The sequence below is a fragment of the Ictidomys tridecemlineatus genome, chromosome 2, assembly GCF_052094955.1.
Source record: "Ictidomys tridecemlineatus isolate mIctTri1 chromosome 2, mIctTri1.hap1, whole genome shotgun sequence".
Taxonomy (NCBI): Eukaryota; Metazoa; Chordata; class Mammalia; order Rodentia; family Sciuridae; genus Ictidomys; species Ictidomys tridecemlineatus.
Window position 1 is genome coordinate 72010007 of NC_135478.1, and position 140520 is coordinate 72150526.

Consider the following 140520-nt stretch of genomic DNA (forward strand, 5'->3'; position numbering starts at 1 on the left):
TGCCCACTCTGCCAGGGTTTTGAAATGAAGGCTGGAGATGTTGCACTTATGACTAGTTCACACGGATGTTCATGGGTATACGAGAACCTGGGCCTGCCTTCACTACCTTCCAGCCCACTTGGTAGAAATGGGAGCCCTAGCCTGGGGAGGAGGGAGTTCCCGGAAAGGCCATAGGCCCACACTATACCCTCCCACTGGTATTCCTTGTCTGTACTATGCCCACTGTAGTTGCATTCCCCTTCCTATTTCTTCTTGTAAGGACCACAGGAAGCTGCTGGTTTTGGCAAGCTTTACTCCAACATATCATCTTTCTCTGGACCTTGAGAACAACCAGGTACATGTGATCCACTTCAGATAATCAGGCTTCATGAGCCATGCCTTCCCAGTCTACCCCTTTGGAGCCCACCTGCCCATGAACACTGATGCCCTGGATATTGAGAAGCAGCAGGGACCCCCAAGAACTGAGGCCAGATGACTCCAGGTGCTAGTCCAACTTGAGCCTTAGCCTTGGCCCTCAGTGATAAAGGCATCCATGATAAAGCAACCTTTTACCTCCCTTAGTTGAGTACTTCCAAATCCCTGCCCTACCCAGGGACCTACATTCCTGCATCCCTGTCCCTCCCATTCTGACCTTGGGTCCTAGGACTTGGGGAAAATCTCCATCAGGCAGGACTTAGGCCCCCCAGGAAGATTCCACAGCCAGAACCTGGCCAGCCTTCAGCGGACCTCAGTGTCCTTTATTAGGGACATTCCTTACAGCCACTGTGCTCTGCCTGGGTCAGGATTAGGGCCTCCTGCATGCATATGCCTCAGGCTAAGGTGGGCAGGTGCCCAGACAGGTTTTTGAGTATGACATGGATGGCAGTAAATTCCAGATATACAGCCTCCCCACCTCCAGGGCTCCTAGGAAACCTGGTAATCAGATTCTGGGGTGGGGGGTTAGCCTGGGTGATCTCCAAAGGGATATACAGAAGAACAAAGGACCCAGTGACCACCAATTCAGTCCCATTGTCCTCTTTTCCCTATTTAAGCCCTCCAAAGCCCAAAGGCTGTCACAGAGAAGTGGCAGGTGGGCGTAAGCTAAGCATATGTGGGCCCTCTTTCTATGATGTAATGAAGATGTCCAAAACTCACCCCACCTCCATGGCTTGTGTTCTACCACATGTCTCTAAACAAAACTGGCTTCCATAGCTCCCCAGGCAGCACCCTGCTATGGCTGGACTCAGGAGGTAAAGTCTGCCTGGGAGTTCAAGAGTGGCATTTTCCCTCCACTCCCTACCCCAGTTCTGTTAAGTTTCTCATCCTTAAGGTCCCCAAATCAGGACCTCATCCTTCCCAGCCCCCAACCCCCCAAACAACAGGGAATGCTACAGGCCTCAGGAATAATCAGGTAAGTGGGTACCAGAGCCCAGACAGGACCACCCTACCAACCAAGTCTGGCTCCTAGTAGCAGCTACCATGGGGGTGGGTGCTGGCCCCATCTAAGGCACCTGAGCAATGGGGCTTGCAGGTGTGAAAGCTGGCTTGGTCCATTCAGAATTGGCAGCCTCCTTTGGTGCTTTTGCCTAAAGACAAAACAGTAGGTCAGGGATCTGGCCAACATCCCCTAGAATGTGGCAGAACCCAGTGTTCAGGCAGAGTGACCTCAACTCTGGAGCTCCAACTCTGAGCCCTCACTCACCTCCTCATACTTTGTACTCCAGTAGAAATGGGCTTCTCTATCCACATACAGAAGCAACAGGTCACAGAGGAAGGTGATCTGGGAGAGATAGGGCCCACCATGTTCTGCCCTCCTGCTACCACCCAAGCCTCATCCCGAGACGCAACATGCAGGCTCAGAGGGTTCTAGCAGACCCAGGCAGGTGCTCAATGCAGCCAGAGGGAGCCCGTGGTAGTTGGACTTACCACACCTAGCCAAGCAGCTCCAGTGCCCACCGTGATGGCTGTGGGGATAAGCCCGAACTTCCCTGCCTGAAAAAGACCTGGGCTGAGAGTCTCAGGCTATGACTTTTACCACAAGCCTCCTTCAGGCCCATCTGTCTGTCTTCCCCAAGCCCTGGTTCCATCCCTACCTGCCCAGTGACGAGAATGTCAAAGCGGATCCCGTAGAGCTTGAGCAAGCTTCGAGCTTCCACACCTGGGGCTTCCCACCAGTGACTGGCTGTCCTGGGAGCAGAAGAGAGGGCTCTGGTGGTCTGCGCTGCCCATTCACAGTTTGGTCTGGTTTTTCTGGGCCTCCAATTTTACTTATATATTTGCCCCATAAACTCCAAGACCAACCCTGAGTCCTAGTCTTAGACCTACATAGTTGCTAATAACATAGGGAAGAAACAAACCAGGACTGGACCCAAGGAAGCTCCTTGCCCTCTGGAAAAAGTCAGAGAAGCCAGATGAGGGTTCAGTGAACTATGACATGGGATCTAATTCCCAGGCCTATTAGCTATGTGCACACATAGGAGTTTCTATGTGCAAATCAAGGTGACACTAGATGACAAAGGACTAGTAGGAGGGGGAGGTCTGTGTAGGAAGACAAAGACATGACAATAAATTCATGTTGAGTGAATCCTCAATTGTAAAATATAAAGTCTTTTTTTGTAGTAGATATTTTAACCCAGGGGTGTTTTACCACTAAGCTATATCCCCAAACTTTTTTTGGTTTTTGTTTTTTATTTTGAGAGAGAGGGTCTCATTAAGTTGTTTAGGGCCTTGCTAAATTGTTGAGGCTGGCCTTGAACTTGGGATCTTCCTGTCTTAATCTCCCAAGCCACTGAGATTACATGTGTGTACCACCACAACTGGCTTGAAAAATATAAAGATTTAGCACATTATTAGCACCTCTGGGAAAATAGAAATATTAGATTTAATCTGTTAGTGTTCAATTTCTTGGGTGTGACAATCGAATGGTCATATGGAAAAGATCCTCATGCTCAGGATTGTGTTAAGAAGGGTGAATGTCTACTTGCCATTTTCAAATAGTTTTGTGTGTATGTGTGTGTTTGGTGATGGTTTAAGAGTTCTACCACTGAGCCACCCAAAATAGTTCTGTCTGAAATCTATCTAAATATATCCAGCTTACTCTAAATAAAAGTAGAGAAAGCAAACATAGCCAAATGCCAAAAAGAAAACAAAAACTGGTAATCCCGGGTGAAGGGTATATGGGTGTTCACAGTACTTTTCTTCTTTGAACTTTTCTATAAATTTTTTGAGAAGTTTTAGGTAAAACCATAAGTGGAAACAAAAGCCTCCCGTGCCTTGGAAGGAAGATGCTGGAGGCCAGGTGGGGTGGAGAAGGAACCATGCCCAGGTCTAGAAGTGAAGAGTCCACACTATGCAGAAGGGATGGGGACAGATGGGGTGGAGGACTCAGGGACAAGGCTGGATGCAACCTGTGCTGGAGGATGAGGAACTGAGAATGCCTTCTTCAGCCCATGGGCCACCCCTCACAAATAGAGTGGGGTATCCAGAGGGCTGGACAAGCAGTGGTCTGTCCTCACACTGGCCTGTGAACAGCAAGTAGACACTGGGGTCTATGAGGGTCCTACCTGAAGTTGTACCTCTTCTCCTGCAGCTGGAAGGAGTAATGGGGCCAGCAGTCAGAGTACCCGGTGTCCAGGTCACAATCCCAGTGGATTCTGATGCCTACAGCACCACCCTGCACACAACACATCTCTGCTTACACAGCACTAGTGGATGGGCCTGAGGCCCTCTCCACTAGCCCTTAAGGAACCCTGCCTCCAAGAACCCACCAGCAATGCCAGGTCTTCAAAGTCCCCACCAGCTGCAGCTATAAGGTCTCCTATGCCAAACACGGGGCAGTAGGGGCTGGAGAGTGCATCATAGCGACAGTGCTTAAAATAGGCGGAGTCCCAGGTATCTAAGGCATTGGTCCTGCAAGGAGTGGAGGTAGGGATCAGATGATCCAGGGGGTCATGGAGGACCTGGGGTTAACCAGCACCAGCCCATACATACTTGGAAAAGTTGAATTTGCTGAAGGTGACAGTGTTTTTGATGAACAGCGTGAAGTTCTTGGCATGGATCAGCAGGGGCCTCCTATAAGTAGAGGGGACCATGTTAGAATTTTGCCTGTGCTGTTGCCTTGCCCTGGGAATCAGTAGGAGACTTACTTGGGCACAGTGCCACTCTCCACTGGGCACCAGCTCTGGATTTCACAAGTCCTGTGGGTCCCGTTGAATTCCACACATTGACCTGTTTTTATGCCTTGAAAACAAAAGATGTTCTCTAGGTCCTCAAATCTCCACAGGGCATGAGGAGGATGTGGAACAGATTTGTTGATAGAACCACACCCAGAGCCCTCTCCCACCCCCTGCCCTGGTAGAGGTTCTGAAAGACAGAGCTTATAGTTACCATGGCTGTGTGTCCCAGTCTCCCCTTTAGGACAGTCCTCATTGACCCAGCAGTTAGCCAGCGGGATAGAGGGGTGCTGAGGTAGACAAGAGACTCCAGTCACCAAAAGCCCAAGGGGGTGCCTTCCCTTAGCCCTATAGACTGCAAGGAGATGCTTCTCCCCATGTTAGCCTCCTGTGATACCCTGGCTTTGGAAGTACACAGCACACATGGCTGGTGACCCAGGACTGGTAGAGGAAGTAGGAACCCACTCTCCCAGGCAATCTTACCTCTGGGCATTTGCTCTGAACTTGATCTGGCGTCACAAGGAAATTGGTGACCAAGAAGAACACGTTCTCTCCCTAGGAGGCAAATCTCAAGGTTGGTCCCTACTTGGTTCCCTCACCTGTGGAGGCCAGAAGCTGACAGCCTGGTTTTGTTTGTTTGGGTGGTGCTGGGAATGGAACCCAGGGTTTACACATGAACACTCTATTGCTGAGCTACATCCTTAGGCCTAGGAGTCTAGTTTTTGAGGGAATAGTCTTGGCCCCATCTAGTAACCAACCAAACTGTCCCTCAAGAAAATGTTTCCAGTGAGGCAGGTGCAAACAGGAAGCTGGCTGGGTTTCTGACCATTTCTGAACCTAGGGATCCTCGTGTCCATGTTTATCTTTTAGTTACCAGTTTATTTCTCACATTTATTCTCATTCACTCAACTTGAATTTTCCAAGAGCCTCCTGCTTCTAAGCACTAAACACAAAGACTTGAAGAGAGGTGGACCCCTTATCACATGTACATCAGAGCTGGCAATGGCAGGGGGTTGGGAGAGCAGATGGTAAGCTTGACCTGGGGTCAAAATGGCCAAGGACATGCAGAGGTGCTGCTCCTGAGAGCATGGTACACTTAGGAAAGGAAGATAAGGGCTAGGCAGAGGGCATTGTGGCATGGCAACAGTTAGGATATGGAGGGTCTTGGTGGTCACCATCATGGGAGAGGACCCTTCCCTGGGCAGAGAGCAGTGGTTGAGGTTCTGATGATATTAAGCGTAAAAGTTCAGCCTGGCTACTGCTTATGTGCACCTGGTGGCAGGGAATAGGGGAGAGAATCAAAGGGCCCACTCAGAGACCAGGCATGGTAGAGGTTGCAGTGAAAAATAATGGGAGGGACAGGAAGGCATCTGGCTTTAGCACTGGTGGGTGTCACTGCTCTTGTTGGATGAATAGAAGTGAGAATGCCAGGAGAGGTAGATGATTTATCTTTGGACATGGTGGGTGAATCTGGAATCAGCTTCTATCCAGGCAGGTGGTCACTGGGGCTATAATTTGAGCATCAGTTGAAGAGAGATGGACATTGGGGATATAGACCAGCTGGGTAGAGGGATTAGGGACAGAAAGCCCAAGAGGGTAGAGGAGAAACACATGACAATGATGCCTCAGGCGAGGAAGCTCAGCCTTTGGACCTTTATAAAGGAAGTTACTTTGGCTTGGCTTCCCTTCTTGTTCACCAGGAAACCTCCTACACAATTCCTGAAGGCCCCATCTAGGCAACTCTCCTCTACATGCTCCTTCCCAAACCAGATGCACTCTGATATCACATGCCTCTCTTGTGCATGATTTGTATTAGAGCTGTCAGTAGGGGAAGGACTCATGCCACCTGAAGCAGCACTAGGGACCTACCTGTGGTGGTTTCACGAAGTCAGCCACATCCCACAAACGGTTCCCGAGCTCCTTGATCTGAGTCACAGAAACTCCTTTGAGTTTGGTGATGACAGAAATCTGGGGGTCCAGGTCCCGTTCTTGGTAGCCTTTTTTTGCAAGAAGAGCCCATCTGGGGAGGAGATGATGGACAGTATGGTGTGACTCTAGCAAAAGTGAACAGTGGAGGAACTGGATCCTATAAGCTCAACTCCCTTCCCATACTCCATAGGCTCCTAGCCCAGCATCAAAGCCTTCTGACTCCTCTCCAGCATCAACTGTCACCCTAGATACCCTGAACAGACCAAAGCCTTGGACAATCACTGGAGAGTCAGCATCTACCACAGTGACTTTTTTTAATATTTATTTTTTTTAGTTAGAGTTGGACATAATACCTTTATTGTACTTATTTATTTTTATGTGGTGCTGAGGATGGAACCCAGGGCCTCACACTCGCTAGGTGATCATTCTGTTACTGAGCCATAACCCCAGCCCCCACAGTGACTTTCATAGACAATATCCTTACTCCTACCCCAGCTAGACATAGCTCCCTCCTTAAAGACTCCTCTGACCTCCCAGATAGAACTGGTGGTCTCTCTGGGGGGCCTCAGTGCTCCAGCTCTCATGAATCTAAAGGACTACTGCCTTCTGCCTCACCAGGGTTCCTCCCGGGCAGGAATGGGACTGATCTTCCTGTGTTCAGAGCCCAATATGAGACTAGAAATAAGGCCCTGGAAAGAAGGCAGGAGGGCAGGCAGGAACACAAACAGAGATTATTCTGAAAGCCTTGGAATGGACAAAGATCCCTCATTCTGTTTATTTCCAACCCTGTCCCAACCTGCTACCCCCACCACCACCAGCCTGGTCCCTAAAGAGTCAAATTCTCAACCCTCAGCCCAATAGGACCAGCCATGATCCCTTCAGCCAACCTGACTAAAAACTATTTTCTCTTACCCCACCACGTAGGCCACAATCCCGAGCTGCAGCAGCCTCTGTAAGGCGCCCACCCGCCAGTTCCTGGTCATCACATACTTCTCTGTCTTGTAATCCAGAAGCCCCCAGCCTGCTGAGACCCCTGAGGAGCACATGCCCCCAGTTTCTGCTGGCTATTGGTGCAATGAGTCAGCACACTGCAGCCACAGCTGATCGGGAGGCAAAGAGTGCATCCAAATGGGCCAGGCCAGCTGTTGTTAAAGGGACACCTCCACTTAGGGCAGGAACTAGCCTCCACCCCCCAGTTCTGGACTTGGTCCCAGGCCCAAGCTGTCCTGGGCCTCTCCTACTCTCCAGAGTTCCTCTGCTGATCCCTAGGTACTCCAAAAGAAGCAGCTCTGCTCCTGCCCTCCTGCTATACTTCCTTATAGGGTGGGGAAGAACAGGTGGCATGGGGTCAGAAGGAGCTCAGAGGAGGAGCCAAGGCAAGCTTCATAAAGAAATCCCTCTGAAGGCTGGGGTTATGACTCAGTGGCCTAGCACATGTGAGGCCCTGGGTTCAATCCTCAGCACCACATGAAATAAATAAATAAAATAAAGGTATTGGGTCCAACTAACTACAACTAAAAAATAAATATTAAAAAAAAAAAGGAAAAGAAATCCCTCCGAGGGCTGGGTATGTGGCTCAGTGGTAGAGTGCTTGCCTAGCACACATGAGACACTGGGTTTGATACTCAGCATCACATAATAAATAAATTAATTAAATAAAGGTATTGTGTCCATGTATAACAAAAAAAAATTTAAAAAGAAGAAATCCCTCTAAGCTGATATGTGCAGATTTTGAAACACTGCAAGAAAAGTTGGGTAAAGATGTAGGGTGGAGAGTCTAGGGTTGTGGCTAAGTGGGAGAGCACTTGCCTAGCATGTGTGAGGCACTGGGTTCAATTCTCAGCGCCACATAGAAAGAAAGAAGGGAAAAAAAGAAAGAAAGAAAGATCTATCATTAACTAATAATAATTTTTTAAAAAGATGTAGGGTGGAGAGAACAGCATAGAAAAGGCCAAAGCATGAGAGAGAACTGAGAGCCACAGACTGAGAATGTGGTCTAGCTCCAGAGAGGAGGGTAACCGGGCTCTGCAGATTCCCCATGCCCTCCCACACAGCTGTCTCCCAACCGCCAAGTACAGTGACTAAAGCACAAACTCTGGGGTCAGGCATGATTCCCTTTTGGTGAAAAAAGGAGATGCTAGAATTTCATCGGGTGGCAAGAATGAAGAACACGCCTGGCCGGTGGCACACGCCTGTAATCCCAGCGGCTTGGGAGCCTGAGGAGAATCACGAGTTCAAAGCCAGTCTCAGCAATTTACACACACACACACACACACACACACACACACACACGGCTGCGGATGTGCCTCAGTGTTAGTGCCCCTGAGTTCAATCCCCTTTACCTAAATAAATAAATAATAAACAACGCCTTCAAGGTGCCCAGCCCTATGCTAGGCCAGTGGAGAGTACTTTTAATCCTGGCTAGGGGCCCATTCAAGGTCTGCAGCAACCAAAACACCGGGTTGCCCGGGCAACAGGCTAGTGGCAGCGCGCCTGTATTAGCCGAGGGGAGAGTCTGTTGTCTGTATGCCACATTCGATTGGCCAGCGAGGGCGTAGGATCCGCCCACATTCCCAGTGCTGCGCTGTAGCTGAGAATCCGCTCACTTTCTAGGTGCGGCGCTAAACTGCCCCTGCCTCAGAGCCGACCTCTGCAAAATGGGTGTAACCATGAAGGGTCCTTGTGAGAGGCTTGGGGAAAATGAAGATCAGAGGGAAGAGGCGATAGCACCCGCTGGGTGTTTTGCAGGGGTCCCGGAGGCCGACAAGGATTCAGAAGCAGATTCAGACTCTGACCTGGAGACAGAAGGTGCTCTGAAGCAGGGGCCTAGGCCTGACTTCTCACCTTGGGGGCTTCTTGGCAGGTGTGGAGGGAAATGGGCTGAGACTGAGTGGGAGCTCATCGTTTTGTAGGGTGATTTCAGGCCAGCCAGTGGTCTCTCAGGCCATGCCCACCCTTCTGAGCGACATTAGGAGGTCCATCATTAAGAATATGCTTCCAGGGCTTGGGATGTAACTCAGTGGTAGAGTGCTTGCCTGGCATGTATAAGGCCTTGGGTTTTATCCAGCATTGCAGAAACAAAACAAAACAAGAACATGTTTTCAGAACAAAGAAATGCAAAATCCTGCCAACAGATCTGAAATATGAGGACAATAGTCCCACCAGTACAGGAAGAAATGCCTCTAGAAGGGAAACAGCTAGGATAGTAATGGAGGGTAAGGAGGGAGGTGGGTGTGCTAGTGAAGGGCTCCACATTTACCTCCCTTGTTTCCTTCCAGACATACATGGACTTAGAGAACCCATCAGGGATGCCCTCCACTTGGGGTCTTGCCAGGCCTATGGCATTGTGCCCACCATCTACTTTCTGAACCAAGGGTGTGCCCCAGAATTGAAGCTGAGGCACCGTGGTCTGGGACCCCAGGTACCTATGGTGGAACTCTGGAGTCAGGCTTGGTGGGGGGGACCTAGGAGATAATAGCCATGGGAGTGCCTCTCATTGAGACCATCCCACACACTCCTCAGCTGTCCTTTTTGCCAGGTATATCCCATCCCCTATATCTGGGTAAAGATGGAGGCTGGGACACATCAGCCATGAAGGTTGGGGAGCATACAGGCTCCTAACCTGCTGGAGGGTCAGGGAAGACTTCAGAGGGTGAGATCTGATTGGAGCTTAGAGGGAGAAGAAGGTGTCCCTTCAGAATGTGGGAAAGTAAAGGCTTTTGGGTTGGAGGGCACTGAGCAGGCTGAGCCCTGGAAACATGAGCTCAGAGATGGCTAGATGTGTTTGGTGCCCTCAGCCCTGAGAAGAACCTGACCTCTCAGGACTCTCTGCTCTGTTCCAGGGGGCATGGGCTCTGGCTTCCATGTTAATCTCCAATCCCTACATTAAGCGGCTGGATCTTCAGGACAATGGGCTCTGTGTGGCTGGTGCAGAGGCCCTGGCCTATGTCCTGAGCAAAAACAGCAGCATCTGTGGTAGGTGCTGAGCCTGGGGCAGGTGGGCAGGCTTGAGTTCTTTCCTTTACTTTTTTCTCAGTGATGTGGAAAGTCAGGCCTCACTTGGGGTCCACTGGTGGCTAATGGGGGGGGTGTTGCTTAACACAGGATGCAGCACATGAGGGTGGAGTTAAACCCTCTGAGGATCTAGCGTGTGGAGCAGTCAATGCTGGATGCCATTTCTTTCCTGACCAGGTCTGCCCTACTCACTCCCCTCCTCCACTGACCAGCACACCCCCTCCAGTATAGAGTAGATTCCCAGTGCCTGAATGCAGGGTAGAGGAGAGAGGCAGAGACCAGACTGTGAAAGAAGCAGGAGAGCAAGGTAGGAATTCATTGAGGCTGGATCCATATGCCACCTTTGCAGGCAGATTGGGCAAGCAACTAAATCTTGTTGAGCCTGTTTCCAGCCTGTGAAGTGGCCCCAACAATACCACTTAGCCATTGGGTTTTGGTGAGTATTAAATAAAACTGAGTATATAAAGTGGTCACCAGAGTATCTGGTCCATGAAAGAGCTCCTTTCCTGGCCACCTGGGCTAGTATCATCAGTCCCTGGCAATAGAACAGAGACCAGTTAACAATGTGGTAGCTATTCCTCTAACAACATTCTCCACAGTACCACAAGGTAGGTGGCTTTTAACCCTTTGGCAGAGAAGTTTATAAACAGGCGAGGAGGGAGAGGTCAGGGGCCCAAGGGGACCTAGCCAATGGGTGGCAGAGCTGAAACTCTAAGATAGTCCAACCTCAAAGTTTCTTCCTCTGCCTCAGGCATGGAGGTTTGGGAGATGTAGGAAGGTGGATAAGGGTGGTCTTGACTTCAGATCCCACTGACTGAAGAATGATGCTGGCCCCCAGATGTGGATCTGTCGGAGAACCAGATTGGAGTGGCAGGAGCCCAGGCTCTTTGTGCTGCCCTCAAAGTGAACCAGGCTGTGCAGAAGATACAACTGGCAGGAAATAGCCTGGAAGAGAAGGCAGCCCAGTACCTTGCTGAACTCTTGCTGGTCCACACAGGCCTGAAATCCCTGGATGTCAGCTATAACCAGTTGAATGACCAAGCAGGTAATCCCTGGTCTGGGCCACCATGGGACATTACACCTCATCTTCCTTTGATGATAGGGGATGGAGGTGGCAGAACCATAGTGAGCATTCATGTCTGGTTCTGCTCTCTCTCTATACCTTGGCCCACTCCTTGTCCACTCTAGGTACACACAGCCTTTAACTCATTCCACAAATATCTCATTACCCATTGTTGTGTATACTTAGCACTGGTTTGGCCACTAGGGATCTAGAAGTAAACAAAACAAAGGCCCTGTCCTCAAGAAACACATATTAACAAGATAATTCTTAGTAATTATTGGTGCGCCGAAAGAAACAATCTAAAACAAGAAAAGAGTAGGGACTCCTTGCTTTAGAGGGATAGCCAGGGAGGCTTCTTTGAGTAGGTGATATTTAAACCTAAATGAGATTTGCGAAGAGGTCATGGCAAAACCAGAGGGCGAGAATTTCAAATAAAGAAACAGTGAGTATATAGGCCTGTTTCTCAAATTGGTAGATAACCAATATGACTAGACTAGTGTTCCAGGGGAGAGTGACTAGGCTATGGTATAAAGATTCAATGGCTGCAAGTCATGGCTGAACGTGTGAAAATTTTATTTGAGGTACTGTGAAAAACATAAGTGGATTGCTTGATCTCTTCCTCTCATGCTCCAGGGCTTTTGCATGAGCAGTCTGTTTGCCAGGAATATACACTTCTGTACCTGTTCCCAAAGGTTCCAACCAATTATAAGAATCATCTATAAGCAGGCTGGGGATGTAGCTTGGTGTGGTGGAAAGTTTGCCTAGCATGCACAAGAGAATCACCTAGAAGCAGGGCGCAGTGGCACATGCTTGTAGTCCTGGATAATCATGAGGATTGCTTGAGCCCAGGAGTTTGGGGACAGCCTGAGCAACATAGTAATACCCTCATCTCAAAAGAAAGGAAAATAAAAAGAATAACCTGGGGTCCTGGACCTCTTGAATCATATTTTGAAAGGAATGCACATGTATTTCCACTTTAATAAATTCCCCAGGAGAAAATTGACTGATCTGGAAAGTTTTGGAATTGATAATCTGTCTCAAGCACTAGTGTTGGCCTGTGAGAATCAGCCCTGGAGTTTAACTGACACTCAGATTGCCTTCTAAGAAAATTTTACTGTGGGAAGTCAGTGAAATTAAGGAGAAGTTTATTTCAGATTTTGACAAAATATAGGTGTCTTTCCAGACTGTCACAATTAGATGGAACTGGTTAGTTATATATTAGTAAATTTTTTGTTACTATAACAAATACCTGAGATAACTAATTTATAAAGAGAAAAGATATATTTTGTCTTAGTTTTATTTTTTTAAAGAGAGAGAATTTTTAAATATTTATTATTTTAGTTTTCGGTGGACACAACATCTTTGTTTGTATGTGGTGCTGAGGATCGAACCCGGGCCGCATGCATGCCAGGCAAGCGTGCTACCGCTTGAGCCACATCCCCAGCCCTATTTTGGCTTAGTTTTAGAGGTTTCAGTTCATGATGAATTGGCCCATTAGTTTGGACCTCTCATGAGGCAGCACATCATGGTAGGGGCATATGGCAGAGCAAAACTACTCAACTTATGGCCAGAAAGCAAAAAGACTAAGAGGAAGAGGCCTAGGTCTCAAAATTCCCTTCAAGAACATACACTCCAAAGACCTAAGACATCCCACTAGGCCCCACCCCTTAAAGGCTCTGTCACTTTCCAGTAGTGCCATTGTGGGGATCAAGCCTTTAAAATATGAACCTTTGGGAGCCACTTAAGATACAAACTATAGCAGAGGTCAAGCACCAGAGAGGCAGCTAGAAGGGAGGGGCTGGAAGCTAAGGAGATACAAATACGTACACAAGGAAGGTAGAATGGGGCCTGAGAAAGGAAAGGCCATTTTGTTTCTCCAAATAGGGACCTGAAGGTATGGCTGATTTCCTTGAGTGGTGAAGGAGTTTCGGTCTTAGTCTCCTCACCTGATCCATGTCGTGATGGCACCACCTACCTCAGGATGGCTGTGTAGATGATGGAGACCAAGCATTAGCTATTACAGATGTATAAAAGAAAGAACCCTCTCACTGACCTAATTCAGCAAAGAAGGGATTACTATCAAGTGGATGACCACCACCCTCCCCTCTCAGCTCTGGAAGTATCTGGGGAAGGAAGAAGTATCCATATCTAAGAACCTGGAGGTATCAAAACTGGAGTTGGGTGCTAAGTCTGGCTCTTGGAGCGGCAGTGCATTGGCACAGGGAGCTCTCCAAGGTGCTAAAAGTGTCTGCCACTATATGTGCTAGCAGAGAAAGCTGGCTGAGTGCTCTTATTGATCCATTCATTTTTTTCCTCTCTGCACTTCTTCAAACCAGCCTTACAAGACATGTAATAGGCTCTGGGATCATGGGGAGGAGTCAAATTCTTATCTTCAAGGGACTCCTAGACTGGTGACAGAGACCAATCAGACAGAAAGAGATCTAGTGGCTAGAGCCTGGAAGGATGGAGGGATTTCTGGTGTTCCAGGGATCCAGAAAGGCTCAAACCAATCTGACCAGGCAGTACAGGCTTCCTGAGTCTATGAAAAACCAGATTAGAAATATTAGAGCTGTTATAAAAGTAAGGAAGGGGATTCCAAAATAGGGGACTGCCAAGAGACATGTCAGAGCTGGTGCTCTGGAGAACTGGGAACAGGTCAGACTGGCCAAGTACTACAGATAGAAAGCATTCTATCGGCTTGGGTTCTTCTCGTTCTACATGCTAAATATCCCTTTTGAGTTTCTCCATACACAGTCACTTCCTTTCAATATCTCCCTGGGCCTCCTCTCCATCACGGCTGTGCTAGCAGTCACCTCTTACCTATAGCAAGCACCGTTCAATGGGTCACCTGACCACTCACTGTCTTTGCTGATGTTTATCATCAGACACTAGGAATCTTGCTGAAATGCTATTTAGCCTTCCCTAATTCCTTGGCTACTATAGGGAAGAGCCTGAGCCCTGTCTTTGACATAGAATTACAGGCTTCTGAGCCTCTCTCAAATACCACCTACTATCTACCACATTGCACCTGCTTCCTTAACCAGCTCCATGCCTGAGTGTGTTTCTCAAATGTCTTTGCACTTCTGTTCTTTCCTGTGTCTACTGTACATTATGCTTGAATGCATGAGTGGTGGATATTCGATTCAGAGTTATAATCACTTTTGTGACCCCATCAAGGCCACCACTCTCTTCCTATTCCTCCCTGTTTTAGTTTATATTAGCTTGCATCCCATTAATTTGTATTTGTATCTCCCCTATAAAATGTGGATTCTGTGAGGGCAGGGCAAGCCTATGTTGACCTCATCTCTTAGATCCTCCTGCCCAGTAGAGATTCAGGCAACAGTATCATTTTTTAAAAAGGAATGAGCAGAGTTAATAACAAGATCTATCTTGGTGTTCCAAAGGAGAGACACTTGGACCAGCCTTGGCAGAAAACACAGGACTAACAGAGCTTAACATAAGCTGGAATCACCTCCGGGGTCCAGGAGCCATAGTGTTTGCCAGGGGACTAGAGGTATGAGACCCCCATCCAGTCAGTTCCTGGGGCCTCTCCTTTGCAGATCATCAGATATGAACCTTAGATCTTTTTCCTTATTCTTTATTTTTAGGGGGTGTGGGGAACCCAGGGCTTTGCACATCCTCAGTGCAAAATTAAAACTTTAAAGAGAACTTAAAGGGTGTTTGTTTTAGGTAACTTTTATTTTCCTCACCCCATCTGATGACTACAGTACACTGGGCCCACTATCTGGTCATTTACTGAAGGGTCCAGAGCTGAATGTCTTGTACCTTCTCCAGGTACAAACTCTTGGCTAGTAGGGAACATCTGTCAAGTCTTATAGACGGATACAATACCTTTACATAATTTGTTTATTTTTATTTTTTAATGTTTAGCTGTAGATGGTCACAATACCTTTGTTTTATTTAATTATGTGGTATGGAGGATTGAACCCAGTGCCCCATGCAAGCGAGGCAAGTGCTCTACCACTGAACCACAACCCCAGCCATAATTTGTTTCTTTTTATATGGTGCTGAGGATAAAATCCAATGGCTCACGTGTGCTAGGCAAGTGCTCAGTGACTGAGCTAAAACCCTAGCCCCACATGCTTACTATTAACATAAATAGATGTTTTCCTGAAAGACACCATTGCAACCCTGAATGCCAGTACACTGACTCAAACGTCTCATTTGCTCCCCTATATACTGAGGTTCATACAAATTGAGAGTCGAGCCTCAAGCAATGCTAGAGTGGCACAAGGCATATTCGATGTTCCTGTAACAACTACTTTTATGGAGGACCTCTAAGGCAAGGTGGTAGGTCAGGGTTTTTCTTCTCAGAGCACCAAAACATCTCTTCCCATCAGACACTTGGGCAGATTTTATCCCACAAAACTTTGCTGGAACCCAAGGTCCTTGAGGCTACTTTATGTCTCAGGGTCCCTGATATTAAGAAAATCCAACATGGCAAGGTGTACTGGTGTACACCTGCAATTTCAGAGGCTCAGGACACTGCAGCAAGAGGATGCCAAGCTCAAAACCACCCTCAGCACCTTAAAGAGAGGCACTAAAAAACTTAGCAAGACCCTGTCTCAAAATAAAAAATAAAAAGGGCTGGGGATGGGGCTCATTGGTAAAGTGACCCTGGGCAAAGTCTCTAACAACAACAACAAAAACCCCTCCCACATGCATGGAAATCAGATTACTGTGTCTTGGGACCCACTACTGCCTGGTCTTTGGGGGTCCAGAGACCATGGACCAGTCCCAGCCTCCTCTGTTGTGCTTGGGACTGTTCAGCTCCATTAGCATCACCTCTAAACTAAAGCTAATGAGGGGAAGTACAGCACTTTACCTCATCTCTGCTCTTTTTCATTTTGTCCCTATCATGCACCTCAAGCCTCTTGGGCTCTGAGGATGTGGCCCCCATGCTTTCTGCACCATGAGATGTGGGTCCCAGCTTCACTCTTTATGTTCTAGGCAAATATCTTCCTGAAAGTCCTAGACATCTCTTTTAATGGTTTTGGAGATTCTGGAGCTTCTGCAGTGGGTGAGGCCCTCAAGGCCAACAACGTATTGGAGGAACTCAACATGAGGTGAGAAGTATAGGGGTATCACACAGGGACCAGGGGCACTGTGATCTCATGGATATTCATTTTCATTTCTGATCCTATGACAGTCTACTTAGGAAGGGATTTGGCCACAATTCTAAGACATCCAGCTCCATCCTTCTCTCTCAAGATCATCACTAATACATTGTGACTCCTAATTCCTGCACTGAAGGCAGGTAGCTAGGGATACCCAAATGTAAGTGTGAATGACCTTCAGAAGGCCTGGCACAGGATGGTGACCTGTGAGAACTTCCCTGCCTTTCAATGGATCCCCTTCTGGAGGGAGCAAGGTCAGGCTCTGACTGGTGGTCCCACGGGCATGGTTGCTTGGGGTCAGCTCTGAGTGAAGTTTTTCCTCCAGGCCAGGTGGCATCTCAGCCCTCAACAGGTAATGAATGGGATAGGGGCAAACCCACTGGGGAAAAAGAGGCAGATGTCAGTTAAGTTATAGGCTGTTGTGTCTGAGCCCCTCCCCAGGGGCTGCACCTTGCAGGCAAGAGGTCCCACTCAGTCCAACACATCTTTCCTCTCCATGGGAAGAGCCAAGGCTGGAGGCAGCAACAGGAAATGCTGAAATTCATGGCACAGACAAAGCCAACATGTGAGAAGTCAGAAGTGGGACTGGCTCCTAAGAAAAGGCGGCCCAGAGTTGAAGCCCAAAGTTGGTTTATTATTTTTTTAAGAGAGAGAGAGAGAGAGAGAGAGAGAGAGAGAGAGAGAGAGAGAGAGAGAGGAGAGAGAATTGTTTTAATATTTATTTTTTAGTTTTTCGACAGACACAACATCTTTGTTTGTATGTGGTACTGAGGAATGAACCCGGGCCGCACGCGTGCCAGGCGAGCGTGCTACCACTTGAGCCAAAGTTGGTTTCGTAGGAGAAGAGAGGATAAGAACAGGGAGATAGGTGATTATCGATAGTTGTTGTCATGGTGATGGGTAGGTAGCATGGAGCAGAACATGTGGGGGCACCTGCTGAGCTCAAAGGGCCAGGGAGTGATGGCTGGTCTCCACCACAGGAGGGACACTCTGGCCTGTTGGCTGGGTGATCTCCTTGGAAACAGAGTCACCCGTGAGGCGGCATCATACCCATCTTTTTCACCCTGAGTTGCCTGAAAGACCTGGGCATGAATGGAGGGCTGAAATGAGAAGCCAATCCTGGTGAATGCAACAGAAGATCCAGAAGAGACACTGGGGCAATCAGTCCTGCACAGCTCTTTGGAAAGCTGCAAGAGGAATGAGTCTTTTTTGTCAGAGTTAATTGTACAATTGTGTTCTGTGTGATATTTCCATACTCACACTGATCAAATCCAGCCTTTCTTTTTCCACCTCCCCACTTCCAAACCCTTCCCAAACTCTAGTAGTCACTAACCTATTTTCAGGTTGATATTTTTTAGCTTCCATATATGAGAGAGAACATGTGACCCTTGTGTTTCTGTGTCTGGCTTATTTCACTTAACATAATGTTCTCTAGTTTCACCCATGCTGCTAATGACAAGATGCCATTCTTCTTTATGGCTGAATAATCCTCCATGGTGTATAGGTACCACATTTTCTTTATCCACTCACTTGCTGATGGACACCTAGACTAATCCTGTATCTTGACTATGATACAGGATTATTATCTTGACTATGACTCATAAGTTTGTTTGTTTGTTTGTTTGTTTTTTCAGCAACAACCGAATCTCTGCAACAGGAGCCCGGCACCTGGGGTTGGGCCTCCGGGTCAACCAGACACTGAGGATTCTTGTTGTGAGTGCTAACCTCAAGAGGGAAGCCTCAGCACAGACCTGCCCTGTGCCTGTCCACTCAGATGCCTCTCCACCACATCACCAAACCCAGGGCCACTGGATGGGTGGCAGTGTACACAGACTCCAGACCCCTGATGGGGTCTCTGGGAGGGGGGCCTCCTGGATTACTTATGCAACTACTTTTTCCTTTTACCATTCAGTCTCCCACCTCTGGCCTGGCCCATGCTGAGATTCACACTCCTCTTCTGTCCACCTATCCCTCCTAGCACTATGTCCTCAACAACACCTTGCTGACTTTCCTCCTCTTCCTTTTGGGGTGTTCCTCTGTGGAAAGTTGCCAGAGAACCCCTCGCTTGGCATTCATCTCCCCTGCTCTTTCTCTTCTGTCCTGGAACCCAGGGTCAATGCAGGTGGATTGGTTTGCCACTGCTCAGACCTACCTGAGGCCTGTGTGCCTAAAGGGAGTTGCCTTTCTTCAGAGTTGCAGGTGCAAAGAGAGCCACTGAGCAGGGCTCAGAGTGGAAGATGGAGAAGGGAGGGAGCCAGGCAAATGTGGAGAAAAATCTCTGAGATCTGCTGTATCAATAGCTTGTGCTAGGGGACAGTATCACCAGCTCTGGGGACAGGGTTGGCATCTGGCTCTGCTCCCCATCTTCAGCCTTCCCAGGTCTTCTCTCATTAGCTTTCCCACTCCTTGCCCCTCAAAAACTGTGACCTCTCTCCCAAGCTTACATGCACCTCTCCAGCATTGACAGTCTCCTAATCACAAAGAACTCTTGAGAGTTCGTCATGAATGCTTCACCTCCTTCTAGGGGTTGCCTCTCAGTGGGAGAAACCAAGTCAGAAGATGGGGGCCAGAGCCTGACCCATGTCTCTTCCCCACACTTTCCCTCCAGTATCCCCTCCAGCAGAGTGCTCAGCCTGTTGGGTCTTCCTTTTCTCCCTTTCTCAGGTTCTGTTAAGCTGTTAGTTTTCCCAGTTCTGTCCTTCCTTCCCATCTGCTGCCTGATGATCTTTCTAAAATGACACATGCCCCTGTCACTTCCTGCTAAACCTTTCACTTCTGATAAATTCAAGCTTTATACCTCATCAATCATAGCACATCATGGGGATCTGGACTCTTCTAAACCCTGCTTCCAAGTTCATTGCTCTTCAGAATTTGCATGCACCCACTCACACACACACACACACACACACACACACACACACACACACACACATACACACACACACACACATACACACACACACACACACACTCACAGAGAGAGAGGATACTATTTCCCACCTTTGCTTTTGCTCCTGTTGTTCTTGCTGATATGCCCCTATCCATCCTCTACAACTGTAAAGCTTGGTTCTGGGGTTTTACTCTCCAAAGACGACCTCTCAGGTGGTATTGGCATGCACCCTTGCATTGAACTTACCACACTGAATTTACATTTCTTTTGCCTCACCTTCCCTGAGCAACTGAACTCTTATTTAAGAGTTTTTTGTCTGCATCTTTGGCTCCCAACATAGAGCTGAATAGGTGCCTTGTCAGCATCCACTCCATTCCTCTCTTGCCCAGCTCAATATCCTCACCCAGGGCAATATGTCACACAGAAACACCTGTTGAGTTGAGGCAGTGGGGCTTCCTTCCCACACTATGAGAAGTGCCCTCATTCCCTTGCAGGTTGCTCTCAGCCTACTTGGACTCAGCTCCTCTTAGTTCTGTGTTGTCCTTCTTAGGTGTCCAGGAATCCCATGCAAACTGAAGGCTGCTCTCATCTCCTCAAGTCTGTCCGGGACAACCCAGCATCTGCACTAGAACTGCTAGATTTCTCTGTAAGAGCTTTTTCTAAGCCATTTTCTGACCCTCCCAACAACCCTGTTACATCTCCATTTGAGAGGAAAGAAATGGGGATTACAGAAACAAAGTGCCCTACTCAGATACACCAGTGGCAGGTGAGAGTTCCAACCCAGGTCTCAATGCAGGTCATGACACTACTGCAACTCTGCTCCCACTCTGGGCTGGCATCTGTAGCCTTGTCTGACCTTGGGCCCCGACTCTGTTCTTCCTTGGCTGAAAGAGCAGAGGTGGAATTGGGGGGCACCATGCTTAATATGCATGGATGTTTTGATCTGCAGGTTCAGCACTGGGCAAGGGTACCCTTCTTCCCTCCCCAATCCCAGCCAGTACTGCCTGCAGGTGGACTGCACTGCTGGAAGATTCATTTGTGGATTTGTGTGACAGCAAGGGAATCAGAACCCACTTTTAATGCCAGTTTAATTTTTTTCCTGTTTTCTTTCTTTTTTTTTTTCTAGTTGGATAGTTTGCCTTTATTTTATTTGTTTATTTTTAAGTGGTACTGAGGACAGAACCCAGGGCCTCACACGTTTTAGGCAAGCGCTCTGCGACTAAGCCACAACCCCAGCCCAATTTTGCTTTTTTAGTATGGGAAAGAAATGTCACCCTTTTCTATTCTATGTCAATTCATCATTAAGGAGAGACTCCAGAATCACTTTGTGTATGTGTGTGAGGGGTGTGCATGCACATGTGGTGTAAGGGATGGAACTCAGGACCTCACACATGCTAGGCAAACACTCTACCACTAAGCTTTGTATCCAGCCTGACAGAATATGAAGTTTTAAAGTCTGGTTACCAATCAATGCTCATTCTAACCTAGATCATTTAATCCACACTTGAGTCAGTCATACCAGAACTATTTTCATAGTTCTGGTCTTCCTAGATTGTCCTTACAACTCCAAAGCCAGAAAATTAGACTGACTTAAAAATGTTTCTTCAGTTCTAAAAATGCTTTTCAACACTGTATCTAATTGTTCTAGAATAAGGGGGGTGGATAATATATACATTTGCCTGCCAAACTACACATTTATTCAATACAATATATGGTCATTAGCAAAGGCCTCTAATATAACAGAAATACCACTGGTTTTGCAATCAGTTCATGCCTGGAACCAAATCCTGAGTTCATCAATGGGGGATCTTGCACAAGGTTCTGAACCAAAGAATCATCACACAAGCCAGGCTCTAATGTTCTATTTTCTAGTCTTTAACTGTTGTCTTAGTCTAATCTGACTAACCCAGATTTTATCCTCAGCTCTGAGGGGAATGCTTATGACTTCTTGTAGTTGAAGTAAACTCCCTTCCAGAGCTCTGCCTTTTCTTTATGTGAAATGGGGATAATACCTGCCTTCCAGGGGCACTGTGTACATAGGATAGGAACTAGGTGTAGTGGTGTGCATCTGTAGTCCCAGTTACTCAGGAGTCTGAGGCAGGAGGCTCTCTTGAGCCCAGGAGTTCAAGACCTGCCTTGGCAACACAGAAGGACTCCATCTGTGTTAAAGATAGTAAATTTAAAATTTTTAAAGTGAAAAAGATGGGATGAGATTATAGACCCTGTAGGTAGGACTTGCAGAGAAAGGCTCAGTTAGTGTGCTAGTTCTCTTCTCCTCAGGCCTCTTCCCATGCTAAAGAGTGCCTAAAGATTAAGGTGGATCTCAAGCAGCATATACGCATGTAACTATCCCCCCACATGGAGAAATAGAGCATGCCCTTAAAAGCCCCCCCTTGAATCCCTTCCCTTTTCTATTTTAATACTTTGGGGAGTGTGAGATCATCATCTATGGGAGAGAAACTGCCCAGAGGAACTTCTTGGAGACCTTGTATACAAGTAAACACAACCAAGTTCCCAGAAAGGAAGAATGCACTGTCTTATCATGGGTTTCTCCTTAGGATATGCAGGTGAACAGAGAGTTTGATGACCTTGCTAGCTCAGTGAAGGTGATTCTTCCAGGCCTTTGCATAAAGACTGGTGCTCCCAGAGTGGACTATAAGAAAGAGTTGCTGCCAGTCTTCAGACCACCTCCACCAGCATCTGCTCCTAAATGACTTTGGAAGATGGCTTACTCATCTCCCAATAAGTCATTTCAGTTTCCACATGGTGGACTACTGGACTCTTGACACTTGTACCTTCCTCTCTGCTCCATGGACCCTGCTATAATCTAGGCCTTCCTTTGCCATCACTCATTCATGTAACACATTGGTGTGGACACAGGGTGAAAGATGTCCCTGTTCATCTTCCATATGTTCCTCTTTTAGTGACCTTGGAAGAAAAAATATGAGAAAGAGTACATATCGCACTCCCAAACTACTTGCAAAAATGCAACTTGTCACAGCCCTTTGGGAAGGCAATTGTTATTATGCACTGAGAGTCATCAAATTGTCCGTTTTGATCCAAATGTTTGTGTAATTGTTCTACAGAACTAATCAGAGATGCACAAAAAAATTGTTGCCTGAAGATGTTCACTGAAATGCTGTTTATAATAATGAAAAGTGGAAATAAGTTAAATGCCCACTAATTAAGATTTGGAACTCTGCAAATGTTAAAAGCCCCATGTCAAAAACATTGAAGAATTCATGAAAATATACATGATGTAAGGAAGTACATCAAGGTAAAAAAACTCCTATGGTTTTTGGCATTTCCTCAAAAGTTTAATCATAGAATTACCAACTGAACCAATAATTCCTCTCTATGTATATACTTAAGAGAATGGGAAATATATCAATGGAAAAACTTTTTCAGGTATTATTCATTGTAGCATTATTCATAATATCCAGAAAGTTGGAATGCTTATCTATGAGTACATACAATATGGCATATCCATACAATGGAATGTTATTCAGCAACAAGAAAGAATTATGCAGAGAACTGTGGTCTCACCTGCAATCCTAGCTACTTGGGAGGCTGAGACAGGAGGACTGCAATTTGGAGGCCAGCCTAGACAAGTTACAAAATCCTATCTCAAAATCATTTTGTAATATAAATTTTTTAGTTGTTGGTAGGCCTTTATTTTACTTATTTATTTATATGCAGTGCTGAGAATTGAAACCAGTGCCTCACACGTTAGGCAAGCGCTCTACCACCAAGCTACAACCCCAGTCCTCAAAATAATTTTTTTTTAAAGTTAGGGATGTAGCTTAGTAGAAGAGCACTTGCCTAGAATGTGTGAGGCTTTGGGTTCAATCCTCAGCACTGCACACATCCATACATAAAAAGTGCTGTGTATGTAGTTCAGTGGTAAAGTGCTTACATAGAATGTATGAGACTGTGTTCAATCCCTAGTGCTAAACAAATAGAAAAATGAAATTTATATGACAAAAATTTCTTAAATTGATTTTGGTGATGAGTGTACAATTCTATGAATATACTAAAAGCAATTGAATTGTATACAGTACTTTGAAAGACAGAATTTTATGGTATGTGAATATTATCTCAACAAAGCTCCTTTCTAAAAAAGGAGAAATTTGATACATGCTACAGGGATGAAACTTGAAAACATGTTCAATGAAAAAAGTAAGTCACATATATTGTCAAGAATATATATGTGATTTTGTTTATTTTTATATTAGGGATTGAATCAGAAGTTTTTTTCCACTAAGCTGTATCCCCAGTCCTTGTATTTTTGATTTGGAGACAGAGTCTCCCTAAGTTATTGAGAGTCTCACTAAGTTGCTGAGGTTGGCTTTGAACTTGTGATCCTCTTGCATCAGCCTCCTGGGTCACTGAGATTACCTGCATGCACTAGTACCCTGGATTGTATAATTCTGTTTGTATAAAATGTCCAAAATAAGCAAATCTTCAGAGAAACAGAGTATAGGTTGTTTAGGATTAGGGAGATGGGGGAATTAGGGGTTGGAAGTTACTGGATTTGGGTTTCTTTTGAGGATGATAAAAACATTCTAAATCTGACTATGATAATGTTATGCAACTCAACAATGTTGTAGAATCAAGCCCAGTCCAGTGGTGGGTACTTGTAATTCTGGGAAGGCTGAAACAAGAGGATCACCTGAGCCCAGAAGTTTGAGACCAGTCTGGTCAACATAGTCAGACCTCATCTCAAAAACAAACAGTAACGTGGACTGGGATTGTGGTAGAGCTCAGTGGCAGAGCACTTGCCTAGCATGTGTGAGGCATTGGGCTCCATCCTTAGGACCACAAAATGAATAAATAATAAATAACAAACAAAATAAAGGCATTCTGTCCATCTACAACTACAAAAAAAAATTAAAAATAAATAAATAAAGGTATCATGCCTATCTACAACTAACCAATTTTTTTTAAAAAAAGAACAAAACATAGAGCTATACACTTCAAATGAGTGAATTGCACAGTATATCAATTATATCTCAAGAAAACACTTAGAAAAATATTGTTTGATCCCAATTTTATTAAAAAATGTATGAATGTATATACTCAGGAAAAAAGACAAAACAGACCCACAGAAATATTAATAATGTATATCTCTAGATTGTGGGTTTATGGATTATTCTTATTTGTAGTTTTTGGCCGTTTACACACTATGTACTCCGAATGTGTTAATTTTATAATAAAAAAATATTTAAAAACACAAAGTAATACAGACTATAATTAAGTTCTGTGCATGATATTGTTGGATCTCTGAGGAAAGTGGGTGCTGAAGAGTGGATTGAATTGTGTCCCCCTAAAATTATATGAAGACCTATTCCCCTATGTGACTATATATAAAGACAGATATTTTTTTAAAATATAGTTATTTTTTTTTAGTTGTAGTTGGACACAATACCTTTATTTGTTTTTATGTGGTGCTGAGGATCAAACCCAAGGCCTCACATGGGTTAGGCGAGCGCTCAATTGCTGAGCCACAACCCCAGCCCCTGGAGACAGGTCTTATGAGGAAAGAATTATGGTTAAAAAAGGTTTCAAGGGTGAGGACATGATATAATCAAGTTAGTGTCAAGAGACCACTGAGTTTGTATGCTTCTCTTGTAGATATAATGATAATGTGGCTGTTTGCCATAATATAAGGACATGATAAGAAGGTAGCTATACAATACAATGTGAGGACATAGAGGGTGGCTGTCTGAAAGACAGGAAGAGAGACTCTGGACCTTCTAGTCTCTATAAATGTGAAAAAAAGAAATTTATTTTGTTCCAGTCACCTAGTCTATTATAGCTGAGAGATGACTAATACATAAATATGTGCTCTCCTGGACAAAAGAGGCAAAGGGAGGGCAATGGTCTTCTGGTTTCCCTGACTCAAAAGACCTCACTCTGTGACCCTCTTTGTACCAAAATGATCTTTCTAAACACACAACTGATCCCACAGTTCAGAGGCTCCCCATGTACTCACAGAAGTCTGAACTCCTTAGTTTGGTGTGTCCCATTGCACAGGATGGTACCAGAATCTCCTCTAAAGAGGGAAAGTTAAAGTCTGGTTCCATTATTTTCTCAGAAGATGCCAGAGCAGTAGTTTCCATTCTGGTAATAAGCTGGAAGTACACCCGGATTCTTCATCCCATACTTTTATCCAAAGTTCACACATACTGTGTTTTAAAGGAAATTGAGATAATCTTTAAGGGGAGAATCTGATGATGGTTCCAAAGTTCTCCAAAACGAGGAATGGGTCCTAACCCAGCTCTTCCGGGTTCAGAAAGAAGTGTTCAGCTGGGGATGGTGACTCAAGCCTGTAATTCTACTCGCAGCTACTCCAGAGATAAGGCAAGAGAATCTCAAGGCCAGACTCATTTGTGTCAAATTTTTTAAAAATTCAATAATAATAATAATAATAATAATGATGATGATGATGGTTGCAGATATAGCTCAGTGGTTAAAGGCTTACCTAGCATATACTAGATTCAATCCTCACCAATACAATATAAAAAAATGGATAAAATACATAAATGAGGGGGATGTCCAAATCCCGGCCCATTAGTTCACAGGCACTCATTGGGAATGGATTCTCTGCACCAAGAAGGAGCAGAAGAGGGTGGGAAGGGGGCATGGTGACTGTAGTAACTGCAGGAAGGCTTTGGCCTGTTTGCAAATCCTGAATAAAGAGAAGGGTGGCCAAAAGTCATAGAGCAACCAAGAAAGGGTCCAAGGCACTTGGTAATCCTCTTCTCTTTTAGGATTCACAAGCCGGGGGCTGGATATACAGCTCAGTTGTTCAATCCCCAGCACCAAACAAACAAACAAACAAAAAGATTCACAAGCAAGGGCCTTACTTGAACGATGATGTTCTGTACTCCAAACTGGTTATGCCCAGGCTGCCCCAACCTCAGGGTCTGAGGATGATCCAGAACGCAGCATACCCACAGAAGTCATCGGTGATTCTGCGACATTCCCGCCAAAGCCCCATCCAATGAGAAAGCGCCATCACTTAGAATTGAGCAACAGCCAATCAGAAATGGGATCTGGGGTCCTGGCCCGCCCTAAGGAGCTCTGAACCAATGACTACGTGGGCAGCGGCGGTTTAATGATCACGACTCGCGCACTCCACGGGTAGTTGGGCACACTGCGACAGTTGAGGTCAGGCAGAGTACTTGGGCGGCATCTGCAGAGCTCACCATGGTGAGGTCGGGGACCTGGGGGAGGTGATGAGACCAGGTGGGAGGGCATACAAAGCCCACGTGAGGTGGCCAGGGAGAGGGATCCTTCCAAACGCCCAGTGTTTGGGCCTGGGCAGGGACAAGAGTTGGAATCAGGAGATCTAGGGAGGAGGGCACATGAGCACATTGGCTAGCCTCTGTATTTTCATGCCGCGGGGGCAAGGATGGCCCTAATGGAGGCATATACAGAGTGTCCAGGGCATGGAGCCCATGCCGGTACTATCATCTTCTAAAGTTGCATTGTAAAGAGGCAGTATGGCAGCCAGGTACTTTGAGGTACTGTTTTTGTTTTAGAAAATGCCCATGGCTTAATTTTTCAGTCACTGCTAAAAATTATTGAGGACTTTAGAGAGCGTCTATGTGATTAATAGGTACAGATGCTTATTATGTTAGAAATTTAAAAAGAGAAGCTTTTAAAATATATGTTTGCTTAAAAGGAATGCATGTTAAAATAAGTAACAAAGGCTGACTAGCGAACGTTTGTCAGTTATTATTTTATTTTAAATTAGTGTCCTAGATGGCTGTCCATACTCCAGTCTACTACAGCAGCTGAGGCAGGAGAATCACTTGAGTCTGGGAGTTTGAGCAACATAGCCAGCCCCCTCCTCAAATTTAACATACACACACACACACACACACACACACACACACACAGAGATTGCTATCCCATAAAAAACTGGCAACTTCATCTTGCAGCTCAAGTGTCTTTTCACAAGGCAACTGGATTTAGTATGAGTACTTGGGCTTTTTGTGACACTACTTAAGAATAGAAATGTAATCACTTCTTCAAGGACATTCTTCAATGAAACCGATTTTTGTTTGTTTGTTTGTTTTACTTTAAGTATATAGGTATGGTGCCTTGTTTTGATCACTGCTAAGGTGATAGTACTTTTACCCATCACTGTGCCCCACTAAGAACTGGGGAGTTCCATTGAGGAATGCTTTGGGAAAAGAGATCAGCAGAAACAAAGAAGTATTGATTGGAGGAGGCGCAACTTTATTATAAAGCAAAGAAAGGAGGACAGAAGGAAGGGCAGTTTGCAGATTTGGTGGCAGGAAGTGATGTACCTGCATAAGTATAAAACAAGGTCAGCTGTCAAGAATATAGCCATAGGATTGGCCTGGGGTTTGAAAAGCTTGGTTGAAGTTTCAAATATTTTTTTCTGCAATGCGTGGGATTGAACCTAGGACTTCATACATCTTAGGCAAGCACTCTACCACTGATCTACATCCCCAGCCTACAAGTAATTTATTTTCAGAGGAGACCAAAGAAATAAGATCAGTGTGAGGTTGGCAATGCTGAATTTACATGGGATTTCTCTTGAAAGCAAGGGTGAATTATCCTGGCTGCTTGGATTTGTTTCTTTGGTTCATGGAAGATATAAGTGGCCTCTCAGACCACTGGGTGGCTCTTTTTGTTTTGTAAATGAGGAAATTAAGAGGGCTGGGAATGTAGCTCAGTGGTAGATGACATGCCTTGCTTGAGGGAAGCACTGGGGTTCATCCCAACACAACAACAACAAAAAGAAAAGAAAAAGAAAGACAAGAAAAACAAAGTAACTGGCAGATTTGCCAAGTCAGATCTTACTGATTCAGGGTTAGCAGAATGCCAGTGAAGCCAATCTGTGAAATACAGAGTGTCTGGATTTCAGTAATGAAAAATCCTGTATTGTTGGATGGCTTCAAAAGGATTTTCCCAGAGTGCTGAGCAATTTCCTCAGAAGAGCAAGTTTCTTGCATTAAGAGGGAAATTTCTTGCTGTGGTTAAATAATGTAGAGTTTATTTGAAGTAAGGAAACATCACCTGTACATCTCCCAGAAGCAGAGCAGGTTCTGAGAACTCCATCTGACAACATGATTTGAGAGTATTCATTGAGAAACTGAAGTGAAACCTAGAGACCAACTTCATTGGCAATAGCCTAGTCAATCAAACAGTCAAGTGGTTGCAGTTTAAATGCTCACTTGTTTTACAGGTGACTCAGTCAGCTGACTCCAGGGATTTCTGCAACCAGCTAAGGCTTATTTACTCTGAACCCTGAATTGGGTCGGTCTTTTGAGCCCACTACAGGTGCCCAGTTCAAATGCGTAGCCTCCTACAAAATATCCTTTAACATTTGGCATTAGAGAAGTTCCTTCTGGAACTGAATGCTCCATTAGGGATGATGGGGGTTTGTTGCATCATGTTAATTTTTTTTGAGGCGGGGTGGAGAGGGCACCAGGGATTGAACTCAGAATAACTTGACCATTAAGCCCTATTTTGTATTTTATTCAGAGACCAGGTCTCACTGAGTTACTTAGTGCCTTGCTTTTGCTGAGGCTGGCTTGGAACTCATGATCCTCCTGTTTCAGCCTCCTGAGCCACTGGGATTACAGGCGTGCACCACTGTGTCCAGCCATGTGGATTTTTTGCTCCTATAAAAGGAAATAGTAGGACTGGGATTGTGGTTTAGCAGTAGAGCACTCGCCTAGCATGGGTGGGACCCGGGTTCGATCCTCAGCACCAATTAAAAATAAAGGCATTGTGTTGTGTCCATCTACACCTAAAAAATAAATATTAAAAAAGGAAATAGTATATAGAATGGGGATAGTCCCTCAATTTTGTTTATTCTCCTCTAGGTATTTGCAAAGGCAATGTCTTTAGAGTTGAACAAGTAGCTAGTGAGTGTACAGTTACCTCCCCTCAAGGCAACTTCATTGAAGATTGGTATTTTTGTTTTTTGAGAAGACCCAAATAGAGTACAATTGATATATGGGTAGCTTTTTCATTTTTTTGAAGGTAAAGAAACCATCAAGAGGGCTGGGGATATAGCTCAGTTGGTAGAATGCTTGCCTTATTTACAAAAGGCCCAGGGTTCTAATCCCCAGCATCACCACAACCACCACCACCACCACCAGAACAACAAAAAAGAAAGAAAGAAAGAAAACATCAAAAGACAGTTTACTTGGGAGGCTTAGGCAGGAGGACCATGAGTTCAAAGCCAGCCTCAGCAAAAGCGAGGCACTAAGGAACTCAGAATTCTCTAAATAAAATATAAAATGGGGCTGGGGATGTGGCCCAGTGGTCGAGTACCCCTGAGTTCAATCCCCATCCCCTCCCCCACCAAAAAAAAGACATTGAGGTATAAGAGCACTTGTGATATCTGGGAGTCATTATACTCTTAGATTTGAAGGAGGGGAGGGAATAATTACTAGAAGTTGAGAGGGTATCTTTTTGAAGAGTATTGACTGTTGAAAGTAAGTTGTGGTCTGGATAAAGGCACTCAGGCAGTCCATTGTAGTCTGGCATGGAGGGAGCATCCCGACTACATTTGCTATAATCTCAAGTTCCTGCCACTGCTGACCACTGGGAAAACCAACCAGAAGCCATAGGGCAAGAGTTAAGATGTCTCAGCAGTCAAGCACAGTGGCACATACCTATTATTCTGGTTACTGAGGAGGCTGAAGCAGGAGGATGGCAAGTTTGAGTCCAGTCAGGACAACTTATTGAGATCCTGTCTAAAATAAAAAATGTAAAGTAGTTCAGTGAGAGCGCACCACAGGGTTCAATTCCCAGTACCACACACACACATGGTCTTAGCCTCTGTCCTCTAAAGTATCAGAGACAGGTAATACTACCTACATATGAAGCAGGAGAAGGAGTAAGTGGGATGGAGAATGACAGAGGTCAGTCTGTCTGAGCAGATGGAAGACACACAGTGAATACCTGGGTTTGGGCCATGGTAATCTAGAACCTAGTCCATCTTTCCTTGCTTAACTCTTCATTACATTATCCGTTGTCCAGTGCAAACTGCTCTATCTTCCTCAGTTCCCATTATAAGCCACAATGAAGAGTTCATTATTAATGATACGTGGCTTTCAGGCTTTAAAAAGAATCCTGATTTTGCAAAGAGATTTTAAGTTCTGTGGCTGACTCTGCCACTTAACAACTAGAGTGCCATACAGCAATTCAGGTAGCATAGGGAAAAGAGGTTGAAAGTGAAGTTTATGAAAGTGCCAGGCATTGACGTACTGTACAAATACTAACTTTTAATGCTTTGCATGCTATATGGTTTCATTTCCCTTGAAGAGGAGTGGGTTTTATGTTTATGTTCTGGTTCCCAGCGCGAGTGTATCTCTATCCACGTGGGGCAGGCAGGTGTCCAGATCGGCAATGCCTGCTGGGAACTGTACTGCCTTGAACATGGAATTCAGCCCGATGGTCAGATGCCAAGTGACAAAACCATTGGTGGCGGGGATGACTCGTTCAACACGTTCTTCAGCGAAACCGGGGCTGGCAAGCACGTGCCCAGAGCAGTGTTTGTGGACCTGGAGCCCACCGTGGTTGGTAGGTGCTCAGGCCCACAGGGAGGCCTTCCTGGGAGGGTGGGAGAGCCTTGGTAAAGTCCAATGTGGACTCCTTGAATCCTGTGTAGAAAGGAGGGATGTTGAAGCCTATGCTCCCAACATTGCTGGGTGAGGAACTCACTGGTGTGAACTGAAGGATCTTGACTGTGGGATTCAGGAACCTATCTCAGGAAACCTGCCCTGCAGAGAAAAGCTGGTAGCCAGCAGTAAGCTGGGCTGCAGAGAGATTCCCTCCTGGCTGTCTCTGCTGGTCAGGTGGCTCCCATGCACACCCAGTGCAAGGTGTACAGCCTTGGTTCCCTCCTTCATTGCCACCCACACTGACATGCTGGCATATACAGTCTTGAGCTGCCCGGAGACTGGAAACTTAAGTGTAGAACATTCATTGGGTTCCTCTAGATTGGAAGTCCTAGGTAGTTTCCCATAAGAGGTGGAAAACAAAGCACCTTTCATTGGTTCCCCCGGGACATAACAGAATACCTGTGTGACCCAGGCCACATGCAATTCCCTGATGGCACCGCCCCACTAAAGTCATGCTGACCTGGAGACCGCGGGTTTATGAGTGAGTTTTTAATTGTTCCCTTTGATGTAGCTAGGGGTAGGAAAGAAAGATGTACCTGGAGAATCACCCATATGGGCATGTGAGCATTTTGCTCTCAGTGGCAACTGATCCTGCTGGCATTCGTACGTCTGTTGACTCTACCTTGCTAGAGCCGTAAGTGGCATTTGTGTATCACACAGAGAATTTTCTTTTTTTTTTTAATATTTATTTTTTAGTTTTTAGCAGACACAGCATCTTTGTTTGTATGTGCTGAGGATTGAACCTGGGCCACACGCATGCCAGGCGAGTGCGCTACCACTTGAGCCACATCCCCAGCTCCACACAGAATTTTCAAGCGTGTGCTTTGTAGCAACTGTGTCCCTCCCGCAGCTGTGTCCACCTTATTGAGTACAGCAGGCCGGAGAGACTCCCAGATCATGGGTTTTTTTTGTAGATGAAGTGCGCACGGGGACCTACAGGCAGCTCTTCCACCCAGAGCAGCTGATTACTGGGAAGGAAGATGCTGCCAATAATTATGCCAGAGGCCATTACACCATTGGCAAGGAGATCGTGGACCTGGTCTTGGACAGGATCCGCAAACTGGTAAGAAGAGCACCAAGGAAGCTTCTTGAAGAGGTTCCAGGGTGGGGGGGACGGTGGGCCTTGGATTGTGAAGGGGAGGTCGTCTGGGCAGGTCTTAGGTCAGGTTCTGGGATCTGACTAAGTCTACAGAGTCTTCTTGTATGGTGTCTGCTGAGATGCATTGATAACTGTCTCTTGTCTGCTTTGGCTTCTGAGGGTAATGCTTTATTTGAGTCCATGTGAACTTGTGAGAGCACAGAGAAGTGAGCCTGGCCTGTTGGAGTTTGGTGGTGTGTCTTCCACAGCCTTTGGCTCACATTGTGTGGTTTCTTGCAGGCGGATCTGTGCACAGGACTGCAGGGCTTCCTCATCTTCCACAGCTTCGGGGGCGGCACGGGCTCCGGGTTTGCTTCTCTGCTCATGGAGCGGCTGTCAGTGGACTATGGCAAGAAGTCCAAGCTGGAATTTGCCATCTACCCAGCTCCGCAGGTTTCCACAGCCGTGGTAGAGCCCTACAACTCCATCCTGACCACCCACACGACCCTCGAGCACTCTGACTGTGCCTTCATGGTGGACAATGAAGCCATCTATGACATCTGTCGGCGCAACCTGGACATCGAGCGGCCCACGTACACCAACCTCAATCGTCTCATTGGGCAGATCGTGTCCTCCATCACGGCCTCCCTGCGGTTTGATGGGGCCCTGAACGTGGACCTGACAGAATTCCAGACCAACCTGGTGCCATACCCCCGCATCCACTTCCCCCTGGCCACCTATGCCCCGGTCATCTCGGCAGAGAAAGCCTATCACGAGCAGCTCTCGGTGGCTGAGATCACCAATGCCTGCTTTGAGCCGGCCAACCAGATGGTGAAATGTGACCCTCGCCATGGCAAGTACATGGCCTGCTGCATGTTGTACAGGGGGGACGTGGTCCCAAAAGATGTCAATGCAGCCATCGCCACCATCAAGACCAAGCGCACTATCCAGTTTGTGGATTGGTGCCCAACAGGGTTTAAGGTAGGATTGGTACTTTTTAGTCACCATGCTAGTCAGGGAGCAGCATGGTGCTGACTCTGAAGGCACACCTCCTTCAGGGAGATTGCCTCTTTTCATGTTAACGAGACTGCAAGGATAGTGGGTTTAGTAATTGATTAGCTAATAGCCTCATACTTCATCAAATACTGCATCATTCTATGCACTCCTTTCTTAAAACCATGCTTTAAAGTTGATGGTGAGGTTGGTGTTACCAGTTTCTTAATAGTTTAGAAGACTGAGGCTGAGACACCTTTAAGTGTCCAAAGCCTCAGGGGCCTGCAAGTGTTGGGAAGGAGAATTTAGAAATGGTCTGACAGCAGATCCTGATCTGATTTCCCTCACCTCACTGCTGGCTTTAGACATTTGTCAGGGCCTATGATTCCATTTTGGTTGGTCCAAATGGTAGGTTTTTACTTTACTTGATGTTGGTCACCTGTTATCTCTGAATTTTAGGCATTACTTATGTTTTTGTGAATGGATTGTTAAACGTGTATCTCAATGTTTTTTTATTTTAAAAATTTTAGTTGTAGATGGGCACAATTCCTAATTTATTTATTTAGTGGTGCTGAGGATCAACCCTAGTGCTCTATGCCTATGAGGCAAGCGCTCTACTACTGAGCCACATCCCCAGCCCTAAGCATTTAAGTATGGGAAAAAGGGTAGGTTGCTCTTCTCTCCCCAAACCAGGCTGGGATCTCTGTCTCATACACAAAATCACAATGAAATTTTCAAGGTTCCCTTAGCCATGTTTAATGACTACTATGGGGAAAGCACCATGTATGTGGAAGCCATCCTAGACTCTCAGGCTGTAACACCTGTTGGATTATCAGACTAAATGCTTCCCTATACCTGTGTTCCTCAACTCTTTACCCTCTGGTTTGTGGATATCAGTCCTTATTTACAATAGTTTTCCATTTAGACAAAGCTTTGTGCCCCAATTTTTTTTTTTAGGAACCAGTGATTGAACACAGTGGCTCTTAACCACTGGGCCACATCCCCAACACTTTTTGTGTTTTATTTTGAGACAGTTGCTTAGATACTCGTTGAACTGTTAAGGCTGACTTTGATCTCTGAATCCTGCTGCCTCAACCTCCCAAGTTGCTGGGATTACAGGTGTGCGTCACCAAGCCCAACTGGGCCCCACATTTGTAAGCCCTGATGAGTTCCTGAGGTGTTGGGGGAGGTAAAGTTCTAGGGTCATTCCAGACTGAAAACTGGGAATGTGTGTTAATCATCTTCTTCTGATGTGGAATGGCCATGGCTTGCCTATTACTATAGGAAGCGTTTTGAAACTTCTCAGCCCCAGTTTACAAAGACATCTGCACACAGATTATTGGTAAGAGGGTATTTTTAATTTGATGTGTTTAAAGTAACTCATAAAAGCAGGTAAAATTTACTACAGACTTTGCTGACCTTGAAGTAGTCATCAAATGTAATACACGGGTTAGCAGACGCTAGTTAGAGGTTACAGGTAGTTGAAACTTTCCATTCTGTTTATAATTTTTAAGCCTTTGGACTGAGCAGCAAGAATATTTTTCCAGTAAGTGTGACATTTGGGAGTTGAGGACATATAAAGCAGCCTCAGTTGGCAGGGCATGTACAAGATGCTTGCCTAGGTTTGCTGTCCTAGCTGAGTTGTTCTAAGAGATAGCAAGGAGGCAAGTCTGTAGGAAAGTGTCACAGCCTCTGCTGTCCCCTTATAGAAGACCATCTAGCACCAGGTGGGCCTTGTTGAATTCTCCTTGCTCTAAGTTCTTTTTTGTCAGAGTATGACTTGGCACCCATTCTTTTGCAACCATTTGCTGAGGGATACATATTTTCAAGGAGTCTCTTCCATTAAAACCATGTGGCTTTTTTTTTAATACTCAACATCTTTTGTTTTTATTTATTTATTGTATGTGGTGCCAGGAATCAAACCCAGTGCCCCATGCATGCTAGGCAAATGCTCTACCACTGAGCCACAGCCCTGACCCATTTTATTATATATATTTGTTTGTTTATTTTTACTATTTAGTTTTTAGTTGTAGTTGGATACAGTACCTTTATTTTATTTATTTATTTTTATGTGGTGCTGAAGATCAAACCCTGGACCTTGCACATGCTAGGCAAGTGCTCTACTGCTGAGCCACAACCCCAGCCCCATCATTTGGCCTTTTTATACTACAAAATCAGTGGTGAAATATTAAAACAAGGTGGAAGGCTGAAAAGCTGAAATCCTCTTCCCCTTCTCCAGAGCTTTTTTGTCCTTTAAGAGATGTCTTTGCCTATTTCAGGTATGGTATGCCTCTTGTTATACAGATGATGCTGGCTGACAGAGAGGTCACAGACATGGGCAAAGGATGCATGTTCCTTTCCTGTAGGTGGCAGACCCAAATTCCTGCATATAGGTGGCCAAACAGAACAGGAGTCTGGCAGCACTGCCACTTAGAAGGGCTAGTTGGCTGGGCTTTAAAGTTGTGGGAGGGCAACCACTCCATCAGAGTTTGAGCTCCTGTGCCCTTCCCTCTACCCCTTTTAAAGCCTCTGGAGCCTAGCTTTGTATAGAGGTCCTGCTGACTACTTCAGTTCACAGGGTAGTGTAGGGTCACTGACTCAACACACTCCCAGGTATTCATGTGCTTCAGTTTCAGCCCATGTTCCAGTAGCCTCTGAGGCTGTACTCTGAGTTTAATGCTAACCACATAGGTTTGTTTCTTTCTCCCACCCCCCCCCCCCACACACACTTAACTACATAGAATTCAACTGTTTTCTTTAATGACTATCCATCAAACCCTAGGCAATTGATATACCTGAACTGGGTTCTCAATTCATTTTTATTGCTTTCTTTTGTTTTTTAAGTAATATTGTTTTTTAAAAAATATTTATTTTTTAGTTGTAGTTGGACACAATACCTTTATTTTATTGATATATATGTGGATCAAACCCAGGGCTCTGCACGTGGTAGGCTGAGCCATGACCCCAGCCTCGTAATATTATTTTTTTAAATTATTTTTTAGTTGTAGTTAACACAATACCTTTATTTTATTTATTTTTACATGGTGCTGAGGATCGAACCTAGGGCCTTGCATGTGCTAGGTGAGTGCTCAATCCTGAGCCACAACCCCAACCAGTAATATTTTATTTTTAATAAATGTTTTTTATTGTTGGGAGATGGACAGAATGGCTTTTTTTTTTTTTTAATGGGGTTCTAAGGATCAAACCCAGTGCTTCAAACATGCTAGGCAAGTGCTCTACCATTGAGCTCTAACCTCAGCCCTCATTCTTTTCATGTTTTACTTTAGAGATGTAATACAATTGAACTGGTTGCTTATAAATGGACGATCCTTTCTAGTTTTTCCATTAGAACAAAGATTCAGCTCTGTACTTAAAAACCTAAAACATAGGGCTGGTATTTGGGTTCAGCAGTAGAGCGCTTGCCTATCACACATTCAATCCTCAGCACCATATAAAAATAAATAAATAAAATACTTTCATTAAAAAATTTTTTAAAATCCCTAAAACATCAGACTGGGATTGCGGCTCAGCAATTCAGTGCTTGCTTGGCACATTTTTGGCACTAGGTTCAATCCTCAGCACCACATTAAAAAAAAAAAAAAGTTTAAAAAAAAAAACTGCAACATCTTATTTTATGCTGCCTATGGGTGAATCTAAAAGCAGTATGGTTAAATGTTGACAGTTTATGCCAAAACACTAGTACCAGTTGCTACAGGGCATTGTTTTTAAGATTTAACCTTTATTGTATTCATTTGTTTTTATGTGGTGCTGAGGCTAGAACCCAGGGCCACTGAGCTACATACAATCCCAGGCCAGGGCATTGTTTAAACTGGGACCTGTGCTTCAGTTTTCAATAAGCCATCATATGTGAGACCTACTTCAGTTTCACTCTGTGTTGTTCCTCTTCCCTGGCAGGTGGGTATTAACTACCAGCCCCCCACAGTGGTGCCTGGAGGAGACCTGGCCAAGGTGCAGCGGGCTGTGTGCATGCTGAGCAACACCACTGCCATTGCTGAGGCCTGGGCCCGCCTGGACCATAAGTTCGACCTCATGTATGCCAAGCGGGCCTTTGTGCACTGGTATGTGGGCGAAGGCATGGAGGAAGGGGAATTCTCAGAGGCCCGAGAGGACCTGGCAGCGCTGGAGAAGGATTATGAAGAGGTGGGCGTGGATTCTGTGGAAGCAGAGGCTGAAGAAGGGGAAGAATACTGACTGGGAGGGTGTGACTGGCAGCAACTCTACCTTTCACCCTCTCTCCTGGGCGCGCACACTGTAACATTTACAGGATATATTTACCTATTAAAATTTGTTTATTGAGGCATTATTTGTTCTGTGTGCTGTACTTTGATCAAACTGCCTGTCTAGAGGCCCGCCTTTGCCAGTGGATTCCTCAGGAGAAAATATATCCATTTGTTTCTTTTAGAGAATTGGTAGGCACGTTTGTATGCTTAAGTATTGCATTTCTCCCAGAAAGGTTCGGAAGGGCTTCCCAAGGGGATTATCAATGTCTTCAGTCTGAGCATTCTTTTTAGTCCTTGGTGGCATTCTTGGCTGGCAGACACACTGATGTCTGTTTCCTCCAGCATCGTGAAGGGTTTCACCCAGTAATCATTCGGGGGTGCAGTGGACTCCGCCTAAGGCGTGTGTTCAAGGGCTTTGTCAACCCAGTTCTTAACTTCCTTTTCCACATATGTCCTTACCCTTCCTTCACTGCTCACATGCCGCTGTGGGAGACAACAGAACCTCCAGAATTACCCAAAGTGTACTCAAGAGCCACAGCCTGTAAGCACTCCCTCAAACCCTCGCCCAGAAAGATGAGTCAAGTTTTGAGCAGAGGGTTCCGGTGGGTTGTTTTTCTTCGCAAGAGTCCTGGACCCGTTTGTGTGCGCGCGCGACTTCTTGAGTTAGGGAGTCCTTCCTTTGGGTGACGGTGGGCTTGCGAGGATCCCGGGGCATCGAGACACGCCGCATGGACCAGCACCCGGGAGCCGCTTCAAACGAGTGGGGCGTTAACGAAGAGCTGACCTTTGGACAAAAAAAAAAAAACCAGAAGTGGGACGAGTATCCCACGGTCCTAACCGGACGACGCAGGCGCGACACAGGACAAGGCCCGCAGCTTCCGGCGCCAGCCCGCTGGGAAACTTGCAGCACCGCCTCCCCGCTCGCGAGCGCCCTTCGCGCCGGAGGCTCTATGGTACCAACTTCCGCTGAGCGCCACTACTCGCGAGAATTCCGCGACGCAGCAATGGCGGGACCGTGAGTGCCGCTGACGGGACTCAAAAGAGAACCGGCTGGAACGGGTTTGGGCCGAGATCGGGCTACTGGGGTCCCTACGGGCCACTTTTCCCTGGAGGGCGTGGCAGCTGGGGTCGTGAAGCCACTCCGGGGTCCGGACGGCCGCCAGCGACCTAGCTCCCGCCTCTTCCCCAGATGCCGCGCCACTGCTCGGCCGCCGGCTGCTGCACACGGGATACGCGCGAGACGCGCAACCGCGGCATCTCTTTCCACAGGTCGGCGCGCGTGCGTGTTAGTGCGCGACCTCTCGCTTGCGCATGCGTTTTGTTGTCCTCCGCTGGAGTCGCCACGGCGCCTTCGTCCCTCCCCTTCCTCCAGGCCGTGTGAGGCTTGAACCTGTGGGTGGGCGGGCGAAGGGGGCGGGTCATTGGCGCCTGAGTCCGGTCCTGGAAGAAAAACGGGACGCTTACCAGGCTTCGACTTGGTGCTTTCTGTTGCCAGCCAGCGGACTCTGAGCGCGCTGCCTGCTTCGCAAGGGCTCAGTTTCCTGGTCTGTGCCAGAGGTAGCGGGGGTACTTCTTCGACAGGGTCACAGGGAGATCTCCTGGCGGCATGTGCAGGGCCTACTCTTCCTCCCTGGGGAACTTGAACAGCATGAGCCCAGGGGCTCTGGCAGCCTGGTTCTCACGGGTTTGTGGTTCTGCAGACTTCCCAAGAAGGACAATCCGAGGCGTAGCCTGTGGCTGGCCAACTGTCAGCGGCTGGACCCCAGCGGCCAGGGCCTGTGGGACCCTGCCTCTGAGTACATCTACTTCTGCTCCAAACATTTCGAGGAGAACTGCTTTGAGCTGGTGGGAATCAGGTGGGCTTCCTTGCCAGCCAGCATTGGGCAGGGTGTGGGGTGTCAGCATAGTATACAGTGGGGCAGCTGTGTCTTGAAGAGGCAGTCCCTGTGCAGCTGCCGTGAGGACAGCTTGCCAGGTGGACAGGCAGCCATGGTTCCAAACGTGCTGCTTTCCCTTCCCCTTTGTGTACAGTAAAGCGCACTCCCAGTTTCACTTTGCCAGGAACACCAGAGAAAAACAGCTGTTCCAGGGAGTGTTCCTCACCCAGGCCTCCCAGCAAGCCCACAAAAAGAATTTTTTTTGGCTGGTCTGTCCAGCCCTGTTGGTGGAGCTGCTTTACCATCTCAGCTTTAAGAGATTGGTGGGATTCTGCCTAACGTGGCATTTTCTCAAACTTGTTTATTATGTGCCTTCCAGCCTGCCACAACCCCAGTACTGGGGAAGCTGTGTTGGGTGCCAGGGAGAGATGGCCCAAGTGGCAGCACTTGTTCTTCAGCTCATTAGGGCTGCTTTTCCCCCACAGTGGCTATCACAGGCAGAAGGAAGGGGCAGTTCCCACCATATTTGAGTCTTTTTACAAATTGCACTGGATAACCAAGACCAAGGGGCCCAGTTTTCTAAGCGGCCCCTAGAGTTACCTGATTTGAGAATGGAAGAAGTGGTATGTGATGGGTGCAGTAGTTCCTGCCTATAATCACTGCAGTTCATTAGGCTAAGGCAGGAGGAGTCCAAGTTCGAAGCTATTCTCAGCAATTTAACAAGGCTCTAAATTAAAAAATAAAAATGCATTCAGTGTAAAATAGGATATTCTTGAATTGTTGGTGAGAATAAAGTGAGCCCCAAGTATCTTAAGAGAATTTTTTAAAAATGCCTGGGGATGTTGTTCAATGGTTAAATGTGTATGTATATGTGTGTGTTGTGTGTGTGTGTGTGTGTGTGTGTGTGTGTGTGTGTATATATATATATCCAAAACAGTATATTCTGTGGGTCAGAGATTCCCTTCACTTACTCCCATCTCAAGACAGAAAGAGGGCTTTATGTTATCTACCCGGATGTGGTTTTTATTATACTAACTTTCTGATTGGGTTCATGTATTAGGTCAGTGCTGTGAAATGTGGTCTGTTGGTCTCTTTTTCTCTTCTCTCCAGCTGCTTTGAAGGGGTCCGCAGCTCCATTCTCTACCTCCTCCTGCTGATGTCACCTGCTTTCCTGTAAAAAGAAAGCCTCAGAACCTGCCACTTTGCCTTTCACAGGATCTGAAAGCCTCTTCCCAGATTTTCCAGGCTCTCTAGATGCCCAGCCCTTACCAGAACAGTAGCATCCCTCTCTCAAGCCTTAGCCTATCTCCCCTTCAACTTTCTTGCCATACCTCCATCAGAGCCTATGTTCTAAATGACCAGTTGCCAGGTGGGCAATATTCTGTAGAAGGTCCAGTGCCAGCTCCAGGCTTGCAGGCAGAGAAGCAGCACTGCAGCTGACAAACCTGCATCAGAAGCTGGCACAGGCAGATATCTGCCAGACTCTGAAGGAGCATGTGTAGAACTTTGCTGTGCAGATGAGTAGCAGCATGATCTGAAGGAGGATCCACCCATCAAGGCTGAAGTTTCTTCCATCCTTATTTGTCTACCAAGCACAGGATCAGAATTGGACCTATGTGATCCACCAGATACCATATATAAGTAGATTCTAGAGGGCTGTATTGCTATCTGGCTCACTTCAGGGTTCGAACCTTGTTCCCACCAGACAGTGTTGGCAGTCCCCAGAGAGACCCAAAATGATTGACTGTGGGGAGCTGAGATCCTGGTTCCTAATTTTTAAGATTTCTTTTTAGTTGCAGATGGACACAATGCGTTTATTTTAATTTATTCATTGTTGCAAGCAAGCCATGGACTGTGTGAGCTATGAGCATTCTAGCGGATGGGAAGACTGGCCTGGTGTTATATGCTCTTTGGGCTGTGCAACACACAAATGCACTTTCCTCTCTCCATGCCTGTGACTAGCCAGGATGTCAATCTGCTGACCACAAGACATCAGGAAGTTAGACTCAAACCTCTGAAACCTGCCCCTTGCCCTATTTGGAAAGAACATTCCATGGAACTTCCTTCTGTGTGCCCCCCCCCTTTAAAATAAAGAATCTAGGTGCAAGTTCTCTCTTTCCAACAGACCCCTAAGGTCGAGAGCTGTCCCTGAGTCCTGCAGGCAAAATGTATTTCTGTGTGTTGAATGCTTCTTTCACCATAAGTTGCTGGTGTAGCCAGATCTCGTGAACCCAGCTCAGGTCACCAGCCTCGCTAGCTGGTAATAATTTGTTTATGTGGTGCTCAGGATTGAACCCAGTTCTTATACATGCTAGGCAAGCACTCTGCCACAACTCTAGACCCTAACTATCCCTTTCAGTGTTTCAGAGGTGAACAGTTATTAGAGACTCCTGTTTATACAACTCATTGCCCCATAGGGTTCTCTGAAGGACAGAACAGTATCTGTATGGACCACTGCACAGTGCCAAGCAGTCTTTAACTTGGTTCTTGAAACAATCTTGATTGAAGCAAGCCAGCCCCTTTAAGAACATTCATAATATACTAAGGCACAGTAAGCTTCTTTTCACCTGCCTGGCAGGTCAGAAGGCTATCCCCTGCACTGCTTAATATATGGTTGGTCTCCATCAGAAAAAAAAGGGAATGATGATGACTATCACTGACTTGTGGCTGCTCTGCTTGGCTAGTAATGAGGCCTAGCAAGAAAAAAAATTAGATCCTGGAGGTAGATATGCAGATCCTGGCCTCAGTGTCATTTTTCTTCAGCAAATGAGAACTTGAAAGTCTTCACTTTGTGAAGTGGCAAAGAGCAAAATGCATAGGCTGATTCTTAATACCAGCATGGTCTCTCCCTGTTAGTCCCCTTGGCCTTGTAGCACAAGGAGCACTCCTGACTTTCTAGTCATAACAATGTTCTCATACTTGCTTTAATTTAATTTATTCATATCTCGCCTAGAAGTGATACTCAAGGGTCCAGTTACAAGGGTCTCCATAGAGGAGGGTTTACAGATTATTGTTCGTGAGGCTTCCAGGCCTGTCTAAGACAGGGTTGGCAAGGCTGCCCTGGGGGTATGATAAGTCTACAACTGGTGGAAACTTGGCAGGTGACTCTGGCATAGTCATTTATACCTGGCATGTCTTACTGCCCAACCCAGGCTGCCCCTTGTCTTCTCAATTCGAGCCTGCTGCTCCTTCATAGGGACTGTCACTCAGCTAGCCACCTGCTTCAGCTTCTGCCCCACACCTCCTTCACTTCCCTGCTTATCTTGCAAGGATACCCTACCTCCACCTATTTGCAGCCACTTGGGGCCCATGGCAGGACCATGTCTGGGTGGAGCTCAACCAGAGGAGGGAAATGTGTCAGAAAGAGAACAGATGTTTCCCAAGGTACACTCTGGCTTCCTGATAGGACAATGCAGGTCCTGCATTCTGGTTCCTGGAAAAGCACAACTGAGCCTTTTCCATCAGAATGGATTGATACGGGTTCTATTTGCATAATAGGATGATTTTCTTATCTTTCCTCAGTTCCCTGCCCAGGCAAGAGGGTAGCCTTCCCTGGGACCCAAAAGAGATGTGCAGGATTATAAAAACCCTACTGCAGGGCTCTTGGGGAGGGGCCAGCCTGGACACCTCCTATACTTTTTCTCTCTCTTGACTGGGTGACACCAGGTGGTAGGAGGGCATATATAGATAGAAAGGCAAGGCTGGCTGAACCTGTGTCTGGGGGTCAACCAAACCATCAGGCTGCTGCACAGTCTGTGCTGCACTGTGGGAGGGCATAGAGGTTGAGAACCGCAGGTCAGTGATGGAGACAATAACAGTGTGTGTAGGTAGCACTGCTTTGACTTTAATGGAAGCATGTCCATGACAGATTAAATACTTGGGGGCATCTCTGCTGACTTCTGCTTTGCCCCTACACAGAGATGAGTTGGGAATCTGCAGTCCTTCTGGAAGCCACTCCTAGCCCAGCATGACTATGCTGCACTGGGAACTGACCTCGGGTTCTTTACTCCAAAATTAGTCTCCAGAGTCAAGAGCAGACCTCCTGTCACTGGTCTGTATTCCCAAGTCCTGGTGGGCAGAGGTACTCTTTACATGGACTTCTCTTGAGAGTTGTGGGGCAGTGTGCAGGGGAACTCCCTTATGCCACAGTAATTCTGCCAAGGCCCCTTTACCATGTCAGAGGGGCCCTTACAACAGGAAACTACTCTTGAATCCATAAGACCACAGGGGCCAGGCTGAGTGTTCCAAAGCCCATGCCCAACTCTGAAGTTAACCTAGTCTCCCCATTACTGGTTGATGCCCAGGTCCCCTGTCTCCTGTAGTGTCCCAGTCACTTCAATCATGGCCTCCCACCCAGGAAAAGGTAACAGCTTAAAAGGGGATCTATTTCACTATTCCAACCCTGTGGGTCCTTTGTCCACATCAATGAAATGAGGTTTTTGGGGTCCCCTGCACCTGCTGAGCTCCATTTGGAGGCTCTGAGCACCCTGATCCTTGACTCCACAGGAACAGCTCACTGCAGACACAGGAATGGCCAGAGCAATCTTTGCAGTGGGCCAACCAATCTGGCATCATTTTCCATGCTGGTTTGATACCAATGGTGCTCTCAAATGTCAGCACCCAGCTCTGCACACTGCTTGTCAGAGATGTGTGAGGCCAGAGAGTCTATGATGTCCAGCAGCAACTGCTGGCTCAGTGACCGCAGTGTGGGTAACTTGGAGACCTGTACAGATGACCAAAATGCCAAAATGAGACAGAACCAGATTCCTAAAAGGGCCAAGGTGGGTGGCTGAGTTCTTTGGGGCCCAACCTTCTCTGGGCTTGGGCTGACTCTGAGGACCAGACAAGTGGCCAATGGGTATAGTTTGCTTGGCCCAGCCCAGATGCACCCCCCACCTCCATGAAGTACTGATGAGGAGGGCTGAATTCATGAGCTGTGGATCAAGACAGGCCCTGACCTTGGTGAACTGGTGCACAATGATATGGAGGCAGTGCCGCTTCATGTCCAATGCCTGTGTCTTGTCAGCGGCCTCCAGGATCTGCAATGGCAATAACTCTGAGGCACTGTCCCACCTCCCCTACCCTCAGAGGGAGAGGTGGGCTATACCTGCAGCACATTCTGCACAGTCACATTCATCTCCAGGTTCTGCTTGCAGTATGCCTGCAGCCGATTATTGTAGAAGCCATAGTAGTAGGGGGCAGCAAAAAGGTAGCTGGGAGCTGGTTAAGGAGCCACTGACCAAGGGAAGCCCATATGCCCACCCAGCTGCTCTCTCCATTCTCCCCTAGGAATGTGCTTCAGGAGCCTCATACACCAGGGGCTACAGCTTCATCCAGATGCAGATATTGGCTGATTCTCTAAACAGGTCTTATCCAAGATCCAAAGAAAACCACAAATCTTATTCTCTCATGCACATCTGCAGAACTTCTCCATAGCCTCACTAGCCAACAGGCATTCTAGTACCTCATGTTCAAACCCCACTGAAGAAGCTGGAATGTAGCTCAGTGGTCAAGCAGTTAGTTGTCTGGCATACATGAGGCCCTAGGTTAGACACCCAGCACTGCAAAGAATGGGGGAAAAGGTTTTGACACCACTGAAGTGAAGTAAGAGAAATCACTTCCTACCTGCCTACTTGCCTGTTTCAGAGAACAATGGCCAACACCATTCTCCCAGGATACGAACCCTCCCTACCAGCTGCCCACCTGCTCTAGACACCTTGCACCAGGCACTGAGAAATCTTCTAGAATGCAGAGATGGTCCACCCCTATCTGGCCAAGACAGGGCAATAGGACCCCAAAGTAGCCCAAGGGCAGGTACTATGACCCCTCAGTGCTGACCACAGAGTGTCTTGAGTTATGAGGATACAGGGAGTCCTCAGGCGGCATGTTGACTTCTCCATAGTAGATGTAGCGCAGCATGGACTCAAAGGCCTGCCTGCTGGGCACCATCTCCCCAATGGAGATGTTCACCTGCCCATCCTCAGGCATGAAGGACCGGAACATGGCCTCAAAGTAGCTGTGGGGGGAAGGGTGCAAATGCCCATCTCTCAGAAGAAGGAAGCCAACACTTGGGCTCTACCCTGCCCTCTTGTATAGGTCTCTGACCCACCTAGAGCGGGCTGCCAGGATGGCCTTGTGAGCTGGCCGTGGATGCCCATCTAGCAGTAGAGTGATGTCACAGAACTCTGCACCTGCCCCCTCCAGGTATGCTTTCATGTCCTGGATCAGAGATGTGCCTGGAAGGTAGGTGTGGAGGGACCCTGAGCAGGTGGCCCCTCCACACCCCAAGCAGACCCTGGTCAAAGGGGCTATTTTATATTCTACTCTCAGGACCCCACAAGTACTGCCTCTCTGCATGTCAGCCCACATTGCTGCCCTGTACAAAGCTTCCCAAGGCCAGATGAGCCTCCAGTCTCTATTTTTCCCTCTCAGTTCCCCAGGCTAGCTGGACCTCTGCATTCCCAAAGATAGTCCCAAGGCCTGCCACTACCAACATCTGATTTTCCACAACTTGGCCTACTCTGTCCTCCTTTGGGCCTATCACTTGACCTCTGGTGTCTCCAGATATGACCAAGGGTCAGTGGCAAGGGTCAGCATGGGCTCCAAGGAACATTGGGAGAAAGAAGGAGCCTGTAACATCTCTTTCAGAGTGAGAGGAGACAAGAAAGCACTGGGAGTATATGAGGCTGTTCTCAACCATCACTGTGTCTAAAACAAATGTTCAGTGGCTGATCACTGACCCTGAACCATCAGACCTGATGGTCCAGGCAGAAAGAAGTACCCATGTTCAACCCAGAAATGGGCTTAGGGAATCCAGGCTCACTGATGCATAGCCTGCTATGGAAAGCCCTGGGGGAACTGGGGAGATTCTATGAGGGAGCCTGCTTTCCCCTGTCCATCCCTGCCCCTGTGCCCAGCAGCACATGGCCACAGACCCACCCTGTGTCCCAAGAGCTTAGCAAGTGCCCTCCATGGCTCTTAAGTGTTCTACCCAACACTATCCATCACTCCCCACAGTGCAGGATAATAAGGGCTCCCTACCAATGTCCATGGGCTGGTCTGAGGAGGTGCGAGGGGGTGGCTGTTGCTTCCGCCTTACAATCTCCACTATCAGTGGGGATGAGAGGCGCTCAAATTCCTTCATCATGATCACCTGGTTGAAGTGGGACTCCTTCACCACGAAGTTCAGGCAGTGTTCCTGGGACAGACAGGCCCGGGCAGGCAAGTGGGGTCAGCCCAAGGCCCCAAGCTGGGCAAGGGGCTTGCTGCAGGGAGCAGAGTTGGGACCCAGCCTGAGCATGCATGCCCCACCCCATCCAGCAGAGCCCCAGGCTGGCAGATGATCCCAGCAGTAGCACTAACCCCTGCCCGCACCTTGAGCTGTCCCAGCTGCAGTTTCGCAGCGCTCTCACACACAACCAGTACATTCTGCAGGTCCACAGAGGCCTCAATGTATTGCCGACACAACTGTTCCAGGCGGCACAACTGGAAGCTTAGCGCCAACTTGTACACATCCATGATGAGCAGCACATCCTCCACATGGCCTGCACCCAAAAGTCCTTGAGCCTCAGGGATCCCAGGAAGGGAAGCCTAGGGACACAGCCCAGGGCTCCCTCACAGATGAATTTGGGTCAGGACTGCTGAGTGTCAGCTGGGTTCCATGCTGGCTGCTGTGATCACACGTAATCAACAGTGACCACAGCCTCTGAGCCTCAGAGGGTCTGTCTATAAGGCCCTCTGACTAGCACACCCACCTTCTAGCTCTGCTGTCATCCCCTGCCCTGTTACTGTACCACCCACACACCACGCAGACCTTTCCTTGGGTACTTGATCTTGTCGGTGTACAGAAACAGCATGAGCACCTCAAAGGGTCGGGCCTCAGCCTCTCGAATGGCCACACGCAGCAGGGGCAGCCTTGTTCCACTAGGAACCTCCCTGGGAGCAGGGGCTGCCTCCTCCTCCAGCTTCTGAGGGGAAAAGAAAGAGCTCAAGGGAACCCCAGTGAACAATGGACACAGCTACCCAATTCAGCAGTAGAGGGAAATCTTACCTGAGCCAATCGCTCACGTGCCTGCATGATCTTCCTGCGGAGCCAGCGGCTCCTTGCCGTGACAATGGCCACATGGCCTTGCACACACTCTTCCTTCTACATAAAGAATGACATATGAAGGGTATAGGAGCCTCATTCCAAGGGACAAAGGCCAGCTGGCTAGGGAAGTCACCACTATGTGGTCAGCTGGGCCTCAGAGAGAAGTTCCCACTCAGCAAATGGGGCTGGGCTTAAGGAAGGGCACCCACCTCACCCAGCACGAACTCCACATCACAGAACTGGCGGCTCTCCCACAGCCGCCCATAGTCTTCATGCAGCGTGCACTTAGGATAACAGGAGAACTGCAGAAGAAGACCCCAGTGCTGCCATGCAGGCCAACCCTGAGGCTCCTGTCCAGCCTATGCTATCCCACAGAGGGCAGACAGGCCTGGCTGAGGAAAGGGAGGAGTTATCTCTCTACCCACAGGCATGCCTTGCTCTGGGCCTCAGTGCCTACAACTGCCCACTGGTTCCACACCAGCAGGGTACTCTCACTGCCATTCCTTGCCTTAAGCTAGTTCCCCAGACTTTGGCAGGGTTGTGGCATCTCCACTGCCTGGACCTAAGCACTCATGCTGGCTCCACCAGTATACCTCTGTCTTCCACTGTCCCATGGACTCCTGCTTGGACCACATGTTCTTCCAAGTGGGAAGAAGCTGCCATGGAAAGTAGTGTCAATCCAGAGTCTACCCTCTTCTAAGCTATGGGTGTCCTGGAGGTCCCAGTGCTCAGTCTAGCCAGGCTGCGTCTATGCTTATTCCCTCACATTTCCCTACCCTGCTCTGAAGCTGGGGGTCTGCCTTGTCCATTCTGCACTGAAGGTCAGTGACCTACTCCTAGTGTCACCTCAGCCTTCCCTCAACCTAGAGCCATCACCCCCCATCACTGGCCTTAAAGAGGCTTCCATCCCATCAGGCTCAGTAATCAACAGGCACCCTTGGACAAGCCCTGCCCCTACCTACTGGGCTTCAGTGTTCTATCACTGGGGCTTGTCCATCCCAGTAGGCCCTACAAGTTCATGAGCCACATACCTGGAACCTGTACATCTCCCCACTCCGGATGTTGTTGTCCACGGTGCCCCCAAAGATGTACATGGCATCAGAAATGACAGCAGCTGCATGGAAGAGCCTCCCGCTGGGCAGCTAAGGAGGGTGACAAGTGGGCAGAGGGGAAGGGATGGGGCATGGTTTCCAGCACTGGGGTTGGTGGTGGCTAAGCCATGGGCAAGGATATGACTGTGAAGGGGAGGCCAAACAGCCCAGTCTCTGAGGTTAAAAATTTCCTGAGTGCAACTGCAGACAACAGTGGAAGCCAGGGCCATGTAGACGACTGGGGTAGAATGGGATATGAGACCCTCAGGATGAACAGACCCCAGAGGGCAAAGTCTGGAGCCCCCAGGGACATTGGTCCAGCCAACAGGGCATGGGCTCCTGGCCCTGTGCCTCCTTTGCTGAGTGACTCTGAACAGTTTTCAGAGCTTCCTTCTCCCTATCTGTGACAGGTTCATCGTAGTATCTGCTTCAAGGAGTGATGGAGCCTTAACAAGTGCCTCTGCCCCTTACCTCTGAGGCTGGCTGGCTGGGCTGCTTAGGTAAGGTAGTACCAAAATCCAAGCCAAACACATCCCGGGACTTCTTGAAGCTACCCCGCTCCTCAGAGGTCAGGGTGGGTGCTTCCTCGGAAGTGGAAGCTCGTTCCGGCACCTCAGCCCCACCAACCTGGTGGGGAGAAAAGTGGGCATGTGACCAGTCAGCAAGGGCTGGGTAGGCTGTCATCCCTGCCAGAGCATGCTGTGGGTTTAGAAGGAGGGAAAAAGAACAGGATGAGGGCTGTGAAGGTGAGCCCAGGCAGCAATGAAAGCAGGTTTCCCCATAATGTTTGTAGGACAGCAGCACAGTGCAGACAGGATGGAACATGGAATATTAAAAACCCGAAGACTGCAGAAGGAGCTAGAGCCAGAGGGGCAGGCATTCAGGGCTGAGGGCCCAGGGTGTCCTGGCCTTGCTCCTCTTGACTTTCTGGAACCCTGAGAGCCCCCTGAGGCTGTGAGAGCTATTGGCATCCAGCCAGTGGGTCAGGACCCCCTGGAACCCCTACTCCATACTTGGTAGTGCTCACCTCACTGTCAGAGCTGGGCTGGACAACCTCCCAGGTCTGGAAGTCCACATCGTAGCAATGCAGTTCGTTGGGAAGAGTGTTGTCAGCTGCACCCCCAAACACATACAGGTGGCGGTCAAAGGCCACCATGGTGTGTCCATAGCGCCGCTGTGGGGGCGGCGGGGAGCCCCGGAGCAGGTGTTCAGTGGGGATACGTGTCCACCTGGAGCACACAACAGTAAACTAGTGCTGGGGTAGGAATTCTGTTCCTTACCAAAGCCTCCCCACAACAAGTTCCCCTGTGAAGTCCCCCTGCAACTCCTGTGGTGACCATCTCAGGATCCCAAAGGAGGGCCTGGTTATGGGTCCCCAGAATTCCATGCCCTGTTTAGCTCTGGCACCACCAGCCTTGTCCAACTTCATGGGATCCTGCACAAGCCCCCGCTCCTCTGACATGAAGCAGGAAGCAGTGATGGTATGGGAAACTGACCTCTGGGCAGTTTGCTCTCTGGGGAATGGAGTTGTGCCGTTGTGGGTTGCTGAGCAGACTGCCAAGTCCCCACTCTGGATCCCACATGCTAATGCTGCTCCTACAGTATCTCCAGCAAATTGTCTATTTTGCTAAGTAAGTTGAAGAACCAAAATAGATCCTGGCTAATAGATCCATGTGGCTGTATGCTGCCAACCCCTGCCTATCACCCAAAGAGGTTTCTCTCCACCAGGGATACCAGCCCTTCCTCCTACCTATCCCTAATCTAAAGGGCAATTCCTGAGTCACCTCCAAAGCCCATGTTCCCTCTTTTCCATTCACTCCCAGTGACAGAGGACACAGCCCCATCACAGGGGAAAAGTCAACTGGCAGCCAAGGACAGTGTAGGACAGAAGTTCTCAGGGCCTGGGCACCCCTCCCATCTTCTGCCATCACAGGACAGCTGTACCAGTCCCATTTGTTATTGGTAGGACTGATCAAGCCACTCACAGGGCAGGAGTTGTCCTCCAGAGGGAGGCTCAGCCAGGGTTCCTGGTCCAGACCCTATTTTGCTGAGCTGCAGCCATACCTGAGGGGCCTGGTAGGTGTGCCACACATCCCTGCTCCAGACTATATATTCCTGCTATATGTGAGAGCTTGGAAAGATGGGCTACCATGGCTATCAGAAACAGGCTAGGACATTAACTATGCCTCCTCCCCAAGCAGAGTGCTTACGTCTTATCCTTGAATTCAAATTGGAAGAGGTTGTTAGTTATCTTGGCTCCACTCTGTCCTGAGAATACAAACATCTTGTCCCGGCACACAGCCACAGGGAAGTTGCAGCAAGATGGTGGGATCTCACCACTCTGGGCCACCTGGGATGGGGGTGCAACTCAGTCCAAGGCTCTCACAGGACCTCAGCTCACATATCTATGTACTTATAGGGTGGGACCTTCATTCTTGAAGCTTTGTGAATGAGGGTTCTTAGACCAGTTTTTGCTGAACAGCTTATAACCCATCTCATCCACATACATGAGTATGGTTTTGACCAGTTGGGGTTAAAACCATGAGGGTAAAATCATTAGAGGTTAAAAGTCATACATTTCTACAAGGAAAGGAATGTCCTAGGGGAAACTCCAGTAATTAGGACACCAGAGAGCAAGCTGTCCTCACTATGTTCAAATAAGTGTAGATTAGACCAGACTCATATATATCATCACAACACACAGTACTCTACCCATCCTGTCATACCCCCTGCCTTTTTCAGTGCTGGGGACTGTATCCAAGGCCTTGCACATGCTACACAAGCACTCTACCACTAAGCCACATCCTCAGCCCGAAGACTTAAAAGTCTTCAGTCACTGTGCAATTGGTGCTAGAATTGGTCCTGAGGTTCCTGCCAGGTCATGAAGGACAGTGAAGCTGGGCTTTGCCAAAGGCAAGAAAGCAGCCTCTGTTGCCACCCTACCTTGGCTTCTTGCACCCCCCAGCAGCCCTTGTCTTTATCCCAGCAGCTCTCTGGGCACCTCACCTCCTCCCAGCACGTGAGTTCCCGATCCTGGAGGCCAATTGTCCACATGTCATTCAACCTGCATTAGAACAGTGGGATCAGATTCCTTTGGATCTGGCTGTTAGGGTAGACCAGGCCCTGGCCAGGGCAAATGAATGCAGGGAAAAACAACCTGCCATGTAAGTAGGGGATACCTGTGAAGCTTTGACATGGGAGCTGGGTGTGGGAGCAGGAACTGCACCAAATCCTTGCCATTCCAGGTCCCCTACCCAGAGTGGAACAAGTAACCTCATATACAACATCTGGCACAGTGGAACAGGGCCACAGCTTCATCAGCTATTCTCTCCCACAGCAAGGAGAAGACTGTAGATACCACAAAAATCACCACTACCACTGTATCACTAGGAATTTTTACAATGCTAAAGTTTGGAATGAGCACATACTACTTTTGTAATCAGAAAAATATAGCAAAACTAATTTACTAAATTTAGAAGGAAAATGCCTGTGATATAGGCAGGAACCTAAGGCTGGGTCTATGCCCTGACACTGCCCACCCACCCATGTATTGAGCCCCTCAGGGTCCCTCTTCCTTGTGGTACCCAAATAACCTCATCTGATTAATCAAGGGGCCACAGGATTAGCGGCAGGTCCCACTCAGCAGTCTCACCTCCATTTACCCAAATTCCTCTCCTCCAACCATGCCCCCTCCTGGGAATCCCCCAGAGTAGCACTCAAAATCCACCTGGCTGACCTTTCCTAGACTGAGCTCTCAAATTCCAGGAAAGCTCACTGTGTACCTACGTACATTCAGAGATGGGGTACACAGGCCAGGCCACTGCCTACCTGGCATTGCCATCATAGCCAGCGAAGATCCACAGCTTGTCACTGTACACCGTGGCCCCATGAGCTGACCTGGCAACTGGCAACCTAAAGTGAAAAGGGAGTGAAGAAGGAAGCCATCCAGTAAAGGACAGAGCTTACAGTCCCACATAGTGGGATACAAACCACAGCTGGACTGCTAAGGTCACATATTCCTGACAATGGGGCTCTGAGGGCCACTTCTGGGGCACTGGGAAGGAGCAACAGAACCAGAAGGTAGGTTTGTGAGGCCTGGATGATAGCTAGATACAAAAACTAGATATAAGGCTGGGGATATGGCTCAGTGATACAGCACTTGTCTAGGATGCATGAAACTCTGGGTTTAATACTCAACACCTCAAAAACAAAAATGAAACTCAGATGTTCACAGAGGCAGAGTATTATCTTTCAGCTTCCACAAAATACCAAAGGGGGTACTCACAAAGCAACACATCAGGTTTCTTCTAAAAGAAGGGCATCCAGAACTGAATATGGATACCTGGGGTAAGTGACCACTCCTGACTATCTGACTACTTCATGCCCTCAGGCCTCTCTCAACCTTGGGCTTCCTGTCTGAAACATAAGAGAAAGTCAAGTTCAGGCCTGCTGCCATCCAGGCCCCTCCTGGTCCCACAGTCTCTCACCGTCCTTCAATTTTCCACTCTGTCCACTGGCCAGTTGCAAACTTATATTCAAAGAGGTCATTTTTATTCTTCAAGTTAGAATTGGAATAAATGTCTCCAGTGTAGCCCCCTGGTAAAGAGAGAGCAAAAGTAACACACTCATGGCATATCTTCAAACTCCAGGAGCTGGGACAGAATCTGGCCCCACTTGAAGTGAACCAACTGGAAATCTACCTATAAATTACCGGGGCACCAACTATCTGCCTGCCTTGGTATTGGGCTCTAGAGATACAGAGATAAACAGGACACTGTTTCCTGCTCCAGCCCTCACAGAGGCAGATGACCCAACCCCATGGGCTCAGGACAGTTAGGGAAAGGGGTCCTCTGCCCAGTACAGGAGTTCAAAGCAATTCAGTGGACAAAGCTGAGGAGTGAACAGAAAGTATCTGCTAGGATATCTAGGATATGAGAAGACCCCATCTTAGGAGAAGGCTGGCAGGAGGACAGGGCAGCTGTAGGCCCAGCAGGGAGTAGAAGGCTACTTACCAAAAACAAACATGCTGCTCCCATAGACAACAGCTGAGTGGTGGTATCGAGGGGCTGGTGGGGTGCCAGTGGTAAAGGCCCTATAGTAGATACAAGGATGGTATCACCAAGATCAGCCAGATAGTCCATGTCCCCACAGGGTGGCAACCCTCACACTTCAATTTTTTAAATGTCTCTTACTGCCTAGGCTGGCCTTGAGCTTGTGAGCTCAAGAGATCTTCCTGCCTCAGACTTCTGAGTGCTAGGACTACAGGATAGGCCATGGCACCTAGTTTCCTTTTAATTTTGCATTTCAAAGGTGATTACTTGCTGAGTGTGGGGATATAAGCCTGTAATTCCAGAGGAACACAAGTTCGTGGCCACCCTGGGCAATTTAGCAAGACCCTACCTCAAAATTTCAAAAAAGAATTAAGAGTGTAGATTAGGAATAAAGTGCCTCTGGCTTCTATCCCCAACCCCCAATACTGTTAAAAAAAAATAGTGGCACATCTGATAGAAACTTTATTTTTTATTATTTATTTACTCAGTACCAGGGAATAAACCCTTGTACTAAGTAAATAGTACCACATCCCCAGCCATTTTTATTTTTTATTTTGAGATAGGGTCTTACTAAGTTGCTTAGGGCCTTGCTAAATTGCTGGCTTTGAACTTGCAATCCTCCTGCCTCAGGCTCCCAAGCCACTAGGATTAGCCATCCCACCTGGCTCATAAAAATTAAAAAAAAAAAAAAAAAAAAAAAAAAAAGCAATGGGCACCAAATCTCTTGCATAATTCCATTGTCAGAAAATCACTGTCAATAGCTAGGAGTCCTCCCTCCATAACTCTGAACCATGTCTGTGAAAAAAAAAATTTTTTTTTTTAGTTATACATGGACACAATTTATTTATTTATTTATTTATTCATTTTTATGTGGTGCTGAGGATCAAACCCAGTGTTTCATATGTGCGAGGCAGGTGCTCTACCACTGAGCTACAGCTCCAGCCCCAAAGAATTTTTAAAAAATATTTTAATTAGTTATAGATGGACACAATGCCCTTATTTTATTTATTTTTTATGTGGTGCTGAGAATCAAACTTAGTGCCTCACACATGTTAGGGAAGTGCTCTACCACTGAGCCACAACTCCAGCCCCCCAAAGAATTTTTTAATAAAATCAATGAGATGGATATTTTGTAACTTGCATTTTCAACTAGACAGTAAAACATCACTAGTGACCCCATGCCACACTAGGACTGACTAGGGCCATTCTCAGCAGCTCTAAGTATTCTGCAGCATGGGGTCACTAAATTTTATTTACTGAACTAAAAACCCATTTGCACTGATTATTTGGTGCTGCTCATTTTCTGGGAAAAGTTTGACAAAGAATTATAAAGTCTTCAGAGTGATTTCCCTCCCAGTAGTGGGGTATTAATGCCAGGGCCTTGCACATGCTAACCAAACACTTTACCATTCAGTTACATGCCCAGTCTTTTTTAAATTTTATTTTGAGATAGGGTCTCAGTAAGTTATACAGGCTGTCCTTGAACTTGGAATCATGTGTCTTGGCTTTCTGGGTAGCTAGGATTACAGATGTATGCCACTACAGCTAGCCTTAAGAGTGATTTTTCCTTTTCTTTTCTTTTTTTTTTTTTTTTTTTTTTTTTGGTGCTCTACCTATGAGCTACATCCCCAGTCATTTCTATTTTATTATTATTATTTACCAGGGGCTCTTAACCACTAAGCCACACCCCAGCCTCTTTTTTATATTTCATTTAGAGACAAGGACTCACCAAGTTGCTTAGGTTCTCACTAAATTGCGGGGGCTGGCTTTGAACTCATGATTCTCCTGCTTCAGCCTACTGAGTCACTGGGATTACAGGCATATACCATGGCACCTGGCTTTATTTTTGAAACACAGTCTCAATAAGTTGCTGAGGTTGGTCTCCTGCCTGAGTTTCACAAGTTGTTGGGATGGATTACAGCAGTGTAGCACCACACCTGGCTCTTTAATGACTTTAAAAATTAAAATCAATCAGTTAACAGCTGTATCATAAAGAGAGAAAAAACATATCTACTTCTACAGTTATTCCAAGTGCTATCAAAGCTCCTGGGGATATGGTAGGTGATGCCAAGTGGTGCAGCCCTGTGTGGCTAAGGGTTCTGGCATCTTTTGAGCACTGACATCCTCCTCTGGCAAAAAGGACAATAAGACCCCACCCCAAAGGGCTGCTTGGGACCAAGGGAATGGCCCACAGAATAGAGTGTGGTGCCACAATGGGCTCCATGGGTTTGTGTTGAGAAAATGGTAGAGCTCAGAAAGCCCAGTATCTCCTGATTCTAGGAGATACTTCATATTTCCCCCTCAGCTGTGAGCTGCTCCCAGGCAGGGGCTGGACTACTTCGGATGGGCACAAATATGCAGTGTTCAGAAAGGGCATGTCTCTCTCACTGGAGGCCACACAGCTGAGACAGATGTCTGTGTGGAAGGGGTTGGTAAGGGTGTACATGCTGAGATAGGGTCTCAATAAGTTATACAGGCTGTCCTTGAACTTGGAATCATATGTCTTGGCTTTCTGGGTAGCTAGACCCTAACCCTACTGCCAGTGTGGGGTCTCCTGGCAGAAGATGGGCCCCATGGAGCAGGGAAGGGAGAAAATAAAAAAATAAATAAATAAAATAAAGTTGCTGCTAGCCGTTGGGTGGCTTCCTGCACCAACACAGAGTCAATCCTGAGAGGACTCATTAACTGATACCCTCCCCTGCCTCAAGTCAGATCTCACAGGAATCCCTGGCCCAGGAGAAGTTCTGGTAACTGAGGGGCTCTCCTGCAGCAGAATTTGGGGACTCACAAACAGATCAAATAGACCCCTTAGTTTCAATCACAGAATAATCAATCACTGTGGTAGTTAGAACAGAAACCCAAGAAATGCAGGAAAATACTCAGAGATTCTGGTTGTGGCATCCCAAAGGCCCAGGGGCTCTGGTTCTTTCCTCCTTGATCCTTCCTCTGATTCTCCAGGATCAGCTGATTCTGCCAGCAACCAGTCCCAGCACAGCACAGAAGGAAAGACAGAGTCTTAGAGCATGGAAGGCTGCCCACCTGCACCAGGAGCAGTCCTTCACATCGAAACGCAGGAGGTCATTGAGCATCGTCTTCCTAAAAGGCAGCCAGAGAGAGGGTGGCATTAGCCAGGTGTGTTTTGTGGGGCATTGCCCTACCAGGACTCTAGAGATGGGTATTGCATGTAGACCTTGCAAGGGATAACAGAAAGGGCCATTTTGGGGTGGCTCACTTACCTCTGGACCTGGCCAGGGTAAGACAACCAACTGATGCCTGAGGGACAAGAGTGAAGACTACCAAGAAGGCTTCCCAGTTGATATGGGAACCAGGGTTGCCACACAGGCAAGGTTAACCCACATGGAGTCAGAACCAAAGCATGATCCCAGCCACTAGGAGCCTACTCAGGGGCTGCCATGAGGATGTAAAATAGTCCAAAGGCCAGACTCATTCACCCCAGCTTCAAGAATCCCCACTCACTTGCCTTAACCCCCTTCCCTCAGATGCTGCACTACCACAATGAGATGCTTCTCTGCCTCTCTCTGATCTTTCTAACATCTCTTATTAATTGCAAAACCAATATAACAATTACATTAAATATACAATAAAATGGGAAACAAATTCACTGGCCATTGTACCATCTTACAGTGCTGCAAAGCAACAGGAGTCCAGCACCAGCTTTAGGTGGGGCTTATGCCAGGTGCCCCCTGCGGACTCATTCCATCTATACTAGGTGGGTGCCCTCCAAACTCCATTTTAAAGAAGAACAAACAGCCTGGGAGATAAAAGGTTGAGCCTGGGGGCTGGGGTTATGGCTCAGTGGAAAAGCGCTGGGTTCGATCCTCAGCACTTCATAAAAATAAATAAAATAAAGGCATTGTGCCAACTACAACTAAAAAAAAATTTAAAAAAAAAAAAAGGTTGTGTCTAAGGCCATACAGCCAGGAATTCAGGAGCTAACAAGTTAATGTTATAGCTAATTCCTCCCCATCCTCCTTTTTTCCCCACCCCATCCCCAATCCTGCCCCAGGAAGAGGCCATCTTTCTTTGATCTCATTGATCTAACAGTCTACTGACAGGCTACAGAGTTGCAACCTAAGGAAGATAAATTTCCTGTTTCCTTCTCTTTTTTTTTTTTTTAATTTTTATTTTGAAACAACATTTTGTTAAATTGCTGAGGCTGGCCTCAAACTTTCAATCCTCTCATTTCAGCTTCCAGAGTCATCACTACGATTATAGGCATGCACCATCATGCTTTGTATATCACAACACCTTGTAACCTGTTTCTTAGTGTCTCCTTTGTTGAACAAAAATATGGGAGAAAAAAAAAAAAAAGAATAAACTGGGCTGGGGATATAGTAAGTTGGTAGAGTGCTTGCCTTGCATGCACAAGGCCCTGGGTTCAACCCCCAGCAGCACAAAAAAAAAAAAAATTATGGGAAGCTAGAAATCAAACCAAAATAGAAGGTATTCATGCCAAATGCTTCATAAACTGGAACTTTAAAGAAGCAGAGAGATCCCAATACAGATCAGTTTTTCCTAAAAACAATCAATTCCAGTCTACCTCCTTTAGTGTAATAAGGAAATCCCCTCTGCTTTAACCCTTATAAAAACCATAACCTGAAGTAACCTAATGTTAACCAATCAGCTTTTTGTTCGGTTTCCTTGTTCCCACCTTAAAAGACCCATTGGGTTGCTCTTGTCTAGTGAGAACTCTCATTCTAATCTGTAGAATGGAGGCTGCCTCAATTCATGAATCAAAAATAAAAGCCAAAGAGCTCTATAATTAAATAGTTGTAATTTTATATTATTTAAATTTTTTTTTTTTAGTTGTTGATGAACCATTACTTATATATATTCGGTGCTGAGAATTGAACCCAGTGCCTCATACATGCTAGGCAAGAACTCTACCGCTGAGCCACAATCCCAGCCCTGTGGTGATTTTATCTTTTGACACATCATAGCAAAGACTATTCTACTTATTGCTCCATAGTTATTACACAACTACCTGCTACAGAATACTCCTGAGGACAGAGGTTCCCCATTTCCCACCTACTACCCTGTGCTTGACATCAAGGCCTTTTTTGGTTTGGAAGATTCTTGTTAAGGCTCCAATAACTATCTCTGAGTAGATGCCACTTTCTTATTTCATCCCACTTTTTGACATTTATTGAGTTATCTAGGTGCTAAGATACTGGGATGAAAGGAACACAGGCCTTGACATAGCAGAGGACACAGATTATATCCAACATCTGTGTGCTTCAGGGACAAATGGAGGTGGCAAAAGGTAAAGGAAGTGAAGAAAGGCCTTACTCAAAGGGAGGATCAGAAGAGAGGCAGGAAGTGTGAAAAGGAGGGAATGGCCAATGTAAAGACCTATTGTAGGAGCATACTGGGAACAATCTAAAGGTAGCAAGGCAGCCAGCATGGCCCTGTGCAGCAAAGGAATAGGCAGAGGAACAGTGGGAGGCACAAGTGTATAGGTATCACAGACTGTCATGAGAACTTGGGCTTCTATTCAGAGAGGTAGAGAGATGTCACAAGGTTATGAGGTGAGGAGGAATATACTTTGACTTGTATTTGTAAATAGATCCCCCTGACTGCCCTTGGGAAAAGAGACTAGCAGAAACAGGTTGGATACCAGGGGATCATGGCCAAGGAGGCCCTTCTGTCTAGTGTGCAGGTCATGATATGATTGCAAATTACCCCTCCAACCTCAGGTCAGCGCCCCCAAGGAGTCCTACAGGACTAAGGCTGCAATGCCCTTTCTGGCTTTTTTTTTTTTTTCTTTTTTCCAGGGCTGAGGACCGAACCCAGGGCCTTGCACATGCTAGACAAGCGCTCTGCCACTGAGTAAATCCCCAACCCCAACAATGCCCTTTCTGGGCTTCAGGCCAGGTTCTGAGGCTGAGAGGCAGAACTAGGACTCATGAGCAGGATGGATAATGTATAGACACTCTACCCTCAGCACAGAGAAACTAACTACAATTTAACTGGTGGCAGTTCATGTGAATGGAGATGTGCCCACCAACTGAACATTAGATCATTATCAAGTTATTTGCTAGGAGTCTATGCAATACAGGAAAACATTCACAAAAAAGTGGAAGATGTACAAAATAAATAAAACTGCTCCATACTTTTTGGCTGCAGAGTAAGCATGTGGATAAAGCCCAGAGGGAAGTCTGGGGAAAGAAAAAAGTGACTGGCAAGGCTGGCAGCAAGGGTACATATGTGTTTTTCAAAGCAACATCTAGGGCTGGGGTTGTGACTCAGTGGTAGAGTGCTTGCCTAGCATGCTGAGAATCAACCTAGTGTGGGGAACTGGGTTTGATTCTCAGCACTGCATATAAATAAATAAAATAAAGGTCCATCAACAACTAAAAATATATATATTTAAAAAAAAGCTACATCTGGGGCTGTGGTGTGGCTCCGCAGCTGAGTGCTCCCCTCGCATGAGTGAAACGCTGGGTTGATCCTCAGCACCACATAAAAATAAATAAATAAAATAAAAGTAGGAAAAAAAAAAAAAGCTACATCTACTCACTCAAAACAAGAGGGACTGAGCATGTGCTACCCACCAAATGCTGTGAGGAGGACTTGAGGGCAGGATCTCATTTAATTCTCACTACAATCTGCAACGTAAATGCAGGTAACCCCAAAGAGGGTAAACCAAAGCTTACAGTACTTAGCTAATGTCTGGAAAGATAGCAGTGGAGCTCCACAGGTCCAATCTGAGACCACACTCTTCTCCCTACCTGGTCCAAACACCTGATACTTAGACTCACCCGTTGTCACCACCAAATACATAGATGGCATCTTTATAGGCCACCACTGTGTGCTTGCTGCGCCTAGAAAGAAAAAAGAGGTGGATGGTGGTAAAGCCAGGACACTAGTGGGTGGCACCCAAGGAATGGGACTACATGTGGTACTGCCACAGAAGTTAGAAAATCTCTCTCAACTGCCAAGAACTACAGAGACCTACATTCCACCACAACCCCAAAGGACCCTGTACATGGGGATGCTCGACACCATCAGAGGATTTTCTAGACTTCTCACCCCACCACAAAGTTAGTGGGACCCCTACTATAGAGAAATAAGAGTCATCCAACTCTGGATTTACCTAGAAAGACCTTTCTCTGCCCTGGACACCACCCGACCCACTATCAGATTCTACTCCAGGACTTGACGCCCGAGCCTCGCCCCGAGGCCCCATCCTGGGACCTCCTCACTCCTAGTGCTTTCAGAATCCCGCCGTACCGGGCACCCACGAACTCGTCGCAGGGCGGGAGGCGCCGCCACCGATGAACTGTTTCGAAGGGCCCGAAGTTGAGCGTCAGGTATTCGACACTGTCTGAGCAGCTGTGGTCAAAGTCGACACTCGGAGCTACCTTGGAGCGCGCCCCACCTGCCAAGGCCCCGGCCCCGATCGGGCCCCCGGAGCCACCCGGCCCAGACATCCCGGGTGCACGCCGGATTGGCCACCCTGTCTGCAGGTCTTGCGGCCACCGCCCCGGTCCGCCAGAAGGGACCACATTTCCCAGCGAGCCCTGCGCCAACGGCGCCGCACTTCCGGCTAGCGTCACGATTAAGGCAACCCACACTTCCCGACGAGTCTAGCACTCCTCATGACAGCTGGGGTAAGTGTGGAATCTGGTGGCCGACCTTGCCGGGAGCGTGTAACACTGCGGAAAGCACTTCTGGCGAAATACAGGGCCCAGGTTTCCCCTTCCGGTAAATGCGGTGGCCCCACCCCAATCTGTCAGGACGGCACTTCCCGGCGCTTCCAGGCCCACCCCGCCGGTTAATCTTAAACGGCGGCGGACTCGAAGTTCCCGGCATGCCCTGCGCCTACGCGTGGCTCCTGCTTAGATCGTCTGCAGCTTCTGGGATCCTAGATGGAAGGTTCCAGGTCGCTGGCGGCCGAGCTGTTTGTTCTCTTCCTGCTTGCTCTTCGAGACCAGCCTCCACCCGCCCCGCCTTCCTCCGCCCCCAGCCCCCGGCCGCCTTATCTCCCCTTTGGGAAGCAAGTCTAGCTCAGCGCCTCAGACTTCTTATTCCACTTAATAGCAGACCCTTTGCTTCTTCACCTGCTAAATGAGGATTCAGAAAGCTCCAAGTGCTATGAAAAGCATGGTATCTGTCTTAGGACCCAGCTCCTAGAGCCCCCAAAGTTTTAGGCATGAGCTGCAGCTGACCTCTGAAGAAACATGTATGTTCTATCCCAAGTCCTTTGCACATGCTGTCCCTTTTTACTTAAATGCTCTTCTTTTCAAATTAAGATCCAAAGGACTTGTTGGAGATACTTTCCCTGACCTTGTGGAAAGAAGAGCATCAGTTGCTATCTCCTTAGGGTGCTCACAAGCTTAACTTCCTTGGTGAACCTGTTTATCATGTCGTCTGCTTTTGTCCTTGTGTTGGCCCAATTACACTGGAATCACACAGATCTGCAAATGTGTGCATTTTAATTTTAAGATAATGTCTAACATGTTGCAGGGTCCTCCAGGGGACCAGTCCCAACAGAGGGAAAAGAGACAGGGCCTGTCCCACCTCCAGTGCCAGATGTCAGTGGCAGCTGAGGCCCTGATGGGTGAGCATCTTCTGGAGGCAGCAGAGGCCATCCTGGAAGGGATCCAGGCAGCCAAAGGCAAGCATTGGGAGGGCTCAAATTCTGCCCTGCGGGATGCTGGGAAACTGGAGATTGGCACCTGCCCCCAAGGCTTAGCCTTTGTTCCTTGTACCCCAGCATGCCTGCCCAAGTCCACTACACTCGAACTCAGGATCCTTTCCCTGTGAGCCAAGACATGTCGCCAGTCCTGCAGGAATGAGGAGAGATAGGATAAGGAAAGAAGAAGGCAGTTTCCCTGCTCTGGGCACCATTAGCAGCTGACTCTTGAGAATAGAGAGTGGTCTGCTCTGTCCTTGGTGCCCAGCAGGGAAATGTACTTGGACAGAGAGGAGTAGATCATTGAGTAGAGGCTCTGGGGCTGAAGTGGGAAAGGTTCAGAATGGTTAATAATAAGGACAGAGGACACACATACTTGCTGTGCAGCATGAACAGCCTTTGTGAAGCCAAGAGGGAAAAACAGAGAAGGCCAGGGAAAGAGTATGTCATTCGTCATGTCTGTTCTTGGTCCTCCATTATTTCCGGACTAAGGCCTAGCATGACCCATAACCTCCAGCCCCCTAGTGGCCTGCAGGCTTTCCCCAGTCCCTAGGAGCTCTCTGTACACAGAGGACTCTCACTGGAACCATATTGGAATGAGGTTAATGGCTGGCGTCCAGTGCCTCCCAGGCCCCACATAACCACCCCATATCTCTATACAGGGTATACCCAAGGGCATCACTAGCTGTGTTTCTACTAAAGTAAGAAAAACCACATTCAGTGAGGGATACCAGGGCTGGAGAGGTACTTGGATGCAGGCAGTGGACCTTGACTCTCCCTGCAGCAGTGGTGATGCCCTGGGACACACACCCCTTTCCCATCTCTCCCCTCTGAGTACACCAGCTTTCTCTCAAAGTATAATCTCTGCCCTCTTAGCCCTGGAAACCTCAGACAAATGGGGAGCAAGAGTGAGGGTCCTGGATAACTTAGGAGACATTGGCTGCCATGACAGCTTAAGCCAATCCTTCAGGGCTTCCCTTCCTTCACCCCAAGACCTCCCAAGCCCACACTCACTCCACCTCCCGCTTCCGGATGGCACGACCAGAGCCCAGCACCTCAGCCACCTTGGATACGATGGGATCATAGTTCATGCTGGCCACAGCGATCACCTCATCACCTCTGCAGAGAGAGGGTGGCTAAGCCTAAGTGCTGCTTGGCAAAAGCCTTCCTTCTTGAAGACACTCTTCATCACTGAGACCCAGAGAGGGATCTTTCCTGGGGTCACAGGAATTTCCTGAGCTCCTATCCCTCCCTGTTTGTCCCAGCACAGGCATCAGATTTCCCTAGGGAAACTCCAATCCTCAGCAGGGCTCAGGACTAGTGTCCTGTTCTGACACTACCATTCTTTGTGTGGCTTTTCTTGTTGTAAGTGGGCTGTCAACACCCACCTCAAAGAGCTGTTTTGAAGATAAATCATCTGGCCCAATGCACAACAAAGTCAGCTATTAGTAATCTCTTCCTCACCTTTCCTCTGCAGTGCCTCCTGTCCAGCTGTCTGCCTCCCTTTGCCACTTATTCCACCTTTTTAGCTAAGCCCCCTCCTCAGGAGCACTTTTCTGGGATGACTATCCATTCCCAAACGAGCAGCTCTGTACCCCCATTGCACCCAGTTGTTCTCACTTGGTATAAAAAGCCACAAACTTCAGCTCCTCTAGATCCCCTTGGATGATGACGTCGTCAAAGCCTTCTCCGTAGCCTGTAGGGCCGAACAGGTAGGTGATGCCACATAAGCCAGGGAAAGAGATGGACTTCACAAATTCCCCACCCTGTGCCTTCTTAACTCCTCTCAGGACATCCTCCCCGATTGTTTACTTCTTTTAGGTAGTCCCTAGGCCTTCCCCCAGAGAGTTCCTAATTGCTTCTTCCCAGAGCCATCATGGTCCCACCCCTAAAACAGTTCAGTCCCCACCCCATCCGAGGATCTTGTTACCCGTATAACGCAGACTCTTGCCGAACATGGCAGTCCACAGGTAGGGCACCGTGCTGATCTCCGCCTCCTGAGCCAGCATGTTCTGGGCTGCCACCCGCCCTGCAGAACCCATGGCCATGTGAACCATGACCCTTGCCCTCACCATCCTGACATCGCCTGCCCCAGCACTCTAGGGACCCCTATCAGGCATAGCTGCTATTCCTGGATCCCCTAGAGATCAAGAAGTACATTGTTACACAGGTGGTGGCCCTCCTGAGGTACCAAGGAGACACCTGGCTCCAAGCTAGTTACTAGGTTGCTTCTCTGGAAAACTTGAATGACAGACATGCCCTGCCTCTCTGGAAGGTCTGCTCATGGGATTGTGGGCTGATTCACCATTTCACTTATGCACATAGACAACTTAATCAGACACATTAGGACCGAAGAGGGAGGAGAAGGGAGCACAAGAGCCAGGGAAGCAGAAATGACAGTCACAGGCAGGACCCCAAGAGAATAGCAGGGGTGACTTCCCAGTTTCTATATGCCCCCATTGGACCCAAAGCTGGACATACATCAGAATACTCTGGACCCTCCCAATTAAATCCTGAATTCTAATTATATTTGGCTGTTTCTTTACAACGTAGCAGCCACTTTAGACCTTGAAAACTTGAATAGAAATCAGTTCTAGGAGTGGGGTTTCAGACCTTCAGATAATGGCAAACACAGAGAAAAGGGAAGTTGGGTGCAGGAGCTAGTACCCATCATAGGCTGGGAGTCTGGAGTTCCTCTCTGAGGTACTCAGTTGGTTAATTTACTGGCCCCTCTAGCTTTGGGGCCCAGACCAGGTATGTGCAGTGGGTGAGGTCTGGGGAATTAATGGTTAGTGTTGTGAGGAAGGGAAAGCTATTCCACAGAAACAGTGTGCCCACTGAGCCTGGACTAGATGGGGCCTGCAGAAGACAACTGAGTTTATAGAGTTGGTTGATTAGTCCAAGGGAGATAGAAGCACTGACTGGGAGGCTGGCCTACTAAATCCTTCTCTCCCTCAGAGGAGAGACATGACTGTACAGGTAAGTCAGAAATTCTGTGGGATGTATCCTTGAAGACAAAAGGAAAGGAGACTAGTGGAAGGAAAACTAGGATGGGAGGTTGACCCTGGCTAAATGGTACATCCAGATGATTCTGAAAGAGAGTCTCTGGAGATGAGCCACAGAGCTTGCTGTGTAAACTGGTTTGATCACCTGGATGAGGCCAGCTGTGAGGCCACTAGAGAGCCTTGAATGCATAACATAGGATCCAGGAAAGGAGACCAACTGAGGCATGATCCTGGGGGAGGCTGAAACCCTAGGATAGCCCCCCAACTTGCCTCAGGGCTAGCCATACCCTGGGCATGAGCCATTTGCCAGTGTGGGATGTTCACTTTCCGATTGTTCCTCCAGGCAAGAGGAAAGGTGACAACATCACCAGCTGCAAACACACCTGGGACATTGGTCTGCATCATCTGTGAGGAGAGAGCCAGAGCTTCATGGATAGGACAGGGGCCTGACCTATACCTCTGGCCACCCCCAGCCCAGCACCCTTCCCACCCCACCCAGCCCCACCTTGTTGACAGGGATGAAGCCTCGGGAATCCAGACCAATGCCACTTTGCCTCAGGAAACCCGTGGCAGGCACCGCACCTAGCAGGACAGAGGCTGCCATGTCCACACTCTGGTTCCACCCTTCTTTGGCCTCACTGCTCTCTGTGTTCCACACCCTTCACCTGCTGTATTTACCCCAGATATCACATCCACAGGCTTCCCACCATGGGGCTTCATGCATACTGTCCCCTTTGCCTGCACTCCACAGACACCTGTGCCTCCCATCAGGCCTCAAGTATTGCCTCCTGCAAGAAGCACTCCTTGAAGCCCCCTGGAGGGGTCAGGAGGCCATGCTTCTCCAACTCCTGTGCTACTACTTCCCAGCATTGCACTTCTCCAAATTGCCACTTCTGGTGGAGTAGGAACAGTAAGTTTGTGATCTTCATCCAACACAGAGCAGGGTATGGAGTTGATTATTAGTCTGCAGCAGTCATTGAGCACATGCTCCATGCAGGACCTGGGCTAAGCCAGGTATGTGTGATTTTTCAATGGCCCTAGAAAGTGGGTACTGTTGGGGGTCACCATTTTAAAGATGTGGAAACTAAGGCTCAGGGAGGAGAAGGGGCTAACTCAAGGTCATCTGTGAACTTGTGCAGGTGGCTTTGATCATTCATGCCCACCTGCCCATCCACTCACCAATGCCCACCACGCAGACATCAGCACGAATGACCTTGCTGCTCTTCAGTACAACCTCCTTCAGCTGTAGGGAGTGGGTGGGTGGGTGAGCAGATAGGACCAGCTACTGGGCTCAGGGAGAGAAGACAGAAAGCAGCAAAGAGAGGAGAAAGGCCCACCTTTCCCTCCTGGGCCCGCAGCTCCAACACCTCTGTCTGCATATAGAACTTCACCCCATTGTTCTCAAACATCTGTCAGGGCAGGTGGGCAATGGATGAGAGCCTGGTAAGGGGCTAGACTAGACACTCAGGATATCAAGGGACAAGGGATTGGGGTAGGCTTACCTTCATCAGTGCACGGCCAACGCGCTCCCCCAGGAACCTCCTGAAGGGTGTTTCCTCAAGCTCCACCACAGATACAGAATGGGCCTTCTCAGTTAGATAGGCAGCCACCTCCATACCTGAGATGATGGGCAGGGGCTGGCAGATCTTGTACCCTGCACCTCCTAGATCCAGCATGCCCAGGGACTGGTTATGAAAGCCTGCCCACCACCCTGCCACCCCCAGCTTCTCACCCAAAAAACCAGCTCCTACGACAATTGCATTGCGGCCCCGGGCCAGCCTCACCACACGATTGGCATCCTCAGGCGTCCGGATAGTGAACACGTTCTCTACCTCTTTGCCTTTGCAGCTCAGGGTCTTAGGGCTGAGATATGGCAGCCTCAGTGAGACCCTCCCATTGTGGCTGGTGCCCCACCCAGTGAAGAAGGAGGGCAATAAAGACACCCTCCCACCTGCTCCCTGGCGCCAACAACAGCTTGTTATACTCCAGCTTGAAGCCGTCCTTGAACACGACCTTCTTGTTTCTCACATCCACTGTGACCACCTGCAACCCCCGACAGGTAAAGTGCTGGCCTGGGTATGGACCTGTGTCTTGTCATCCACTTTTGGATCCTGCAACATGCCCAGATCCCAGCCAGATCTAAGCATGTCCAGTGAGGTCTCTTCCCACACTGCCTAGGATTCAGTTTTCAAGCTTAAAACATCACCTTCTTCTCAAAGCCCTCTACATATTCCCAAGTCCTACCAGACTCTCCCATCCCTGATGGAATGAGATCTTCTCTCTCCCTAGGCCCTGTGTGTGCTCATGATCTTGCTAGTAAGACGGTCTGGTGCTGCTCCCCAGGCCTGGGCAGTGAAACTGGAAGGGTAGAACACTCCCAGGGATCCATATGGCCCAATGCTCTTCATGGTTCCCACTAACCCATTCTCTGCCAGTTTACCATCCTCAATCTTGTACCTGAGCCTCAGTGAGCACCTCGATGCCATAGGCACGGAAGAACTCCTTGGGCCTCAGGGCCAGCTGTTCAGGTTGTGCATCCAGGGACTGCAGGACACAGCCAATATGAGACAGTGTCAAGCTACCATTGTTCCATTTTATACCAAAGGACATGGACCCCAGGAAGGGTGAGGCCAGCCCTGAGTTACAAGTGGGCTGTAGGATAAAACTCAACAAACTGAGATCTTTTGGGGGCACCACAGGTAAGCCAGATTTGAGTGTAGTTGGCAGCTGGCCAGACTCTGAAGAGGTGACAAGCAAGGCTCCAAGTGGGCTGGACAGGGGACCCAGAGGATTAAGGATTCAGGCCCTGCGTTGTACTGACTGTCCTGTGCCTTGTTACTGTTTGCCCTAAAGACACACCTTGCTGAGTTTTGGCCGGTCATAAGGGAGATGCCGGTCCAGCGTGCACAGGACGATCCGGTCCGAGAAGCCCTCCTGCCGCAGTGTCTCTGCACACACCAGGCCAGCAGCACCTGAAGGGAGGAGGCCATAGCCAACAGACAACTTACCTCCTACCATCCACCTCCACCCTCCTTATCATGACCTCAATACTAACCTGCACCCACAATGAGCACATTGGTGCTGCCACTGTGCCCAGCACTTGGAGAGATACACTTGGCCATCACCTTGGTCCTTCGCTGCAGCTGCAGGGCCTGGGGGTGGGGTACATTTGGGGTTATCTCAGCAGATCAGGTTCTGCTACTCTAGCCCAGCCACTCCCCATCATGCAGCCTTTCACTCTGCTCGTAGTCACACATGCCAGGCTTTCTCCCACTGCAGGGCCTTTGAACAAGCTATTCTCTGAGTCAAGATGCCCTCCTCACCTCTGAGCCATGAGCCACTCCTCACCTGCTTGCTGGCCCGGACATACACTTTCTCCTTCTCAATCTTCACCTGCAAGGGCAGTACTGCTCAGGATCAGACTTTGGAGTGCTTCAAGCCCTCAACTCTGTGCTCCCAGGCTCCCACTATACCACACTCCCAGCCCCACCTGGAACTTGTGCAGACTATCCAGGCCTGGGAAGTCCTCTAGGTCCCCAGTATTGATGTTGAAGCAGGCACCATGCCAGGGGCAGCGCACCCGGCCACGGGATAACACTCCTGGAACAGTGTGGTACTAGGTTGGAGCTACTATTGGGGGCTCTTTTCCAAGGATCCTTGCACCTTCTGGTCCACTTCATAGCCCAGGAGACCTCACTAATAGATGAGGACCCAGGGCCTAGGGAAGAGTCAAATTGACCCGGGGGCTGGTAGAGCAGAGGCATCGATGGTGCAGTAGCCAAGCCCCCTATAGGAAGGTCCTACCCCCCCTCCCATATGCACCCCTGGACTTCTCACCTTTCACCAGGGGTGCGCCATAGTGTGGGCACTTGTGGCCCAAGGCATGGAATTCTCCGTTGTCTTTCACCAGCAACACCTTCCCCCAGCCCAGCTCCACTTCCCGCATCCTGGGGAAAGGCTGCACTCAGAGGTCAGGACAGACAACAGGCACCTCCTCCTGGGGGCACCTCTTCTTAGTGTCCAGCCTCATGGGTAGCAGGCCCAGAACATCAGAAGCCCAAGGACCATGACTAGGGCAGAAGCAGGTCATAGGCCCTTCCAAATCCCCTTACCTTAGTTCTCCTCATCCATGGCCTCTCCCTTGCCCTCCCACCTTGGACCTTCTGATCCCTCCTCCCAGGCCCAGCACCCACTGGCCATTCTCCAGGTCCTTGACATGGCAGACGGCAGCCTCCACGCAGTCCTGAGGGCCAGGGTAGGGGTGGGGAGCTGGCAGGCGCTCCTCAGTGTGGAAGTGACGGGCTGTGCCATTGCCCTGGTAGGCCCGGGGGCTGCCCTTTCCGCTAGCCGACAGTTCCTCCTTGCTCCGCTCCTTCTCAGGCAGCACCACCTCAATCTTGAGTTCCACTGTGGGCAGGGCCATATCATGAGCCCCTCAGCCTACCCCATCTTCTTGCCCACCCCAAAATCTGGGGACAGAGGCCAGCCCTTCTGAGTTTCAGGAGGCTCAGCCCTTCCCCTCAATTTCTCCAGAAAGCCTTGTGTACCCCAGCAAAGAGACAGAGGAGGAAGGGCATAAGAAGGGGATTTCTTGGTCAGCTTGAATTCATTTCTGCATTTTTCTTTTCTTTCTTTATTTTTTATTCTTTTTATCCAGTGCTGGTGATCAAACTCAGGAACTTGTGCATCTACGTAAATGCTATATCACTGAGCAGTTCTGCACATTTTCTTTTTTGATGTCAAAATTAATGAGAGGGTCACAGAACAGAGTTTCTTCCAACCCTAAACCTCCCCTCCAGGATCTCTGGAGGAAAGAACCTTGATGTCTTGTGTCATACGTGTTCTGATGGACAACAATGTCCCTAGCAGCTCAGGGACACATTTAGGGGATGATTCATGTACATACAAATATGAGGTCCCAAACTGGGTACAGCTCATTTCACAGTGAATCTGGATGATTAGAAATTAAGGATTCATTGTATTATTCTTATAAATTTACCATAGATTTAAACGGTTTTTTCAAAATTAAAAAAATATGGACAGAGCTGAGGATTTAGCTCAGTGATAGAATGCTTGCTTAGAGTATGGAAAGCTCTAGGTTTAATTCCTAGTATCACCACCAACACACAAACACACACACACACACACACACACACACACAAATTCCAACATTTTTTTTTTGTATTGGGGATTAAAGCAGGGCACTTTATCACTAAGCTATATCACTCAACCCTTTTTTAAATTTTTTAAAATTTTGAAACAGAATCTCATCAAGTTGCTTAGAGCCTCACTTAGTTGCTGAGGCTGGCCTTGAACTTGCAATCCTCCTGCCTCAGTCCCCCAAACTGTTGGGATTACAAGTGTGTGCCACTGTGCCTGGCTTCAACTTCTTAAAATAATTATTCTCACCAGTTTGAGATTCATTCATCATTTCCCAAGTCTTGGGTTTCGGTGTCTTTATGTACGGGTCTGGGGCCCTGGGAGTGAATGAATTCCATGAGGTAAAGGTACATGTAGACAGGTCTGAACAGTGCAGAAGGCACAGAGGGCCCCCTTCCATGGCCTCCACACAGAAGACATTTTCTCAGTATACCCACGTGGCCTACTTTAGGAGGTAGCCAAAGACTGTCACTTTCTTCTTTATACTTTCCCACATTTTCCAAATTCCCTATGACATGCCTGGGGTATTTTTCTAATTAGAAGGGAACAATAAACAGAATTTTTAGCAGTGATAATCCGGCCTCCTGGGCTGCTGCTGCAGGGAGGAAACTAAGCCTCTGGCACAGCATGAGCAGGAGGTGCCTCTCTCAAGGAACCAGAGCCTCCAGACCTCTGTTCCCTTCTACTTCAGACCTGACACTCCCCAAAACAAAAAAGACCCAAGAACCCAGGGTGGATGCTGAGTCACATACCCTGGCCTTTGCCTGCACCATTTGCTTGGCCTGGGCTGCCATTCTTCTAAGCCTTGGCTAACTCCTACCCCCATACCCAGACACAGCTCTGGTGCTGCCTCCCATGGCAGCCCAGCTCCTGCAAGGCCCCCCTTTCATTCTGAGCTAATTCCCCACTCTGTCTAGACCTCCTGCCCTTCATCTGCATGTCCCATCCCCCTAGGCGAGGCAGGGGATAGTGGCAAAGGTCAGTTCATGACTGGGACTGGTAGGAAGAGTGTATGAGCACATAACCACACAAGGTCGTCCTGTCCAGTGGGGAGTTTCCTCCCATTTTCCACACTTTATATAATGGTGTTAGAATGTTTTTGGAAGAATTAAAAAGAAAAATACTTCAGACTCAGCTGACATCAGCTATGACAGCTGTGGGAGTCCACAGGAACAGCCTGGCAGGAGTGCCAGATAACAGCCAAGCCAGTCAGTTTTCATCTTCCACCTCCTGCCAGAAGGCTCCAAGGCACACTCACTGATGCAAGTCTAACGGGAAGTCAGGAGCAGCAATATAAGGGTAGGTGGGGGGATCTGCTCACGCACAGAACCAGGGTCTTTCTATTGTCCCTGCTCACCCCAGCTGAACTCTCATTCCTACACCCTGAAATTCCCTAGGCCTCACACCTGACCTGTCTAGCTTAAGTACCTGGGGACTGTGCCTCCACAGGGGAATCCTGGCAGCAGGAAATCCAGCTCAGAGAAAAAGGGCCAATACTATTTTAAAAGTGCTTCCTGAGTGCAAGGTCCTGTGCTAAGCACAACCTCACTTTACACATGAGAAAAAAGTAGATCAGAGAGGTATGATCACCTGCCCAAAGCCACACAGCCTGGAAGCCGTACGGCCGAATTGAGGCTCAAGAGCCCAAGTTCTTATGTCTAGACCCCATGTTGAAAATACTAGGGTGAGGGGACTCAGGCAGGCCAGCCCTTTGGGGGTCCTTTGAAAGAACTTATAGGTGACATCTTTTGCCCAGGACCTCCTGCCAGCCCAGCAATCCCACAGGCGCACAGTTTGGGGCCAGCTAGCATCCTTCTGTCTGTTTCTATTGGGAGAAGGCTGAGGTAAAGACAGTGGATGTCATTTTCCTAAGCTATATTTCCAAACAAGAAGATGGTGGGACCTGGCCCAGATCTGGCTGTTCACAGGACAGCAGCGCAAAGGGGGAGTGTGGTTTTTGGGACAGGTGTGGGTGGGTCCCCCTGCCTGGTAGGGCATAAACATCTCTCCTCCCCACCTCAACTTCTCCCTTGAACCCAGGAAAAGAAGAAAAGGCTCACAAGTTCCAAGGTAATGGAGCTGATGGGTATCAGGTAAAGGGAGCTGGGGTGAGCTGGCAGGGGCAAGTTGCCCAGGATAGGGTGGCTTGCATAAATGTGGGTGCAGCATTGTCTGAGTTCTAGAGGACTCTTGAGGCCTCAATTTCTCTATTTGTGACATATCTGCATGCCCTACCTCCTGAGATGTTATGAGGAAGAAAGAGGAAATTGGGGGCCTGAAGGAGAGCCCCACAGACAGGGTCTCCAGTGGAAAGTAGATGTGGATTCCCCTAGCACACTGGGTAGAGCCGGTTGATTTAGACAGGGCAAAAATTTCTTGTATAAATGGGAAAGCATGTCCAGATGATAGCCTAAGTTTCAGAGGGGTTGAGAAGAGGTAGGGACATTCTTTGGTAGGAACCTGCCCACTGTACCGTCTCAGCAACTTCAAGAGGTCAGGGAGGGTAGAATCATTTTAAAGAGAGGGAAACTGAGGCTCAGAGAGGTCATACAGTAGCCAAAGGCATTCCTAGAGCCCCCCTTTCCTAACTCAGCAACGGGAGAAATCCTTTCCTCCCCTTCCAAAGATCCAGCTGCTATTCCACCACCAGCACTCAAAGCCCCCAAAGATCCAGCTGCTTTTCCCACCACCAGCACTCAAAGCCCCCCCAAAAAGAGGGCCTATCACTGGAGGGAGCACCTGGAAAACCTCTCCAGATCTCCTACCCACCTCCTATCTCAGCACATTAACATTCTGAGGCTCCTGCCTAGCCTGACCTACTTTGGAGGCAGGCAGAGTGCAGAAGGGAGGGGGAGGAAGGTAATGGAGAGAGAGAGAGAGAGAGAGAGAGAGAGAGAGAGAGAGAGAGAGAGAGAGAGAGAGGGAGGGAGGGAGGAGGGAGGGAGGAGGCAGTAAGAGAGGAGGAGGTACCTGGCTTGGGCTTGGAGAAGCAGCCACCCATGGTGAGTGACCTAAGGACCAGCAGGCAGGCAGGGCCACAGATGGTTGGTCTGTCGGAGGTCTAGGGCGACCCCCATGGGGCTGGGTCTCCTGCTGCTCTTAGAGATGCTGGAGTTGCCATGCCAGCTGGAACTGCCTCTAGGACCTGCAGGGGAGACTGGCCATATTAGGATGAAGCTTTCATGGGAGGAGAGAGACAGAGAGACACAGACTGTGGGGGTTTCTGGGAGAGTCCTATATTTGAGCTAAGTCTTGCATGTAGGGGATCCTGAAGGGTTCCTCCCCTTTGAGGCCTGTTGAGGCTCAGCACCCCACATCCCCCATCTCAACTGTACATGGCTTATGCCCACTGTCAGGAGACCCCTTCTGTTCCAATGTTGGCCATCCTCTGTCCAGTCCCGTGGCTGCCTTATCCAAAAATCATCCCCGGTTTCTGCTGACTCCTCAGGCCCCTAGCTCTCTACTTCCCTTTTCCAAATCCTACAGTCTTGGAGGAAGCTCTGAGACCATCTATTTTCCCAGGAGGCCACCATTCTTGAGTCAAACCTTGGGTTACCTTGAGCAATCAGAGCCTTCCTGGTCCTTGGATTTCTTCTTCCTCAAATGGGAGTGACACAGGGTTCCCTCTGGCCTCAGCCTCCACCCTGGCTGGCAGTCTCTGGACAGCTACCTCCTCCAAAAGCAAACACAATTCCTTCCTCTCAGCCCAGCAGTGGACGGAGGCTGCTAGGCCCTGAAAGGCAGGGCAGGGTCCAGGAGGTGGCTCAGTTTCTACCCCTCCTCCCAGTGTGAGCTGTGGCCAGGAGGGGCTGTGGCGGGAGTGTGGGGCTAGGCCAGTCCACTGGTCCCCAGGGAAATCCAGCTCTGTGGTGAACAAGAGCGGGCGGCCAGCCCGGGACTAATAGGGTTGGGGGAGAAAGAAGCCAGGCACACAGCCCTGCCACAGCCCGTGCCTAGCAGCCATAAAGGTTCCCCCACCCCCACCCCTGGCCCAGTGGCACTGAGGTCATGCCCAACAGAAGTCTAAGAAACTGAGGAGCCAAGGTCTCATCAAGGTCAAGCAGAAGGTAGGGGAATTTGTGTGTCCTCCCACCCCCTTCCCCGCCTTAGTTCTAAGAAGAGCATGGCCTCAGGAGAACCCCCATCACTCTAAGGCCCTGTAAGGCACTGGGCTGGGGGGATGGGGCACCTAGTTAACAGAAATATCAGTACAGCCAAGGTGTCCTCAAGGCATAAGGTGGGTCTTCTAGAAGATGCAGCTTATGGATGGACTTTGGAGGGCCCAGGACAAAGTGTAACTGTCTTATTTACAAATGACCTTTCCTCAGTCCACCCCACTGCCATTCCCCTCTGTTTCCTCCCTGGAAGTTCTTCCTGAAGTCTAATTTGAGGTGGGGCTAAGGTACCCTTGATCTAGTCCAGATTCCATGAAGGGCCTTGGGTGGGTGCCTGAGAGCAAGCAGAGCAGGAAGAAAGAAGGACAAAGTTGGGGAAGGCCCATCCACTGCCTGGCCCGATCTTACCTGCCCTTGAAACATCCATTTCAGGTGAGGAGGCATCCAAAGGCACTAGGTTACCTTTGCTCTTTCCCCCACTTTTCACCAAGGCATGTCCATAAAACTCAGCTGCCACCTGCCCCACCTGCCCCCTCCCTGGGCACCAGGGAACCCTTCCCCTGCTTCTGGGTTTACCTGTGCCTCAGCCCTGCCCACTCCTTCCTGCCTGGTCTCAGGACTCACTTGCTGGACCATAAATCCCAGAAATGGTCAGACCTGGTCTTGCTACTGTGGGCTTGTTCAGGCTATTCCCCACCTTTCCAGGAGTTGAGGCTCTCAGGTAGGCTTTCCACATACAGGGTGCTAGCCAGCTTGGATTGGAGTCACCCCACTCAAAAGCAAAGGTCCTTGCTATGATCATGGCAGAAGGCACCCCCAAAGTTTTGAAGACTGTTGTCTCTTATCTACAAGTTGCCCACAGCTGTGAAGTTCCAAGAGTGCCCAAAGCTAACTACCCACCAGGACTTTGTGTCTTGTCTCAGGGACTCCCATTAACCCCTGAGGGAGGTACTGAATTATCCCTACCTCACAAAGGTGCTCCTATTTGCCCCCCAGGGCTCCTAGAGTCCCAGAGGGTGTAAGGCTGGGTAGGAGCCTCCTTGGACCTTTGGCAGGGTCAGTCCCCACTCCTCTGCTATCTCCCCTTCCTGGTCCCACTTTTCCCGGGTGTGGGCAGGCTGCCCAGCTTGGGCCTTCAAGGCTTTCAGGCACACTGGGGATGGCATCTGAGCTCCTCACCCCACATTCAAGTTAAGGGGGACTCAGCTCTGGCCCCTTCCCCATGGAGCCCTGGTGCCAACCTGTCCACTCTCCCTGCTTTTGCACGTGCAGTTCTCTCGTTTTGGAAATGCGTTTCCATCAGCCTTGCCGGCTGTGTTCCTGTACCGGCACCAGACCCTGCAGCCCAGGAAGGGGGGTACTGGCACACTGCAAGATTCTGCTGGAAGCCGGGAGGGAGTACCAGCACAGGAGGGCATAAGGAAGAGGGGCGCTCCAGTCCACCACCTCTTTGGTCGAAGCTTCAGACACCCCGCCCCCAACGCAGGGGCCCTAGGTCCGGGACCCACGAGCTCACGCGTGGGGACGGCGAGACCCGGACACTGGGTGGAGCCGTGGGGGTTCCGGGGTCTAGGGTCCCAGAGGTGGGCACTCACCTGGGCTCTGCGCTGGCCTGGGCTCTGGAACCGATGGGGCCGCGGCCGCGGGGCGGTGGGGGGGGGGAGGAGCGGGCGGGGGCGGGGCCGGCGCTGCGGCGGCACTGCGGCCCGGGAGCCCGCTGCGCCCAGCACCGCCCAAGCGGGCGGTGCAGGTGGGGAACCGCCAGGGGTCAAGGGTTAGGCTAGGGGCCTTGGAGTCGCGATGGAAGTCTCCGGGCATGGAGAAGCTCGTGGGACTGATAAGTCCTGCACGTGGACTACCCTGGCCGCGGCTGAATCCCGGGTGATCCTTGGGACCCCCGAGTGACGCCAAACTGGGCCGCGTGCTGGCACTGGGTCTCCGAACCATCCGTGGGCTCCCTAAGCTGATCCTCTAGGTGACACCTCCCCAAGAAAACCCAATTCATGCTTTCAGCCGCTCGCTCGGAGACCTTTACCTGCTTGAGGAGTTTAGTCTCAGTTCCCTTCACTCCCTCCAACCCTGTCACCACACATCACATACTAGGTCTTTTTTTTTTTTTAATATTTATGTTTTTTTTAAAGTTATAGTTGGACACAATATCTTTATTTCACTTATTTATTTTTATGTGGTGCAGAGTGAGGATCGAACCCAGAGTCTCACACGTGTGAGGCTTGCGCTCTACCGCTGAGCCACAACTCCAACCTCGCAGTCCGTTTTAAATGCTATTTTATTACATTTTCTTTTTCCACCTGTCGTTATTTCAGAACTTCCTGGTTCTCCATAAATCATGGTGCACCTTGTGCTCCCTCCTCCAGGAAGTGCTCCCTGACCAGCCTCTCTAGACCTGATCAGGCCACCTTGTTCTGGCTCCTAGCACCTGGATGTTTCATTGTTCTGATTATCTCCATCTCTTCTAATCCATCCCTGTAATGTGGTCAGGTAGAACTTGTCCCCTCAGCACACTGGAACCATAGCTACTTTTTTTTTTTTTTTTTTTTTTTTTTAAGTACTAGGGATTGAACTCAGGGACACTCAACCACTGAGCCACATCCCCAGCACTATTTTGTATGTCATTTAGAGACAGGGTCTTACTGAGTTGCTTAGTGCCTCCCCATTGCTGAGGCTGGCTTTGAACTCTCAGGAATCTTGTGACCACCCTGCTCAGCCATAGTTACCATTGGAATGCATTAATGTATAACTTACATTCCAAGGAAGTGAGGTCACATCCATCACTGAACACATCAGGATCCACCAATTCTGTTGTGAGGCAAGCATGGCCCTCCAGTTCCTCCCAACCCATTTTACAGATGGGAAGGTGGCTGCAGGGGAGGGTTGCTGAATCTTGCCTGGTGGCAGAACCAGGGCCTACATGGGTCATATTCAGGGCAGATGATGTGGGGCCCATGTAACTAGGCTCAGGCCAGTCTTTTGTGGCTGTGTGTTTTCCATGGTGTGATTTTCAGTGCCACAGGAGGGGTCCCATTACTGGGCTGCTTGGGCCTGGTGCCCTTGGCCTTCAACTAGCCAATCTTGTTGCCCTACCCCTATACCACCCTAACCCTAGCCAGAGAGACAGCGTACCACATAAATAACCATGGCTATGACTTCACATGCATTTATTCTTTTTTAAAAATATATTTATTTGGGCTGGGGATGTGGCTCAAGTGGTAGCGCGCTCGCCTGGCATGCGTGCGGCCCGGGTTCGATCCTCAGCACCACATAACAACAAAGATGTTGTGTCCGCCGAGAACTAAAAAATAAATATTAAAAATTCTCTCTCTCTCTCACTCTCTCTTTAAAAAAAAAAAGAACAAGCAACAGCAGACATTTAAAATATATATATATTTATTTTTTTAGAGAGAGAGAATTTTTGTAATATTTATTTTTAAGTTTTCGGTGGATACAACATCTTTTTAAAAAAATATTTATTTTATTTATTTTTAAAAATTTATTTATTTATTTTTTAGAAAGAGTGAGAGAGAGAGAGAGAGAATTTTTTTTAATATTTTTTTTTTTTTTAGTTTTCGGCGGACACAACATCCTTGTCTGTATGTGGTGCTAAGGATCGAACCCGGGCTGCTCGCATGCCAGGCGAGCGCGCCACTGCCTGAGCCATATTCCCAGCCCTGGATACATCTTTATTTTATTTTTATGTGATGCTGAGGATCAAACTCAGCGCTCTGTGCATGCCAGGCGAGCGCGCTACCACTTGAACCACATCCCCAGCCCCTTTAAATTTTTTTAAGATAGAATTTTAAAAATATTTTTACTTTTTTAGTTTTCGGTGGACACAACATCTTTATTTGTATGTGGTGCTGAGGATCGAACCCAGCGCCCTGTGCATGCCAGGGGAGCGCATTACCACTTGAGCCACATCCCCAGCACCTTGTTTTTTAGTTGTAGTTGGACACAATATCTTTTTTATTTTTATGTGGTGCTGAGTATCGAACCCACGGTCTCGAATGTGCAAGGCAAAGCGCTCTACCTCTGAGCCACAGCCACAGCCCACACATGCATTTATTCTTTTAACCTTCACAATAACCCAAGAGGAAGGCTCTCTTTGTATCATCTCCATTTTATAGATGGGGAAACTAAGGTTCCTTTTTGTTATTGTTGTTTTGGCAATGCTGGGGATTGAACTTAAGTTCTTATACATGCTAAGCAAGTGCTCTACTACTGAGCCACATCCCAGCCCTAAAACTTGGGGACTCCCCAAGGCCACACAGCTGGAACATGGCAGAGCCAAGACTTGAACCCTGTCAGGCTTGTTCTGTGCTGGACTAAAATGTGGAGGTGTGGGAGTAGTAGGGTAGAGTCCTGCCAAGGCTGTATGGTCTTCAGTGCAGAATTCAGGTTCCTCTCTGTGATACTGGCAGTCAGTGAACCCCTCTTCCCCAGCTTCTCTAGGACACATGGTATAATTGTAGTGTCCTCCCTCTGGGACTGCTGTCAGGACATCCTCACAGGTGCAGAGCCAGGCATGGAACATAGGGGGTACTCAGGAAGAGGGATGCAGGCTGCTGAGTTTGAGGTGCCAGTGATTAAACTGTTGGGCCAAGAAGTGGGGGCCTGAGGAGGCTGATAATCTCAAGAGACATTCTGACATGGTACAAGTACAGTCCCTGATATAGGGCAATTTTATCATGACACCCTTGGCCCTGGGGTCTGGGCTCAAGGTTCTTGCTGTCCCAAAGGTCAGAAGATGCAAGATCTTCATAGACAAAAAGCAGTTAGGAAAAGTGCCTCATAAAGGGTCCTCCAGTTTGGGGTTGGTGCATGTGGATTAGAGAGCCCAGGAGGACCCAGGAAGGCTCTGAGCCTTGGGCAGCCTGTTGTCCTGATCTTGCCCCAAGACTCATTTTAGAAAGGCAACAGCATTCTAGCAGCCTTTACAGTACCAAATGTGGTGAGGTGACCTGGGGTAGTTGAGAGCCTCCAGATCCAGCAGACACCCCAGAAATAGGGTGGGGGTTGAGATTGGAGAAGCAGTAACAGGAATCAGCATATAGTTTGGGAAAGATGAATCCCTAGGCACCTCCAGTCCTGGAGCACCCCACCAGGCAGCAAGCTTGTCCTGGACTTCTTTACCTTTACTCCCTTCTGTCAGTTTCCCGTTCCCTACTTCTATCACCCTAGGGTTTCCAAGAGGTATGCAGGTCCTTTTTTAATTTTTATTTCATTTTTGAGGTACTGAGGATCAAATTAATGGGAATTTATCCTTAGAACTTTTTTGAGACAGTGTCTTGCTAAGTTTTGAGGGTCTCACTAAGCTGCTAAGGCTGGCCTTGAACTTGCCATCCTCCTGCCTCAGCCTCTACAGTTTCTGGGATTACAGGCATTCTCCATCCCATAGGGCTTTTGTGGCTGTGTGTTTTTCATGGTGTGATTTTCAGTGCTGGCTGAAGGTCCTTTTATAGCTAAGAAAATAAGGAACTTCAATAGCTAATGTTGGGGTTGACACTATTGCCCCCTGGAGGCCAGTCTGATGTCTACAAGGTCCCTCGCTGAACTTTGTTCTGGTGGGAAACAAGATTCTGTCCTTTCCTAAAGGCTGAGGTGGATTTCCTGTTGGGGAGACATCATTTTAACTACCTAATCCCAGTAAACATTGAGAGGCTGGTACATCGTGACCATCATCTGATCTATGTTGAATGATGTCCCAAGCAGCATAGTTATTTTTTCATCGGAAGTGTAGATTGGAAGATTCCCTAGGTTGGGGAGACTGGACAAAGCCTCATCTCCCACCCGAATCCTTGACTCCTTGCCTCATCCTGGCAATTGCAGCCCAGCCTCTTCCCAGCCCAGGTCTACACAGATCTGACCACTGTATCCCTAGCACTCACCAGATTCTCTGGAGCTTTCCAACTAGGTGTTCCAGGCCAGTTTCAGTTCCGCCAGCCTCTTCAGGCAGCTTTAACCCTCCTTGAGTTGCTGACTTTGTAGCTTATTTTGTTCTTTTTCCAAGCTCTGGGATAGTCAGTCCTACTTCCAATCCTCATGGAGGGAGGTGGCAGGAACTGAGGACAGACAGGCCTGTAGGAGTTCATCAGAGGAGAGGAGAAGGCAATTTTGGAGAGGGAACAGTGTGGGCAGTCAAGGAGGAAGGAAGGCAAATTCTGGGGAACTCAGAATGTGCCAGTCCAGTCCAGTTTGTGCTTTAGGTTCTGGGTAGGGGCCTGAGATGAAGGAGGATTGGGATGGAGGGGTCAAGGAGGAGCAATGTAGCAGGGTAAGGTATTTTGTTCTTGTTTTGTTTAACCATGCATCTGTTATTTGCTTATTAATTTTTTAATCTATTTATTATTTTTTGCAGTGTTAGGGATCAAAACCAGGGTCTTGCACATTCCAGGCAAGTGCTCTACTACCCAGCAGCAGCCTCAACCTTTTTTTTTTTTTTAAATTTGAGACAGGATCTTGCTGAGTTGTTCAGGTTGGCCTTGAACCTGTTCTCTTCCTGCCTAAGCCTCCTGAGTAGCTGGGATTACAGGAGTGTGCCACCATGGCCAGCTACATGTCTTTTTTTTTAGTTTTCGGTGGACACAACGTCTTTATTTTTATGTGGTGCTGAGGATCGAACCCAGCGCCCCACGCATGCTAGGCGAGAGCATTCTGGCTTGAGCCACATTCCCAGCCCCAGCTACATATCTTTAATTTCAAAAATTCTTTGTGTGTGTGTGTGTACGTGTGTGTGCGTGCACACACACACATGCATGCTGGGGATTGAATCCCAGGTCTTCTGCATGCTAAGCACACACTCTATCACTGAACTATACCCCAACCCCACATGTGTGTATGTCTTTAGGAAAGAAACATTACCAACAACTATGGCTGCTATTGGACTAGAATAAGTCAGGGCAAGGGCTGGGCCAGAGTCAGCCCATACTGCTGGAGTATAGGCTCTGTCCCTCTGGCCTTTATATATTGCTGGTGAAAGTAGATACTGAGGTCATATCTATGGAGGGCAATTTGACCAAACAGCTCTCAAAATTGCAAATGTCCAGCACCTTTGACTCAGCACTTTCACTCAGGGAAACTCATTTTAATGCACGTTATCACCTATGATTGGAAAGGAGATGATTAGATGAGTGACTGTACATCCATCTCATGAGATACTACACACCAATTTAAAGGAACAGATATTTAGTATGTTGATCCATAACAACCTGTAAAATAGATTGGGGGAGCTACTTAGGAGGCCGAGACAGGATTGCAAGTAAGTTTGAGGCCATCCGAGGCAACTTAGTGAGACCCTTTCTTTTTCTTTAATATTTTATATTTTAGTTGTAGTTGGATACAATATCTTTTTAAAAAAAAAAAAGAGAGAATTTTTTAATGTTTATTTTTTAGTTTTTCGGCGGACACAACATCTTTGTATGTAGTGCTGAGGATCGAACCCAGGCCACACACATGCCAGGCGAGCACACTACCGCTTGAGCCACATCCCCAGCCCCATGGATACAATATCTTTAATTAATTTTATTTATTTTTATGTGGTGCTGAGGATCAAATCCAGGTCCTCACCGTGCTAGGTGATACTCTACCGCTGAGCCACAACCCCAGCCCTAGTAAGACCCTTTCTCAAAAACTAAATGGGCTAGGGATGTAACTTAGTGGTAGAGAGCCCCTAGGTTCAGTTGCCAGTACTGAGGGTAGGGGTCAGAAAGATGGGGGGAAGGATAAAGGAAAGTGCAGAAGAGCAAGTAATCTTTGTTGTCTGTGTGAAAGAAAAAATTGGAGTTAGGCATGATGGCACATACCTGTAATCCCAGTCACTCGGGAAGGAGTCAACTGAGAAGGGGGATCATACATTTGAAGCTAGCCTCAGCAATTTAGTGAGAAATAAATAATAAAGATTGAAATGTAGCTCAGTGGTAAAGTGTGGCTGAGTTCAATCATGTATGAGGCACAGAGTTTGATCCTCAGAACTACATAAAAATAAATGAATAAAAGTATTGTGTCCATCGACATCTAAAAATTTTTAAAAAAGAATATACAGATGTATCTACTTATATATTACAGAATGACTCTTGAAAGATTAAGGGGAAACAGAGCAAGTCTGGGGCCAGTTATATATATATTCATCTTTTGCATGCTGTTTTTCTTTCAGTTGTAATGCCTAAGAACTCCTCAAATTCCTTTGAGCTATCCTTGAGCTCAGATGAGCTGAAACTCACCATTCCTAAAGGGCTCTCACACAGGAACCTGGCTGAGTCCCACTGCTTGAAGCCCTGTCCCTTGCTCCTCTTGGTACCGGCCTTAGAGGCAGTTTCTGGGCAGAATATCCACTCTGTTTCCTGGACTTTGCAGCTACACAGCTTCCCCCTAGCTGACTGGGGACTGCCCTCTTTGGATCTCTGTCCTAGCCAAACCCACTTCCCAGCCCTCCGGTGCCTATGCCCATTTTAATGTCCATCCCCCTGTTTTTCTTTTCTTCTTTTTTTTTTTTTGTACCAGGGATTAAACCCAAGGGTGATTAACCAGAGTCACATCCCCAGCTGTCACAAGCCACCCATAGGCTGTGTGTATGAACTATGCATATTGGAGCTATAAGGGAACAGGTCTGGCATTGCATGCTGATTGGTCTGTGTGATGTAAGTGTGTCTCTTCCCTCACTCTGTGATCCCACATAGTATCTGAAATGGGTGTGACTTGCCAAGATGTCAATCAATCTGCTGTCAACAAGACATCACAAAGTAAGACTCCACCTTTGAAATCTTATCCCCTGCCTTATTTGGTGAAGAACATTCCATTGAATCTCTTTTGTGGGTGCCCCCCCCTTCCCGTAAAATTAAAGAGATTCTGAGTGCACTCTTTCCATTGCCTTTCAGCATGGAAGTTGACCCTTAAGGTTGCAGAACCATCTTATCCTCAACATGAAAAATACTTCTGTATTGTGTGATTTCTCAACATTTTCTTAGCTTAATGTTGCAGCCAGCTCTTTTGAACCCAGCTCATCTTGTCAGTGCAGGCAGCTGGCGAGACCCAGTCCTTTTAATATTTTTGAGAAAGGGTATCACCAGGTTGCTTACAGCCTTACTGAATTCCTGAGGCTTTGAACCTGCAATCCTTCTGCCTCAGCCTCCAGAGATGCTGGTGTGCCACCATGCCCGTTTGTAGAGCCTGGCACTCCTATGCCTCTCTTTGCGTTACAAGGACACAGGTTACTTAGGGCTAAAAGTCTAAGACCTGAAATGGCAAATGTAATGGTCCCAGGAACTGCGCAGGAGAAGGGTAACTCTGTTACTGGGCCTCACATCAATCTCCATCACTTCCTACTCTCCACCCCACCCCCACCCACCCAGCAGCCACTACTGGGACCCTCAACCAGGAGATAGGCAGATGTGCCAGTTCTGCCCTGAAAAACCCCATCTCCGAGGTCCTTCAGTTCTGTGGACGCCAGGAGTCAAGGGCATTGGAGTACACAAGACCAGTCAAATCCATTCTGGAGTCTGAGGCAGACCCAGAAAGAACTGGGCCTCCAGAGCTTGATTGCTCTCCATCCTACGTAGGGTTGCCCTTTCCCCACCCCAGTCCAGACCAGGGCCTTTCTGTTTCACCCCATCCAAATGCAATGTCAGCCTTCTTGGTACCAAGTTCTTGAGGTCCCCACATCTTGACTACCACCAACAGGGACAGACAGGTCAATCTGGGGCCAAGGGGCTGAGTTTAAGAGGTCTGGAGGACAAGGAGCCTGGCACAAGAACCAACCAGTGAGTTCGGGGGTCCAAGTCCAGGTGATGCAGCAGTGCCAGGATAGGTGTATCAGTGGAGGTACTGAGCATGCCTCCAAGGACCCTGCATGTGGCAGCCCACATTCAGCACAGTCCTCCTCATGCCATCCCAGTTTAGCTGGCACACTGCACTGCAGATGGATGGTGCTCAGGTCCATCCGGACCTTGGGGTCCCCTCCTCTCGCCCCCAATAAAGGCAAGTGGGAATAAGGAGAATTGCCTGGACAGGTACCTTGACCCTGCGCAGAGCCAGGATCCAGCAACAGTGGCCACATTCCCAGTTCTCTGATTGGGTTAGTTCAGAGACCTGCAGATCTCAGCCGTGCCCTAAAACATCATCTGGCAGAATATGAACTACAGCCCCTTGGAGATAGTTTCCAGGAGCCTAAAGCAGCATAGAATGAAGAGATTCACTGGCACAGTTGTTCTCAAACCTCACTGCCATTTTTAAAAACCTCCAGTGCCCAGATTCATGAAATCAACACAGTGCTTGCTGGAGGGCCGTGGTGTTAAGGGCAGAGGGGTGAGGTCCTGACAATCTGGATCAAAAAAAGAGAAAGTCACATTAAGACAGCAAGGCAGTTCCTGGCCTGGATTCCCTGTACTTTCCCATTTATGTGCAAGCAAGAATTTTTCCGGAACTGGACTGGGCTCACCGCAAACAGTGTGCATGTGTGCAGGCACAATAGTAGGGATTGAGCCCCAAAGGTGCTTCACCATTGAGCTACATCCCTAGCCTTTTTTCTTTTTGACAAGGTGATGTTGGATCTCAAGAGCACAACAGAGCTTAGGGTAGTGCAGCTCTTGTGAACCTCCAATGATACACTTGCCCTCAAGAGAGAACCAGTTTGTATGTTTTTTGTGAGAAGCCTAGAGGTGTCAAGGTTTCTAACTCTGGTCACTGGCCTCTGAAGTTAATGCTACCTCGCAGCAGGGAGACAGGTGGAGGGAAAGCCATACATCAGATCCACTTCCAGGGATTGGCATACAGGAAACCCAACATTGTTGGCCAAGACATACCTCTCCAAACTTCTTCATAGGTGTCTCTGGAGTATCGTTTCTTCCAGAATAACTTCACAGTTTTGATTTTAAGTCATGTTTTTCTGGTTGGAGTGGCACATACCTGTAAACCTAGCAACTGGGTAGGCTGAGGCAGGAGGCTCACAAATTCCAGGTCAACCTCAGCAACTAAGCCAGACCCTGTTTCAAATTTTTAAAAAAGGCTGGGATAGCTCAATGGTAAAGTGCCCCTGGGTTCAATTCCCAGTACCAAACAAAACAAAACAAAAAACTGGTTCACAAGGCTAGGGTAAGAAGATTACCAGTTCAAACCCAGTCAGAGCAACTTAGCCAGGTGAGCAACTTAGCAAGACCCTATCTCAAAATTTAAATTCTTTTTTTAAAAAAGGGAGGTGGGGCTGGATTTGTGGCTCAATGGTTAAGCACCCCTGGTACTATTAAAAATAAAGAACAAAAACTGGGTGTGTAATTCAGTGGTTTCAATCCCTATATTTTAGCAGCATACAGACTGGCACCGAGATTTTACCATAAGAAAATTTGGATTTTTCAGCATGCACAATAGCACACACCTATAATCTCAGCAATTTGGGAGGCTGAGGTTAGAAGGATTGCTAATTTTGAGGCCTGCCATGGCACTTAAGGAGCCCCTGCCTCAAAGTAAAAAAGAAAAAGGACTGGGGATGTGGCTCAGTGGTGGAACAATCCTGGACTTGATCCCTAGTATTGTGTGCATGCACACATACACACACACATAAAATATGGACTTCTCAATACTAATAGTCACCAGAATAAAGGGAAGTCAAAGATAACAGGGATGTGGGGGACAGAGACCTGGCTGAAGGATATGTAAGTCTTTAAGGGAGGTCAGAGGACTCACCAACACCTCAAGTGTCCCTTGAAGTTCCCCCAAAGTTTATCAGGAAGATCATATTTAACAGAAACAGAAAAGGATCTGGATTTAAGAAAGCCAGACAGGATAGGTCAGGTTGCACATGCTTATAATCCCAGTGGCTTGGGAGGCTGAGGCAGGAGACCCTAAGCAACTAAGCAAGACCCTGTCTCTAATTCTAATAAAATATAAAAAAGGGCTGGGAGGGGCTGGGGTTGTGGCTCAGTGGGAGAGTACTTGCCTAATGTGTGAGGCACAGGGTTCAATCCTTAACACAAAACATAAAGAAGTAAAATAAAGGTATTGTGTCTATCTACAACTAGGGCTGGGAATGTGGCTTAGTGTTTTAAGAACCCCTGGGTTCAGTCCCCAATACCACGCCCCCCCCCCCCCAAAAAAGCTGAACAAGTATCCTTCCCCACCTAGGATAGGGCTACTTGCTTTCCAGGACTTCTGCTTGAAACCATTTAATTCTGGTTAGCTTATGCTCAACAAATACTTAACAGAAGCCTTCAGATATGGGTCCCCAGAAGGAAAAACACCCCAAAACACCCAATTTCTCCATGGTGGTACAACACACAGGAACCACTGCCTCAAGAATGAGCACCAGGCTCTCCTATAGCACCCACTATACCCATACAATGGGAGAAGATTCTTTTTCTCTTTTGGAGAGAGGACCCAAATATCAGAGTTTGGGAAAGGGGGTGCTTTTGTGTGGCAGTGGCAGCAGCACAGGGGGAGGAGGGCTCTGAGGAACACAAGGGGTTTCACCATTGCTTAACAGCTGGGGAACTTGGTAGGAGCTGACTGAGTAGACACTGAAACACCAAAGCTGCCACCACCACCGGCTGATGCAAATTTTATTGAGACAATGTACAAACAGGCCATGGAAACAAGGGTTTTGATGCTGGGACCAGAAACGTAAAATGGAATACAAAAATAAAAAGGCACTAATCTGTTAAGAAAAGACACTCAATGTATTCTAAGAATATAAGTCATTTAATACTGTTAATTTTATAGCACAAAATAAAACAAGCTATGATCCCCAAAAATAATTTTAAAAGCTTACAGAGAAAATATTATTGCCTGAAGTTTATGATCTTTAAGTTACAGGTCAAAAGAGTTTTACGTTGTTGTTTTAAAACACACAGTGAAGACCGTCAGGAAGCAAGGCCACTGTTCCTCCTGCAGGGACAACGATCCTGTCTCAGAGAACTGTCCTTCTACTCCTTTAGAACATACAACCAGCTCAGTGTTCACACTGACAGCAGTTACCAGGGACATGGCTCTCCGGTCCCAATGGGTGGAGTTTGAGGCAGAGCTCAATGATGTCCACAGAAAGCATTAGTCTTAGGTACTGTGTTAAAACAATCAAGAATTCACTCATTTTAAGAGGTTAATGAACATAATATTAAAGGATTAAATTATAAACACCTGGCACAAAAACACATCATCCCTTTTCTAAAAATAAAATGTTCATATTCCTCTGAGCAAATGTTACAAGAGCAGTGGCCATCTTGTCTCAGGCCTGTCTTGTCTGTAAACAGCTGTAAAGGAAGGCCAGCACAGTGCCAGGGGTGCAAAGATCCAAGGAGGGTGCAGCAGTCCTTTCCTCCTTTCCATGAGCACAGAAGGTGTTGAGTCTAGTCGGCCAAAGTCACCAACAGCAGCTGATCAATGCACCCTCTTTGTTAACCATGTTGTCAAGTGGTTACCAAACAGCGCACAAATAATAAGGATGACTCCTGTAGTGGAGGTCCTTTCCAGGACAAGTAAGTTTTTAATCAGACTATCAATACCTTCTAGTACATAATTTGTTTCCTTCCCAGGTGAAAAATCATAGTGAGTTAATTTAAATTATTTTCCATTATCATCTTCTACAACACAAGAAAGCAGAGCAGGTAACAATAATGAACAGTTAAAAAAGGAAGCCCACCCCTGCATCAAATTTGCAGTGCTCTATGAAGCATGAAAATTTTTTCCTAGACTAGTGGGAACCAAAGCACTGAAGCCAAGGCAAAGGTGCTGCTTTCCACTATTTGGTGTGAAAAATAGAATTTCTCCACCTAGTTAAAAAAACAAAACAAAACAAAACTGATAAGGTTCTCAAGTCAAAAAGTTACTACTTTTGGCACACATCTTGAGAGCTCAGAACTCAAGACTTATTCTGGATTGAGCTCTCAATCTCCTAGGTAACCCTGGAGACATTTATATTGGCTAAAGTAATTCTTTATGGAAACGAACTCCAGGTTTGTGGAGTGTTTTGATTCTGAAGCACATCCTACAGGGTGGATCTTGCTATTGGTCAATAGACCTGGCTGAAAGGAAACCCTGCTTTCTAAAATGGCCATTTACTACTTGTACTCTGAGCCAACTGTTAACAATCAAAAGGTGCCAAGCCCTTCAGCTATATCTGTTTTTAAAAGGCCTTAGGGTTTGTGCCCTCTTTGATCAAGGCTAGACACTCCACTCAGATGCAGGAGCCAAGAAGGCAGGGTGGAACCAGGTCATGGGCTGAAAGGCAAGCAGTATTTCTAGGCAGTGTAGGGATTTTGTCATACTCCCACCACCTGTGGGTGTAAGGCTGGGCCTGAACTTAGAACAAACCCACTAAACAGACTTGGCCAGAAAAGGCAACTGTAAGAGGTGGCCACATTTCTCATTGGGTAGATAGCTGATCTCTTAACCATTTTCTAGGAAAACCACAGACAGATAGCCACAGTGGTATTTTTTCCAACTGATTGTTATTTTATCACAGGAAGACTCTTAAGATTCTTTAATATGGCAGTTATCAGCCTGATTTAAAGACAAAGTAATAAAGAAATGGAAAACTGGTTGTTTTGCTGATTCTGTCACCAGCATACATTACTCTGAACCTCAAAACCTAAGCGCTTTCAGAGATAGGGCTATAGTTGCAGCAGATGCCCCATAAATGCTAGAATTACTCTTTAGGTTGCTGCTACATTTCTGCAGTATTCACTTTGAGCTGAGCTTGTCTTCATTAGGGTCCAGAGGGAAAGTAGAATGAACTGCGTAAAGGTTCCAGAATTTTTACTGCGTAAAGGTTCCAGAATTTTTATCTGTTATGCTCAGCAGACATCAGTCCCACATTTGTACCAGAGCTGGCTTGTATAAAAAACAGGTCTCTTTTAGCTAATAGGAAAATACTTTAAAACAATAAAGTAACAAATGGTTAATGGTAAACTGGTTAAGAGTTCTTCCTAGTCACTATAACACTAGACCTCAAGTGAATGAACCAATTTCCAGTTAGCATTTCCTTTATTTGGAAGCATCAGCACCATCTTTCTCCAGCAGCCCAGGAAGACTGAGCATCAAGGACTGGGTAGGCTTCAGTGAATGAAATTCAATGATTCTATTAACCTCACTTTTAAACGAAATTTAAATCATATAACTTAAAGGGGTACATTTACTGAAAATTGGGACAGAAAATTAGCCAAATGTTCAACCCCACCCCCACCCATCACTGGCAAACAAGGTAAGCAAAGGCTTTCCCCCAAATTACCTCTGACTCTAATGTTTTTGGGGACAAACTAATCCAAGAGGCCTGTGTACATAGCTTGGCCCACCACTGACTGCTGATTTATTGTGTTATTTTCTACATGGTAAAACAAGGTACTACTGACAACCAAGACAATAAAGGCCTTTACACTTCAGAGCTGTTCTTTTCATATTCCTTTAGTTACAGCAGCTTCAATTTAGAAGCTCAGAGGCAGTGCCATTCCCTGGACTATCACAAAAATCCAACCTGCTACTTAAAAATCTGTTCAGAACACACAAGTCCAATTAGTCTTCCAAAACCAAACCAAACCAAAAGAAAATGAAAGAAAAGCCAGATTTGGGGGCCGGGGGGCAGGGTGCCTAGGACAGAATTCTCTCTTCCTTAATGTTCACTTCCTGTGTTGTTCAAGAAAAACAAGTTGGTGGTGGAGCCACCACTTTGTGGAACAGCGACATGCAGGATCTCTCACTACGGTCTCAAGCTTTCTCTGATGAACATGACAGAATCAGTCCCAAGTACAAATAGGGCAGCGATGAGAAGGAAGACCCTTTTCTTGTCAGCTTCTCTCCACATGTGTGCTTCCACCAGCATTTCCAGTTTATGATCCAAAAAACTCTAAAATCGGCTACTCTGACAATACAACTATAATACAGATGCCAGGACACAGCCGCTGTGTGCATTCCAAATGTGTATGAGAGATCGCCAGTCTGCAGAAAGCTGGACATTGGCAATGCAGTGTAACCTGCCTATGAGAGAGAATGCTTTCCCACTTCAAAGGAGACTATGACAGGCAGAACAATGAAGCAGCAGAAAACAGGGCAACAGCAATCACTCATTTTCATCTGGGTTTTGAGGGTCAATGATTTTGACGTGTGTAAAAGGAAAAAGCCCTTTGCGCCCATTCACCTCACCTTCCCACTGGCCATTTATATTCATTCTGGTGACTTTCACAATGTCACCAACCTATAGGGATGAAGAAAGAAGACAAAGTTAGTATTGTTCTGAAAATATGAAAAATCACAAGCATTATCCAAAGAAATTAATTTTTTCCCAACAGAAATATGTATGTCTGCTCTACTCAAATTCATATCAGATGGAACTGTTGTCACCAAGACTCTGAGCAGCAATGATGCCTCCCTGATCTGATTCTTACTCCCTTTATGGAGCAGTCACTGGGGGAAGCCCACTTCTGAGCATCTTAAAATGCAGGGTGATGGAAATTCTATCTACTGCCAGAGGATAGGTACCAGATAAGGTCTGCTCATCAAGAGAAAGCAGGAATTTGATTTGGGAAGTGGTTTTCAAACTGTTCTGGAGATCCACAGACTTCTGGGAAGGTGCTTTAAGGGTCCAAGTCTATTTGGTACCTGGAATTCAGTGGCACTCTATCACGGAGATACATCCTTAGTCCTATATTGTATTTTATTTAGAGACAGGGTTTCACTGAGTTGCTTAGTGTCTTGCCATCACTAAGGCTGGCTTTGAACTCACTACTCTCCTGTCTCAGCCTCCAGAGCCGCTGGGATTACAGGCGTGCATCACTGCACCTGGCTCTAATTTTTTTTAAAAGTACATTTTATAAAGTTATTATAAAAAGCACATTCAAATTTTTTTTTTTTTAATATTTATTTATCTTTAGTTTTAGGTGGATACATTAGATTGTTTTTATGTGGTGCCGAGGATCGAACCCAGTGCCTCATGCATGCCAGGCGTGCACTCTACCACTGAGCCACCACTCCAGCCCCACACATTCAAATTTTCTATAGTCTTTTTGGCATACTGTCTTGGTAAGTTAATTTAATGTAGACCTTCCTTGGAAAAAAGCTTTTCTTGCAAAATAGCAAGGTCAAAGCTTAAAAATAAACAAAACTATCTTTGTGTTCTGTAAACAAAAACAAAAACCTACCACCACTTGCAACAAACAAAGTCATAAATAAACTGGATGCTGAGGGCAATAAGACCAAATCTACCATTCATAATGTTATTTCCAACTTTTCCTGCCCAATACAAAACTAAATTACCACCCCCCTCTTTTTTTTAGTGCTGGACATCAAACTCAAGGCCTTAAGCATACTAGGCAAGTGCTCTACTACTGAGGTATATTCCCAGCTCCCCCTAATTCTTTTTTTTTTTTTTTGAGAGAGAGAGAATTTAATATTTAATTTTTAGTTTTTTTCTGTGGATACATCTTTATTTTTCATTTGTATGTGGTGCTGAGGATTGAACCCAGTGCCATGCACGTGCCAGGCTAACACGCTACTGCTTGAGCCACATTCCCAGCCCCCTAATTCCTTTTTTTTTTTTAAAGAGAATTTTTTTAAATATTTATTTTTCAGTTTTCAGTGGACTTTATTTTATGTGGTGCTGAGGATCGAACCCAGCGCCCCGTGCATGCCAGGCGAGCGCGTTACCGCTTGAGCCCTAATTCCTTTTTTTTTTTTTTTTTTTTTTTTTTTTTTTAAAGAGAGAGTGAGAGACAGAGAGAGAGAGAATTTTAACATTTATTTATTTTTTCTTAGTTCTCGGCGGACACAACATCTTCATTTGCATGTGGTGCTGAGGATCGAACCCGGGCCGCACGCACGCCCGGCGAGCGCGCTACCGCTTGAGCCACATCCCCAGCCCCCCTAATTCCTTTTTAAAGCAATTCTTAGGTATGGGTAGTTCAGCAGCAGAATACATACTTAGCATTCCTGAGGCCCTGAATTTAATTCATTGAACCACTAAAAAAATAAACTTCATGTTGTAATTTGGGTTCCATGTAATATTTCATTTGAAAAGAGTCGTCTTCTGCTCCCAGTCTAACAAATCAATTGTGGAGGCAAATTTAGAAATCCACCTGCCACAGCTGGGGGCCATACAGCGTGAAGGCCAGTTCTCCAGGAGCCTGCCACTGCATTGGTTCTAACACAGGACTTGGGAAGCACTACATCTTCCTTTCCTGGTTACTAGGTGGGTCACTACACTTGGAATGGTAGATTCCAGGTGCCCAAAGGACATATATGTTGCCTCAAGTTTGTTAATTTCAGTTGACCTAAGTTACATATATGGCAAATCTGAGAAAATAAAACTTGGCTACCTGAAAACCCCACCCCAAGCATCCCTCTGCCACCTCTTCTTGGGTCAGTTTATCCCACCAGCCTAAGTGAATGTGCTCTCACCTCTTGATAATCACTCCCACCTTATGTTCCCACAGCCTCTCACTACCTGGCTCTATCAACCCAGCCACCAAGCTCTGAGCCATCTGCCACCATCTATGTTACATGAGCCCAATCATCCCAACTCCTAACCTCCTTTCCTCCAGCTAAACCCCATCCATCATACTCTGGATATTGCTCTCATTTACCAAGACCCTCCTGATGGCCCAATTCTAGTGCTCTACCTTTCTGATGTTCTGTGACACTTGAAGGCAAAGATTTCACCCATGCTCTCCTTTCCCTCTGCTCCTCTTTTGCGTGGAATTCTGTAAAGTAATTCCACCAGTTGAGTTCCCACTGATACTTGTAGAAAGCAAGCTTCTGTGAGATCAGGACCTTGTCCTCCAAGATTCTGGCAGACATGCCCAATGAAGCTCCATTCTCTCTCTGCTCTTCTACAGTCACCTCTTCACTCCTAATACATACCACTACCATATGGTCCACTGAAGGAGGGAAACTGCTGAATCATTCTGCACTCTGTGTATGTTATGAATCTCTTGCAAACTAGTTTCTGGGAAAGTATAAGAATTAGGGAAAAGATTAGAAACTAGTAGGCCCATATACCTGATGCTGGGTATAAACAGCCAAACAGTTAATAAAGGTTCTTAAGGGCACAAGTTGCTGGTTTAAGGGCCTTAGAACAGAAAGATTGATCTTTTAAAATATAAACAAAATTAAATCACTGCTTTGCTATTTAAACCTCCTCTAACTCCTTCTTTCTACACTCTGATCTTCATGGTTCTGCCTAATCTGGCTCTGCCACCTCATTCCATGCCACTCTGCCTTTCCCCTCCAATCACACTGGCTTCTTTTCTATTTCTCAAATTTGCCAAGCTCTTTCCCAGATATAGACTATATGACAAGTTCAAGGATATGCTAATATCTTTTAACATCTCAAGAAGTTAAAAATCACATTCCAGGACTGTGGATGTAGCTTAGCAGTCGAATTCTTGCCTAGCATGAATGATGTCCTGGACTCCATCCCCAGCACGACAAAATAAATAAATAAATAAATAAAAACCTCTCACATTCCTGGCTTTTGCCTGGAATCACCAAGCTAATACCAAGAAATCTCAGATCTGTTCTTTCACAGTTGAAGACAGAAACTAAGTGACTCTTAGCAAAATCAAACAAGTCCTAAAGACTACTCAAAGGTCCCCATGAAGCCTCTAATGCAAACAAAGAACACATGAAGGCCCTTCAGGCAGCTCCCAGTAGTCTTTGCAGATAAGATGTTTACTCTGCTTAGAGCCCTGGGCCATGTTCTACATTGTGTACTGAGGATACATAAAGACACAACTTGAATGTAAGACATACCTAAATAAAAATAAGATCTATGATCTACAAAAACTTTGGTCTCCTTAGAATAAATATAAAGTGGCAACAGTGAAGCAGTCCATCATGAGCTTTAAAGCATGACAGAACTGCCTGAAAGTCCTAGTTCTGCCATTTTTAGTGGCTCTGTGACTGTAGCACACTGCAGAAGTGACCCCAAGTCAGTTTCCTTCTGACTTTAGAAGGCTCTTACAATATTTAAATGAAATATGACATGGGAACTATTAACTAGAACACCCAAGAAAGTAGATGGTAATTATTATAAGAGTGGAGATTCCTGAATAGAGATCCCTCTGCTGGCCATGCCCTTTGGAAGCACCAAGGGAAGAGTGGGAATCAGTCAAGCAAGGTTATCAACCTTATCAGTAACAAAGTAGCCTTCAGAAATGAGGAAGGGACAGGAAAAATAGCATTTGTGAATGAGAGATGAGGCAGAGGCCTGAAAACACAAGTCTTATAAATTATGGTGATAGATACAGCAGCTGAGGAAGACAATGAGAAGACTGAGTTAAAGGTGAGCTACATATTGAAACTTGCCAGGAATAGTCATACCTCAGTTAAGTGGTGACTTTGGCATTCTTTACAGGATATTCTCCACAAATCCTAACTAATCAATTTAATAAGAGTTACTAAATTTCTACTGCTTGTAAAATGAACAGGTCAGTTCCTATCTTCAAAAAAGTTTTGTCCATTGTAGGATGGACAATAAATAATCCACTATAGAAATATGACATGGCAACAACAACAACAACAACAACAACAAAAAAAAAGGACAATCCAAATCATTATTAGAATTGTCCAAAGGGAAAGTAGCCCAGTGGTAGAGCACGAGTCTGGCATGTGTGAGGCCCTAGATTCCATCCATAGCACTCGAAAGAAAGAACAGGACAGGACAGGACAGGAATGTCAAAATGGTTGTTTTTGTCTATCTACATTTGAAATTGGGAAATAAACTTTTGAGCATATATTCTAGGATCAACAAACTGTTGACCAGGAAGCAAATACAAAGTCCTGTTCTTTGTCTAGACCATGCAAAGAGAAGGCAAGAGGGCATGCACTTCCTGTTGTCAGCAGTAGTTTCCTTCATCCCTCTAGTCCAGAGTGTGTCCTAGGAATAACTACCATCTGACTTCTGGCACTTGATTCGTGGAGTAGTCAAGGCCCTGGAAGGCCAAAATACTGGTTGTCACAATGTTTGTATGCTTCCCTACCAGCGTTCACATCCCATACTGATATCCTCAGATTGCATTCTCTAAAATTACTGAGGCTGGCCTCAAATTTGCAATCCTCCTGCTTCAGTCTTCCCAATAGCTGGAATTATAGGCACACCAGCTCTAACAGGCATTTATTTATTCATTTTGTACTGAAGGGGCACTATACTCAGGAGCACTTTACCACTGAGATATATTCCCAGTCCTTTTTTACTTTTTATTTTGAATCAAGGTCTCACTAAGTTACTTAGTGCCTTGCTAAGTTGCTGAAGCCTGCCTTGAACTTGCAATCCTCCTGCTTCAGCCTCTCAAGTTGCTGGGATTATAAGTATATATCACCATGACCAGCTCTCTAACTTGTTTTTAATACTAAAAACTGGGTCTCTTCCTCAAAATTTCTAATATCGGAGCTGAAATGGGTGGCTAAGTGGTAAAATGCTTGTCTAGCATGTACAAAGACTTGGTTTTGATTTCCAGAACCAACCAACCAACCAAATAAATAAATAATTTCTATTATCCTTCAAGGTTTAAAAGGGCTGCTTACTGGTTAACAGTTCTTGTGAAAACAGGAATTTTATTTTAGAATGAGGCAGAGGTCAAAGGAATCATAGGACATTATGCTGTGATGCAAGAGAATGTAAGTTTTAACGAAGAAGTGAAATTAGGAGTAGTGGTGCATGTCTGTAATCCCAGCAGCTTTGGAGGTGGAAGAAAAAGGATTATAAATTTGAGGACAGTATTGGCAATTTAGCAAAATAAAAAGGGCTGGGATGTAGCTCAGTGATACAGTGTTGGTGGGTTCAATTTCTAGTACTGCAATGAACAAATTAGTTATTTAATTAATTCTATTCACAGGACATAATCCTATATACAGAAAATCCCTAAGATTCCACATAAAAAATATAAAAATAAACAAACTCAACAAAGTTGCAGGGTACAAGATCAACATACTGATATCAGGTATGATTCTATACATGTAATTAAGAAAACAATTGCATTTATAATACATCCAAAAGAATAAAAATACCTGCAACAAAGTGATCTATTCCTCAGAAGCAAACAACAACAAAGATGGAGGACTCAAAAATTTCAGATTTCAAAATTATTACATGAAATCACATTAACTGAAACAATATGGAATTATCATATGGAGACACAGAAACTCAAAGTTCATCACACACACACACACACACACACACACACACACAATACTGGGAACGGAAGCCAGGGGCATTCCACCACGGAGATACATTCCTAGCCTTTGCATTTTTTTATTTTGAGACAGAGTCTTGTGAAATTGCCGAGGCTGGTATCAAAATTGCAAACCTCCTACCTCAGCCTTCCAAGTTGCTGGGATTATAGGAATGCACCATGGTGCTGTCCTTTGTCCATTAAAAAAAAAATTATTAGTTATAGATGGATACAATACCTTTATTTATTTTATTTTTTTTATGTGCATTGAGAATCGAACCCAGTGCCATACACATGCTAGGCAAGCACTCTATACCACTGAGCCACAACCCCAGCCCTGTGTTTTAGGAGTTCTTTACATATTCTAAACATTCAATTTTTGTCAGATATGACTTCCAAATACTTTTTCTGTTTTGTAGGTTGCCTTCTCAAGTCTTTTAATACACATTTTAAATCATGCCAAATCTTGAATTGTTGTTTTAAATGGATGAACTATATGATGTGAATTATATCTGAAAATTGCAAAAAACAAACAAACAAACAAACAAACAAAAACAATTGAGGATCTGGGTGCCATGGTGCACACCTGTAATCCTACTTGGAAGGCTGAGGACTCAGTGGCAGAGCACTTGCCTAGCATGTGTAAGGCTCAGGTTCAAACCCCAGCACTGCAAGAAGAGAAAGAAAACAAAACGAACAAAAAACTGGCTCAATCGGGGTTCTGCCACATACTACTTGGAAGACTGCCAGTAAATGATACAAATCTCAAGTTCTAAGTGTATTAAAAAAAAAAAAGGGGGCTGGGGATGTGGCTCAAGCGGTGGCGCGCTCGCCTGGCATGCGTGCGGCCCGGGTTCTATCCTCAGCACCACATACAAACAAAGACGCTGTACCCGCTGAGTACTAAATAATAAATATTAAAAAAAAAAAAAAAAAAAAGGAGGTTGGTGCCATCTGCCCCTGGAACTGGAGTGAAAATAAACTGTGAGATCCCTTGCTGATGGTTCTTCTTACCCAACAGCTATTACCAGATACAGAAAACAGAGAAGGTCAGTATAAAGGACTAAACTGGCAAAGCATGGTGGTGCATATCTGTAATCACAGTTACTTGGGAGGCAGAGATAGGAGAATTGCAAGTTCAAGGCCCACCTCAGCAACTTAATCAGGTCCTAAACAACTTAGTGAGACCCTATCTCAAAATATTAAAATAAAATAGGCCGGGTGATATATCTCAGTGGTAAAGCACTACTGGGTTAAATCCCCAGTACCAAAAAAGAAGGAAAGAATGAATGAATGGATGATCGGACTAGGCTGGAACAGGTCTTGCCCGAAACACAGTAGAGTCCCAACTTCATGGTATTTTCACCCAATTTACACATTAAGAAAATAAAAATCTTTTAAAAATAATTCCCTCTCATCTTGGGGAAAATATCTCTGATCCTGAGGCTAGAGGTAGGAAGATTATAAGTTCAAAACCAGCCTCTCACCAATTTTTATTTTGTCTCAAAATAAAAATAAATAAATAAAAAGGGCTGAGAATGTAGCTCAATGATAAGACTGCCCCTGGATTAAAGCCCCAGTACCTACCACTATCTCTGATTCATAACCCACTGAGAATATGACATGCTAGAAGAAAAATGTATTATTAAAAACATAAAAAAAAAATAACCCCCACCACCAAAAACAAAACCAAACCCACAAGAGCCAGGCAACAGTGTTGTACACCCAATAGCTCCAGCTAACTGGAAGGCTAAGGCAAGAGAATTTCCTGAGTTCAGGAGTTCAGGACCAGCCTAGCCAACATAGCAAGATTCTGTCTCTTTAAAAAACAAACAAGGGGGCTGGGGTTAGCTCAGCAGTAGAGCGCTCCTCTAACATGTGCGAGACCCTGGGTTCGATCCTCTGCACCACATAAAAACTAAATTGGTACTGTGTCCAACTACAACTAAAAAGTAACATATTAAACAGACAAACAAAAACACCTAGAAACTTAAATTCTGAATGATTTTCTGAAGATTCTTATTCTTTTATTTTGTTTAGGGGCGGAGGACACCAGGGATTGAATTCAGGGGCACTCAACAAACACATCCCCAGCCCTATTTTGTACTTTATTTAGAGGCAGGGTGATCATATATGGTCCTTTAGGGATGAGTAAGATGCTTCATAATGACCTTTTAGAGACAGGGTCTCTTGCTAAAGTGTTTTGAACTTGTGATCCTCCTGCCTCAGCCTCCTGACATGATAGGATTTACAGGCCTGGGCCACCATGCCTGACTCTCAGATTCTCACTTAAAAAGCTGTAATGTGTTGAGTGTGGTATCACACACCTGTGATCCCAACCCAAAGACAGGGGAGGCTAAGACAGGAGGAGCCAAATTCAAGGCCAGCTTTGGGCAACACAAAAAATAAAAAGGGTTGGGAATGTAGCTCAGCAGCAATCCCTGATACTAAACCACACCAAACCAGACCAAAAAACTGTAAGAAGGCTATGATCATGAATGGGCCCCTAGGGATGCTTCATAATCATCTTGTGGAGACCTAAAATACTATAGGAAATAAGGTCACCCAGCTTAAGGAAATCACGTTGATCCCTGTGAGGAAAAACAAACAAACAAAAAACCCAGTACCACTGAAATCTAAATTTGCTTTGTAGGCTACTTCATCTCAGTAAGTAGAAGCAGCAAAGAAGGAACTGCTAATGTAAATTTTTTTTTCTTTTGAGAGAGAGAGAGAGAGAGAATGAGAATTTTTTAATATTCATCTTTTAGTTTTCAGCGGACACAACATCTTTGTTTTGTATGTGGTGCTGAGGATTGAACCCGGGCTGCACGCATCCCACATGTGCTTAAACCACATCCCCAGCCCCGCTAATGTAAATTTAATCCCAACATATGAAACATTAATTGGTAAGTAGAAAACTAAGAATTCCAGGCCAGTAGTGAAGGAAATTATACTATAGGACTTTGGAAAGCCAAACTCAAAAGATTCAGACACCAATTAGGTGGAGCACACTTGTAAAGCCAGCAACTCAGGAAACTAAACCAGAAGGATCAAAATTTCAACGGCTAGGGCTGTGTAGCTCAGTGGCAGAGCACTCACCTAGCACATGTGAGTCACTGGGTTCTATCCTTAGCACTGCATAAAAAATTAAACAAATAAGGCATGCTGTCCATCTACAACTATAAAAAAAATTTAAAAAGTTCAAGGCCAGCTTCAGCAACTTTGCAAAAAATTCAAAAGGGCTAGGATATAGACCTGTGGGAAATTGCCCTAGGTTCAATCCCCAGTACAAAAAAAAAAAAAAAGACAAAGATTCACATGCAATACAATGGCTAAGGGTTTTTAAATTGGGCAAAGACAATCCAACAAGAGCAAGTATCTTAAGGACAATGGTAAGTTCATACAAAGAACCCTGAGAATCAATCAATCAATCAATCAAAACCAGATGAAAGGATGCTCTTAGACTGATAAGGACAGATATATCTTTGAAGTGTTGGCCAAACACACCGGCAAGCACAAATAAAAGTCCAAGATTGGTGTCCTGCCACAGAGAAATTACATCATAGGATACTGGCAAAAGGGCTCTCTTTTGGCTCATGTCAAAACAGAGAATATAACAAATTCTATAAAACAAACTGGTGAGCCTAAAATAAAAAATGGACAAATTCTGGATGTGATCATCAAACAGACGGTTTGTGAGGATTGAGGATGGAAAATGGAGTCTGAAAGTATAATAAGGAAGTATAGGCTAAAGCAGACCAACCTTACCTGTCTTTTCATACATATGTGACATAAGTCAGGTGAGGCTGCCTAAAAGGACATTAGTACCAAAATCTAAATGATTAATTTTACAAAACCTGCAGGGAACACAAAATCGAGGGGGTGTGATCAATATGCTACATGACATAATCAGAAGTACAAAAAATTCATAAATGGTATACAGATAAACAAAACAACCCAAAAATTCAAGAGGGCCAACTTAAGATCATGGACTTAAGTCCAATCACTAAAGTTGGGTATATGCCCGCTGAAGCAGGTGGATCACCTGAGCCTAGGAGTTCAGGGTTAAGTCAGGTATGGTGGTGACACCTGTAATCTCAGCAAACTCAGGAGGCTAAGGCAGGAGGAGACCCTGTCTCAAAATACAAAATAAAAATGGCTAGGAATGTAGCTCAGTGGAAAAGCACATCTGGGTTAAATCCCCAGTACCAAAAAACAAACAAAAAGAACACTGGGCTAAGAAAGGGAATGGTTTTGGATGGTAAGAACTTGTAGAATATAAGAACTTGTTAACTACTGGAGTCATACAATTCAGAACAAATTACCTTATGAGACTATAAGTACAAGAAGTTCCACAAGGACAGAAATCTGGTTTTGTTCACTACGGTATCCCAAGCTCCTAGCCTGCCTCAAAATGAGCACTTCATAAAGCTCTAACGAGTGAATGTTTTAGAAGGTGTCCAAGTTGAGACTGGAGTGCCAATGGATAAAATGCATTAGGAAAATGGCTAAATGACCTAAAGGATTTTTAAATTTGGTTAGCCAGGTAGGGCGGCATGTGCCTGTAAACTCAACAACCAGGGTGGCTCAGGCTGGAGAGTCCCAAGCTTCAGCAACTAAGCAAGATCCTGTCTCAGAATAATGATGTAGTCCAGGGTACAGCACCTCTGGGTTTGATCCCCAGTACAGAGGGTGGAAGATAAGGAATGGGATGACAAACTTGTTTTTCTTGATTTATATCACTCTATCCTGAATTACTTTTAAAGTTTCACTTGCTGCCTAAATAACTGTTATTCTCCCTCCACAGAATCTGTTTCACTGACTTTGATTCCTGCAAATCCCCAGCTCATATCATCAACTGTTCTCTTAACCCATAGCACCAACCCACTTTCAATTTAAATACTTGATACAAAAATTTCATATAATAAACACTCTTTGAGTGTGGGTACCCAAGACTAAGCACAATTTTAAAGATACTAAGAAATTTCTTCTTCAGTCAGCATATTGGAACACCAGTGAGAATATTATTACAGGGAAACCAAGGATCTGCTGTAAATTTAAAAATCAATCAATAAAAAAGGCAAACTGCCAGGGCTGGGGTTGTGGCTCAGTGGTAGAGCGCTTACCTAGCATGCACGAGGCCCTGGGTTCGATCCTCAGCACCACATGAAAATAAAGAAATAAAATAAAAGGTATTGTGTCCAACTACAACTAAAAAATAAATATATATTTTAAAAAAAGGCAAACTGCCTACAAATTTCGGAATTTCCATCAGTTGTGGGAAACTAGTGGCTTTATCTCTCAAATGAAGGCATTACAAGAAAGTTGTTATCTCCTCAGCTCGTGTGGTATGGCAAAAGCCCACTTTTCCTTGCTTTGTCTTTTGCTACTTCTGGCCTTTGCCAGGCATGCCCAAATGTGCTGACCTACTTGCAGATACTCAGTGGTGTTAATCACTTTCATGCAAGCTCTTCCCTCCCAGCAATGCCTTCCCCCACTTTACCCAGCTAGCCTCTATTCATCCTTCAAAACTCACTTCAAGCCAGGCACTGCGGAACATGCCTATAATCCCAGCAGCTCAGGAGGCAGGAGAATTAAGAGTTCAAAACCGTCCTCAGAAATTTCATGAGACCCTAAGCAACTCAGCAAGACCCTGTCTCTAAATAAAATATAAAAAAGGGCTAGGGATGTGGCTCAGTAGTAAAGTGCCCCTGGGTTCAATCCCTGGTACCAACCAACAAATATGTTACGTTAGCCTTATACATAATTTGCTCAAGATTACACAAGTAAGAGCCAGGACTTGAACACAGTTCCACAATATCTCCCTAATCACCTTGTTTCTTCAGTGTCAGGGAACGCAATTTTGACTACAGTTTTGTTTTTTTATTGGGTTTGTTTTAAAAAACAACAGCATCCTTCCTCCAAGCATTTTCTACTGGTCAATGATCCCCTTTTTATTTTGAAGTAGGGTCTCACTAAGTTGCCTAAGGCTTAAATTGTTGAGGTTGGCCTTAAATTTGCAATCCTACTGCCTCAGCCTTCTGAGTCACTGGGATTAGTATGTGAGACGCCTACCTCAATTTACCTTACACAGGTCATCATGACTTCCCTTTCAAATAAATAAATAACTGGATCAACTCATTTCTTGAAAAGCAGCAAAAAAAAAAAAAAAAAAAAAAAAAGAAGAAGAAGAAGAAGAAGAAGAAAGAAAATGGCTAAACACAGACCCGTTTTTAAATCACTCACTATTTAAAGGAAGATTCTTACAAGAGTCAAGTTTTATGGGGGAAAAAAAAGTTTGTGAAATAATTCAAGGAATTCAGTTCACCTAAGCCATTGTTCTTCTTTGTAAATACTATCAAGGGAATAAGGAAGCTTCAATTACTGGCACATTTTGTCCTACTTGTGTCACTGTTACTCATTTTCATTTTAATACTTTTCCTGGTAACCTAATTGCATCAGTTCCCAAGAAAGTTGTTTTAAACAGGATCTGAGAGACATCACTATCCTCATAGTTGTAGAAGATAACATAATTATAGAAACATTTGTTATAGCCAAATCTCATTTAAAGATACAGAAAAATACCATTAAGTGGAGTGTGGCAAAAGACTACTTCTTGGATCCCATTTACACTCGGTGAAACACTGTGGCCCCTTATAAAACTTGCATGATTAGGTTAGTGTCATAAGGACACAGGTGTGGAGACCTCTCTCAGGTTTGAGAGACTAGAAGAGCTGTGTAATGGCCAAGTATGTGGGTTATCTTAAAATATACACTATTAATCAGGCTCTCACTTCTGGGCCTCTTAGATACCTACCTACCTACTCATCAAGGTTTAGATCTTGACAATATCTGGTTTTCATCCCTACAACACCCTTGTGCATAAAATTCTGACTGAGCACCTCAAACCTCAAAGTTCTCACCCTAGTATGCCAACAATCAGCAGTCTAACACACAGGTCACACCTACTATGAATCCCATGCTAAAATGAGAGATGTGAAAATGCCTCAAAAAGCTGAAACCACAAAGCAAACTGGAAGGTATTAAGTGTCAAGTGCATCCATATATTCAAATGAAATGTGGACCAGCCAGAGATATACATGTATATAAAGACAGGCCTATGTGGGGGTAAGAAAGCTGAAGAAGGCCTGCTCAGGACTATCTGGTGGAAGCAGCTTGTTTTAGATTATTCTTTCCTGTTCTTCCCTTGGTCCTTCCCAGTCTCTGATCCCTGTTGCTTGTTCATTCCTTACAGCCAACTTGAGAGGGCTATAATCACTGAATCTGAAAAAAAAGTTTCAGGTATAGTTCACTCAGACATTACTAATGCTCCACAGAAAATTGAGGACAACCAATGGAAAAATACACATAAAATAAATTATAGCTAACTTTTTCTGTATGCAGGCTGAATTGTGGTTTAACTTTTGCTTTCTTGAAGTGACTGGCTCTATTATATTACCCTACTGTGATGCACCAGGACTCTCTGAACCCTCCCTACTTTGACCTTCAAATGAATACACAGGGAATAGTTACTAACAATCTATTTCTCTAACACATATGTAATTTGATAATGCTAAAGAAGAGCACTCATTATAATCATACCATAATGATTTCTGTGTGTGTGTGTGTGTGTGTGTGTGTGTATACAGGAACATTTTGGTTTACACATTTTCACAAGCATCATTTTATGTGGTCTTTACAACAGCCTACTGAGGATAGCAATAATAGCAATTTGCATACATTATTTTATAGTAATTTTCATTTCATAGGTAAAGGCAGAGAAGCTCAGGGGTGTAAAGATCTCCCTCAGGTAAACAATATATAAAAGACCTAAGAATTCTGACATCTAACCTCCCCTCACCCTTTTTGGTTTTTTGTGGTACTGAGCACTGAACCCAAAGGCGTTCTATCACTGATCTGTATCTATATCCCCAGTCCTTTTTTATTTTGAGACAGGGTTTTTGCTAAGTTTACCAGGCTGGCCTCCAACTTGGAATCTTCCTGCTTTAGCCTCTAGAGTTGCTGGGATTACAGGCATGTGTCACTGCTGCAGAAGTCTTTAGTATCATCTTTTAATCTTTTTGATACTGGAGAGTGAACAGAGGGCACTTTAACACTAAGCTATATCCCCACCCCTGTTTATTTTGTATTCTGAAACAGGGCTTCACTAAGTTGCTGAGACTGGCCTCAACTTTTTGACTCTCCATCTCAGCCTCCCAAATCACTGGGTTTATAGGCATGTGCCACCACGCCCAGCTAGAAGTCTTTTTAAAAAGGTAGTTAATGTGGGCTAGGAGTGTACTCAGTAGTGGACTACTTGTTGTGTGAGGCCCTGGACTCAGCCCCCAGCACCATAAATAAGCAAAATAAATAGCAGTTAATATTTACTTAGAAAATGTTCAAGTTCTATTTCCTGCTATAAATTATAAAATCTTTAACAAGCAATAAGTATTTAGGTCTCACATATTTTGTTTGTTTTTTACAATGCTGGGGATTGAAGCCCCTAACACAGGCTAGGCAAGTACTCATATCACTGAGCTACATCCCCAGCCTGAAGAATGATATATTTTTAAACCATTCCTCTGCCTAACTGAAGATAGAATCAAAGATATTTATTCATATTTCTCAGCTAATCACAATGTTAGAAAGTCTTTTCTGTACTGGGGATTGAGCCAGGGGTGCTTTACCACTAAGCTAAGTTCCCAGCCCTTTTTATTTTTTTATTTTGCAAAAGGGTCTCACTAAGTTGCTTAGAGCCTTGCTAAATTGCTGAGGCTGGCCTTGAACTTGCAATCCTCCTGCTTCAGTATTCCAGATCACTGAGATTACAGGGGTACACCATGGCATCCAGCCAAATGTTAGAAATATTGATCCAACGAAGTAGCTATGTATCTGTATACTGATTTTGCTCTAGGTAATGGGGTTCTATTTAATTATCAAATTTCCTTAATGCAAAGAAAACCAACTACTGTGAGACTAAATCTATAAAGCTTGGGGAACAGAAAAAAAAGAGCAAGTAGGTTAAGAATCTGGGAGAAACAAGGAACAAGAAACAAGAATCTGGGAGAAACACTAACCATACATCTTCCAAAATCACCCAATTCTTTAATTCTCATGAATATAATCTTAATTGAGCAGAGGTAGCATATGCCTGTAATTCCAGGGGCTCAGGAGGCTGAGGCAGGAGGATCAGTGAGTTCAAAGCCAGCCTTCGCAAAAACCAGGCACTAAGCAACTCCAGTGAACCCTGTCTCTAAATAAAATATAAAAACAGGCTGGGGATATGGCTTAGTGGTTGAGTGTCCAGAAGTTCAATCCTGGATTCCAAAAAAAAAGAATCTAAATTAAACCAGGGGCAGTGGCGCATGTCTATAATCCCAGTGACTCTCAGGAGGCTGAGGCAAGAGGATTACAAATTCAAAGCCAGCAATTTAGCAAGACCCTGTCTCAAAATTAAAATAAAATGGGCTGGATATGGCTCAGTGGTTTAGCACCCATCTGGATTTTAATCCCTAGTACCAAAAAACAAAAACAAAAACCCAATGTCAAGGACCCATAAGATGAAACTTAATATTATTTTACCTCTAGTGCCAAAGCAGTCTTGTCATAAGCACAGGGTACTCTTTTCTGGATTGCTTTTGCAAAGACAGGTCCATTCTGTGTGGATGGCAAAGGGTTGATCGCTGCCCCAGAAGTACTGGAAACTGCAGGTAGAGGAGTTGTAGTCTGAGGTTGAGCATATGCATGAGCAGGTTCTGGGATGCCATAACTGTTGGAATTCCTATTTCCATGCTTTCCATGTGGTGAGGATCTCACGAGCTTTTCAACATAGGGGACAGGAATCATCCCAACCCGGCCATCCTTGTTCCGGGCACTCCACCACTGTTCTTCTGGCTTTTCTATTATCACCAGGATCTCACCCTTTTTAAAGGGCAGGTCTTCGGCATCATTCCCAGGAAAATCATATAGAGTTCGTACATATTCCAGATTTTCTTCTGCTGTAGGCAGGTTGGGTGCCGAGACAGATCCCATTGGCGGGCTTGGATACCTTGAGAGAGAGAGAGAGAGAGAGAGAGAGAGAGAGAGAGAGAGAGAGAGAGAGAATATCACTGTAGACAAAAATCTTACTCTATACTAGTGTCTGTCAAATTTAATAAGCCACTCTTCTCTGTAATGAGTAATTCCCTCTCTAAAGACACAGTAGTTAAGAAGGTTCTGTTATATTGTACTTTCTACAGTCTTTATTGTAATGAAATTTAATATTCTGAATATGGCTTTTCAAATTACATGTCATAAGCATACACATACAAACTCTATTTTATAAGAACCTTTTGTTCACATCATGTATAACCACAAGAATAGGATCCTAATTAGAATAAGTTATACTCCATGTATGTGTAATTATGTAAAAATAAACTTCACTGTCACAACCATCACATACTCTTCCTCCCAGGCCTAATCTAATGGCTCACATCCTGCACACTTCCCTGGACACACAAAAAGATGGTTACAAAGACCTCTGCCTCCAGAAAAGGGCTTATATGCTTTTCAAATTTAAAAAAAAAAAAAAAAAAGCTACATATCCCATATTGTAGAAGAATTATCACCTAGCTGGGCATGGTAGCATATGCCTATAATTCCAGTGGCTCAGGAGGCTGAGGCAGGAGGACTGCGAGTTCAAAACAAGCCTCAGCAAAAGCAAGAACCTAAGCAGCTCAGGGGCTGAGTGCCCGAGTTCAATCCCCGAAAAAAAACAAAAGAGGAATTATCACCTAATCTTTATTTTTAGAGAGAGAGAGAGAGAGAGAGAATTTTTTTAATATTTATTTTTTAGTTTTCGGGACACAACATCTTTGTTTGTATATGGTGCTGAGGATCGAACCCAGGCCACACGTATGCCAGGTGAGCCCGCCACAGCTTTAGCCACATCCCCAGCCCCTAATCTTTATTTTTTAAAAATATTTTTTAGTTGTAGATGGACACAATACTTTTACTTTGTTTATTTAGTTTTTTTTTTTTTTTAATGTGGTGCTGGGGATTGAACCCACTGCCTCAAACGCATGCTAGGCAAGTGCTCTATCACTGAGCTACAACCCCAGCCCATCATCTAATCTTTAAAACGAACACCTATGCCAGGTGTGGTGGCACATGCCTGTAGTCCCAGCTACATGGGAGTCTGAGACAGGAGGATCACTTCAGCTCAGAAATTTGACCAGGCTGATCAACATAGTGAAAACCTGACACAAACAACAAAACAAAATGAACACCTTTGAAAGTTTCACTGCAAAATTCACAAGCCAAGAACTCTTAGGTAAGCATTAGTCCACAAGCACCACCGCCTTTACTTGGCTTACAGATTCAACATGTATATATTTGCTGAATGCCTTGTAGAAAGCACTCCCAGAGTCAGCTACAAAAGCAAAGTACCAGCTGGGGATGTAGTTCAGGGCCAAGAGTGCAACCACAGTTTGATCACCAGCACTGTCCATCCTTCCCCCCCAAAGAGAGGGTCATGGCAAAGAGAAGCAAGAGAGAGAAACAAACCTGTAGTTTCTGCCCCAAGGAAACTTCAATTATCCTTCCCATCTTTTCCGTTCCCAAACTCCAACTGGCCCAGTTTATAGCTTTCTTAAAATAGAGTTCTGTATATACCTGTGGTTTATCTGCCTAATATCACAGCACAGATATCTCCACACATTTCTGATCTTCATCATGATCACATTCCATTCTGTGGGCCTACTCAATGAAGCATCCAAGAATATTTAGTTTTCCTAATTCTCCATATTTAACCATAAACGTTACAAACCCTTTTGTACATTATTTTATTCTTTCTTTCCTTTTATTTTTTTTAATACTTATTTTTTTTAGGTATAGATGGACACAACACAATGCCTTTATTTTTATGTGGTGCTGAGGATCAAACCGAGGTCCTACCCATGCTAGGCGAGCGCTCTACCGCTGAGCCACAATCCTAGTCCCTTATTTCTCTTTTTTGGTACTGGGGATCAAACCAACACAGCCTCAGGCATGCTAACCAGGCAGTCTGCCACTGAACTATACCCCCAGTACTGGGCATTATTTTCCCTATACCTTTTATAAATCCCAGATTCTGGAAACTCAAATTACCAGATTAAATAAGAACAGTTGTAGACAAGATGGAACATGCCTATAAGTACCAGCAAATTGGGAGGCTGAGGCAGGAGAATCCCTTAGCAACTCAGTGAGATACTATCTCAAAATAAAAAATTAAAAAGACTGGGGGATGTGGCTCAAATTACACGTCATGTGAGTGCACAAACACACACACATACACACACACACTCACACTTGCTCTGTTATAAACTTTTATTCACATCATGTACAACCACCTTTGGGTTCAATCCCCAGTTTGGTACATAATGCCACACGCTTTCCAAAAAAGCAGCCTTCACAATGTGCAAAACTTACGTATTTATTTATTTATTTCTTCCTTTCTTTTTGTAGATGTACAGAATGCCTTTATTTTATTTGTTTATTTTTACGTGGTGCTGAGGATTGAACCCAGTGCCTCACGCATGCCAGGCAAGCGCTCTGCCACTGAGCTACAACCTCAGCACCCAAAACTTACATCATTCTTTAATGCAAAAACTAGTTTTACAAGCACCTCAAAGGCCTTGTTTCTTATTAATCAAGGGTCCACTACTTAATATCAGTACATGCAAAAAATGGATAGCACAAGTAGTAGCAGTAGCAATAGTAAAAAGAGTTAATATTTATTATCTTTGCCAGGCACTATTTGCAGCCTTTGAAGACATTAAATTATTTGATCCTTGCAGCAATCCTGCAAAGAGATAAATTTTTTTGGGGGGGGGTGGGGTACTGGGGATTGAACTCAAGGGAACGTGACCACTGAGCAACATCCCCAGCCCTATTTTGTATTTTATTTAGAGACAGGGTCTAATGAGTTGTCTAGTGCCTCACCATTACTGAAGCTGGCTTTGAACCCATGATCCTCCTGCCTCAGTCTCCTGAGCCCCTGGAATCACAGGCATGCACCATCATGCCCGGCCCTGTTATCCCCATTTTACCCATAAGGAAGCCAAAGCAGAGGTTAGATTTGTACCCAAGCAGTCTGATTCTAGAGTCCTCATTTTTTTGTTTTTTAATATATATATATTTTTTTAGTTATAGATGGACACAATACTTTTGTATTTTTATGTGGTGCTAAGGATAGGACCAAGTACCTCACGTGTACAAGGCAAGCGCTCTACCATTACCATCAGTGGTAGTCCCTAGAGTCCTCACTCCTAACCTCTCAACTAACCAAACTACTACTACATCTTCTTCCTCTTCTTCTTTTTTTTTTAAAATATTTTAGTTGTAGATGGACATAATACCTTTTTGTTTTAATGCGGTGGTGAGAGTTGAACCCAGTGCCTCACATGTGCTAGGCAAGTGCTCTACCACTGAGCTACAATCCCAGCCTGACAAACGACTTCTTTCAGGAGCATGAGAATTTATGCCATAATGTATGTGAAATATTCCCAACAATTCCTAACTAGCACATATACAGGCACACCCAGAAAGCATATCCCTCTTCCTATTTCAAGAGCCACAAAGTCTGTGAAATTTGTTGAGTATCACAGATTTCAGACAATTTACTACAGGAACAATTAGCTCTATCTCAGAACTTATCCAAGGGTATTTTATTATAATTAATTTGTACAGGTAGAAATAGTTCAGACTGCAGATGTAGCTTAGAGGTAAAAGTGCTTGCCTAGCAAGCACGAGGTCTTAGGTTCAATCCCCAGCACTGTCAACAACAAAGCAAAAACTCCACAAAAACAGTACTATGAGCAGGGCACAGTGGTGCATGTGTATAATCCCAGGGACTCAGGAGGCTGAGGTAAAAATATAAGTTTGAGGCCAGCCTCAACAACAGTGAGGACCTAAGCAACTTGGTTATATCCTTTCTCAAAATAAAAAGTAAAAGGATAGAAGATGTAACTCAGTGGTATAGTAACCCTGGGTTCAGACCCAGCCTCCCCAACCCCAAAAAAGAAGTTCTATAACATAGATCAATATTGCAGCTTCAGTGAGGACTAATCAACTAATAAAATCTATTTGCCTAGTTATTCACTGGTCCTACTATGTGCTGACTTGAAACAAAGTCTTGATCTCAAAAGACAATTTAGTGCTGTGCACAGTAGCACATGCCTATCATCAATCCCAGCAACTCCAAAGACTGAGGCAAGAGTATCACAAGTTCAAGGCCAGCCTCAGCAACTAAGTGAGCTCTTATCTCAAAATAAAAAGGGCTGAGGATGTAGCACCTAGGATATCATGATAGAAGTCAACAGAATACAGGGGTACAAGTTTTTTGCTAAGGGCCAGGAGAACCAAGGAAGGAGGTGATGCACAAAAAAGACTAGCCCTGGGGCTGGGGATGTGGCTCAAGCGGTAGCGCTCAGCGGCCTGGGTTCGATCCTCAGCACCATATACAAAGATGTTGTGTCCACCGATGATTAAAAAATAAATATTTAAAAAAATTCTCTCTCTCTCTCCTCTCTCTCTCTCTCTTTAAAAAAAAAAAAAAAAAAAGACTAGCCCCACCCTAAAGTTGAAAGTCATTGAAGAGGGCATTATGTATTTAGTTCTGCATTAGAAATAAACCTGAGTCCCAAAGGTTCAAATGTTCCTTTCTCGGTCCCCCTACAGACCACAAAGCACACCACTGTTCCTCACAGGCAAAGAGCAAGAGCTCTGCTGGCCCAGGCTTTTTAAAGGTCGAAAAACTTCTGTGAAAGACCATATGGTACATATTTTGGGCTTTGCAGACTATGTGTGTCCTTGCCACATATTCTTTTTTTTTTAAACAATCCTTTAAAAAAAATAGGGGCTGCAGTTGGGCTCAGTGGTGGAGCGCTTGCCTAGCATGTGAAAAGCACTGGGTTCGATTCTCAGCACCATATATAAATAAATAAAGGTCCACTGACCACTAAAAAGTATTAAAAATAATAATAATAACCACTGGGTATGGTGGCACGCGCTTATAATTCCAGTGCCCAGAAGGCTGAGGCAGGAGAATTGAAAGTTTGAGTTCAGCCTGAGCAATTTAGCAAGACCCTTTCTCAAAATAAGAAATATAAAGGGTCGGGGATGTTGCTTAGTGGTAGATCACTTGTCTTGTGTGTACAAGCACTGGGTTTGATTCCAGCACTGCAAATAAATCTAAAAAGGGCTTGAGGACATAATTCAGTGGTAAAGTTAGGATCCAATCTTCAGTATACCAAAAGGAATACACAGGCTGGGTGCGGTGATACGTGTCTGTAATCCCAGCAACTCTGGAGGCTGAGGAAGGAGGATCACAAATTCAAAACTAGCCTCAGCAACTTAGTGAGGCCCTAAGCAACTTAGTGAGAGAGACTATCTCCAAAGAAAAAATAAAGAAAAGGGCTGAGGATATTGCTCAGTGGTTAAGCACCCATGATTTCAATCCCTGGTACCAAAAAAAAAAAAAAAAGGGAATATATGGGTGATAAAGATATTTTATTACACACATACATTCTTTATAAATTTTTTTTAAAAAACTGTGATGGACCTTTATTTCATTCATTTAATTATATGTGGTGCTGAGAATGGGACCCAGTGCCCCACACATACATTCTTGTATGTACAAAATATTTCACAGTAAAAAAAAAAAACCCTTGAGGGCTGGGGATGTAGCTCAGTTGCATGTAAAAGGCCCTAGGTTCAATCCCCAGCACCACAAAAAACAAAACAAAACAAAAAAAAACCTCGAAAACACTTGGTAGAAGAATCAATTCCAAAAAGGCTAACCATTTCTTTAATTAATTGCTTTAGGTAACCATTCTTTACCATTCATTGGAATTTATCTTTAAAAAAATTTTTTTTTGATGCTAGGAAATGAACGCAGGGTCTCTTACATGCTAGCTAAGTACATACTCTATCACTGAGCTATACCCCCAGCTACCTCAGTGGCATTTAATACCCTGCTCCCCTCCATTCCTTCTCAGAGCATTCAAGGCCACTACTAATAACTGTCCACCACCTTCTACACTTCCTCCTCCTCAGCTCATTCCCAAATCTATCTATTCAGTCCCTATTGCTAAATAACATCTTGCTCTGTATAGGCTCCTCAAGAAAAATCTTCCTACTGGAAACAATCAATCCCCTCACTCTAATCCTTTCTCTACTCTCAAAGGCACCACTACTCAATTCTCTCTGAAGTCATACTATTCTTCTCTTACCTTCTGTGTACACTATCCCAGAAAGGCTGTCGGTACCACTTTTACATTCCCAGGACAGTTGATCTCAGTCCAGCTTCTCATGGACCCTCTCTGATAACAGCCCTTAATTAGCCCCATCCACTAGACAGTCTCCTACCCAGCGCCAAACCATAGAAGTTTCTAAAAAGTAAAACTGATCCTCAGTGGGGGCACACATGTGCACACATATACACACACACACACTCACACACCCCAAAAAAAACAGTAAAGCTGATCATGACAAATTATTTTTAGAAACTTAGATGGTTCTCACTGTTAAACTTATTTACAAGGCACAGGAGACCTTTATGAGTTAACCTTTATCTTTCCTGCCTAGCGTCCATCACTCACATTAATTACAACTCTATGCCTTTCCCAGCAGGCACTGCTACGACTCTTCCACCTCATATACTTGTACTCATTTTTAAGAATTAGTTGAAAGAGTACCTCCTCTTTCAAGTCTTTTCTGACCCCTTACGCAAAGCTGACCTCCCTCCTATGGCATTCTATTTCAATTTTTCAATAGACATAGCTTCTCAAAGACAAAAACCATGGTTTACTCCCATATGCCTTGAGTGTAGTTTTGGGCTCTCTCTTTTCTTATGAGATTACAAAAGCTCAGGCACTCCAAATACCTAATTTTAGTTTGTTAAACATAAAAGGAGAAACATTATGTGCCACATGGTACACTTTCCAAGCCTCTTCACCTCCCTATTCTTGCATGCTATTCTCACATGCTTAGCTATCATTCCAGGCAAGCTGACTAGACTGGTGGCCCTAACTTTACTTACCAGACAAACGAAAATACTTTAGTCTTAAGGATATTTGTAAATATTCTAGTCCAATAGTTCAGATCAAAGTTAATAATATAAATATATATATGGGCTGGGGTTGTGGCTCAGTGGTATGGCATTTGCCCTGCATGCCTGGGGCACTGGGTTCAATCCTCAGCATCACATAAATAAATAAAGGTACTGTGTCCATCTACAACTAAAATATTTACATATATATGTGTGTATGTTTGTGTGTATATATATATACATAACATATATATACACATGTATATATATGTACACACATATATTTATATTTTTTTGGAGACTGGGTCTATGCCTAGGCTAGTCTCCAACTCCTATATTCAAAGTGATCCTCCTACCTCAGCCTTCCATGTACTGAAACTACAGGTGTTAGCCATCAGGCCCTGCTTTAAAATTGAAAACCTTTACATAAAAATTCTCTGGATTTGAATCTTAAACAAGAGAAAGTCACAAACCAAATAGCTTCAGGTACTTTACACATGAGGATCATAAGTTCAAAGCCAGCCTCAGCAACAGTAAGGAACTAAGCAATTCAATGAGACCCTGTCTCTAAATAATATACAAAATAGGACTGGTTATGTGGCTCAGTGGTTGAGTCCCGAATTCAATCCCCGGTGACAAAAAAAAAACAAAACAAAACATGACTTTCATAAAGGATCAAATCCCCTCAGTTTTTTTTTTTAAATTGTAGATGGAAACAATATCTTTATTTACAAATAATTTCTAAGTGGTGCTGAGGATTGAACCCAGTGCCTCAAAAGTGAGGCAGGCACTATACCACTGAGCTACAGCCCCAGCCCAAATTCCCTGTTTTTTTTTTTTTTTTTAAGAGAGAGGAGGGGGAGAGAGAGAGAGAGAGAGAGAGAGAGAGAGAGAGAGAATTTTTAATATTTATTTATTTTTTAGTTCTCGGCGGACACAACATCTTTGCTTGTATGTGGTGCTGAGGATCGAACCCGGGCCGCACGCATGCCAGGCGAGCGTGCTACCGCCCGAGCCACATCCCCAGCCCCAAATTCCCTGTTTTTAATGGTAAATTTTTGTCAAGTTTTTTTCCTAGCTTGCATTTATCTTCATTCTTTAGAACTGGAAAATTTTATAAGCAAAGTAAGCTATACAAAATACACTTTCAAATTTTTAAACCAGGGGAAATGTATTTCAAACCCAAGCAAACCTTTTGAAACATTGTTTGATTGGAAACAGACCATATTAAAAAAAAACTACAGCTTAGGTGAATATCAACTACAACTTAAACATAACCCTTTTTATTGAGACAGGGTCTAGGTTACCTAAGCTGGCCTCCAACTCCTGGGCTCAAGTTATCCTCCTGCCTTAGCCTACCAAGCAAGAGGGACTACAGAGGTATGACACCAAGCCGGGCCCTAAACAAAATCTTAAAATTGTTGTGTGCCCAAAATGAAGGGAAAAAAAATCACCACAGGATTTCTGTTTATTAATTGATTAACCATATAAAAATTGCACTAATGTGCACAATGAGAATATTTTAGATTCATTCAAAAACAACAAAAACTATCCAACATGACACTCTTCAGAGATTAAATAATTTAAAATATACAATAACAAATACAAAAATCAATTAAGTTGGGGTTAAATAATTTAAAATATACAATAAGAATACCATAGATAAATGTAAAAAACAATTAATAAGATGAACCTTGGGGCTGGGGTTCTAGCCCCAGTGGCAGAGCTCCTGGCTAGCATTCCTGAAACACCTCTGCTCTAGAACAATATAAACACGAGTCTTTAGCTTCTGACAAAGATGCTATAGTTATGAACTTGAGCTAAACAAAATAAAAAAATGAACTATTAACCAAAGGACAAGAAAACTCTGACTTTAAAAAGCCTAGGTTTGGGGGTTGGAGCTGGGGCTCAGTGGCAGAGCACTCCTCTAGAGTATGCGAGATCCCAGGGTTCGGTCCTCAGCACCACATAAAATAAATACATAAAACAAAGGTATTATATTCAACTACAACTAAAAAATAAATATTAAAAAAAAGCTCAGTTTTGATACCTGAAAAGTTAAACTACTTAATTTATCCTGTTTGGGATATAAAGAAGCATTGCATTAAGTTTTCTATTGGCCAAGGCTCTACTAACCATTAGCTTTATTTTTATTTTATTTTTTTGAGACAGTCTCTCTGGGCATGGTGGTGTACACCTGAAATTCCAGCTATTCAGAGGCAGAAGTATTCCAAGTTGCAGGCCAGCCTGAGCCACTTAGTGAGATCAGTATAAAAAAAAAATAAAATGGGTTGGTGATGTAGCTCAGTGGTACATCAACCCTGGGTTTCACCCCAAATACTAAAAAAAATAAAATAAAAAATAAAAAGGAAGAGGGAGATAGGGCATCTTGCAAGGTTATGTTGCCCCAGCTAATCTCGAAACATCTGGGCTCAAGCTACCCTCCCACCTCAGCCATGAGTGTATACCACCTTGCCCAGCTTAACCACTAGCTTTATACTAAGGCTAGCTTTATATACTAACCACTAGCTTTATACTAAATGTTAAATCTATTCCCGAATTTCAGACGTGGGAGTGGCATGTCAATAATTCAGTTCGACAAAGTAAATTCAAATGGGGTTCAATCAGAATTGTGACCATCTTCAGCATTATCAGTGAAAATGAAAAACAGCAATATGTCTGGGACAGAAAGCACAGAATAGAGGAGAAACAAAGCTGAATTTGAAGAGGAGGATTAGGGAAAAACCCTATTATTTGTGAGGACACTAAAGTAAAGTGGAATGAGGCAATGAGGAGTATCCTAGCAAAGGTACAAAAAAGGTATAAGTAGGTAAGGAAAACTAACAGAGAATGGGTAGGCAGCCTTGTAGAGCTTCACTGAAGAAGAAAAGAGACAAAGAAAATTATATCTGATATCTGAGAAGACATGTTTATGGATAATTTTGGATTTTGTGGGTAGTGGGATGCCACTGCAGCATATTCCTTTTCCTCCTTCTATAAGAGGATCAAGCCATTACTTCAGTTTTTGAAACAGCAGTATTTAGGATCTGTCACCTCAATGTAAGACATGCCTTGCACACAGCATGGCTTAATAAAGACTTGAAATTAATTACGTAATTTACTTTAACAAATTAAAGGAAGTAACTTTCTTAAATATACTACCAATCTCATTACAGTGGGTCTAATCCCTCATACAGGAATTACACTGTGCTCAAAGTTGATAGCACCTACCAGCTAGCTGTTAAAACCAAGTTTCACCAGTCAGATTCTTGGTGTCCTAGTCTTTGTTATACAGAATTTGACTTACAATCACTACCCCCGCCTTTTTTTTAAGTCTATTGAGATCAGTAGTTAATCTTGAAGTCTATAATACAGTCATGGCTTTCTTCTTTAGTTCTTTCCCAAATAAACAATAGGTGCTCTTAATTATAATAATTTTTAATGTTAAAGTTCAGAATAATACCTTGTTTGTGAATCTCACCCTAAAAAAAATCTATATTGATCTTTTTTAATTAGAGGTTTTAAGAAAGACACTGAGCAGGAAAATACCTTTTATTTTAAAATTCTAGGATGGTGACATATCTCAGTGGTAGAACACTTTCTTAGCATGTGCCAGGCCATGAATTTGATCCCCAGCACCATAGAAATTAATTTTTAAAAATTTCTAGGTAATTTTTCAACTGACGTTTGGTATAAATAAAAGAATTCGTTGATAAGATACCCATTGAAGCAAATAATCAAATAAAATAACGTATTTCACTTGGAAAAAAGAAAGCTTGATGGTCAGTATCATTCTCAGTTCTTTCTTAGCTTTAAAATAGTTGTTAAACTGTTAGACTCAATACAGGAAGTATTTGTGAAATTGAACTAGTAAAAGAATAAGTGCCACTCCATCTTGGTAATTAACCAAAATGATGTTTAGCCTAGTAATGGTTCACCTTTGGGGAGGAAATACAAACTTTCCTAAAAATGTCATTGCTGAAACCAATGCACGTTTTTGCTTCTAAGTGTATAGTAAAAGAGGTCGTCTGGCCTGCTTCAAACCTGGCATCAGAACATCAATAAATAGTTCTGATACTTCAGATAAAGATATTTTTATTATTATTCTTGAACAATAAAGCAATTGTTTGAAAGGCTGTAGTCCATTTCTTAACCTTGTAGTTGTGAGTTCTGTTGGGGGTTCAAGAATCCTGAATGGTGTGCAAAACGTGTGTATAAGAATTTTCGGGGAGATGGGGAGAAGGCTTGCAGCGGCAATCTTTTTAAAGAAGTCTACGAGCCAAAACAGGGTTATTAAAAAAAAAAAAAGGTATGCATGGGACTATGCAATCACTGTTAAATGTGTTTAAAAAGCATCCGTTCATCCACTGACCCAGACCCTAAGATGAGCTGTTCGTTCGAAACGCCTTAAGGTTCAGAATCGATTCACCCCCGCCCCTTATATACACACTCTTTTCAACAGAACCCATTCTCGACCCTCCTCAGCAGTCGGGCCGGTTGCATGCCCGGGAACCCCAAGGGCTCGCGTACCTGGGCGCTGGCTCGATTAGGGTGGTGGTGTCCAGGTAGTGGATCTTGTAGAACTCCAACAATGCCGGCAAATGGTCAAACTCCTGGTCCCCGATCTTAAAACGGCGATTAGGCAAAGAGTTGATAATGTAGTGGGAGACGCGCGAGTTCTCGGATACAGACAGCACATAGTCCCCGGGGCAGGTGGAGGAGTCGCGGACTAGGAACATGCCGTGGCGCTGGCCCTGGAGCCGGGTCTGCGCCTCCTGGCGAGACACCGGTCCCATGTACCAAGCAGAGCGATCTGAGGAGTCGAACCTGGCGGAGGACATGGTGCCCGGCCGGGGTTCTGTGGCGAGTCCGGGCGGCGGCTGCTCTCGCCTGTTCTGGAAGCCTTTGCCCGACAGACGGGTTTGGGGCCGAGAAAGGGACCTCTCGGCACACCTCTAGGCAAGCTTAGAGGGCCGGGCCAGCACCTGCCTCTCGGCTCCGGGCTCGCAGCATCCTCTGCCGCCGCCCGCCTGCTCCGGGACCGCCTCACAGAAAGAGCCGGCCCAGGGAATGCAGGGCAGAGCCCCCGGTCGGGGTGGGCGAAGTCGAGCCGCAGCCGAGGCCGCCCTGGGGTTCTTGGGCTGTCTGACGTACCGGGGGTGGTTCCAGTGGATCGCGACCTGGAAAGCTCCGGCTCCGCAGCCGTACGGGTCTGCACTGACACCCGCCGACCACGAAGCACCGGACTCCAGGGAGCGTGGCGCCTCCGGGACGGCTTTGCCCAGCCGTTCCCAAGAGCCACAGCAACAAAATGGCGGACGCGGGAGAAGCAGCCGGCCACCTCCCCCTCGTCTCAGCGCACTCTGTCTGCGCACGCGCGGGACCCCGGCTCCCAGCGGCCGTCGGGGCCCTCCCCGTGACGTCGCTCGTCATAACCAATCAGCAACACGGTTGCGGTGGCCGGGGCGTGGGCTTCTAGCACCGGCTCCCGCGTTCCGGGAGGAGGCTTAGGGAGGCGTTGACCGCGGGCACTCCCTTCCTGGGCCTCGGTGCGCCGCCGGGGGCGCTGCCGCAGAGGAGTCTTCCAGCGTTGGCAGGAAAATAGTTGGAGCCGAGAGGGAGCGGCGTTCCGAAAACCTGCTTCTGGGAACAAAGCGTAACGTGCTCGCTGAATCGCGGGCCAGGGAGGCGTGGCACTGAGGTGACCTGGCCGACCGAGTGGCCAAAGGGACATTCAAGGGCGGACAGGCCCTAAAGGGCCGAGATTGCTCACGGAGGAGATGACCCCGGGAGCGAGCTGACCCCTAGATTACTGAATGGAGCGTGCTCTAGGTGGTTTAATAGTCTAAGGGACCGTGGGTGGTTAGGTGACCCAGCTGGCACAAATGGGGGATGGGGAAAGCGAAGATTGCATTCACGAGTCTACAGCCTGGTATAACTTGTCCATTATAGGCTCTGCATCGCTGCAAGTAAAATACAAACGCCTCTGGGGAGTGGCCTGAAGGCTTCGCCTGCTCTGGATTCTGCCTGCTTCCCTCAGTTAATTTCCTCCCATTCACCCTTGCTTACGCACCTCCAGCTATGCCCTCCTAACTGTCTCCTCCCTCAACCCCCACTGGAACTTAAATTTTAAGAAACCAGGTTTCTTATCTGTTTTGCACAATGCCTGGTCCTAAGTGGATGCTCAAATATTTGTTGAATGACTGAGTTGTGAAAATCATCAGGTCATTGGTGCCCGATTATTGGTAATAAACATCCCTGAATTGGACAGACAAGAAAGCATGCCCAGAAAGGGGAAGAGGCCAGAGAACCAAATCATAACTTATATCCCTCTGCCAATGAAACTTCTTTGGCCACTGGTATCCTTCCAGGTTCAACACATTTTAGACTGTAGGAAAATAGGTGATGTCCATTATAGGGTAAATTAAAGGGAAATGTCAGGGTATAGTGCCTTTTTGTGAATCCACAAAGATGCTTTCATATTGTATTAATCTCAGGTGCAATTTAAGTACCAATAACATTGATGCTGACTACTGAGTTCAAGTCCTGGTTTAGTCAGTTGACTAGCTGGATGACTTGGACTAGTAACTTAAATCATTCTTTGCTTCATCTTGGCCATAATAATAGCACTCACTTCCTAGGTAGAAGTAAATGTATTAAACAAGCTAATACATGAAAAGTGCTTGGAATAATGCCTGGCACATATTAAGCATCATGTAAGAGTTTTCCACTATTATTCACTCTCTCCCTGGGCCTCTACCTCCATAGTCTTAACGTGTGAGCAGATCTTTCCGTGGATGGGGAGAAAATTTTCCACTTGATTTTCTAGCTCCTTTTCACAGCTAGATTTACCATTTCCTCATCACCTACTTTTTGCCCACCTTCTTGATCTGGCTTCTATCCTTGCTTTAAGTAAAACTAGGCTTTTGAAGGTTGTCAGTAATCTCCATAAAAATTATCATTCTCTTTGACCTGGCCTTATGTGCTTAGAAAATCTCCTTTCTGGAAAGACTTTTTTTTTTTTTTTTAAAGTTCCTGTGACACTAACAAAACTTTTTTTCTATCCAAATATACCTTCTCGGTGTGTTTTGTTTTGTTATGCAGTGCTGGCAATCCAACCCAGGGCCTCCTGTATGCCAGGCAAACAATCTACCACTGAACTACATCCCCAGCCTCTCAGTATCTTTCCATAGCATTTTTGTCTCCAGTCACTTAAGTATAGATGCTCAGTCCTTCACTTCTCTATAGCTTCTCTGGCAGGTTCATAATCATCTTGAATATTCTAGGGATCACCTCTCTGGTGACTCCAAACACATGTATTCTAAAAATAGAACAAAAATCACACCTGTGATTACTGTGCCAACAACACTGTAGTCACAGCCTAAATTAATTCTTATCACTTTTTAAAAAATAATTTTTATATATTTATTTTTTAGTTGTAGTTGAACACAATACCTTTATTTTATTTATTTATATGTGGTACTAAGGATCAAACCCAGGCCCTTGCACATGCTAGATGAGCACTTTACCACTGAGCCTCAACCCCAGCCCCACACTAATGAGCTACAACCCTGAGCATCTTGGGGGTAGACTATAATCTTTTGGATTCCCAGTGCCTAGCACAGTGCTAGCACATAATACGTACTTAAATATTTTTTAATGTACCTGGATAAAGATAGGAAGAAGCCAGAGAAAAATGAAAATTTAGTTTAATTAAAGGTAGGGAGGTTATAATTGTTTTCAGGTATTAACATAATAAGTGTATTTTTAGTATATATGATAGATAGCCAGGAACAGTAGCCCATAACGGTAATTGCAGCAGTTTGGGAGGCTGAGGTAGGAGGATTGTAAATTCAAAGCCAGCCTCAGCAATTTAGCAAGGCCCTAGCAACTTAATGAGATCCTGTCTCTAAATATCAAAATATCAAAAAGAGCTGGGATGTGGCTGGGTGTGGTAAAGTGCCCCCCCCATTCAATCCCCAGTAAACACACACACACACACACACACACACCACACGCGCGCACGTGCGTGTGTGTGATTTATATATAAATGGAACTAAGGCTTATTAGTTTATTACTTTCCCCTTCTCTGTCAAAAGCATCACTGTTTTTCTAATTCACAGGCTCAAAATTTGAGTCATCTTTAACTTAACTAAAGAACTCAGTACCTAATTTATGTGGTGCTTTTCAGTTCACAAAATTTCATAGAATCTTCTTTTATTTAATCTAACCAAAATCCCATGAAGTACCCCTTTTATAGTTAGTTCAGAGCTGGGCATGGTAGCACAAGCCTGTAATCCCAGTTACTACTAGTTACTTGGGTGGCAGAGGCTGGAGGATCATAAATTCAAGATTGGCCTGGGCAATTAAGCAAGACCCTGTTTCAAAATAAAAAGTAAAAAAGGAGCTGGGGATATAGAGTACCCCAGGGTTCACTCCCTGGTATCAAAAATAAATAATAATCCAAAGGCTCAGAGAAGCTAAGTGACTTAAAGTTATATAATTTGCAAGAGGCAGTTCTGGCAAATCTTATACCTGGTCTTTTGATATCTGATCAAAATCCCATATATTTTTTTTCCTGGTACTGGGAATTTAACCCAAGGATGCTCTATCATTCCTTTTTGTTTTATTTTGAAGCCTTTTGTTGTTGTTGTTCATTTTTGTAATGCTAGATATTAAACCTAAAGCTTCACACTAAACACACACTCTACCACCAAATTACAGCCCTAGCTCTTTATTTTGAGACTGGGTTGCACTAAATTGATTTTGAATTTGTGATACTCCTACCTCAGTCCCTCCAGTTGCTGGGATTATAAGTGTATGCCACTGTGCTTAGCAAAATTCTATATTTTACTGTGACAAGATTGCCATGATTTAGTCCATTTTGTGTGAACTAGATCTGAGGCCCTTCAGAGTAATGTTTTGGGTTGCTGGGGATTAAACCAGGTTCTTGCATATGCTAAGCTCTACATCTAAGCTATGACTTCACACTTCCTTCAAAGTAAATTCTAGTGCCAGAAAGAATATCAGTCCTAGCCAGGTGCTATGGCACATGTCTGTAATCCCAGCGAATAGGAGAGCTGAGGCAGGAAGATTGTAAATTTGAGGCCAGCTTCAGCAAGACCCTGTCTTTATTTATTTATTTATTTATTTATTTATTTTTGGTATCGGGGTTTGAACTCACAGGGACTTGACTACTGACGCATCCCCAGCCCTATTTTGTATTTTATTTAGAGATGGAGTTTTACTGAGTTGTTTAGCACCTCACTTTTGCTGAGTCTGGCTTTGAACTCTTTCGATCCTCCTGCCTCAGCCTCCCAAGCCACTGGGATTACAAGTGTGCACCACTGCGCCCGGCAAGACCCTGTCTTAAAACAAAAATAAAAGGGCTGGGGATATGGCTTAGTGGTTAAATACCCATGAGTTTAATCCCTAATACCAAAGGAAAAAAAAAAAAAACAGGTCCTGAAATAGGGTAAGATGACTGGATTGGACTTCTTTCTTCTTCTTTTTTTCTTTTCTTTTCTTTTTTTTTTTTTTTTTGGTATTGGGGATTAAACCCAGGAGTGTTTAATCATTAAGAAACATCCCCAGTCCTTTTTATTTTTTATTTTGAGACAGGGTCTTACTGAGTTTTTTAGGGCCTAGCTAAATTGCTGAGGCTGGCCTCAAATTTGTGATCCTCCTTGCCTCAGCCTTCCTAGTTACTGGGATTGCAGGTGTGTACTACCATGCCTGAATGGATTGAATTTCATATGATACTTACAGAGTGCTATGTTTCCCTGCTTACGAATGATTAAATATAGAGCTGGGGATGTGGCTCAAGTGTTAGCACGCTCACCTAGCATGCATGAGGTACTGGGTTCGATTCTCAGCACTATGTAAATGCAAAATAAAGATATTGTGTCCACCTAAAAAAACTAAAAAATAAATATTAAAAAAAGAATGATTAAATATAGACCAAAATATCTTTCATTTGGTTTCAGAATAGTCCAAAATGGAATTGGATGCAGGTTAGATAAGGTTAAAACAAGAAGCTGGAGTTGAACATGGTGGTATGTCCCAGCAACTTGGGAGGTTGAGGAAGGAAGACTGCAAGCTTGAGGCCAGCCTCAGCAATTTGGAAAGACCCTGTCTCAAAAAAAAAAAAAAAATGTAAAAAGGGCTGGAAATGTAGCTCAGTGACAAAGCACCCCTAGGTACCAAAATTATAATAATAATACCTAAATGCTAAGAGATAACAAAATGGAAATGAGTGGAGATATACACAGAAACATACAAAGAGGGGCTCTAATGGATAAATTTATAATGCTATCTTACCTTGTTCATTCCCAGGTTTTTTCAGATGGTATTATACTGAGATTTATGTCTGATAAGGCTTTTTGAGCAACTTGTCTGAATTCCTTACTTCCTAGCCCTGACACTGCCCTCTATAGAGGCCACAACTCTGGATTGATTTTCTATTCTTCCTTACCTGGGCAGACCCAATCTTTTGGGAAATGAATAAGGTCAGATAATCTTCATAGACTGCTGCCTTAAAGGCAGTAGAAGAGGCTAATATTCTTTCCTTTTGCCTTTGATTCCTTTCCAGCAATGATGCTAAGGATAGAAGAGGTATGACAATGTAGACATGAAATTACATAAGGTATTTACTTCCATGAGTTGATAAGATCAACAGTTCTCATGCTCTAAATAAGGATTTGGTTGACCTTTTTCATTTCTGTTGCATTTACTAAACTGATTTCTTTGCCTCCTGTGCAACACTTTGCTCCCTGTGCAACAAAATTTCCCTCTTCTCAATTCTTTTTTTTTTTTTTAAGAGAGAAGAGAGAGAGAGAGAGAGAATTTTTAATATTTATTTTCAGCTTTTCTGTGGATACAACATCTTTATTTTATTTTATGTGGTGCTGAAAATCGAACCCAGCGCCCCGTACATGCCAGGCGATTGCGTTACCGCTATAGCCACATCCCCAGCCCTCTTCTCAATTCTTCTCGGTCACTATTCCCATGTTTTTTGTTACTAGTATAGATGGATACAATAACTTTATTTTATTTATTTTTATGTGGTGCTGATTGAACCCAGTGCCTCACATGTGATATGCAAGCACTGTACCACTGAGCTACAGCCCCAGCCCATTATTCCCCATGTTTTGCATATGTTTCCTATTTTTTTCCAGTAATGAAGGTTGAACCCAGGTCCTCACACATGTTAGATCTGTCACTAAGCTACACCCCCAGCACCTTACATATATTTCTAAGTTTATCTTCCTAAACTAAAAAAGAATCTCATTGATGACTTCTTTCTTCCCTCCTGTTATTTTGCCACTACAGTCAGATCCCAATTATAATTTTCTGTGACAAACTCCCAGATTAATAATAACTTATGAGCTGAGGATGTAGCACAGTGGTAGAGTATTTTCCAAGTGTATGCAAGGCCCTGGGTTCACTATCCCTAGCACTGCCAAAAATTAAAATTCTGTTATGGAATGCTGTATCCAAACTAGACTTAGCTGTGTATCCAGAAGCTTTATTAGAAAGCACTAGTACTTCTTGTACAGGTGTTTTGAAGAAATATGGTCATTCTTCAGCAATTAGGTATATACAGATCAAAACCATACTGAGATTTCATCTCATTATAGTTAGAATGGCAGCCATCAAGAATACAAATAATAACAAAGGTGCCAAAAATGCATGTTGGAGAAAATATAGCCTTTTAAACAAATGGTGCTAGGAAAACTGGATATTCATACGTAGAAGAATGAAACTAGATTTCTATCTCTTGCCCTGCACAAACGTCAAATCAAAGTGAATCAAAGACTTACGAATTAGACCAAAAGTGTTGCAACTGCTAGAAGAAAACATAGAGTGAGCACTCCAACCTATTGGTGCAGTCTCCACCTTTCTTAACAAGACTCTGAAAGCTCAAGAAATAAAATCAAGAATCAATGAGTGGAATGACATCAAGTTAAAAAGCTTCTGCATAGCAAATGAAACAATAAGGATATGAAGAGAAAGCTTACAGAATGGGAGAAAAATCTACTCCTCTGATAAGGGATTAATATCTATAATATAAAAAGAACTCAAAAAACTTAACACCAAGAAAACAGTACAATCAGGAAATGGGCAAAGGAACTAAAAGACATTCCTCAAAAGAAGAACACACTGGCCAACAAATATATGAAAAAATGTTCAACATACCTAGCAATCACGGAAATGCAAATCAAAATTATGCTGAGATTTTATCCTACTCCAGTCAGAATGTCAGTTATCAAAAATACAAATAGTGGCCTGGGATTGTGGCTCAGTGGTAGAGCGCTCGCCTAGCACAGGAGGGACCCGGGTTCGATTCTCAGCACCACATAAAAATAAAGGCATTGTGTTGTGTCCATCTACAATAAGATTCTCTCTCTCTCTCTCTCTCTCTCTCTCTCTCTCTCTCTCTCTCTCTCTCTCTCTCCTTTAAAAAAATACAAATAGTAATAAATGCTGACAAGGATGTGAGAAAAAAGATACACATATATTGGGACTGTACATTAGTTCAACCATTTTGGCGATTTCTCAAAAAACTAGGAATGAAACCACCAAATGACCTGGCTTTTCCACTCTTTAGTATTTATCCAAAAGTCTAAAATTAGCATACTATAGTGATAGAGCCACATCAATGATTACCGCAGTACAACTAACAAAAGCCAAGGTATGGAACCAGTTAAGGTGCCCATCAATAGATGAATGGATTAAGAAAATGTATATATACACAATGGAGTTCTACTCAGTCATTAAGATTGAAATTAAGGCATTTGTTGGTAAATGAGTAAAGCTTCATCATGGTAAGTGAAATAAGCAAGACTCAAAAAATCTAGGGTCGAATGTTTCATAAGCAGAAGCTAGAACAAAATAAAGGAAAAGGGGGAGTCAATAAAAAGATATGGAAGATGGGGCTGGGGATGTGGCTCAAGTGGTAGGGCGCTCGCCTAGCATGCGTGAGGCACTGGGTTCGATTCTCAGCACCACATAAAAATAAAATAAAGATATTGTGTCCAGGGGCTGGAGATGTGGTTCAAAACGCTAGCGCGCTCACCTGGCGTGCATGCGGCCCGGGTTCGATCCTTAGCACCACATACCAACAAAGATGTTGTGTCCGCCAAGAACTAAAAAATAAATATTAAAAATTCTCTCTCGGGCTGGGGATGTGGCTCAAGCGGTAGCGCGCTCGCCTGGCATGCGTGCGGCCCGGGTTTGATCCTCAGAACCACATACAAACAAAGATGTTGTGTCTGCCGAAAACTAAAAAATAAATATTAAAAAAATTCTCTCTCTCTCTGCCGCTCTATTTCTCACTCTCTTTAAAAAAAAAAAAAATTAAAAAAAAAAATTCTCTCTCTCTCTCTCTCTCTCTCTCTCTCTCTCTAAAAAAAATTCTCTTTTTTTAAAAAAAAAGATATTGTGTCCACCTAAAACTAAAAAATATTTTAAAAAAAGATATGGAAGATGAGTGGAAAAGAAGAAATAGAGGAGGGACAGGAAAAGGGAGGTCATGTGGAATGAATTTGACAAAATTATGTGCATTTATAAATAGACCACAGTGAATTCGACCCTATGTGTATCTATAGCGTACCAATTAAATATAAATAAATAATCCAGATACAGTGGTGCACACCTGTAATCCCAGCAGCTCGCAAGGCTGAGACAGGAGGATTGCCAAGTTCAAGGCCAGCCACAGCAAGTTATCTTTAAGCAACTTAATGAGACCCTGTCCCCCAAAATAAAATGGACTAAGGATGCAACTCAGTGGTAAAGCACTCCTGGGCTCAATCTCTAGTACCAAATAAATAAGTAAAAGGAAGATCAATAGAGTAGAGGAAAAGGAATAGGAGGAGAGAAAAGGGGAAGGAAAGAAGGGGGTGACATTGGAGATTGAAATTAACTAAATTATACTCTGTGCATACATGTATGATTATGTCAAAATGACCCCAACTGTATGTATAACTAATGCACTGATAAAAACAAGCAAACAAAAAAACACCACCCACACACAAGGCAGGCATGATACTGCACACCCGTAACCCCAGTGACTCAGGAGACTGAGGCAGTAAGATCACAAGTTTGAAGCCAGCTTAGTGATGCTCTAACCAACCTTATCTCAAAAAAAATAAAAAGGACTGGGGATGTAGCTCAAAGGTAAAGCACCCTGGGTTTAATCCCCAGTTCCAATAAATAAATGAAAGATTACAATAATAAATGCTGAAGAGGATGTGGAGAAAGAAGAACACTTTTATGCTATTGGTGGGTCTGTAGAGTAGTATAACCATTGTAGAAATCAGTATGGAGGTTCTTCAAAAAGATTAGAAATGGAACTATCTTATGACCCTGCCAAAGAATTAAAATTAGCATATTATATTGATACATGCATACCCATGTTTATAGCAGCACAATTCACAATAACTAAACTATGGAAGCAGCCTAGTGTCTGTCAATGGATGAATGGATAAAGAAAATATGGTTTATATACACAATGGAATCTTATTCAACCATAAAGAAGGATAAATTCATTATTTTCAGGAAAATGGATAGAATTCAAAAAAATTATTGTAAGCAAAATAAGGCAAACTCAAAATGTAGATTTTCTTTCATGTGGAAGCTCAAGAGAAAAAAGGAAAAGAAAGGGCATGGGAAATTTCATGAAAATTGAAGGGAAATCAGTGAAGTAGAGGAAAGGGACCAGGGAGAGGAAGAAGAGGAGGGAAAGGGGAAATTCTAGGTAACTATATTAGCCAAATTATGTTGTGTGCATTTATGAATATATAAGAATGAATTCCACTATGATATACAATTATAATGCACCAATAAAAAATATGGAAAAACAGAAAAGTATGGCCATGATTCCCTTGAAATTTTATTTTTGTGTGTATTAATGGGGATTGAACTAAGGGGAACTCTACCAATCAACTACATCCCCAGCAATTTTTATTTTGAGACAAAGTGTCACTCACCAAGTTGTCCAGACTGGATTTGAACTTGGGATTCCCCTGCCTCAGCATTTGAGTTGCTTGGGATTACAGGTGTATACCACCATGCCTGGCTCCTTGTAACATTTTCTTTATTTCTTTTTTTTTTGTGTGTGTGTGTGTGTGGAGATTAAATCCAGGGCCTCCTGCATGCCAAACACTACTCAGCTACACCCTTACCTCCCTTTTAAACCATTTTCTTTTCCTTTTTTTTTTTTAAGACACCACCTCAGGAGGCTGGGGTGTGGCTTAGTGGTAGAGTGCTTGCCTCCCACGTGTGAGGCACTGGGTTGGGTTCCATCCTCAGCACCACATAAAAGTAAATAAAATAAAGATACTGCATCCATGTTATAACTAAAAAATGTTTTTAAAAAAACAAAATACCATCTCTTGTGCTCATAGGTTTCTCCTGCCTTATCCTCCTGAGTGACTGGAACTACAGACATGCAACAAAGAAACTGGCTTTGCAATTTTCTATTTTTTCCTCCCAGAACTGGGGATTGATCCCAGGGATACTTTACCATTGAGCTACATTCCCAGACCTTTTAATTTTTTATTTTGAGACTGGATCTCACTAAGTTGTTGAGGCTAGTCTGGAACTTTGCAGTCCTCCTGCCTCAGCTTTCCATCACAGGTATGCATCACCACACCCAGCCTCTAATGTAGTTTGTGTATGTGATACCAGGATTGAACCTAGGGGTGCTCTACTACTGAACTACTACACAGAAGTGTTATTGGTGAAGTTCTGAGGTTCTGAGTAGGATGATCTTTCCACTAGAGTACACTGATTCCTCTCACACTTAAACAATCTAGTTCTGTGCATCTCTTTAGAACAAGCTTTTATTGTGAAGGGCCAGTTAATATCATGTTAGGCTTTATGGCCAAGGCCCACAAAGAATATTATGTAGGTACTTCTACAAATTTTATATTGATTAAGATAATTTAATTATTAATTAAATAAAAACAATTATGTACAACTGGGTTTGTGTGTGTGTGTGTGTGTGTGTGTGTGTGTGGTTCTGGAGATCTAACAGCCTTGTGTATGCCAAGCTTATCACTGAGTTGAACCCCCAACCAGGTATAATCTGTTTTGTAATCCAGGTACACTAATGAGACAAATAGAATTTTGTTTTGTTTGGCATCACATTCTGTTTTATTAGTGTTCAAAGATAGTGTTCCCTACCACTTGCTGAAGTGTATCAGTGCTGATCTATAATGTGTTTTCATCTTTTAAAAAATTTGTTTTTAGTTGTAGATGGACACAATACCTTTATCTTATTTATTTATTTTTATGTGGTGCTGAGAATCGAACACAGTGCCTTACATGTGCTAGGTGAGTCACTGAAGTACAGCCCCAGCCCTACATGTTTCATCTTTGAAAATGTTTTTCACCTAAATGGTAGTGCCAATACCCATATCAGTCTGTAAACATATGATTTTAATTAAGCATAATCTTCATTGTTGGAAGGTATTTATAGAATTCTGTTAGACTTTCTCTTGATATTTGCCTTTTAGCATATTGCAGATTAATCACCTTCAAATGGAGGTTAGGTGGATGCATAATTAAGTGGATTTTGAAATATGGGAATTTCCAATGCTCTTGGCATCAAGTTCTATACAATGTCTTTACAACTGTAATTTGAGAAAAATGTATCTGCTGCAAAACTGCATGGGAATGGAGATCTTGCTTCTTAGTTTAACTTTGGATAATACAGAAATGTTTAAAGCAATTTAACATTGCTTGTGTTTCAAAACAATGTTAGTTATCATTGAAATGGCTTTTCTGCAGTATAAATTTTGCATATAAACACTGTTTTGCACCATAATTTTAGTTTGAATTCCTTAAGAAACATCAAACTTGTATCAAAAGCTAATTTTCAAAGTACTCAGTAATAATGGTTTAGAAAGATGCTTTCCTGTTCTGAAGTCAATTTTGGTTCTGAACTCAAAAAACAAAGAAAAGATGCAGGCTAAAGGTGTAGCTCTGTGATAAGAGCTCCTGTTTGGTGAGCCAAATGTCCTAGGTTCAAATCCCTGCCCCACAAAAAACAAAAGCCGAAATGCTGTGTGTGATAGGAATGTTAAACTTCTATTTCTTACAAAAATTCACAGATCTGAGGATGGTTAAATATATGAGCAAATGAGATTCACTATTGATACTTATTATTGAATTACATGATTGAAATATTTTCTGTAGATTAGTTCCAGATGAATAATATAACAAAAAACAATATAGGCTACTAGAGGTATTTTGGACTAGACAGAGGGGGAATGAAGGGGGAGGGGAGGGGATGTGGGATAGGAATGATAGTAGAATGAATCAGACATTATTACCCTATGTGCATATATGATTTCATGACCTGTATAACTCTGTATCATGTACAACCAGATGAATGAGAAGTTATGTATGGTGTGTCAAAATGCATTCTACTGTTATGTGTAACTAATTAGAACAAATAAACACACACATACACACACTATATGGGCTAAACACCTTACATTTTCTAGAGCCTTACAAATTTGTTTAACTTTCTTTTCTGCTCACACATTTTTACCACCATCAGTTGTAGCATCTTAACAGATTCCAATTCAGATTCCAATTGAGGTATTGAATTAGTATTTTCTCAATTTCTTTGGATATAGTATCACCTCTATAGTTGTTCCAAAGCCTGAAGATGTAGTTCAGTGATAGAATGCTTGTCTAGCATGCTCAAGACCCTGTATCCCATCCCCAGTACCATAAAAAAGACATTAAAAAAGTGTATCATAATGGTGTACCCCTGGAATCCTAGTTGGACAATTTAGCAAGACCCTGTCTTAAATAAAAAAGCCAGCATGGTAGGGAAAGCCTGTAATTCCAGCAGCTCAGGAGGCTGAAGCAAGAGGATTGCATAGTCAAAGCCTGGCTCAGAAACTTAGTGAGGCCCTCAGCAACTTAGCGAGAACCTGTCTCAAAAAGTTAAAAAGTAAAATAAATTTTAAAATAGGCTGGGGTGGGGCTGGGGATGTGGCTCAAGCGCTAACGCTAACGCGCTCACCTGGCATGGGTGCGGCCTGGGTTCGATCCTCAGCACCACATACAAACAAAGATGTTGTGTCTGCAGAAAACTAAATTGTAAATAAAATATTAAAAATAAATAAATAAATAATAAAAATAAAAATAGGCTGGGAGGGGCTGGGGTTGTGGCTCAGTGGTAGAGCACTCACCTAACGTGTGTGAGGCACTGGGTTTGATCCTCAGCACTGCATAATAATAAATAAGTAAAGTCATTGTGTTCATCTATAACTATTTATATTTATAAAAATATAATTTTTTAAATGGGTTGCGGTGGGGCTGGGGATGTGGCTCAAGCGGTAGCGCGCTCGCCTGATATGCGTGCGACCCAGGTTCGATCCTCAGCACCACATACCAACAAAGATGTTGTGTCCGCCGAGAACTGAAAAATAAATATTAAAAAAAAAAAATGGGTTGCGGTGGTGGCTCAGAGGCTGAAAGCCCCTGGCATTCCTTGGTACTATAAATAAATAAATAAAGCTGAGGGTGTAGCCCAGTGGGAACGCTTGTTTACTATGCACAAGGTCCTGTGTTTAATCCCAGTTTAACCACACAAAAAAGAAAAAGGTGTACCACTATTGTTCCATATAGACTATTCGGAGGGACTTTTTTTCTTTTTTTGGTGCTGGAGATTGAACCTAGCGCCTTGTACATGTGAGGCTATATCCCCAGTCCAAGAGGCTTATTTCTTGGTGACTTCAAATTTACATTGACACCTCAAATAATCACCAACTAAGCCAGGTGTGGTGGTGAATGCTTGTCATCCCAGTAACTTGGAAGGTGGAAGCGGGAAGATTACAAGTTTGAGGACAGCCTTAAAATAAAAATAAAAAGGGCTGGGAGACCCAATGGGCATATATGAAGCCCAGGAGTAAGAAGGCTCCTGTGTGGTTAAATCCCTAGTACTACAAAAAGAAAAAGGAAACTAAGTGGTATTGGTAACATCTGAGAACTCATTGATAATCTAGGAAAATCACTTTTCTTATTTTTTCAATTGTCTATTGATAGTCCTTCCAGTGTCCTCAGGTTTTTGAGAATTGTTCTCACTGAAAGTCTAATTAATCTAAAACAAGTTTATTTTCTCTGGACACATTACATCAATAACTACAATCAAACACAATTTAATGAACTCACCACCAGTAAGTAAGCAACTTTCTTTATTTGACTTACAAATGAACCATTGGAAACTTACTTTGCAGTTTCATTTTGATTTTTTATTGTTGTGTTGATGAGTTATTTCATTTGAAATTTCCTGATTTTTCTGAATTGTTTTCCTCTAATATTAGGAATATTTTTAAGACTGCTTAGTTTAGGTTGACATATATCATATTATTTTAGCATAGATATAGTGTCATTGCATGATAAAAATAATGCTTTGCCATCTTATTTAATATCACAATAATCTATATTCCATTTTGCCTTAAAAATGTGACATTTGACCCATATGGGGCCTTGAGCATGCTAGGCATATGCTTTACCACTAAGCTCCGCCCCCAGCCACATCAAGCATTTGAAACACTGTTGCCACAGCCACTCATTATAATGGCAAAGCAGCCATCAGCAACATGAGTTTATCCCAGTGGGTGAAGAAGTAACCTTATTGCAATAAAATTTTATTTATGGACCCTGAAATTTAAATTTCACCCAATCTTCACATGTCACAAAATAGTCTTTTGACTCCCCCCCCCCCAATGGTTTAAAATGTAAAAATCTACACTGCCCACAAGCCATATAGAAAGAGCCACCCTGGACTTTGTTGGCCAACTTAGACCAAAAATGTTCCATATTAAATATGTGCCTTTTGTGCTGCTCTCAGTGTGACTACCACAAATTGTTGTTTTTTTTTTTTTTAGAGAGAGAGAGAGAGAGAGAGAATTTTTAAATATTTATTTTTTAGTTTTCAGCGGACACAACATCTTTCTTTGTACGTAGTGCTGAGGCTTGAACCTGGGCTGCACGCATGCCAGGCGAGCTACTGCTTGAGCCACATCCCCAGCCCCCTTTTTTTGTTTTTGTTTTTGTAGTAAGGATTGAACCCTGGAGTGCTTAACCACTGAGTCATATCCCCAGCCCTTTTTATTTTTTCTTTTGAGGTAGGGTCTTATAAGTTGCTTAGGACCTTGCTAATTCACAGAGGCTGGCTTTGAACTTGTGATCCTTCTGCCTCAGTCTTTGTGATTACAGGTGTGTACCACCATGCCTGGAGAAAATTACAACTTCTAGAAATATCTCTTTCCTGAAGAAGGTGCCCAATTATAATCACTCACCCCTGATAAATAAATTCAATACTGGTTTGAAGTTTACTTCATCTTTGTGTCTGGCCAAATTCTATTTCATAGTATTCAATCCCAGAAAGACTGGTATCTGATCCATGGTGACATCCTATCGCACTGTCAACATCTAACCCAGATGGAGTTCTCTCATCTAGTCATAGTATTTCATCCATGACAGGTGACTTGAGTCATCAGGGTTAGGTTCTAGAACACAGAGCCGAATGCTAAATACCACCTATACCTACAATACAAACACTGCCTCTAGCTAGCCATGTGATGGTAGTGCATGCTTGTAATCCCAGCAACTCAGGAGCCTGAAGCAAAAGGATCCATCACAAGTTCAAGGCCAGCCTGGGCAATTTAGCAAGACCCTATCTCAAAAAATAAAAATGGCTGGGGATAGAGCTCAGTGATTGAGTGCCCCTGAGTTCAATCTCCAGAACCAGAAAGAAACAAAACAAAACAAACAAACAAAAAACCCATCTCGCTGATCTTTGTTTCATTGGAGAGTGAGGCATAAAGCAGTGATTCTCCATGCTGACTGAACATCTCTCTAATTCCAGAAAGCTAGTTTATTTGGCTTGGATAAACCTGAGTAATTGTGTGTGTGTGTGTGTGTGTGAATTTTTGTGGTTACTAGAGATTGCCACTGAGCTATTGCCCAAGCCCTTAAAAACAAACAAACAACAACAACAAAAAAACATTTATTTTAGCATGGAATGGAGGCCCAGGCCTGTGATTCCAGCAATTTGGGAGGCTGAGGCAGGAAGATCCAAATTCAAGGCCAGCCTCAACAATTTAGTGAGGTCTTAAGCAACTTAGCGAGATTCTGCCTCAAAATAAAAAATAAGCTTGGTATGGTGGCTCACATCTGTAATCCCAGTGGCTCAGGAGACTGAGGCAGGAGGATCACAAGTTCAAAGCCAGCCTCAGCAACAGCAAAGCGCTGAGCAACTCAGTGAGACTCTGTCTCTAAATAAAATACAAAATAGGGTTGGGGATGTGGCTTAGTGGTTGAGTGCCCCTGAGTTCAATCCCCAGTACCAAATAAATAAATAAATAAATAAAAATGGGCTGGGGATGTGGCTCAGTGGTTAAGTGCCCCTCTGGGTTCAATCCCAAGTACCAGAAAAAGGGTAGGGGGTGGGCACTGGGCTGACACAGCAATGGCTTAACAAAATACAATTTCTGACATAGGCAGGGCAACTTTTCTCCATGCAGTGACTAAGTGATCCATGCTTGTGGAAGCTCCACCCTTATGAGGCTATACCAAATGATTATTTTCTGTGTATGTGATGCTGGGGATCAAACCCAGGGCCTTGTACATGCAAGGCAAGCACTATATCAACTGAGACACATCCTCCAGCCCTCCTCAGTCCTTTTTTATTTTTTATTTTGAGACAGGTTCTTCCTACATTGCTCAAGTCCTCATTTAGTTGGTAAGGCTGTCTTCAAATTTGGGATCCTCCTGTCTCAGCCTCCAAAGTTACTGAAATTACAGGCATGTGCCACTGTGCCTTGCTACATCAAATGTCAACATGTAACTTTATCCCTCTGCAGTTGGATTAGGGAGAGAGCTGGAGAGTCCCTATAATTTACTTGCACCAGCTATTAAATCCTTTAGCCCAGAAGAAACATGTTAACTCTGCTTACATTTCAAGGACCAGAATGAGTCACATGCCAAGCATAAATTCAGGAGGAGCAAGAAATTGTTTTCTCCATATTCTCAGAAGTAGAGAAGAGCTGAATATTTGATAAAAATTTTATGTTCAACTTTTAGATTCTTGTCAATCTGATAGGTGAAAAAATGTTCAGGGTGTAAGGTCAGGCACTGGTGACCAAAAGGAGGTGGATTAAAAGCAGCTGAACAAGGCTTTATTCAGATTTACTCCCAGGTGAGACCCTCCAGTCCAACATAGCAGGCCGGGAGAATTGTGCCCAGGCTCAGTCGGATTGGAATTTTATTGGGCTTAGGGCACGAAGGGAGGGCTTGGGACGGGAAAGGGAAGTTTTTAGAGTCCCTTGTCCTCTAAAGGGCTGGGGCTGGTCGTGGGATGGTGCTGAGATCCATGTCCTTTCAGGATTGGTCAGGAGACCCTGCTGATTGACAGGTGGTTATGAGGCACCATCACTGCTTTTCTGTCGGTTCCTGATTGATTGTTCTTTCCCACGCCAGGGTTGCCTGGTGCTTTGTTCCCTTAGCCACCTCAAACTGACCTAACTCAGAGCGTTTTTATTTTTTATTTCTCTTATTGTAAGTATGATGGCATGTTTTCATGTGTTTCAGGGCTATTTTCAGTAATTTTTTTTTTTAATTTTTTAGTTCTCGGCAGACACAACATCTTTGTTGGTATGTGGTGCTGAGGATGGAACCCTGGCCGCATGCATGCCAGGCGAGCGCGCTACCGCTTGAGCCACATCCCCAGCCCTTCAGTAATTTTTAAAGCTTGCACCTCCTTGGGATTTTCTACTCAGTCTAGATTTTCTTTTTCTTTCTTTCTTTTTAAAATATTTTTTAGTGTTGATGGACCTCTATCTTATTCATTTATTTATATATGGTGCTGAGAATTGAGCCCAGTGCCTCATACATATGAGGCAAGCACTCTACCACTGAGCCACTCAGTCTAGGTTTCCCATTTGAGAGAAGCATCTCTTTCCCTTTGTGGTTAGTAGAACAAATGTGGCCAACCCAGTGAGAACTTCTATTACAGCTGATACCCTGCCTTTTATGTAATAGCAATGATTTGAGTCTTAAAGTTAAATATCTTTCAATCAGTAACCATAGCATTCAGACCATAGCATTCTATAACTTTGTACCACAATGGGTGACTGGATGATCATTGTATAATAGAGCCAGAACTAGAAATCTTTTCCTAAAACCAAGCAAGATTCAATGTTTATTTACTAAGAGTCTTACATTGATGTCTGTAATCACCATGTCTATTTGAAGGGCACAACAGTTTGAAATTGTCTTCCAAAGGTCCATGTATTAAAACTTGGTCCTAAACTTGGCACTACTGGGCCTTCGGCCTTCCTCTGCTACATGTTCCCTTCTATGATGGACAGCCTTGCCACAGGCCTAAAAGCAAGGGGGCCAACAAACCATGGACTACAACCTCCAAAACTGAACCAAAATAAACCTTCTACTTTTCGAGTTTATTATCTCAGATTTTTTTTTTTTTTGGGTGGGGAAGGGTATTACCAAGGATTGAACTCAGGGGCACTTGACCACTAAGCCATATTCCCAGACCTATTTTGGATTTTATTCAGAGATAAAGTCATATTGAGTTGCTTAGCACCTCGTTTTTGCTGAGGCTGGCTTTGAACTCATTCTCCTACCTCAGCCTCCTGAGTTGATGGGATTATAGGCATGTACCACCACACCCAGCTCAGATATTTTGTTACAGCAACAGAAAGTATTTTATAACTCACCTTCACTTTACTCATCTCTTAATAGGGTAAAATATTTTCATAATTTAGAAAGCAGAATACTTCAATTCAATCAACCTTTCCTAACATAAGACTAAGACCCCAAAAGTATAAAATCATGAATATATTTTTTTCCCACTCAGTTCTCTGTTTACACATTTTTATTTTCTACCCATCATAAAGCTGTCCCTCTGGACATCTTTCCTTCTAAAACCAAAGATTTTGTTCTTGTTTAAACTCTCAGATTACCTAGGGTCCTCCTAGTCAATTCCTAGTGTCAAGCCTATTCAAAAAGTAGTCATGTGTACAACCATATATATGAAAAATTGTGCTCTATATGTCTAATATGAATTGTAATGCATTCTGCTTTCATATATAACAAATTAAAATTTAAAAAATAAAAAAGCAGTCATGCTGATGCAATGGTGCACAACTGTATACCAGTGGTTTGGGAGGCTGAGACAGGAGAATTACGAATTCAAAGCCAGCCTCAGCAATTTATCAAGGCACTAAGCAACTCAATGAGACCCTGTCTCTAAATAAAATACAAAATAGAGCTGGGGATGGGGCTCAGTAGTTGAGTACCCCTGAGTTCAATCTCTAGTATCAAAAAAAAAAAAGTAGCCATCCATGTTTGGTGGTACACTCTTATAATCCCGGTGATTTAGGAGGCTGAGGCAGGAAGATCACAAATTTTGAGACCAGTCTCAACAATTTTAGCAAAGCCCTAATACCCCTCTAGAGGGAGGCTGCATTTCTTGTTGCTCCATGACCTGGGATTCAAGCCTTGGGAATACTATTTCTCTGCAAGTTATTAGAGGACCCCTGACAGCTGCTCCCATGCAGGAATCCTGCACTGGTCTCCCAGTCTCAGCATCTATGCAAGATCCCCCAGCCACCCACTCACACAGGACCCCCTGGCTGCTGTTTCCATGTGGTCCCCCATCTATCAGCATGGGGTTCCCTCAGCCACCTCCTTCTTGGGGCACTGCAACCACTGCTATAGTTGCCTGCACCTGGGGACATTGAACAGGGTCTGGAGACAGCCACCAGCCACAATACTGCACGCCACAAAGCTGCATCTATGTTGAAGATGCCCAATGCTACCACCTGGCCCAACATGACACCCAATATCTAAAAGCAGCCGCCTCCATCTTGGGACACTTCTGTCACCAACTTGGGTTATCCTTGCTACCACCACTGGGGGCAACTCCCAGCTTGGGACACTGGCTGGGGTCTAGAAGCAATATCAAGGTATCTATAGTTCCCCAACTCCCCTCTCTCTCCTGCAACCACTAACTTAGCATAGCCCTTGCAGCTATGTGGCTAGTCCATAGCTCACAAAGACTGACCCTGACCTGCCCAATATGAAACAGCTCTCTGTGACAGGTGCACAGGCCCTAGAGTGCAGTCTACAAGACCTCCATAGAGAGGTTCCTGATTGGGAAGTAGAAAGGGAGGAGGTGAGTGAGATACAGTTAAGAGACTAAATTAAAGAGCAGGAATTGTGAGGTCTACAGACCATATAAGGAGATAAGACCAGGTGCCCACCTCATGTGAGCAGGCCCAAAGGAGTGCAGTCTTCCAATTGGGACAGCAAGTGTTATACCCCATATCCAGGAGTTCCACCTCTAAGACCAACCCTCCCACCCTAATAACCTTCCCCATCCTGAGGGTGGAGATACCAGCAAACAACAGACAACCCCATCTATTGGATGAGAAGGGAAGCAGGAAAGATACTGAAGTCCAACAGAAACAATCCTTTAATTTTCCTTCAAGATTTCTTTCTTTCTTCTCTTCTCTTCTCCTGCCCTAACATCCCCAACTTTTGTGAAAGAAGTATTTTTCATGGATTAAACTACTGAAGACTGGGATGTCTGAATAGTATATTACAGTTGTGTTGTATGTTCTTTTATTTCCTATTTTTAAATTTTGTATTTTTCTTAATTTTTATGTTTGCTTGCTTGTTTTTTGTACTCTCTCTGTTGTCTTCCCACTTACTTGTCTTCCCAAAATCACTTTCTCTCTTTCCTCCTGCTACTAGCCAACTTCTCTTGATTCCTCTTTCACGCTTCCTAAGATCTAATAATTCTATATCCTCACCTCCTACTTCCTTATTATCTCATCCTACACCCTACCCCCAGTTCTTGCTTTGTCCACCATCAGAAATTATAAACCCTTTTGCAAACCTACTATATATAGTAGATAATAAGTGAACTCACCAATTTTCCATATATTGTGACAAAATTGTAAATATCTTAATAGGAGCTATTTGTTTTAAGGCTATAAATTATTTGTATAGGGATCTGTTAATATTGATATCCCCCTAAAAGGAGAGGTGTTGGAACCCTGTAGGGACACTATAAACCTATAGGGAAAAAACTGTAACACCTCAGAGCCTCAGTCCTAGAAGGCAAGACATACAAATAACATGAAAAAGCAAGGGAAGAAAGTGTCCAAACAAAGATACTCCATTATTAGAATCCATGGCCAGCATAACAGAAGAAATGTCAGAGAAGGAATTCAGGATATACATAATTAAAATGTTCTGTGAATTGAAGGATGATATAAGAGAGCAAATACGGGCAGCAAAAAAATCATTTCTATAAAGAGCTTTATAATCAAATACAGGAAGCAAAAGATTACTTCAATAAGGAGATAGAGACTCTGAAAAAAACAAAACCGAAATCCTTAAAATAAAAGAAATAATAAACCAAATTAAAAACTCAATAGAAAGCATCACCAACAGATTAGAACACTTGGAAGACAGAACGTCTGACAATAAAGACAAAATATACAATCTTTAAAATAAAGTTGACCACACAGTGAAGATAGTAAGAAGCCATGAACAGAACTTTCATGAATTATGGGATAACATTAAAAGACCAAATTTTAAGAATTATTGGGAGAGAGGAAGGCATAGAGTTACAAACCAAAGGAATGAACAATCTATTCAATGAAATAATATCAGAAAAATTTTCAAACATGAAGAATTATTTGGAAAACTAAATACAAGAGGCTTTCAGGATACCAAATGTGCAAAATCACAACAGACTTACACCAAGGCACACTGTAATGAAAATGTCTAGCATACAGAATAAGGAGAGAATTTTAAAAGCCACAAGATAAAGGAATCATATTATATATAGGAGGAAACCAATTAGGATCTCTGCAGATTTCTCAGGCCAGACCTTGAAAGCTAGAAGAGCCTGGAATAATATATATCAAATTCTGGAAGAAAATGGCTGCCAACTATTTTCTTATATCCAGCAAAATTAAGCACTAGATTTGATGATGAAATAAAAATCTTCCAT

The 140520-nt window shown here is 44.9% G+C and overlaps 7 protein-coding genes and 1 long non-coding RNA gene across 32 annotated transcripts; 4 read left to right on the top strand and 4 right to left on the bottom strand.

Annotated features, from left to right (window-relative positions):
- Positions 1-275: 275 nt before the first annotated feature.
- P2rx6 (purinergic receptor P2X 6) lies at positions 276-7231 on the bottom strand. 2 transcript variants are annotated; one of them, XM_005334498.5, is made up of 12 exons: positions 6993-7222; positions 6021-6171; positions 4635-4706; positions 4366-4441; positions 4125-4218; positions 3970-4050; positions 3747-3888; positions 3543-3652; positions 2073-2166; positions 1906-1971; positions 1682-1759; positions 276-1565 (listed from the first exon to the last, which is right to left on the bottom strand). In XM_005334498.5, exons 1-12 carry the CDS (start codon positions 7124-7126, stop codon positions 1482-1484), a joined length of 1182 nt encoding a protein of 393 aa, XP_005334555.1. In that variant the 5' UTR covers positions 7127-7222; the 3' UTR covers positions 276-1481. The 2 variants fall into 2 exon arrangements, with proteins under 2 accessions (XP_005334555.1, XP_040145181.1); XM_040289247.2 differs by lacking the exon at positions 1682-1759 and having other exon boundaries at positions 6993-7231.
- Positions 7232-8635: 1404 nt separating this feature from the next.
- Positions 8636-25252, top strand: Lrrc74b (leucine rich repeat containing 74B). Of its 4 annotated transcripts, XM_005334572.3 has the most exons (9): positions 8641-8888; positions 9359-9501; positions 9923-10055; positions 10933-11139; positions 14562-14671; positions 16129-16244; positions 17930-18008; positions 19736-19831; positions 21744-25252. In XM_005334572.3, exons 1-9 carry the CDS (start codon positions 8738-8740, stop codon positions 21897-21899), a joined length of 1191 nt encoding a protein of 396 aa, XP_005334629.2. In that variant the 5' UTR covers positions 8641-8737; the 3' UTR covers positions 21900-25252. The 4 variants fall into 4 exon arrangements, with proteins under 4 accessions (XP_077894950.1, XP_005334629.2, XP_077894951.1 ...); XM_078038824.1 differs by lacking the exon at positions 21744-25252 and having other exon boundaries at positions 8636-8888; positions 19736-21735; XM_078038825.1 differs by lacking the exon at positions 8641-8888 and having other exon boundaries at positions 9007-9501.
- A 1020-nt stretch (positions 25253-26272) lies between these two features.
- LOC101972411 (tubulin alpha-3 chain) lies at positions 26273-37255 on the top strand. The gene is made up of 5 exons (XM_078038826.1): positions 26273-26400; positions 30540-30762; positions 31778-31926; positions 32242-32922; positions 36850-37255. Exons 1-5 carry the CDS (start codon positions 26398-26400, stop codon positions 37144-37146), a joined length of 1353 nt encoding a protein of 450 aa, XP_077894952.1. The 5' UTR covers positions 26273-26397; the 3' UTR covers positions 37147-37255.
- Positions 37256-38128: 873 nt separating this feature from the next.
- On the top strand, positions 38129-41223 carry LOC101972135 (THAP domain-containing protein 7). 2 transcript variants are annotated; one of them, XM_013362480.4, is made up of 3 exons: positions 38129-38444; positions 38876-39031; positions 39538-39860. In XM_013362480.4, the coding sequence occupies exons 1-3, from the start codon at positions 38365-38367 to the stop codon at positions 39644-39646; spliced, it is 345 nt and encodes a 114-aa protein (XP_013217934.1). In that variant the 5' UTR covers positions 38129-38364; the 3' UTR covers positions 39647-39860. The 2 variants fall into 2 exon arrangements, with proteins under 2 accessions (XP_013217934.1, XP_013217935.1); XM_013362481.4 differs by lacking the exon at positions 39538-39860 and adding an exon at positions 40163-41223 and having other exon boundaries at positions 38134-38444.
- Positions 41224-42874: 1651 nt separating this feature from the next.
- Positions 42875-60936, bottom strand: Lztr1 (leucine zipper like post translational regulator 1). Of its 5 annotated transcripts, none has more exons than XM_078038810.1 (21): positions 60538-60936; positions 60066-60128; positions 56323-56379; positions 53245-53324; positions 52720-52828; positions 52061-52144; positions 51239-51296; positions 50443-50582; positions 49260-49461; positions 48704-48859; positions 48173-48283; positions 47351-47443; positions 47103-47198; positions 46866-47016; positions 46415-46596; positions 46094-46250; positions 45162-45327; positions 44919-45068; positions 44160-44265; positions 44011-44091; positions 42875-43775 (listed from the first exon to the last, which is right to left on the bottom strand). In XM_078038810.1, the coding sequence occupies exons 1-21, from the start codon at positions 60735-60737 to the stop codon at positions 43659-43661; spliced, it is 2559 nt and encodes an 852-aa protein (XP_077894936.1). In that variant the 5' UTR covers positions 60738-60936; the 3' UTR covers positions 42875-43658. The 5 variants fall into 5 exon arrangements, with proteins under 5 accessions (XP_077894936.1, XP_077894935.1, XP_077894937.1 ...); XM_078038809.1 differs by having other exon boundaries at positions 46866-47019; positions 60538-60935; XM_078038811.1 differs by having other exon boundaries at positions 46427-46596; positions 46866-47019; positions 60538-60934.
- Positions 60937-61294: 358 nt separating this feature from the next.
- Positions 61295-80148, bottom strand: Aifm3 (AIF family member 3). 14 transcript variants are annotated; one of them, XM_078038813.1, is made up of 22 exons: positions 80126-80148; positions 73664-73780; positions 73078-73252; positions 69141-69354; positions 68785-68894; positions 68438-68547; positions 68296-68340; positions 68003-68099; positions 67807-67919; positions 67405-67491; positions 66899-66990; positions 66680-66810; positions 66450-66565; positions 66285-66356; positions 66127-66190; positions 65453-65529; positions 65235-65352; positions 63873-63971; positions 63563-63638; positions 62962-63061; positions 62319-62339; positions 61704-62093 (listed from the first exon to the last, which is right to left on the bottom strand). In XM_078038813.1, exons 3-22 carry the CDS (start codon positions 73106-73108, stop codon positions 61704-61706), a joined length of 2163 nt encoding a protein of 720 aa, XP_077894939.1. In that variant the 5' UTR covers positions 73109-73252; positions 73664-73780; positions 80126-80148. The 14 variants fall into 14 exon arrangements, with proteins under 14 accessions (XP_077894942.1, XP_077894939.1, XP_077894938.1 ...); XM_078038812.1 differs by lacking the exon at positions 80126-80148 and adding an exon at positions 75818-75883; XM_078038814.1 differs by lacking the exon at positions 80126-80148 and adding an exon at positions 75818-75880 and having other exon boundaries at positions 73664-73777.
- LOC144375152 (uncharacterized) lies at positions 66807-70358 on the top strand. The gene is made up of 2 exons (XR_013434586.1): positions 66807-67006; positions 67801-70358. It is a non-coding gene; the product is annotated as an uncharacterized LOC144375152 (long non-coding RNA).
- A 27-nt stretch (positions 80149-80175) lies between the features above and the next one.
- On the bottom strand, positions 80176-118822 carry Crkl (CRK like proto-oncogene, adaptor protein). 3 transcript variants are annotated; one of them, XR_013434585.1, is made up of 4 exons: positions 117975-118822; positions 105959-106424; positions 101503-103660; positions 90355-90405 (listed from the first exon to the last, which is right to left on the bottom strand). XR_013434585.1 is itself a non-coding variant. In XM_040289258.2 (3 exons), exons 1-3 carry the CDS (start codon positions 118283-118285, stop codon positions 80265-80267), a joined length of 828 nt encoding a protein of 275 aa, XP_040145192.1. In that variant the 5' UTR covers positions 118286-118822; the 3' UTR covers positions 80176-80264. The 3 variants fall into 3 exon arrangements, 2 of the variants coding, with proteins under 2 accessions (XP_040145192.1, XP_005334548.1); XM_040289258.2 differs by lacking the exons at positions 90355-90405; positions 101503-103660 and adding an exon at positions 80176-80315; XM_005334491.5 differs by lacking the exon at positions 101503-103660 and having other exon boundaries at positions 86756-90405; positions 117975-118821.
- Positions 118823-140520: the final 21698 nt, after the last annotated feature.

Bases quoted from the DNA above. Each gene is read 5' to 3' on its own strand.
- P2rx6 (XM_005334498.5), bottom strand. From the start codon at position 7,126: ATGTGCTCCTCAGGGGTCTCAGCAGGCTGGGGGCTTCTGGATTACAAG. The intron at 6,172-6,992 runs GTAAGAGAAAAT...TCTCCTCCCCAG, and splicing joins ATTGTGGCCTACGTGGTGGG to ATGGGCTCTTCTTGCAAAAA. The intron at 1,566-1,681 runs GTGAGTGAGGGC...TTTTGTCTTTAG, and splicing joins GGAGTACAAAGTATGAGGAG to GCAAAAGCACCAAAGGAGGC.
- Lrrc74b (XM_078038823.1), top strand. From the start codon at position 9,121: ATGTATAAGGCCTTGGGTTTTATCCAGCATTGCAGAAACAAAACAAAA. The intron at 11,140-14,561 runs GTAATCCCTGGT...GGTGTTCCAAAG, and splicing joins CCAGTTGAATGACCAAGCAG to GAGAGACACTTGGACCAGCC. The intron at 16,245-17,929 runs GTGAGAAGTATA...TTGTTTTTTCAG, and splicing joins TTGGAGGAACTCAACATGAG to CAACAACCGAATCTCTGCAA.
- LOC101972411 (XM_078038826.1), top strand. The intron at 30,763-31,777 runs GTAGGTGCTCAG...TTTTTTTTGTAG, and splicing joins CCTGGAGCCCACCGTGGTTG to ATGAAGTGCGCACGGGGACC. The intron at 31,927-32,241 runs GTAAGAAGAGCA...GGTTTCTTGCAG, and splicing joins TGGACAGGATCCGCAAACTG to GCGGATCTGTGCACAGGACT.
- LOC101972135 (XM_013362480.4), top strand. From the start codon at position 38,365: ATGCCGCGCCACTGCTCGGCCGCCGGCTGCTGCACACGGGATACGCGC. The intron at 38,445-38,875 runs GTCGGCGCGCGT...GTGGTTCTGCAG, and splicing joins CGCGGCATCTCTTTCCACAG to ACTTCCCAAGAAGGACAATC. The intron at 39,032-39,537 runs GTGGGCTTCCTT...TTTCCCCCACAG, and splicing joins TTTGAGCTGGTGGGAATCAG to TGGCTATCACAGGCAGAAGG.
- Lztr1 (XM_078038809.1), bottom strand. From the start codon at position 60,737: ATGTCTGGGCCGGGTGGCTCCGGGGGCCCGATCGGGGCCGGGGCCTTG. The intron at 53,325-56,322 runs GTGGGCAGCCTT...TATCTACTATAG, and splicing joins AAGGACTGCTCCTGGTGCAG to GGCCTTTACCACTGGCACCC. The intron at 51,297-52,060 runs GTAGGCAGTGGC...GTTCTAATGCAG, and splicing joins GGCTATGATGGCAATGCCAG to GTTGAATGACATGTGGACAA.
- Aifm3 (XM_078038813.1), bottom strand. From the start codon at position 73,108: ATGGGTGGCTGCTTCTCCAAGCCCAAGCCAG. The intron at 69,355-73,077 runs GTACCTCCTCCT...CCCTGCCCACAG, and splicing joins CTTCTCCAAGCCCAAGCCAG to TGGAACTCAAGATTGAGGTG. The intron at 66,191-66,284 runs GTGGGCCTTTCT...CACTCCCTACAG, and splicing joins TGCGGGCCCAGGAGGGAAAG to CTGAAGGAGGTTGTACTGAA.
- Crkl (XM_005334491.5), bottom strand. From the start codon at position 118,285: ATGTCCTCCGCCAGGTTCGACTCCTCAGATCGCTCTGCTTGGTACATG. The intron at 106,425-117,974 runs GTACGCGAGCCC...CTCTCTCTCAAG, and splicing joins CTAATCGAGCCAGCGCCCAG to GTATCCAAGCCCGCCAATGG. The intron at 90,406-105,958 runs GTAAAATAATAT...TCATCCCTATAG, and splicing joins AGACTGCTTTGGCACTAGAG to GTTGGTGACATTGTGAAAGT.